The sequence below is a fragment of the Stereum hirsutum genome (assembly GCF_000264905.1).
Source record: "Stereum hirsutum FP-91666 SS1 unplaced genomic scaffold STEHIscaffold_12, whole genome shotgun sequence".
NCBI classification, from domain to species: Eukaryota; Fungi; Basidiomycota; class Agaricomycetes; order Russulales; family Stereaceae; genus Stereum; species Stereum hirsutum.
Genome location: NW_006763142.1, coordinates 1612585 through 1715195, shown reverse-complemented (window position 1 = coordinate 1715195; position 102611 = coordinate 1612585). Strand labels below are relative to the sequence as shown.

At 50.1% G+C, this 102611-nt stretch overlaps 24 protein-coding genes across 24 annotated transcripts; 10 read left to right on the top strand and 14 right to left on the bottom strand.

Moving 5' to 3' along the window:
* Nucleotides 1-5779: 5779 nt before the first annotated feature.
* STEHIDRAFT_113347 (uncharacterized protein) lies at nucleotides 5780-6778 on the top strand (the record flags this gene model as incomplete). Its single annotated transcript, XM_007307159.1, has 6 exons — nucleotides 5780-5945; nucleotides 6016-6173; nucleotides 6238-6383; nucleotides 6549-6588; nucleotides 6660-6725; nucleotides 6761-6778. 6 exons carry the CDS (start codon nucleotides 5780-5782, stop codon nucleotides 6776-6778), a joined length of 594 nt encoding a protein of 197 aa, XP_007307221.1.
* Nucleotides 6779-7908: 1130 nt separating this feature from the next.
* On the bottom strand, nucleotides 7909-8962 carry STEHIDRAFT_148791 (uncharacterized protein). Its single transcript, XM_007307158.1, has 4 exons — nucleotides 8825-8962; nucleotides 8692-8766; nucleotides 8439-8579; nucleotides 7909-8358 (listed from the first exon to the last, which is right to left on the bottom strand). The coding sequence occupies exons 1-4, from the start codon at nucleotides 8925-8927 to the stop codon at nucleotides 8129-8131; spliced, it is 549 nt and encodes a 182-aa protein (XP_007307220.1). The 5' UTR covers nucleotides 8928-8962; the 3' UTR covers nucleotides 7909-8128.
* Nucleotides 8963-9722: 760 nt separating this feature from the next.
* Nucleotides 9723-12358, top strand: STEHIDRAFT_170515 (Dor1-domain-containing protein; the record flags this gene model as incomplete). The annotated part of the gene is made up of 2 exons (XM_007307157.1): nucleotides 9723-9757; nucleotides 9830-12358. The coding sequence occupies exon 2, from the start codon at nucleotides 10340-10342 to the stop codon at nucleotides 12356-12358; it is 2019 nt and encodes a 672-aa protein (XP_007307219.1). The 5' UTR covers nucleotides 9723-9757; nucleotides 9830-10339.
* A 480-nt stretch (nucleotides 12359-12838) lies between these two features.
* Nucleotides 12839-13970, bottom strand: STEHIDRAFT_61881 (NAD-P-binding protein; the record flags this gene model as incomplete). The annotated part of the gene is made up of 2 exons (XM_007306694.1): nucleotides 12839-12965; nucleotides 13051-13970. The coding sequence occupies 2 exons, from the start codon at nucleotides 13968-13970 to the stop codon at nucleotides 12839-12841; spliced, it is 1047 nt and encodes a 348-aa protein (XP_007306756.1).
* Nucleotides 13971-15814: 1844 nt separating this feature from the next.
* STEHIDRAFT_101262 (uncharacterized protein) lies at nucleotides 15815-16810 on the bottom strand. Its single transcript, XM_007307156.1, has 3 exons — nucleotides 16041-16810; nucleotides 15946-15989; nucleotides 15815-15881 (listed from the first exon to the last, which is right to left on the bottom strand). The coding sequence occupies exon 1, from the start codon at nucleotides 16699-16701 to the stop codon at nucleotides 16063-16065; it is 639 nt and encodes a 212-aa protein (XP_007307218.1). The 5' UTR covers nucleotides 16702-16810; the 3' UTR covers nucleotides 15815-15881; nucleotides 15946-15989; nucleotides 16041-16062.
* A 5436-nt stretch (nucleotides 16811-22246) lies between these two features.
* Nucleotides 22247-28078, bottom strand: STEHIDRAFT_159758 (uncharacterized protein; the record flags this gene model as incomplete). Its single annotated transcript, XM_007307155.1, has 11 exons — nucleotides 22247-23191; nucleotides 23251-23473; nucleotides 23555-24090; nucleotides 24150-24617; nucleotides 24693-24800; nucleotides 24882-25411; nucleotides 25469-25591; nucleotides 25656-26217; nucleotides 26279-27306; nucleotides 27369-27827; nucleotides 27910-28078. 11 exons carry the CDS (start codon nucleotides 28076-28078, stop codon nucleotides 22247-22249), a joined length of 5151 nt encoding a protein of 1716 aa, XP_007307217.1.
* Nucleotides 28079-29764: 1686 nt separating this feature from the next.
* Nucleotides 29765-30191, bottom strand: STEHIDRAFT_159757 (uncharacterized protein; the record flags this gene model as incomplete). The annotated part of the gene is made up of 3 exons (XM_007307154.1): nucleotides 29765-29836; nucleotides 29980-30048; nucleotides 30120-30191. 3 exons carry the CDS (start codon nucleotides 30189-30191, stop codon nucleotides 29765-29767), a joined length of 213 nt encoding a protein of 70 aa, XP_007307216.1.
* Nucleotides 30192-33920: 3729 nt separating this feature from the next.
* STEHIDRAFT_159756 (uncharacterized protein) lies at nucleotides 33921-36267 on the top strand (the record flags this gene model as incomplete). Its single annotated transcript, XM_007307153.1, has 5 exons — nucleotides 33921-34043; nucleotides 34367-34606; nucleotides 34673-35001; nucleotides 35095-35873; nucleotides 35942-36267. 5 exons carry the CDS (start codon nucleotides 33921-33923, stop codon nucleotides 36265-36267), a joined length of 1797 nt encoding a protein of 598 aa, XP_007307215.1.
* A 1206-nt stretch (nucleotides 36268-37473) lies between these two features.
* On the top strand, nucleotides 37474-40064 carry STEHIDRAFT_170511 (PLP-dependent transferase; the record flags this gene model as incomplete). The annotated part of the gene is made up of 7 exons (XM_007307152.1): nucleotides 37474-37633; nucleotides 37994-38604; nucleotides 38671-38722; nucleotides 38780-38918; nucleotides 39029-39512; nucleotides 39574-39768; nucleotides 39840-40064. 7 exons carry the CDS (start codon nucleotides 37474-37476, stop codon nucleotides 39903-39905), a joined length of 1707 nt encoding a protein of 568 aa, XP_007307214.1. The 3' UTR covers nucleotides 39906-40064.
* An 826-nt stretch (nucleotides 40065-40890) lies between these two features.
* STEHIDRAFT_159754 (uncharacterized protein) lies at nucleotides 40891-41973 on the top strand (the record flags this gene model as incomplete). Its single annotated transcript, XM_007307151.1, has 1 exon — nucleotides 40891-41973. One exon carries the CDS (start codon nucleotides 40891-40893, stop codon nucleotides 41971-41973), a length of 1083 nt encoding a protein of 360 aa, XP_007307213.1.
* Nucleotides 41974-42465: 492 nt separating this feature from the next.
* On the bottom strand, nucleotides 42466-44309 carry STEHIDRAFT_159753 (uncharacterized protein; the record flags this gene model as incomplete). The annotated part of the gene is made up of 5 exons (XM_007307150.1): nucleotides 42466-42743; nucleotides 42807-43364; nucleotides 43449-43934; nucleotides 44020-44094; nucleotides 44180-44309. The coding sequence occupies 5 exons, from the start codon at nucleotides 44307-44309 to the stop codon at nucleotides 42466-42468; spliced, it is 1527 nt and encodes a 508-aa protein (XP_007307212.1).
* A 2307-nt stretch (nucleotides 44310-46616) lies between these two features.
* STEHIDRAFT_159752 (glycoside hydrolase) lies at nucleotides 46617-48814 on the bottom strand (the record flags this gene model as incomplete). The annotated part of the gene is made up of 12 exons (XM_007307149.1): nucleotides 46617-46990; nucleotides 47055-47319; nucleotides 47379-47437; nucleotides 47498-47627; nucleotides 47689-47708; nucleotides 47773-47782; nucleotides 47838-47893; nucleotides 47945-48118; nucleotides 48190-48264; nucleotides 48323-48471; nucleotides 48532-48597; nucleotides 48657-48814. The coding sequence occupies 12 exons, from the start codon at nucleotides 48812-48814 to the stop codon at nucleotides 46617-46619; spliced, it is 1536 nt and encodes a 511-aa protein (XP_007307211.1).
* Nucleotides 48815-53897: 5083 nt separating this feature from the next.
* On the top strand, nucleotides 53898-54865 carry STEHIDRAFT_141027 (uncharacterized protein). Its single transcript, XM_007307148.1, has 2 exons — nucleotides 53898-54387; nucleotides 54470-54865. The coding sequence occupies exon 2, from the start codon at nucleotides 54492-54494 to the stop codon at nucleotides 54741-54743; it is 252 nt and encodes an 83-aa protein (XP_007307210.1). The 5' UTR covers nucleotides 53898-54387; nucleotides 54470-54491; the 3' UTR covers nucleotides 54744-54865.
* Nucleotides 54866-55636: 771 nt separating this feature from the next.
* On the bottom strand, nucleotides 55637-57010 carry STEHIDRAFT_123636 (uncharacterized protein). The gene is made up of 3 exons (XM_007307147.1): nucleotides 56836-57010; nucleotides 55778-56768; nucleotides 55637-55709 (listed from the first exon to the last, which is right to left on the bottom strand). The coding sequence occupies exon 2, from the start codon at nucleotides 56682-56684 to the stop codon at nucleotides 55788-55790; it is 897 nt and encodes a 298-aa protein (XP_007307209.1). The 5' UTR covers nucleotides 56685-56768; nucleotides 56836-57010; the 3' UTR covers nucleotides 55637-55709; nucleotides 55778-55787.
* Nucleotides 57011-57581: 571 nt separating this feature from the next.
* STEHIDRAFT_133145 (uncharacterized protein) lies at nucleotides 57582-58555 on the bottom strand (the record flags this gene model as incomplete). The annotated part of the gene is made up of 2 exons (XM_007307146.1): nucleotides 57582-58329; nucleotides 58395-58555. 2 exons carry the CDS (start codon nucleotides 58553-58555, stop codon nucleotides 57582-57584), a joined length of 909 nt encoding a protein of 302 aa, XP_007307208.1.
* Nucleotides 58556-60031: 1476 nt separating this feature from the next.
* STEHIDRAFT_123633 (uncharacterized protein) lies at nucleotides 60032-64362 on the bottom strand. Its single transcript, XM_007307145.1, has 24 exons — nucleotides 64064-64362; nucleotides 63894-64005; nucleotides 63536-63762; nucleotides 63311-63358; nucleotides 63101-63136; nucleotides 63022-63030; nucleotides 62921-62955; nucleotides 62837-62844; nucleotides 62690-62727; nucleotides 62540-62593; nucleotides 62370-62462; nucleotides 62214-62309; nucleotides 62119-62157; nucleotides 61951-62003; nucleotides 61819-61849; nucleotides 61638-61757; nucleotides 61552-61568; nucleotides 61454-61466; nucleotides 61308-61391; nucleotides 61232-61243; nucleotides 61025-61149; nucleotides 60840-60942; nucleotides 60535-60677; nucleotides 60032-60371 (listed from the first exon to the last, which is right to left on the bottom strand). Exons 2-24 carry the CDS (start codon nucleotides 63975-63977, stop codon nucleotides 60205-60207), a joined length of 1635 nt encoding a protein of 544 aa, XP_007307207.1. The 5' UTR covers nucleotides 63978-64005; nucleotides 64064-64362; the 3' UTR covers nucleotides 60032-60204.
* Nucleotides 64363-65120: 758 nt separating this feature from the next.
* STEHIDRAFT_133143 (flavonol synthase/flavanone 3-hydroxylase) lies at nucleotides 65121-67041 on the top strand (the record flags this gene model as incomplete). The annotated part of the gene is made up of 9 exons (XM_007307144.1): nucleotides 65121-65204; nucleotides 65296-65406; nucleotides 65549-65635; nucleotides 65713-65739; nucleotides 65819-66009; nucleotides 66121-66277; nucleotides 66408-66558; nucleotides 66647-66744; nucleotides 66910-67041. 9 exons carry the CDS (start codon nucleotides 65121-65123, stop codon nucleotides 67039-67041), a joined length of 1038 nt encoding a protein of 345 aa, XP_007307206.1.
* A 1027-nt stretch (nucleotides 67042-68068) lies between these two features.
* STEHIDRAFT_113332 (uncharacterized protein) lies at nucleotides 68069-72233 on the bottom strand (the record flags this gene model as incomplete). The annotated part of the gene is made up of 19 exons (XM_007307143.1): nucleotides 68069-68173; nucleotides 68234-68384; nucleotides 68455-68600; nucleotides 68662-68692; nucleotides 68777-68918; nucleotides 68952-69061; nucleotides 69142-69191; nucleotides 69427-69487; nucleotides 69779-69906; nucleotides 69983-70048; nucleotides 70115-70250; nucleotides 70310-70455; nucleotides 70526-70680; nucleotides 70747-70957; nucleotides 71258-71324; nucleotides 71468-71490; nucleotides 71610-71642; nucleotides 71696-71754; nucleotides 71855-72233. 19 exons carry the CDS (start codon nucleotides 72231-72233, stop codon nucleotides 68069-68071), a joined length of 2199 nt encoding a protein of 732 aa, XP_007307205.1.
* Nucleotides 72234-72977: 744 nt separating this feature from the next.
* Nucleotides 72978-74716, top strand: STEHIDRAFT_113331 (uncharacterized protein; the record flags this gene model as incomplete). Its single annotated transcript, XM_007307142.1, has 13 exons — nucleotides 72978-73027; nucleotides 73086-73120; nucleotides 73195-73363; nucleotides 73417-73478; nucleotides 73537-73637; nucleotides 73701-73795; nucleotides 73859-73860; nucleotides 73917-74054; nucleotides 74112-74127; nucleotides 74180-74222; nucleotides 74287-74304; nucleotides 74361-74413; nucleotides 74473-74716. The coding sequence occupies 13 exons, from the start codon at nucleotides 72978-72980 to the stop codon at nucleotides 74714-74716; spliced, it is 1026 nt and encodes a 341-aa protein (XP_007307204.1).
* Nucleotides 74717-78203: 3487 nt separating this feature from the next.
* On the top strand, nucleotides 78204-83792 carry STEHIDRAFT_123631 (uncharacterized protein). Its single transcript, XM_007307141.1, has 21 exons — nucleotides 78204-78324; nucleotides 78402-78600; nucleotides 78654-78780; nucleotides 78840-78952; nucleotides 79013-79350; nucleotides 79417-79534; nucleotides 79619-79638; nucleotides 79736-79819; nucleotides 79987-80421; nucleotides 80521-80545; nucleotides 80671-80790; nucleotides 81024-81668; nucleotides 81758-81823; nucleotides 81904-81960; nucleotides 82042-82152; nucleotides 82225-82292; nucleotides 82371-82495; nucleotides 82576-82678; nucleotides 82753-82930; nucleotides 83093-83265; nucleotides 83379-83792. Exons 1-21 carry the CDS (start codon nucleotides 78278-78280, stop codon nucleotides 83464-83466), a joined length of 3240 nt encoding a protein of 1079 aa, XP_007307203.1. The 5' UTR covers nucleotides 78204-78277; the 3' UTR covers nucleotides 83467-83792.
* A 4292-nt stretch (nucleotides 83793-88084) lies between these two features.
* On the bottom strand, nucleotides 88085-89240 carry STEHIDRAFT_148783 (uncharacterized protein). Its single transcript, XM_007307140.1, has 5 exons — nucleotides 89226-89240; nucleotides 88706-89123; nucleotides 88574-88643; nucleotides 88276-88508; nucleotides 88085-88212 (listed from the first exon to the last, which is right to left on the bottom strand). Exons 2-5 carry the CDS (start codon nucleotides 88967-88969, stop codon nucleotides 88189-88191), a joined length of 591 nt encoding a protein of 196 aa, XP_007307202.1. The 5' UTR covers nucleotides 88970-89123; nucleotides 89226-89240; the 3' UTR covers nucleotides 88085-88188.
* A 765-nt stretch (nucleotides 89241-90005) lies between these two features.
* STEHIDRAFT_159744 (uncharacterized protein) lies at nucleotides 90006-93406 on the bottom strand (the record flags this gene model as incomplete). The annotated part of the gene is made up of 18 exons (XM_007307139.1): nucleotides 90006-90114; nucleotides 90171-90340; nucleotides 90410-90598; nucleotides 90648-90818; nucleotides 90882-91268; nucleotides 91339-91371; nucleotides 91424-91495; nucleotides 91566-91598; nucleotides 91656-91697; nucleotides 91764-91829; nucleotides 91886-91981; nucleotides 92033-92104; nucleotides 92163-92324; nucleotides 92386-92612; nucleotides 92683-92778; nucleotides 92903-93019; nucleotides 93083-93121; nucleotides 93178-93406. The coding sequence occupies 18 exons, from the start codon at nucleotides 93404-93406 to the stop codon at nucleotides 90006-90008; spliced, it is 2310 nt and encodes a 769-aa protein (XP_007307201.1).
* Nucleotides 93407-93432: 26 nt separating this feature from the next.
* On the top strand, nucleotides 93433-94224 carry STEHIDRAFT_159743 (uncharacterized protein; the record flags this gene model as incomplete). Its single annotated transcript, XM_007307138.1, has 4 exons — nucleotides 93433-93479; nucleotides 93529-93597; nucleotides 93704-94024; nucleotides 94086-94224. The coding sequence occupies 4 exons, from the start codon at nucleotides 93433-93435 to the stop codon at nucleotides 94222-94224; spliced, it is 576 nt and encodes a 191-aa protein (XP_007307200.1).
* Nucleotides 94225-94350: 126 nt separating this feature from the next.
* Nucleotides 94351-97219, bottom strand: STEHIDRAFT_62435 (uncharacterized protein; the record flags this gene model as incomplete). Its single annotated transcript, XM_007306745.1, has 4 exons — nucleotides 94351-94706; nucleotides 94766-96434; nucleotides 96579-96872; nucleotides 96932-97219. 4 exons carry the CDS (start codon nucleotides 97217-97219, stop codon nucleotides 94351-94353), a joined length of 2607 nt encoding a protein of 868 aa, XP_007306807.1.
* Nucleotides 97220-102611: the final 5392 nt, after the last annotated feature.

The window sequence follows — 102611 nt, the reverse complement described above, 5'->3', positions numbered from 1 at the left end:
CCTTCCCCACACCTCGAAAACATCACAAACACACCCTATTCCACTAACACGTAATACACATCCTTCGCGCTCCCTCGTCACACCCACTCAACCTTATCCACAACGCTCTCAAACATCTTTGCCGTATTTCTCATCCCGTCACGCTCAAACCCACATCCAACCCTCGCTCCATCATTTGTTTCACGCCTCCATCAAAATTGACACGAAAATACCCCAAAAAAATCGATTTTATCGTTATTTTCCCACGGTAATTTCCCTTTCTTCTGCTCTTCTGTCGCTAGGACAATGCCCTACTTACGCTGTGCACCTCTATCTCAAATTTTAAGTTCTGGAAAGTACTATGTAACGGATAGCGAGGCAAACACACTTAAAGCAGCTCCCAATCCGCCACAGTAGCCACAGCCTACAGCCTGTGGTTCGACTTGTCATTCCCCGGAACTTGCCGTCTTCTTCTCTTTTTAACCACCACCTTCGGCACGCGAGTCGCGACTGTGTGAAGGCGTTGAGATACATATCTCATCCCCATTTGCTCACAAGTCTACTATTCCGTTTGTATATCTGTCTGTGTCTTTACGTTCGTATGTCCGTGTCTGTCAGTCGTTCCATCTAGGTCTTAGTGCTCAGACTGTGCTGCGCTCGCTGGCTGGTATCCAAGGAAACGGTGAGTCTGCTGGCAATGAAATCCCTTGGGTATATTTTTATATGGGCCCGTCCTCTCATAGCACGGGCTCCAAATCACGGTAGGAACCGTTCTATCAGCTATGATGACGGTCTGAATTCAAATAACTTGGTTATCTTCAGCAACAGAAAGAATAGGTAGGTGAGTTTGAACCTGCAGGGATTCTTCCTCGTGAATATGTTCGCAATCGATCATTTCATGCCTGATCTTGGACTTCACGCACTCAAAATGATGGCAGGAATATGCTCCGTTACCTTCAATCAAGATTTGAACAGAAACGGTCCACTTGACGTTCATAACGAGGACAACCACCTCGGTGAGTTTCGCTTCCGATAGTCCCTTCTCAGAAGTACGTTCGAGTTCACTCAATATCGGTTCGATTTCGAACATTATGGGCTCTAAATGACGGGACTGGTCGGGGTCATCGACCCCAATAAAGGTTTGATGGGAAAAGGCCCACCCTTCGTCGAGAACAAGGACAATAATGGCATTGGTACGCTTTCGTCTCCTATATACCCCTCTCGAAACTCTGTTCGCGTTTGCTCAATTCCTGCTCGATTTTCGATGTAGCGGGCTCAAAGTTACGGCGAATAGTAGCTTCGTCAATACAGAGAAAGGTTTGGCCAGACACCAGCCAGTCATTCTCGAGAACGAGGCAAAATGTATTGATGTGTTTTCGCTCCTAGCACCCCTTCTCGAGAATGGATTCGTGTTTGCTCAATTATCGCTCGATTTTCAATCTAGCGGGCTCGAAATGACGGGACGACGCCGGTGCACTAGTCGTAATACAAGTTTGGAAGGGAAGGGGCCACTCAACGGCGAGAACGAGATGAACCACGATGGTGAGTTTATGCCCATAGCATCCTGTTTCGAAAATATGTTCACGCTTGCTTAAATATGCTTCGATCTCCAATGTGGTTGCCTCAAAAGAACCGCGTAGGTACTTACTATCACCTCCAACGAAGATTTGGAGAGAAACGACGCACGCGTCGTCTTGAAAAGACCACAAACAGCGAGGTGACTTTCACTCTCAGCACCACCCCTCCTCGAAATTCGGTTCGTTCTCGGTCATTTGCAACTCGTTCCTCAAGATAAGTGGCTCGAAATTACGGCCTATATAAGGGATATCGATCCCCGCTCGCGGTCCTACGCACCACCATTGCAAACGGACGTGATCGATGTCAGCCTCCGAGGTGAGTCATGGTCCGAAAATACTCCTCTTCGAAGTTCCGTTCGCGTTTGCTCATTTGCTGTTCGATTCCGCTTTATATAGGCTCACGGGGATGGCTAGTTGCACCGGCAGCACTCAAGGTTTGATGCAAATCGACCCAGTAATGAGGGAGATCGAGCGGGTTTGGTTCGGTAAGTTTCGTCCTTCAACCCTTCTTCGAATATCTACTCGCATTCGCTCAATACCGGCTCGATTTCCATTGTGGTGGGCTCTATCTGACGGGATGCATTATTAATACTCCGCGCCATCCAGGTTTGAAGCAAAACGGCCGGGAGGTGGTCGAGAACGAAGTGTTTTAGCTCAATGTGTCATGCCCACCAGCCCTCCCTCCTCCAACATAGTCTCGCGTTCCCTCAATTCTCGATCAATCATCGTCGTCATGGGCTCAATAGAATGGCATAGCTAAGAATAGACTATCGCATCGAAGGTTTGGGGAGACACTATGGTGCATTGACGAAGTTAGAGGAGATTGAAGCCGGTGAGTCACCCTACAGCTAATCTCCTCACAGAACATCACTCATAACTTCTTCAATATCGGTTCAAATCTCAACGTTGCGGGCTCTAAATGACGGGAGGGTTGTGAGGTATCAGTCACTAACTTGGTACAAAGTCAATCGGCGGAGTACGTCGACAACGACAACGATCCTTGGGGTAAGTCGTCATCTCTCAATATCTCCTCCTCCAAAATATTGTTGTAACCTATTCAGTTTTCGTTCAATTCGCGTCGTGAAGAGCTTGGAGGCAAACGACGCACACGACGTCTAGAAAGTGCACAAATAGCGAGGTGAGTTTCACTCTCAGCACCCCCCTCTTCGAAATTCGGTTCGTTCTCGCTCATTTGCGGTTCTTCTCTCAAGATAAGAAGCTCCAAATGACGGCTCATATATGGGCTATCGACCTTCGTCCGTGGTCTTACGCACCATCGCTTTAAACGGACTTGATCGATGCGTACATCCGAAGTGAGTCATGGTCCCAAGATTCTCCTCTTCGAATTTTCGTTCGCGTTTGCTCATCTACAGTTTGACCCGGCTTCATTTAAGCTCATGTTGACGGGAACGGTGAGTTACATGCGCGGAGGACAAAGTTTTGATGCAATCAACCCATCAATGAGTGAGAACGAAGGCGAGCATGCCGGTGAGTTAGAGCTTCAAATTCCCCATCACAAGATATGTTCCCATTGGTTCAATCGTCGTTCAATTCGCTTCACTATAGGCTCATAATCACTAGACATGTGTCGACCTTCATTCTCATGCGTGGCTTCATGCAAAACAGCCTACTTGTCATCGAGAAAGGTGAGGAACAGTCTCGCCCGCCAAGGACTGAGTCAAATCAGCGCTGATTTGAAAATGTGGGAATGTTGCGTGGTCGAGCGACCATGGTGCACCTCTCTATTGTCCTTTTCTCCTACTCTTTTTCTGGTATTAGGGCAGTCACTACACTCTCTGGACCTTGTCTACATCTTATTTGCGGCCAGTGCGCACTCTCAGAGTCAAGATATCGACATTTTAGCCATCCTGTACCCCTTAGTGTCGCATGATGAGGAATTTCAGGTTTGTTGGCCTATTCTTTCTGCTGCATATGACTTACCCAGTACATAGCACACTCTATATCTCATCACGTCGCCGTTCGAAGCCTTAGTACACTCGGAATCGTTTTTTATAGGGGTGAGCCACCCCTTATAGCCATTTTGACCAAACATTTAGTGTATCTCACTCGTTTTTAGCACAATTGTCTTCATTTTCATGCTCAACATGCTCGTACAGATATCCTGTAACATTGCCAAGCAACGCGTTGACGATATTTGGTCGCCCGCCTTCACAAACAACCTTCGTGCGCCACCCAGGGGAGCATGGTATGTCCCTGAGGATAGTGTGGCTTTGTTATTTTCCTTGTACACCCTTTTTCTTTGTTGGAACGCACTGTTTACACTCTAAATTGAGTTTTCTCATCGGGTTTGGTGTCGGCGGACGTGTTTCAAGTCCGCAATTCGAGTTTTTTGGGTGGGCGAGGTCGCCCCTTCACCTCTTCGCCCCTCCCCACGGGGTTTTCTTTCGACCCATGGTTTTCCTTATATTGGGCAACTCACCACGCCTGATGTATCCCGAAGAACCCTCACCGACGTTGTTGGGCAGGGTATCGCGCTCGCGATGGCGTTTTCTGTGTGCGAGGCGCATGCAGCAGCAATGCGTGCCCGGAAAATAGATGGTTGTGTTTTCCGACCCCGAAAGCCCAGAATGACATTGGACTTAGTGATATGGTATCCATGCAGGCCGCTCACTACTTTGGACTTACCATTTTGCCGTTGGGTTTAAGGCTGCCGCACACGAAACATGTCCGGAATTCGAGTTTTTGGGTTGGCGAGATCATGAACTTACCTGTTTGCCCCTCCTCGTGATGTTTTTTTTTTCTTTCAACGCACGGTTTTATTCTATGCGGACCACTCCTCATACGTAGGGCATCCCGCTGATTCCTCATCGACGTTGATGGGTGCGGTATTGCCTTCATGATCCCGGTATGTATCTGCAAGGGGAACACAGCAGTGTGACGCGCCCGGAGAACGGACAGGTTCGTGGTCCAGTTTTCTCTGCTATTGGTGAGTCACATTTGTTGTTGGATGACACTTACACTCCGAACGGGGTCTCCAGAGTCCATGGGCCACTTGGATGTGGCATAACGTCGACATGGGTCCTGATTTTTTCATGTAGGGTTTGCCGACATTAGGTAAGCAAGTGGGCAGCTCACGCGTGAGCTGCTCCGACTTCGTCAATTTGCTTGTATAATGGTTAAGGGATTCCGTATGAATGGGATAAATTATTCTAACTGATGCCCTATGGTACCTGTGACTGGCTATATATTTACACAATGCTCTGAACCAGGGTATAAGGGTACTTAAATCTGTGTAGTAAATGAGCCGGTTGTAGCGCTAAGTTAGTTTGGATGCAGATGTTGCTGGAACTGACATAGGTTCGTTTGTTGATGTAAGTTCGCTTGGTAATTGAAGTCTATATGCGTGGACTACAGTCTACAGTAAGTTCGTTTCTTCACCTTGGGTGAGCATACTTATGAGTGTATACACGTAGACTACAGTAAGTTCGTTTCCAATGTTAGTTGCGATTCTACACATCGTATGAGCATGCTTACATGTGTATACACATAGACTATAGTAAGTTCGTTTCCAAGCTTAGTATCATTTCTTCACGTCGAACGAGCACCGTCGATACGGTTAGACTACAGTAAGTTCGTTTCCTACGGTAAGTTCGTTTCTTCATGTCACAAATGTCTCGGGCGGAGCATTTTTTTGGCTGTCAAACGAGAATACTTACATGGGTATACACGTAGACTTACAGTAAGTTCGTTTGCTAGGTAAGTTCGTTTATGCATGTCCCGTATGCCTTCGGAGTGCACTTTTTTTTTTTGGCTCTCTTACAAGGGTATGGGGGCACCGGTAGGCGCTCCATTGAGAAAGCGATGCTACTCCGTTGGTTCGGTGCTTATGGATGGTTCAGGGAACAGTATAGATCCTTGTAGGCACATGATATCCAAGAATAGCTCTGGACGTAAGACTTCGCATCCCCAAATACACGCATTTGGACGCATTGATGTCGATATAGCTTAAGTACACTGCCATGAGCTCGAGGCAGTGTTGTTCTTCGTCGTGAGATCATGGTCGTGCTGCTTATGAGTACTTCTCTTCCGCTCTTCGTTCCTCCCCAGCTTGCTGCTCCCATGGTCTTTCCTTGAGACCTCCTCCCCATCTCTTCCCTGTGCTCAGCCTAACGCTGACGGTCTCGACCTGCCACTGCTCAAGCGCATAAAAGACAAGTGGCCGCCGCGCAAAGGTACGTCTAGATTCAAGCCATTCAGCACTCATGAAGCTGATAGTACCGAGTTTAGCTGCGGCCACACCGTCGATACGGACCACTACTACTACCGAATCTCCCATTAATGCCATGTCGCTCCTCAGCCACTACTCAATACACCACGATAGCCATGTTTCCCAGTCATCCTCGAAGAAACCGAATCCTGCTCGGCGTGGTGGGTCCCAATCGCTTACGAGGAACCTATCGACTTTTTCCTCATTATCCTTCATTGTCACTACTATTAGCTCGCAGAATCTTCGGCTCAGGCACCCACAGAAAGGCAGTTCTAGAGCTTGTGACGTTGGCGGGTCCTGTGCTCGTCGAAGCATCGCAGATGACGCAGGGAATTCCTTATGTGGAGTGCCTCGCCAAGGTCATCGCATACATTGTCAGAGCAAACAGCGTGAGCTGCCTTCAGATATGATTCATCGTTCACAAAACACTCATACGTATGTGTCGGTTTCCAGGAGATGGAGACGGTCGCAACTACATTTTCTGTGTTAGGGGAGCGAGTCATTCGGCTCCAGGGCATCATTCTCGACGTTTACGAGGATATGAAGAAACAAGAAGTTTGCCCAGAGGACTTTCGCAAGCCACTCAGGCTCCTTGAAGAGTATGTGTCGTGACTACCTATCTGGGCTGACAAACAATTATTCATGGTCTATATTGTTGTTGAGCTCAGACGGCTCTACCTAATCATCGACGTGCTCTCTCGTTACAGTAAATCTAAATGGAAGCGATTCTTAACTCGGAAGGACACTCTGAGTGATCTTCAAAGGTGCGAGCAAGACGTAAGCAGCGCAATAGAGGAGTTTAATGTATGTATCTTTATCTCTTTTACCTGTGTACCTATTTGAAGCTCACATACCGTGTCCGATCGGGTTCGCAGACTCTCCTCAACATCCGTCAGGCGATTGCTACAGAGCAGATAAAGAGGTCGTTGTCAGAAGTGAAGGTACACAGTCATCTCGTGATAAATATCCGTTTCAGAGTATGACCATAAGCTGATGAGGAATTTTAGTACGACACGGACGTTATAAAAATGTTAGCAAATGAGCACGCAGCTCGTGATAATAGTACGTCGCTCATACATCCCATAACATATTCATCGCGAGTAACTGAAGGCTGCCACCAGAACGTATCTTGATACTTATCGCTTTATATACATACGAGCGCTCCGGGAGCCTGACATTTACCGTTTCCGTCGTTTTATTTGGGAGGGTCAGGGAGCAGCTTTGATTGATGTCTTCGGAGGCCATCAGTCCAAGCCGCTAGGGCGGTATGCATGTTGATACCTAGCAATTCAGAGGCCCCCGTCCGCTCGCATCTCGCGCAAACAAGCGTGGCATCAACATGCTTGTTTGCGCGAGCTGCGAGCGGACGGGGGCCTCCGGATATGGATATACATACCGCCCTCCACAGGTGTGGCCCTGCACCTTGATCCGAACACTGCGCTAGGTTGTGCTACCGACTGATACTTTTATTGACATTGAGCCTGTACTACAATTTCGATTGTCGGGACGAACAATTTCTGTATATACTGTACTTTTTCGACCAACTGTTCGTCACGCGTCACGCGGGGAAAAATCTGAGGGTGCCGATGAGCTCCGATTAGAAATCGAGGTTCATCGGCCAACCCCAACCCTAGGAATTTCCTAATCGGGCGAACAGTTGGTCGAAAAAGTACAGTATGGTAAAGAATCCTGAAGATTGTGCCGTCAAGCCTAGAGAGGTGTTCCATTTCCCCCCCCCCCCTTTACCTTTCCATCATGCCATGAGAGCTGTTTATATTTCATCTCTTATCTCTCGTTCCCGTATCTGCTACTGACTCATTTCTAGAGCATCCGTTTGTTCTTCTCTGTAGATCTACCTTGGTGTACCAACTCAGTCTGCCTGTATCGTGAATGGTTTACCGACGATGCCGAAGAACCAGTACTCTGCTTGAGGCAAAAAGTTTCATCGTTGCTGAGCCAGGTGACAATGTGCATATTCCGCTTGTTAATCATATAAGTCCTTCTTATGCCGACATAAATACGATACATCCGGTGATGGAGCTATCTAGTTACCGATCGACGAAAACATGAGTCTATTCATCCACTCAGTATCGCATATACATAGCACAAAAGCTTTTATTTGAGGGTCAGTATAACACGGAAAGCGATTTACAACGTCTATATAACGGGAGGGATGCCGGTCATACTTCTACGGATAGTAGATAAAAAAAATGATGGCCAGGAGAAAGACAGAGCAGACAAGTAGATAGATACATTTCACTTCAATATACTTCCTACGGCATTGACTGCTGAATCGAACGGTCTTCCTCTGTCGCCTGTCAATTCCTATATCCATCCTGGAGCATCACCACAACGTCCAATGCCTACCGAGAATATATCCACCCCACGCTCCAATCGCCGCACCCATCAACGTCCCAATCGTCTCATCCACCGTCCACACCTTACTGTCCTCTGAGCCTCCATAGCGCGCCACAGCAGGTCCTGGACGGTAGTAATACGGGTCGTTATAGAAGTTGAAACCCATGGCGCGGTAATAAGCGTATAGATCGTAGGTGTTGCGATCATGAGAGCTATCTGTGAAGGCAGGGGGAGTGAGGAACTGATAGGCTCGGGTAGGCAATGCATAGATGAACGATTTAGCAGACCGGGTGTACCTCTACTGATAGGTTTCCTGAGCCTAATTGCGAGGAGGAAGCCTCTCCAGATCGGAGACAGGAGTTTACTGGTACAAACGTAGAGAGGCTTGGTTCCGAAACAGAGAAGAGGTATGCTACACAAGTAGGGATGGTTGGTGGCTGAATGCGAAGCGACAGAAAGAGTTAACACATGAAGACAATGCAAGTGAACCTCTGCACTGATCAGGGTAGAGTAGATAGACGAACGATTGAAATCGATGGTGCGACGTACTGAATAAATTGATATCTCTCAATAAGATGGGACCCTGAACCAGCATGACCCTGGTGAGCGTCGCTCCTCGCACGGCTAGAGGTAAATGAGAGCATATAAATATGTATTAGGGATGCATAAGAGGTCAACACACGTTCTGTCCCTTTGAGCCCAAAACGCCATGAATCAGCAAAGCTGGTAAACGAAAATGTGGAGCCCTCAAGGCCGCTTGAGGTTATGAGCAAGAAAAAAACCATCGAATGAGTAGAGCTGGTAAAGGAAAATGCGGATCCTTCAAGGTCGCTCAAGGCTATTAGTATGAACAAGCATGAGGCTGCCACGCCGACGCTTGCGCGTAACCCGGCACTCACTGATTCTCCCGATTAGGTTCAGGTAGCCACTGAGGTCGTCTTCGCTCTAATGTACTTGCACACGATGTTTCTTAGCTTGGGAACTTGCCGCAACTACGTAGGATTTCAAAATCGAGATAATATCTCGTAGTAACTTATCCGTCAGTCGGAAAGATCCGAGGGTTCCGGTCAACAGATCACAAAATTAAGCCTCGCTGAAGAGCAGACAAAGGAGGAAAAGGAGAGGTGGGGCACTGCTGCCTCGTCGTCATAACTTATAAGAATGGAGGCAGCTGGAGGCAGGCACGAGACAAGAGCGAGAGTGGCATATTCACCACGTGATCATGAGCGCCTGCGGGATGCGTCGCCGATTGCGTGACTTCATCGCTGTTCGAAACGACGACAACCGAGTATTGGGACTTGGAATTTTTTTTTGCGAGGTGCGCCCGACTTTCTCTTCTAGATCTTACGCAATAACATTCTGATATCGAGCTGTACCGACTACGTAGCTATCCGTCTCGTTTGACATCGGTCAAGTTTCGGAGCCTCATAACAGGTGAGTTTGGGGTATACGATGTACTCTGCAGAATATATGCGTGGATTTGTGAGGTTGTCTCGAAATTATATGCGCGCTTGGCCCGGGCGATTGGTTCTGCAGTGCTCCTCCAGAGGAATCAAGAATGAGGGAGAGATACGGATCAGGATATGGCGTGTTCGTGAGCAGTGCATGACCACCGGTGCGTCTGTAAGTTCGTCGAGTCTCTGCTATCCAGCTGACGGTGTCGAACCTACGGATGTTTATACTCTAGATCCTTATACTGTCACAATGTACTCCTGCCGAACAATTTCACCATCTATACCTATGTCTGCCATTCGCCCACGCACAGAACCCCTGACATTTGATGTCTCGAATGATCTCCAGTATCTTGCCAGTGTTTTGCCTCCACCAACTCTATGTTCTGGAACGGCTACTATGTCTGAAGGGTCTGCTTTATGTCTAGAACGCTGCCATTGCTACTGCCCTTCGGGATGTAGACCCTGTTTCGCAGACTTCGCTGCAGAGGACTGTCCTGTCTGCGAAGCCATTTAGGATGCCTTTGGCATCCGTCTCTGCGCCTAACCTATTGTGTACCTCACGTACAAATACCGAACCGTACGGGGCTTGTAGGAGATCCGCTATTGCGTCGTCCTGCCAGTCTACCTGATCTTGAAGTCCGTTGATCGTGTGGCGCGCCACATCAATCTAGGGTTGCACCGTACTCTCTCCTCTTTTCGTTCCATTGGATCTCTTTCCGAGCGCGTTCGTTGTGCTGATACTTATGTTGAGTCTAGCAACCATGACAACTGTACCCCCACTCTCGCTTACAAGACAATCACACCCATCCACCGCGACCTCCGATCTCTCTTCCCTGGTTGAACTTCTCAGCGGTCCCTCGGCTTCTACATCCTCTTCGCCGTCATCCAACGCCAAACAATCAATAGATCTGCAATCTACCCTGACCTCCGCCTACCTCTCCCACCTAACGACTCTTCCCCTCCCTTCCCTCCTCTCGGAGCCCACCTCGCTCTCGTCCACCTCCTCCCAACTCACCAACGCCCTCACAACCCTCTGCACTTCCTCCTACCCCACCTTCCTCTCGCTCCATACCTCAACATCCTCCCTTCACTCCTCTCTCGACACCTTCTCCACCTCCCTGTCAACATTACTAGACACACTTCCCGCCCTCGAATCCTCCTCGAAATCATTCTCCACCCAAATCAAACACGTCCAATCCGAACGCCAAAAAGCCTCTCTCGTCCTCGACCAATCCTCAAAACTCAACGACATCCTGGAGCTCCCTTTCCTCACCGAGACCTGCATCCGGAACGGCTTCTACGCGGAGGCTCTCGACCTACATTCCCACGCGACCGCCCTCGCGGCGAAGTTCCCGGACGTGAGGGTGGTGGCGGATGTGAAGGCTGAGGTGGATGGCGCGATTAGGGGGTTGGTGCAGGGGCTAGTGGGGATCTTGAGGGAGCCGGGGGTTAAGCTTCCGGCGCTCTGGAAGGCGGTGGGGTTTTTGAGGAAGATGGGGGTGTTTGGAGCTGGGGAGGAAGGGGAAGAGGAATTGGCGATAGCGTTTTTGAGCGGGAGGGGGGAGTGTTTGGAGGCAGCGTTGAGGGCTGTCGGGGCTGGGATGGAGGGTGAAGTTGGTGTGGGAGTGGGAGTGGGTACGGGGGTTGGTATCGGGAAGGAGGGATGGGTTAGATATTTAAAGAAGTATGTGGATGTGTGGAGGGAGGGTGTACATGATGTCGTCACTCAATTTTCGACCATCTTCCTCACGCCGTCTGCGTCTTCCACAACAACCGGAACATCAACTCCACCGAAAACACTCACCCCCCTTCCTCTCCGCTCAAGCACCCCGACACTGTCCTCCCCTACGTCCTCCACCTCGCCACGAACACCGTCCGCCTTCATCCTCACCCTCCTCCCGACCTTCACATCCAACGCGATCCACACCCTCCTCCTCCCCACCCTCCAAACCGTTCTTCCTCACATCCAAGACCCCTCCTCGCTCACATCCCTCCTCACCCAACTCACCTACTGCGCCACCTCCTTCTCCCGCATTGGCCTCGATTTCAGAGGCCTGTTGGGTCCAATATTCGAGGATGCCGTCCGGGGGAGCGTCGAGTCCGCGCTGAAGAACGCGACGGATGAGTTCGTTGCGCTCGTGCAGAGGGAGACGCGGTCGGGAGCCAACGCGAAGGGGGGGAGGTTGCCGAGCGGGTGGTTGGTTTTGACGACCCCTCTGGGCGCGATACAGGTTCCGCAGGCAGTTCAATCAAACGTGTTGGATGGGACGCCGGCGCATGTTCCGCCGCATATGTTGACTTCGTACCCCTCGCTCGCGGTATACGTGAACGCGATCCTGACGACGTTTAACTCGTTGAGATTGCTCGCGCCGGCTGCGTTGCTACCTGTCCTTCTATTGAATTTGGACGAGGCGTTGGCGAGGAGTGGGGATGTGTTGTTGAATTATGTGAAGATTGTCGAGGACGGGTTGGGCAGATCAGAAGGAGATGATGACGCGACAGAGATAGAGAAGGGAGCGAGGGAGAGAGAAGTATTGATCGTTAGGCGGGTGGGTGAGGTTTGGATCCAGGTGCTCGTTCCATTTTTGAGGGGGGGGTTGAGTGAGGGCGTTTACGGGGTATCTTCGGAGGTTATGGATGGAGAGGACGGTGACGAGAGAAAGATGGGAGAGAATCTGGAGCGGGTTATGATTGAGTGGAGAAGTTGGCTGGATGGGGCGAACGGAGGGAAGGAGAGGGAAGACAGCGCAGAGGGAGAATGACGGATCTGACGACGACAGTACGCGCTGCAGTGGCTCAGGTGACGTCTGGGTGTATCCATACGAGTAGGTCGGGCTATATAACGTCTCTTTTTCTCACTATTTCGATTCGTTCGGTGGGCATGTGTCTCCTCGTTCGATATAAGGAAGGATACCCTTTCCAGAGCGTCGTCCCGTGTGCTGATCTAACTGTCAACGTTCCGCTTGTTGCACTTCACGCCCAATATCGCGACGGGACCCTTAAGGATTCGAAAAAAAACCGAGGCCTTACGTGCGGTTGCACTACGGTCAGTCGCTACTCTCCTTCACTATTCCTCGCTAAGGTGTCTTGCTCCAAAGGTCGGCGAGTCGTTGAACAGAACTTACAGGGACGTCATGACGCATAGAGGGTGGACCTACGTCCTTCGCTCATCTCGGAGGTTCGGAGCACATCAAGTAAGATTAGACGTATCAAAGTGTCGAACAATATGCAAGACTCGGTGATCAATGAAGTCCCGCTACCTCCATACTTTCCGGTGCTACTTCCTCTGCCAGTGCTGATATCTCTTTCCACATCTTCTTTTCAATCGCCGTCCCATCCTTAGTCTCAATGAACTCCAATGCCTTGGTTCTGTACAAGAGGTCAATATTCACCGATCCGTCAGCTCTGCATCGTATCTGCTGATGATAGATCCATGAAAGAATGGACATCTCACCTCGTAATCTTCTCATGAGCCAAGAACTCTCCATGACTCTCCTTCCCGACCACCGCAGCCGCATACACGACTATCCTCCCGCCCTCTTCAGCCGTCCGCGCTCGCCATCCCTTGAAGAGCCACACCAGAGGAGTACTCCATGCCGGCACTGTCCTATCTATACTCGTTGTCACCATCCCAGGACACATATCGTTGATCACAACGCCGCGACTACCGCTCCCTGACTTCACATCCACACGCTTCGCGAGCTGACGGGCAAACATGTAGATCAAGATCTTGGAGTCGGCGTATCGCCGCGCGTTCATCATGCTAGACGCCAACTCGGACAATTGAGCGAAGAGGGGCTTGTCGGACGAGGCGAGGGTGGTCGCGCGATTGATGAAAGAGGTCATGGAGTGGGCGGAGGAGCCGACGAAGGTGAGGCGAGCGGGCTCATTGGAGGAACAGGTAGACGAGGAGTGCTTGAGCAGTGGGAGGAGGAGGATGGCGAGGAGTGCTGTGGAGGCGAAATTAACTTGGAACATTAGTTCGTAGCCCGTCGCTTCCGATCTCTCGAGGTCCCAACCACCCAGCCCCGCATTCATCACCACTATGTCCAACCTCGCATCGCGCAAGTCCTTCTGGATCTTCTCCGCTAACGCCTTGATTGATTTGGGGTCGGAGAACTCGGCCTCGTAGATGAGAATGGTAGGCTGGACGGCGAGAGATTTGACGATAGGATCAGCGAGGAGGTGAGACTTCGTGGAGACTCCCTTCGAGGTGGAACGAACGCTGATGAGGAGCGTGGAGAGGCGGTGCTGTAGAAGGTGGAGGCAGGTGGACAGTCCAAGACCGACGTTTGCTCCGGTTACAAGGGCGATTTTGCCGTCGAAGGAGAGGTCAGAGGGGAGAGGTGGTATGGATGGTTGAAGACCGAACATAGTGCGAGTGGTGAAGATAGGAAATGGGACTGGTGATACACTGAAAAGTCAGAAAATGGGGCCCTTATAAGCGTTGAGGTGAGGCGTCCAACCGAGGCCCAACGTAGTCGATAGTTACGAGCGAAATACTATCTGTGGACAGAAACTTTCAGTGTAGGACCTCGTATAATGATGATACGAATACAGACCCGACGTGAACAAATGCGAGAGTTTCGAAAGACAGATCGGCACGGTCCGTGCACGGTCCTCATCCCGAGACAATGGACCAAAGTGATGGACACAACCGGACAACTTATGGTCGGTTTCCTTCAACTTCTCGGCCACTCAGAGCAAGACAGCTCTTCGTCTCCATCCAAGGCCACTGCAAATGGAAACGCTCAAGGGCAGGACAGGACTCGACAAATAAATAAGACCGTGAATGGACACGAAATTGACGCAAAAGGACGGGAAACGTCGATATCTCTCGTTGCGTCCAAGACAAGTCCATGGTGCACCATCGCGATCAGAAAAATTAGATTGCCCTATATGTATTGCAATTCCCTAAGAGGTATGGATCGCTGGTAATCTCTTTTTCTTTCTGATCTTTTTGTTGCCACAGAGAGGCACAAAAGATATCTTGCCGCATGACGCCACATGTGGCGCGTCACGACAGAAATGACCCAGGGCTGCCAAAACAAAGAATGTAGAGCACTGTCAAAGAACGTCCGACAATAGGGCAACAAGCGAGAGCACAGACAAGAAACGCAATAGTAGCCTGGACATGGAGCTCGGTGACACGATAGCGTAATGGGGACACGAAGAACGATTGGTCAGCATTGTTTCATGGGAAAAAGGAGGAGATGGAAATATACGACGGCGTTGATGACAGTCGCGGCACGAGGGGTAGAGGCCGTCGAAAATAGTGCAGTTGCGTACCTAGAAAAACGGGTGAAAGAGCGTGTACATCGAAAGAGGAGACTTCTGTACACGATCGCGAGCTACGAACAAGATCGTCCTCGACTTACATAGCAAATCACCCTGTTGATGTCAATGCAGGATGAATAAAGCGGACGCTTGGGACGACCTTATACCTAGAAAATCGATGTAAGGTCGGTACCAGACTCCACCGGAGGACAGAGATTGGCGCAGAAAGCCTTCGGGAGTCCGAAGGCATGTCCCGATAACTGTCCCAGGAATGTTAGGCGAATCGGTTTCCCGAGGATCCTCCATCCATCGAAAGACAATGAAAGGCCAAAAAATGGGACCTGCCGGGACGAAGATAGACTTCGGTGCCGATAGGTGTATCGTGACGGATCAAAGTCAACGCGAACTGGAAGGTTCGAGTAGGAGGGGGGCGTATTGGTATCGAGGTCCGATCCCAAAACCCAAAAGTCGGGCGGTTCTGTACTCAAAGTTTGGGAGGTTTTCTGTACTTTTGTGGATCGGGTAGCCCAAATAAGGGCACCTTCCGTACTCACGCGGGATTGGACCTTCTCCCAGACGAACGCCCAAAACACTGTCAATTTGACACAGAATCGTCTGTGCGGTGGCGTACAGTGTTGGAGAGTGGCAGTCGGCGTCCAAGCCTGAACACATACAACGAAATTGTGCGCATAGTGATCGGACCTAGGCAGTCCTGCCAGCTTTCCGTACGCACAAGGGATCGGACCAAGAGGCAAATCCAGGCCAGTCATGTACGCACAGGATCAGACCTCACGTCGCATTTGCGACCAAAACAGTACGCATAGGGATCGAACCTCGATACCAATACGCCCCCCTCCTGTTCGAGTACACCCGCAGCACGCGACCACTATCAGGATACAGTGAAAGAGTTTGCAGAAGTGTCCGCGAATCAAGGTCTGGTGCAGAAATCGGGTGCAAACCGTAGTGTAGATTATGGGACAGATGTATTACAGATACAGATGTGCGAAACTGTAAGGAGAGAAGAGGGTGTTGTATGAGATCGCGGAAGAGAAGATATAAAAGAGAAACATACGACGAGACTTCTAATACTAAGTGGACTGTGATGTAGATTCTAACCTTCGACGGAGGTCAGCGAGCGAGCTAGTAAATGAAATTCGACCAACGAACCTATCAAACGAGACGCTCACGCTCATAGCAGGTGCCTTATATCCCCTCCATATGTCTCGTTCACCAACTCGACTGCCTTCCTAATTACATCTCTATCGCTTTGAAACGTCGCCCTCTCCAACGCATCGCCCACATCCACAAACTCACTCACATAACTCTCCACCGCCGTCTGCGTACCCTCCACCTTCTCCTCCTCCGCCTCATCCACCACCGTCACAAACCACCATATCATTTTGACTCCTCCCACCTTCCCATTCTCTCCTCCGTTCGGCACGTTCCTCAGCGTCATCATGAACGGTTCCTCGCAGCCTTGTACCACTTCCACACAGTCTTTGGTTTGAGATCCGGGGAGGGGAGCGCGGGTGGCTAGAGTGAGAGGTAGGAGTTTACAGGGATAGCCTGTTTCCTCGAAGGTTTCGCGGGTGGCGGTTGCGGTGATCGCTTCAAAGCGATCTTTGCGACCTTTCGGGAGGAGCCATTCCTGCCGACCCGTATGAAGAATGAGGCAGACTTGGAGTGGGGGTAAATTCGATGGCGACGAAGCTCTTGCAGACGATGTCTCGGGACGTGGATGAGGGTCGTGGCGAAAAAGGATGGAACCTGCACAGACGAGAAACTCATCGGCGGTGTATTGCATCGTCGGTAGTTTCGAGGTCGCCATCGCTATTGAGCTTGACGGAGATGGAATGATGAGGGTGATGAGGGTGTAAGGAAAGTCTTGGTTACGATGGAGGATGCATCTAAACGAAAGAAAAGACAAGGATAAAGATGACTGCTGATTTCGAGGCTGACTTGGATCGCAACTGCTCCCGCGCCGACTGTTCCTGATCGTTCGCTGCCTTACGTCATCCATCCCTTCCGTCGATGCCGAACGGTTCCGTGTCCACCCGGGCTTCGCTTTTTCTTCCAGAACCACGACGACGATAGAGCTGAGCTCGCTGTTCGAAACGTCTAAGGCAAAGACTCGCTTTTGCATTACCGTTACCTTCATGAATGTGCTCTGACACCTTATTATATCCAGTCTTTTCTCGGGGTCTCTCGGCGTCGGCTTCTGTCCTCCAGGCTTTAACTCAACCGATGGCCTTGCGACGGTACATCCGCCGGACGTCGTTCATGTGTCGTTCAACTCTGGCTAATGCGGGCTGTTCTCTTCCTTCAAATAAGTGATAGATGCACTAGACAAAAGCTGTTTCTCGGTCCCGAGAGTTCCTGTCATACCTTGCTACAGTACTCGTAGCGTTGTGTCAGCGGACGCTGGCCTATGGTATCGCTCGGAATCGTAAACCATCTCTCGCATCAAAGGGTAAGGTAACTATATTTTTTTAGCACGGAGCCTACTCGCTCGGTACTCTATCATCAAGTGCCAATCCAGGCGCAGTGGACTGATCAACCGCTGCGAAGATGAGGGTCTGCAGCTTGATTTCTTCCATCGATGATAGAAATCTTTTATCAAACTTCTATGGACGGTAGAGCTTCCTCAATTGACGCTCGGTCGACAGCTCTCGTCAGGCTCAGCCCCAATCGTGAAAAACGCTGCATAAAATCGGCGGGGGGCTGAGCTCTCGCTGACAGTATTCGCCCCGCTCAAAGACTCAGAGAGAGCACTATCATTCATGTATAATGCCCGTCATTGGCGCAGCTTTACCATCCGAGCTCGACTTGGCCTTATCTTTGAACCGACAAGTGTTTCTTCGTCTCTCTTTTTCTGCATCATTTGGACTCTGTGGATCATTCCCCGCGAATTCTTCTCTCTATTTCTTTTTCGGACCAGTTTCTGGGAATCTGATGAGCCTTGTCAGATGGGTATCAATCATATACGTCTCGTGGGGGTGAAGATCGATGGTACTCATTTTATTGACGCTCAATTTCCAGTTCGCATATGGTCTCATCTGGAGTAGGCCTTGAGCGGCCGAGGTATTGGATGAAGTCGAACGGTTGGTTCCTCGTGCGTTGACCTCTTTGACCTTGCCTCTCCATCTGTCGCCAATCAGTCTCTGTCTCCTCGTATTTTCATGCCGTGACGTGGTCCGGATCAACGCTCCGCCGCCGTTCACTCCACCTCACGAGGAGCCTCACGTCGTCGATGGAGCGTTCCCTCCCGAAGCTACGGACGGAGATGTAGGTGTCTTCGAGGTATTTTGCGTACCTAGAACTGTCGTAAGGTGTCTCGTTGTGCTTAGCCGCTCAGTGAATACGTCCGTTCCTCGTGTTCAAGACCGCCATTTCCGCACTACAACATTAGTGGGATCTTTCCTTCATCCCCTCCACTACTGCATCGCAGCCCTGGTAATTACTGGAGATAACTACCTATTGTTTATAGGTCTTTCCGTGCAACATCGAACTTGACCACGCAGGGGACTGTTTGTTGATGGAACAGCCATTGTACTGTTCCGTGCCCCGCGGTACTAGGGCCCACGGGAAGTTTGATAGAGCTTCAGGCACGTTCGTCTGCCTCGACCTATCTCTTCTTGACTCTTCTTCCTTCTTTGTGTCTCGACCTTGATGATCACTAACTGCGTCATTCGTCACCCTCCCTGCTCCTTTCCTCGTCCTCCCCCGGGCCTCCGTTACACCACCAACTCCGAATAGATCCGTGAATGAAACAGAGGACTGCTCAACCGTATGGCAGTCGAAAGATGCAGGCGCTAGATAGGAACATTCTTCTGTGACCGAGAACAAATCCGGAGAGAACTAGGAGATCAGAGCATGGAGCAGGAGGTCTGTCCCCGCCGTCTGACAAGAGTACGGGCCGTTATCGATTATTGTACCATCTACTTCATAGCTATGTCGGCCTTGGGTACCCTTATTTGTGCTGACTTTTTTGCTTGCGTTTCAACGGGGATGTATAGAACGAAAACGGCTTTACTTGACCGTCCGCAGCTGCCGACAGGCTCGTCGTGAGCGCTGACAACAACGTAACCTCTATTGAGTGCTTGTCCCTCAAACGTTTATGGACTAATGCCTTGATTTACCGTTCGGGCCAGTACTACATATTATACTGAGCCCGTTTCGGGTGTCTCTGCGGCTGCATGGACATTTACACTATGCATATGTCCTGGTCTATTTTTGAAGCCATCAGAATAGGCCCTAAGCTCCCCCGTCAGAAGATCAGTCTCCAAACCGCCGCCCTACTTTTAATCAGGACCGTCCTTTAGGAGCGTTAATTCTTCGGCGTCTGTGCTTGCAGCGTCTCGCCCTTGACTATTCAACAACAGGAAATCATCACCACTGACTTCGTCCAATTATTTGACTATGCCCTAGCGTCTCTTACGGTCCTAGCCTCATCATATGACAATGTGACCCTCAAAAGTGCACGGTCACATACACAACTTTTGAACTGTCCAACACGGACCCAATTCATTTGTGGCGCCGTTTCAGATCGTACTTCCTCAAGGTTTCATCAGAACCCTGTGGGTGCTAACGGCGAGTACTTCATTACCGTGGTTGGTGACCACTCGTTCAACCCCATGGATAATTTTTCATCACTGATCATTCAATATTGCTGTACAGAAAAAGGAATGTAGGAATGTGTACTCACGAAAGGTACATATCTAACGTCGGATCTCGAACTCACCGAGACCGACCTGAGTCTCTCATATAAAGCCGTTGGATTCTCGTAGGATTCACAAACCACAACACCGTACCATCGTCTACGCAGTACGCTATGCAGTTGTTCAACTCTCTCTCTGTCGTCCTCTCCATAACTTTGCTTGCCACCATGAGCCATGCACAATCAACTGGTGGCATCGCTCACAACCCTCGTACGTCTATCAAACTTGTGCACCCTTTGCGTTGTCTTCATCCTTGATGTATCACTAAAATTGACAATATCATAGTCGAAGCTTGTGTCGGCGTCGCTCAAGGAAGCTTCTGCGAGTATTACACCAGTCCTGACTGCCCACCAACTGGACCAGGAATCAACGAGGGTTGCCTCATCCTCGCTGGGCGTATGTTGCTTTCTCCTTAGTTCGTTCATTTCGGCAGCGACTTACCGTCTCGTGACTTGTAGGTTGCGAGCCAGCGGAAGGAGCGGGATTATACTGTGACACTACGGTGGCATAGATGGTTGCGTCAATACTGGTGGGGTGAGCAAGGCGATATGTGGAGCCGGAGGAGGTGTTCGATCGTTTATTGCGTTGTTCGTCTATGAAAGAAATATAGTCAACTTTGAAGCGTTGAAGGGAGAGGTGATGTTCCCTCTGTTACATAAAGTCTCCCGTTTGTCGACTGGTCTAAGGGAAAAAAGGAAGGAAGGTCCTCTTTTTGTCCCTTGACGAATCGCACAGCGATTAGGGTCAGTTTGAAGCTGATAAAGGAGCCGCGAATTGCTCACGGGGGTTTTAACAGTCTGAAGCTCTCCATATATCTAGGCGGCGAACAAGGTGACGTTTTCATTCTTGAGGAGGCTGGTTGATACAGCTCATCTCGCACACATCGCAGTTAATAAATATATTCCACGCTGTATACCTCTTTGACCTTGCGATATAAGGTCGAGGGTTCATCAGAAAATGGACAGCTAGGATATTCTTCGACGTCTAAAAGCCTTCATCGAAGAAAGCATTATATACGGTAGGATGATAACATTTTAAGTCTAATTCAGATCTCAAACGATGCGTCAATCTAGAATTCGCCTGAACGAGTCATTACTCTCATCTAGCGCATCAAAACTCTATAGTAGCGTGCATGCCGTCCGCCCTACAGATACGATGCACATTGAGTATCCAACCCATGTACGTTCGCTGACGACGATCGAAGAAAGCGGGGGACCGAGGAAAGAGCGATATAGAGAATAGAGGAGTGCGATGGAGCGTCGTCTAAACGTGGGCCTCCGAAGAGCGATCGCTCATCTGGCATGGTGTGGCGTGGGTTATGAACGAAGTAACTTCAAGGAGTAACTTTTCTCAGCCAAAAGTTACTTTTTCGTACTTTTGGGCAAAAAGTTAACTTGACACACAACTTTGTGACGGAAGTAACATTCGTAACTTCCAAGTAACATTTGCATACCTCTAACATCTTCCTCACTGGTGCCCTCCAGCATCGTATAAATATCCACATCCACATCATTTGTAGTACCTCCATGCTTGCCAAACCATCGGGTATCTTATCCAGGTCTGGAACGAGAGTATTGACGCGGTGATCACAATTAAGTCTCGATCACATGCCGGAAAGCGACAATCCTAACTTCTCATTGATTTTACCATGGTACGTGTTGAAACAGAACACACACATACCACCTGTTATAAGATTTATGTGGCTATAATTTGTGTGAAGCTCGACGTTCTCAGTCACCATTATCACTAGGCCTTAACAAGTCGTATCCCTTGGATTTCCTATACACCAACGCAATGCTTCGATTGATGTTAGTTATAGTCCTCTTTGTCACAGAGAAAGCTATAGATTGCTCGCACGAGTCTGTTCCAATTTTCCAAACATAAACCAGATACTCTAGTCACCGCAAAATTGTTCATTATTCCCCCAGCGGTGGTGTCTACGATTGTCTCTGAATGCCTTGAAGGCCCAACAGGCGTCCGTTGAGCACACTGTGCTAAATGTTAAGTGTCATGGTAAAATCACGAAAGCTCTTGATATGTGGAGGGATTTAAATGACCTTACTGTCGCAAAACAATAATAACGGCGAGTATTCACCATTTGAATTGACATTCGGTCTAGTGGCACTGGCATGGACACAGTTGGCCTTCGTCATCAGTCCCTCCGCAGTGAGGTATTGATTTATTCTTTGTGTACCATGTACCGCGTACAAAAGCCATCACCTAGATTAAATTGGCCAAGTTAACTGTGCTGTTCCCCAAAGTAAGAAATGTCAGTCACAAGTTAAGTCGTAAACGTTCCAGTTCATGTTACAATATCAAAGTTAGCTAGGTCACTTTAAGTGACCTATTGTACTTCGACTGATTCGAGCCACTTGATTCATGACATCTTAAATATCATGGTGCTGGTCGACATCGTCAACAACGAAAAGAAACTATCCATAATTATATTCTTAGAAGCTCCAGGACTAACCCAACCTTTATACTCCGAAGGGTTCAGTTACACGTTACGGGAAGGGTGTTTACGGGTACGATACATATGTGGCTGCGAGTTATTTGAGTTAAATACGGAAGTTACGTAGGTACATTCACTCCCATCTTCTCTCTTTCCACTCTTATAAACTGACCAATATATAGCCACGGTCTCTACCCGTACATTTACGCTAAGCTTTGAACGTCCGTACCAACATGCTTCCCACGTTTTGACCGCCTCAAACTATTTCCTTCGACCATATCCTGCTTTCCATGCTTCTCCGACATCATCATCACATGTGATCCCTCCAAGTCGGGTGAGCTTTGCTTTTCGAAGTGAACGGAGTGTGCTTTCGATTTCTTGATTGGACGAGGCTTCGGTGGGGGTCCAGTAGGCGCAAGATCCACTAGCCTAACGCTAAGAGATGCCCCGGTAAGTCCTGCACCATTACCGGCAGGCCATATATAAGGAGAACCATTGTCCGTACGGACATGGACAGGGCGAACAGATGGGTGAAGGTCTCCGGCAAAAGTGAATAAACGGTCGGCCTTGGTGTGAGTCCATCCGATGCGCCCAGACTGATTCAACTCAGCCTCGGACTGACCCTGCGATGCTGCGACAACGACCTCTGCGAGTATCCAAGATCGGAAAAGACGACCTTCCATCCATAGAGCGTAGATGTGATCGTCATCTTCGGGCTGACGGCGTAGGTAGGTTCGAACGATGACGAGCTGAAGCAGGAGCTGAGCAGGGCCGTGGAGTCGATGTGTTGCCACATCAACATCAAGGGTCGTCTTCTTGTTTCGAGTGATGAAATGACGGACATAGGTCTCCATGGCTATGAGAGTGTCTTGCATGATGGAGAGATCTCCCGGAAGAACAGGGACGCCACGATACGTGTTGAGGAACTTGTGGGACGTGATGTGACTCTGTGTTAAAGGGTCGCCCATCGCATCCCGACGCCAGTTATCATTGAGCCATAGGTCCATGATAGGATGAGTTTCACTGAAGATCGTCGAATCGATGACCGCCAGAGCGGCATTATCCAGAGCCTCTGCTATGGTATGATTCTGGTACTTCCTTTCGACGGCATCTTCAGCGAAACAAAGCGGCAAAATAATATGAGGAAACTAGAGCAGTAACAAAAATGAGTCTCAAAATATCGAGCGACAAACATAAGCAAGCATACCTTCAGCCACCTCGATTCTACCTTAACCTTTGTCCTCGAAGCGACACACTCCTGTATAGTACGTTGAAAGGAGCGGGAGGGTTGAAGGCCATTCGATTTGGGCCAGTTTACAAACTCGAACAGCCATTCCAGTGACGCAAATCCTTTCTTAGCAGAGAGTATGCGAGCCGGATACAGCATATCGATTGAGTCGTTGCAATGCAAGAAAACAATCGAACCAACACTGAAAAAAATTGGATCAGGATACAGTTCAGTGAAACGGACATTGACTAGGTCGTCTGCCGAGAAGTTCGAGTGAACGTACTATGATTCGTCCCAGATTGGCTGACCACGACAGACTGGACAACGCCATTTGAATTCATCGCTGTTGATTTGCTCAGCATCTTCGGGCAAATCGTCTTCGAAGTGTTGGCGAATACAGTCCGTGTGCGAGTACCTCTTGCACATAGAGCATTGCAGCGTATCCCGGTCCTCTCCTACAACGTTTCCATCCTCCTCATCGCCGCAACCACTGCAGAAGATTGGCCATGGCGACATACTACGGTTCGACGATGAATCTGATCCGTCCAGACCTTGCGCTTTCTTCACCGATGCTTCTATCGCGGCTAGCATGAAGATGTCGACATCATCCTCGTTGTTCTTGGATCCCTTGTCCTCCGGTGTCGGTAGGCTATCGGATTGGGTGACGAGGGCGGTGTTAGCTGCAATGGATTTAGGGGATGGGATGCCGTCTGGTCCGGAAAAATCGAAGCGGTCTTCAGGGCGTGCTTGATCGTATGTCGGAGCGGGTACATGGGCAATATAGTGACGGAGAATTTGATCAATGCCCTGAGTCGAAGTCTGATTACTTATATGTTTAGTATACAATACACAGGTAGAGAATGACATTGGAAACGTACACCAATGTCGGAGGTTCTAACATACATCCATGTATACGCTAGCGGATCATGCTCTCGAAATACAGAGCTGGATCCTACTTCTTCCAACCTCCCAGAATTCCGCATACCATCGTAAGAGTATACTCTGCCTTGATGCAAAACATGCGCGGTGTAATGACGAGGAGCTGTTCCATCCGTGGGCGTTGCTCCGTGATAGCGTATGCAGCCCAATAACTCGTATTCGACGGGAGGGGCATCGGAATGGGTGATTTTAAGACGCATAGAATGTCTTGGAAGAGGCCGGGAAGGCTGAGCGTTCGTACCAGGGGCGATCTGCAAAATCGCCGGCCAAGATGTACGTATGGACTGAAGCTGCATAATATGGGAACATCGCCGTTTAGTACATGGTGTGGTCTCGAGAGTATGCAAAAGAGTGGTTGCGTAGGATGAGCCGAATTTTCGTCGAGGAATAAAGTGATCGAACAGGTCCTGAAAGTTGAGATATGTTAGGTTGAGTAAAGTCCGACACCCGTCCTGGTCTTCCGGTACAAATCCCACTCTTACTTCTGGAGGAGAAGCAGAGACGTCCAGTGTATGACCACATGTACAGACGTAAATGAGATTGTGCTGGATGCCGAAGTGTGGCATTGCTGCCTTGTTGACAGATTCGTCCTGATGTGCCGGTTGTGTCAGTAAAATACCAAGGCCAGTTTTTCATAAACGAAGACAAGTCCAAGGAGACGGAGAACTCACCGAAAATATCTTCCCTATCACGCTCTCCGAAGTTCCATACCGAGCAGATTTGGGATCTCCTGGATCGCTGGGCTCCCCGATCTCCCAAGTATTCTCTACCAGCTCCTTGAAAACTGCTTGCATATTGCTGAGCATATTTATTCCACTCTCCTCCGACCGATAAGCCTTCTCTGACCCGACGACCCACTTGTTACGCTCATCGAAATGTGATACTAGATCTTGGAGAACGGAACGTTTAGGTTTTCGACCACGACGTTTCGTCCCGTTTGCGAGAGAAGGGAGAGTAGCCTCGAGGAGTTCACGGCGTATGGCAGGCGAAAGACCGGCGAAGCAGCGATACAGTAACTCGAGAGGGGAATCCCAGAAGCAGGAGTTTGGAGACCGCCAGCGGTACCCTTGAAGGACGCGTTGAGAGAGGTCAGCGGTGTTCGATTGTGCTGGAGTAGAGGCTGGTTTGGTAACTGTGCTACGGGCGCGCTTTGCTGATGGTTGCTTGACATTTGAAGATTTCGACTTGTCCGATTTTGAACCTAGTACGATCACAAGTTAGCTATGCACAGGAATTAACAAAATACGAATGAAGCTACCTTTCTTTGTTGCAGCTGCTGCTAGGAGATCTTCGGTATCAGGAGCCCTCCCATCATTCGGGTTCCATGATCGGGTGCGCTTGCGCGAACTGGGTTGTATAGTCTGTGGCGGACAGTGCCCCGCTGGTTGTACATTTAATTAGCGCAATGACACGAAGTAAGACATGGTAAAGCCGATGATAGTTACCTAGAACCGCATTATACAAGGCCTCAATCTCGTTAACATAGAGAAAGATACCCTCCAGACCAGGAATAAGTGCCTTGTCGGTCCCAGATGCGCGATGAAGAACCGAGTGTTTCGCCTCGACAGGATTTGATGTTCGTGGAATATGATCCCTGAGCGACGGGTCGACGGACGACTTTGCGGGGAAAATCATCGAGGCGACCCAAGGTTGTAACCACCAATCTAGCCAACGAGCCACTGCAGGGAATCCCTCGCGCAACTCTATGACAGCTTGATCGAATGCTTCCAGGCTTGTATCGTCAGAGCTCAGGACGCGTGTTAAGTGCTCGAAGGAAGAGACGAGAGAACGTGGGACGAGAGCGCCGTTTCTGGTGAGACGTATGATAGAGCGCTGCCAGTGAATCTTGCAGCCAACGGCAAACTCCTCCGCCTCTCTGCCTATATTCTGCCTAGCTTCCGTCTGAGTCTCCTCAGACATACGATCGAGACCCGTAATTAAAGACATGCATAGATCTGTATACTCGTCGACGAATGCTTTGCGTTGAGCGGCTGAGAAGTCCATGACCTGAGCCAAATACGAATGTCGGTAAGCTGACGACCGGAAGACGAAATAGCAGAGGACGTACCTGGGCAAGTACACGACGATTCCACTGGGGACCTGCCGCTTGACGGATTTGCGCGAAGAGAGTACGGAAGTGAGGGCGGTGGTGCTGTGCATCGAGTGAGCCCATCCAAGTATACTGAACCGGAACCCATGCGCGTATAGGAGCGCAGAAGACGCATGTAACGATGAGATAACCTTCGCTGAAATACGAGTTATCGACGTCGGTAACACTCCCAAGTCGTCCCATGGAAACATTGATATCTTGGTCGACGGAGCTGGAAGCAGGATCGAGATCGTCGGCGTCTCGAGGCCAAGATTGGACGGCATCAACGAGACAAGCTTTCATGAATGGTGTTTGGAGTGTGATGAACTGAGGATGGTGGAGACTGGAGTCGGTGATGAATGCACCGTGGGTATTCTGAAGCTTTGCGAACGATGCGAAGATACTAGCTGCACTCTTAGCCCCTGAGTGCGACTCTATGCCTAAGCGGGATTTAGACTTGGAAACCTGAGCGCGAAGGAAGCGGCCGTTTGAAAGAGTGGGGGAAATCTGGTGGAGAGGGACGGAGTGAGATCCCGGACGGCCGACCTTAAGCTGGTATGGTGTAGAATCTGGGTATAAGGCAACCTGTTGATCCAAGGCCGTCTGCTCCGCCAGCGAAAGCGCAGATCCGCCTGGAGGACACGGATGATCATGAGCCTGGTCGCTATGCTCCCAAGCAAACCATAACTCTCCGTTACGTTCGAAGTCCCAGTGCCAAGTCTTGATTCCACATCTACGGTGAGTGTACATCTTGGAGGAGCACCGTGACTGATCGCAGACGATCGCATGCTGCGTCGAGTCGCGAGTAGATATCTGAGTCTTTGGTCGTTTGAGATGCCCACAGCCATTGCAGATGAGGACGCCTAAGCACTTTCGGCCTTCCTTCATGAGATCGTTGTGCATTTTCTTCCCGGTAGAACGCCATACCAGCTTTGTCAGCTTCCATTGTGGAAACGCATCGCTGGCACGAATTGTCCTACGCTGGAATTGTCGTGGGACGTCGAGTTCTAGCGACCAAATTTCATTCAGTTTCGACTTTCCGACAGAGTCCACAAAATACGAGACCTACCGTCGGACAGAAGATCCTTAGGCTCTATATCAACGTGAGGTAGATGCGCTGGGGGATTCTTGAGAGAGAGGCTCATGTTTTGAGGGGTTATAGGCGCAGGAATATGGTAGAGAGGTGAAGAAGCAGTCGGAAATGAAGGTGGAAGAGGCGTGGGTTGGAGCGGAGCCATCGTTCCCGGATTTTGTTGTCGCTCAAGCTGCTCGATTCGCATCCGAAGATACTGCAGCTCTGTCATTGACTCGGGTGGATTTGCGGCGACGTTTTCAGGCTGGAGACGTTCGAGGGAAGGGGATGGTATGGCGAACCCGCGAGATGTGCTCGAGACGGTGACTCCATGCTGAGAAGGAATGAAAGAGAGTAAAGAGTGTGGTGTTGTGAATGAAGGAATGGAAGTTGGTGCTTGTGCACGGGTATAGGGGATTGATGCGAGGTTCTGATTCGAAGGAACACGGATGCCATCTGTGTCGTTTGAAAGAGCATGTATCAAACATAGTCAGATTACTAAGACTGTGACTGTTCGAAGGCCTAACTTGTGACGCACCTGAAGGAACATATACGGCCTGCCTTAGCTCTTGTACTTCATTCCGAAGACCGGAGACTACCTCCAGGACGTCGCGGATGCCTGGCTCGGGAGGTACGGCGGGGTCACCAGCGCCGGAAGTGTCGAGTCGGCGTAGGAGGCCCACACGGTCGAGAAGGATACGAAACATAGGTGTTGGTCGAGCTTCAGCAGAGAGGATAAGAAAGGACGACGCTCAAAAAAACTGCTAGCACGTTAGCATAGCACGCACGCGAGGCCCCGGCGGTATCGACGGAGGCAAATGTTCAGGATGACATGCCGCAGGTCAGGAACGTTGAGCTACAACCTATGCAGCCTGTATGGTTGCGATGACAGTCACCAGTATGCGTAAATGATCATTTACTTGTGAAAACTACCGCAAGCTCAATCTGTAGACCATCAAGTTCAAATAGGGGGCGGAGAAGTAACGTCTTCACTATCCAAGTAAGAAGTGTCGCCTCTCAAGTTAGTTTTCCTCTTGCCAAGTAAATAATGTCAAGTCACTCGGACAAAAGTTACTTCAAGTTACTTCGTCCATGAGACACAAGACGGCTCAAATCACTTGCGAGAGCTAAGATGCCCAGCACAGGCTGGTGAGAGTCGATACATCTAAACACCGCTCACGGCGATGTGTTCCGGGACATTGGCTCCGCCGCATCGGGTCTGTGAGCCGCGAAGATGCGACAGCGCAATGACAAGGAGGCATGGCCTCTCATTCCTTAAAATCATGTTTGAATCACAACCAGTGTGATTGACCTGTCGTACTAAGCATAACCAGTATCACCAGACAGAAAAAATGGACTTTCCAACATTATTGAAGTCTAAAACGAAGAATTTACCCAGAAATAAAGCAAAGTCATGCTATGACGTCACGTCGCTGTAGGAAAGGCCAAAATCATGCCAGCTGTGCAGTTACACGACGTCATAGGCAGTGTCCTGTGACATGGAAGACTTACCGGTTTCCAGTGAGCTCGGCCATTCAGATCTTCAGACTTCGTGAAAAGCTTGATGGTCCGGACATGTTGCAGTTATGGACGTGGGATTGCAAAGACAAGGAAATGTCAATGCCGGCGCTGGAAATCACGACAAGACGTCATGTCGCTGTACAGTGCAGCAACACGACGTCACTCTGGCACTTGGAGGTCAAGAAAACAATATGGATGTGAGTTCGATGCAGCACTGGGACTGCATCGAACTCGCATCCATATTGTCTGAGTAGATTACCCTTTTGAGCAGCGCAATGCCTCTGTCAATCGTTATGCACTGATGCCAAGTCCAGTCACAGAGTGCATGGAGAGGGAGTCTCAACAGAGTCTTGGACGACAGCAGAGTGATTGTATGACATCGTACTTAAGATGTCTCATTTCTTCCGAGGTACTTAATGTGAAGCCTGAGCATAAACCGACTTGAAGAATTGGCACTGTCGTCGAGACGTGGAGGTGATGGTGATAGACGAAGAGCATCTGATCTGTGACATCGAGACTCTGAAGCGGCATCACTGAGGAGTTAGGGACCCAAGAATAGGAGCGATGAGCCACTCAGTAGCAGTGAACTCGCAGATAGTATAAGAAGGTGTCCTGTGAGGGAATAAGTTTGCATGATGGCCCAGAGGTTCCAGGTTGTCTGAAAGTAGCCTAGCCGTTCGTGTAGAGTGCGCGGACACAATCATGTTCAAGAAGTTAATTACGACGCTTTCGACCAGCGTGGGAAAACTAAAAGTTAGATGTGGCACTTTATTTGGCGGGGAAAAGTTCGCCGAAAAGTAACTTTATTCAGACTCTGTGGCGTGGTGGATGGTTACTAGCCGGAAAGAGAGGCGGAAGTGAAGACTCTGGGTTTATGAGGATGCAGCATCCGCCTTGCCCATCATGCGCCATTCACGGTCGGCAGCTGCTGTCTTTGTATCTATCTGGGGCGATGTTGGAGGTCAGCACACTGGGTGAATACGCCAAAGAAAACGAAGGAAGAATGTTCCACACAGCGATAGAGACATATGTGGAAGCGGTCAAGGCAGTAGATTCGTGGAAGGTGATAATAAAGAGATGTACGCACGGGTAAAGGAGCGTATAATGGCCTACCAGTCATGTATTCCCCGTTTTTGAACATCGCGGGAAGCTCTCCCTGTGACAGTAAGGGTTACGAATCGATCAGCTAATCATGATACAAGGGGAAGAGGTGACGATTGGACGTACGGGTATCGGAATCGCTGAGACTGAAATCAGGATCGCAGAAAGGAAGACGACGTGGCAGCAGATGCGATTCATAGTATTCGGTAGTGTGGAGTATAAGCTATGAGTTAAGCACAAGTCAAAGATGCGAGGATAGGGAAGCGGCGAGGGGGTTTTAGGGGGGCGGGGAGGATAGTGGAAAAGATCTGAAAATGCGACGATGGCCTAATGGGGGCACCTAATATATACAAACAGGCTGTACCGATAACTTGTCTGTTGATTTGCCCATCCAAGTCCTAGAGAGGATAAGACTTCGCCGTAACTGCGACATGACCTCAGACTGAAACATCCGCTTGGAGAGCCGTCGCAGAAAATCCGGAGAGGAGCTTGGCCTTTCGGTTCGGTGCGGCGCGTTGGGAGCAGAGAATAACGGCGACATACATGCGATGATGGCGATCTTGTCCGCTACGGAGTGGTCAGCAAAAATTAAGAGTTTACAGATGGGTATACAATGCGGATGGTGTTCGAAGAATGTCGATTTGGTTCCGTAATGTGCGGATGTGACGTCGTTAGGGGTCTCATCGCGAGAGCGCAGCCCTAGCGGTGAACTGTGTGCAAGGATGTCGACGGTTCGCTGGAAAATGAATAAGGCTCGTCAAGTGGCTTGATATCATTATGAGAACGGAGCATTGATATCCGATACTACCTCGAGCATAGCAGCTTTCGAATGTGTAGACCCATACTCAAAAGCTTAGGGATACTGAGTCCATTGTGCCACATTTGCAGTTTATGGTCTACAAGGCTCACCAAGTAATCAGCGAAAACTGTGAGCGCCATAAAGCTGCAGTGATTGTGGAGGAAAAGAGATGATGATCATCGCCAACAAGGAGGCTCGCCGAACGGCACATTTTTCGGACCAAAATTCGACCAATCGGGGTTTGCCGAGGTCAGCAATTGGCGGACTGTGGCACTCGAGCTGTCGACTTCGTTTCTGCAAACTGCTACTCGTGTCCCACTCTCATCTCATCTCTACTACTACTCCCTTCTACTCCTACCCATATTGAACCCAAAAGACCTGACACACAAAATCAAATTGATAATTTCTATACGGCTATGAACATGCGGAGCGACGTGGTGCTCTGGAGGCGAAATCGGCTCGAGGGTAGGCTGGAGTAGTTATTTGGCAGTTATATCCCTGTGCGTCACCTCATACTACTTGTGCAAATTGCGTAGTGGGCCCTTACACCGCTCATGCTTCAATCTGTATCTTCTGCATAGGATAGGGATTCCCTCGATGAAGCGACCGGCGAGTTATCCGTCCAAGACCCATCGCCTCTGTCCTCTGTCGAAATTTTGCTATGACCCATGCTTACGCCTTGCTCCACTTTAAGTCTTTGGAAGATCAGTCGTTCAATCTCATGCTGCGCTTTTTGTAGAGAGTCCTCGTCGGGTACGAGAGGGACGTGTGGCTAGCTTGGGGGTCAATCGTGGTGACGTGTTAGACCAACCTGTATGTCGATCCACTCGTCACTTGTTCCATTCTGACACTGATGATGCTACAGAGGTCCAAGAAACGATATTTTCCAAGAATGATTTACGGTCGGTCTATTTTAAAGGTACGCGCCAAGATACATGTTTTACACTCGTGCCCAGGCCTTTCCTGGTGGCGCGCCACACTATTGAGGACGAGGAAGTGATCGCCGACCGCAGTGCCTATCAACTCGGATACAGAACAATGTTTATCAGCCCCCTTGGTGTCCCCGCTGTATTCAAGTTGGTATTCCATCGGGAGACATTCCGGCCTTCTTCCTTTTATATCCTTCAGGATCCAGGTCGATCGGTATACTCAGGTGTGTCTCTTTCCGCCCAACCATTTCATCCTCCCCTGTCGATTCATGGAATTTCCTGTCTTGATATGACGGTGCCTTCTCGTCCACATCTTCAAGGTAGAGAGAAAGAATCGACCACAGGCTCGCGTTACACCATCTAAACTGATGGCCTCTAGAGGCCTGCGACATCCCTCACCGGGCCACAAGACGGCCACATTTTCTGGAACGTCGTTCGTCCTTGTCACATCAAGGCCAATGACCTCTTGTGTGAGAGGATAGGTTATGCCGCCCGTGGATGGCTCAAGGAAAATACCAAAGAGCATCAGAGATGCCTAAGATCTTTGGTCGCCCGTCTTTACTAGTTCGTTTTCCTTGCGCTCTGATCCCCCCTATTTTCTTTGTGAGTGTATCTGCATACACCCTTCTCTCACGCCCTCCCCCAAAATTTCAAAATGCTCCTCTTCGAGTCTGGATGTCGCACTTCCAACGGCGCAGTACTTATCAAGCTCTTCCCCCACCTTATATATAGCTCATTAATCAGCCTTTTTAGCTCACTTTTCGCGCTGTCGAAGACGGCAGCGAAACGTTAACCACACGTCCGTATTGCTACACCTTCGGATGACGACAAGGTACACACGTCAGCACTAGTATTTCGAGCGGCGAGACCATGGTTATCGCCGAACGTTATGGTGCTAGATCGTCGTTTGACACGTAGAAGATCATGACAATGGCACGAGCGATGTCGTCTCATCGGAAACGCTGAATGAGCCACTGAACGTCGCATTTCTCTCCTCGTTTTCACTTCCGCTCGCACCCGACCCTTACCCAGCGGAGTATGTCATCGTTGTGGATGGCTTGTGCAACACTATTGATAGATGACCGAACGTGGTCGCCGCATGGTTTCGCGAATGGGCCGGGCACAGGGGATCAAAGACTGTGCCTGTCTATGTCGTTTGCCTCATTGCTATGTAGACAGAGGTCAGTGATACAGCCACGAAGGCTAGCGCTATTGCTAATGGAAACGTTACATCTGGTGGTGCCTCATACTCGGACCCCGAAGGGGATAAAACTTTATCGAGTTCTTACCGTCACCCTGCCCTGAGTCAGAATCTTCGTTACTTGTCTACAGAGGTCACCTCAATTTTGAATCTTCACATGCGTTTACGCATCTGTTGATTCTGTATTCTGCTGGCGCACGATACGGTGTTCCCTTCGTGACTCAGTAGTCGTCCATGTTCGAATGCCCCGCGCTCCGCTTGGGTTTTGCCCTCACGTCTGCTCCACGGACAATGCAGTCCGCTCTGGGCAGCTCAACTTCAGGACCTCTTCCACTGTGCTTCATATTCTAGCACGCTGAAGATCAGGGTTGTCTGCCTTGCTTGGACGGGAATGCGGTTTACGTGCGTGGTTGATCTTCATTCCGATTCTTCCCGTTGCCTCATCGCCGGTAGGTCGCCCTTGTCCCCAATCGTATGTACTTTGCTACACGGAACGAGGTAAGGGAAGCCATGTCTTTCCGTACCAGTAATGCCCCGTCACGAGTACCATGCTCTCCTCTGTGCACATTTCGCATGTGTGAGCCCCCAAGCGGCTGCTTCTGACCCGACTAGGTGATCTGAATTTTTTTTTTTCGTTCGCGCGGGCGAGACCATTTCCCCTTTTCAATGCCGTTGATGAGCACAACACGTCGTACCAAGGGAGTCGACATGAAACCATCCAAGTACGTCTACAGGCGTTCGGCTCGCGCCAATGCGCTGACGTTAGTATTTGCGACACTTGTCCATGTATATAAGCGATACAAGATCAATTACACACAGACAACGAAACCCCATCTCCTCATGAACGGCCAGTACAGCAACATAGCGCTATCTCTCAAGGAGCATATATCGCCAATGAAACACATTGTTTACAGAGGTCAGTACAATTCGTGTCTTCTGCTCTACCTTGCACTAATTTCCGGCCTTCTGGATTTTGGCGATGGGACACAGGACTTAATATGGCCCTTTTTCATTGGCCTATACTTCTCCTCGCGCCGGCTCTAGCGCTTTGTATATTCTATGCCAACCCGTTGAATTATGGCAGGACAGTACGCAAACGTGCTCAAGTCGCGCCGACGAAGGTGCGTTTTTCCTTCATCATAATGCCAACCCGCGTTTGAACTAGTGTCTGTCATCATCTTGCAGACATCAGTACTACGATCACATAGTCATGTGAGGTAAAAGTCTCACTTCCTACCACTTTTTTTTCTTCGCCTTCCAACTTTTTTCTAGACGTGGAAGGCCGGTTTTTTCGCTTATCATTGGTATCGATACCTACCGTGCCGACCAAATCAACGACCTGTCAGGAGCTGTGGCCGATGCCATCGCCTTCTGCACCTTTCTGTCAACCAACGCCGACCTTCCGTTCTCGGCATCACATGCAACGTTACTCACAAATGAACAGGCGACTAGGACGGCCATACTTTCCGAACTGCATGTTTTGGAATCCGACGAACGTATTCACCCGGGTGATTCGGTAATGATCTACTACGCCGGCTACGGTGGCTCTTCTACCAGCACGACAGGGCAAGGCAAGACTCGTTTCATCCTGCCCTATGACTGCAACGAAAATGTAGCGCCCATATCGGAACAAACCATCGCAGAATGTGTATATCGCCTGGCTCAGGTCAAGGGGAGCGATGTAGTCAGTCAAATTTTCCTGTCTTATTCAAGCTGAAGATAAACGCAGGATATTATTTCATTATTACAGACCGTCGTTTTCGACTGTGGCTGGACAAAACCCTCGATATTCTTCCTCCCGAATATCATGCCTGCCCCACATACACGCTACGCTGACATTCACGCTTCCTTCATTCGACAGGGAGAAGACGTTGGTCGCGAGGCTCATAACCACTTTGCGCCTGGACTCTTCTCTCAGACGACGCATACCCTACTTGCTGCATGTGGAGCGGAGGAGTCCGCGTTGGAGATGGGCGGAAGGGGCGTTTTTACTCGCGCTCTGCTCGAGACGCTCGAAACTGCTGCAGGAGAACAGATCACATACGATGAGGTATTGAAACGAATGCCCGTCATACCAGGGTATGTCACCGTGTCCCTATTAACTTTGCCAGATACGAGCCTTATGCGATCTGATCCATGGCTCTTCTATCGGCATATGCGGAAACTATCTAGGCAGACCCCGCAATGTTATGGTGCCCATCTCCGTCGTTCGATATTCCTGGATTCCACTGGCCCACTCACGTACCCCCTCAAATATCATCATTCGCTTGTCATTCGAGGTTCAACCGAAGACATCGAGGTCGATGCCACCGCTCTAACATCTCATTCCAATGGTCACAAGCTCGTCCGGGGAGAGCGTCGTATCTGCATCTTAATGGAGATGGGACATGACCTCGACAAGGTCTTCAACGGTTTGAAAACGAGATTTGCCTCTGACGGAATAGATACCTCGACAGTCGATCGTATCCAGCCGAATAGCGACCTTCATAAAGCCAACGCCTATCTACGCATATCAGTTGACGGAGGTTTAGCGGTCTTTGACGATCTGACGAGCCATCTACTCGAGGACGCGGCCTCTCCCAATCGACTTGGCGGTTTCCAACGCCTGCCTTACACCACACAGAACGACTTGCAATCGATATACTCCGTAATACGCGCAGGCACAAATTGGTACTACCACCTCATGCGCCAACCCTCTCATCGCTCGCTCTCTAACGATGGGCACGTCACCATCGACTTCACTGAACTCGAGGTCGTGTACGACGAGATCGGGGACCCGTCGTATCTCATCCCATCAGGGTCTAATCTCAATCGTGCTCTCTCTGGACTGGGCAATGTCGTCGATCTTGTAGTTGACGAGAGGAAGCTGTATGGACAGACGGTGAAGAACTCCTCTGGGGCATCTTTATATCCCTACCTCTTCTGTTTCGACAACAGTGATTTTAGTATCAGTACGGATATGATGATCATCTAGTATTTCCTAGCCTTCGCCCTGATCAATTCCGCCATTTACTCATAGAACCGTATTATCTTCCTCCCGTTTCCACCACGAACGGTCGACCCGAAGTTCTCCATATCAACGACACACTTCCCATCGGTTACGGCTCCGAGGCGGCAGTTCCGTGCAGTTATTACCTCCGGAAGGACCAAGATATTGACGTTGCCTATCTCAAGCTATTTTTGACAACGGAATATGTTGATATGTCGGCTCTAGCGCAGGATTCACCTTTCAGTGGTGTGGGAGAGGGGGTAGGCAAGGGAAAGGTGAATGTGAAAGAGGGCGTAGCCTGTGATTGGGACGAGGTGACGGTTATGCTGATTCAGAGACGGTTTGGGGAAGAGTAGGGTCCCGGTATTCGTGGTCTGCGATCTTCTCATAGACTCGTGAAATGTTACTAGTCGTGTACCTTGGCAGTGTATCCGGTGAAGGTGATCTTGGTTGGGACCGGTGATATGACGATTTGGTTTGGATTTCGTCTGACTGCGCTGGTGAGGTAGTACATATGAACGGGCCTGAGAGCTGTGTTGACAGAATTGCGAGTAAATATGGAGACGAGAGTAGAGCGTTATCGAGTGGTTTAGAAAAGTAATTATGTTTCGAGATCATACGTTGGCAGTAAAAGGAGCTGAACGACTGTGGCAACGCGCCACACTATGAACGCACAGTGGGTTAGGGTTACATGCCATCATTCGCCTGAAAATTCAGACAGGAATTCTTTTCTTCCTCCACCCGACATCTTTGCTCATCTTTGGCCAAACGGTTTTCTGTCAGTCCGCCATACCCGCCTTCGAATTACAGCACCATCACCGAGCACAATACGAGCAATCCGTGGCTTGCCCCTAGCCTATCCCATCACCCATCGCACACGCATTGTCAAATGTGTGCGAACCACCCACTGAGCTCTGGGCCGGTGTTAGCTACAGGTCTTGAGGTTGCAAAAAAGGAGAACGATTAGGTCTGTGCGCTGTCTGTCCATTCAATATAAGAAAGTCGTCTATGCTGGTAAACAGCGGGCTCTTCTCTTGTCGTATTCTTGCGTTCTTCTTTTGTCGATCACGCAATTACAGTCCTCGAATGGCTTTTTGCCTTTTGTCTCGATGAGCAATGTCGTCTTATGGCATGCGTTCTGCAAGTCGAGCACGGTCCTACCATGCATGCTTCCAAGTCTCACGACTTCATTGGCACGCCATCTTCCTTAGATGCTTCCTCACCGCCTCGCACAGCGGAATAGCCCTATTCTGCTCCTTGCTCTCACATCTTTCGAATTTCAGGCAACGCCATCCATCTATAATAGGCTCGGTCCTCAGTTAGATCTATCCCCCAATCATGCATTGCTAAGATCGCTCGGCGATGATCTTTAGACTCCGATTCTCTTCTGAGATTCACACAGCAAAGCCTGGCGGGGGAACCTCCGTTCCCTCCTCTCTTGCATACCACCACCATCCTCAGGCCTCATTGACCTGCCCAAGCCCCTGATTGTCCCGCCATCAGCTTATCTTCTCTCGCATCTCTGCGCGGACCGACTCTGTCGAAATACTACAACGATACGTATGCCTTTCGAGAAACAGCAATTGTACGCGGAGCAGCATGGCCTGAACAAGGCCATCGACCTCTCGCATCACCTTTCAGATCTCTCGAAGGCGAGGACACTCAGCCCCTTGAAGGGTTTGCAGAAGCACACTAGACCCGATGCGATTCAGTTTGGAGGAGGTGAGTTGCCATTGCCTCGTACAGCTGTGATTTTTGACAGCGGTTGACTGTGAGGAGAAGCCTCGAGAAGTATGCGTTATGCGTTATTCTGAGATTAGTCGTGGGTACTCTTGCGCGAGGGTCAATTTGTACACTACGGCACTTCTGTTACCGCTTTGTGTGATATGCGGAATCGAGCTTCAGCTCTACTGCTTACACACGACTTTGAGAGGTGTTGTGTGCGGTGACCACTCTTGATGCACAATCGTAATTTGGTGAATGCATGCTGTCATCGTCTTCTCCGAGCTTATGCTCTCTTCAACTTCTCAATCTCACATCTTAATACATGTTCGAGCTCACCAATTCTACCAATATCCACAGGCCTCCCCGCCGCAGCCTACTTCCCCTTCACCTCCCTCTCCGCCGATACTCTCATCTCTAACTCTTTCCCCCTCTCGGTCCCTTCATCCTCCGTCTCTCCCTCCAAGGCTCTCACGCCCACCCCCGCAAACTGGTTTTGGCGTCTCTTCGGTTCCTCAACCGAACAGACCGAAAAGATCGCCATCCCCAAAACGCCCTCCGCCAACGACGAAGGTCTCAACCTCTCCGTCGCCCTGCAATACGGGCCCGCCACAGGCCTTGCCCCCCTCCGCGACTTCCTCCAACACCTCAGTGGCACGGTATACAAGCCCGCCTATTCCGATTTTAGGACGCTCGTGCATACGGGAAACACGGATGGGTGGACGAGGGTCGTGTTCACGTTGTTGAACCCGGGCGTGGGGGACAAGATACTCGCCGAGGAGTGGGCGTTCGCGACTGCGTTGTCCACGGCGAGGCCGTTGGGGGTGGACGTCATTCCGGTGGGTATGGACGGGGAAGGTATGAGTGCGGTTGCTCTTAGGGAGATATTGGACGGTTGGGATGTGGAGAGGGACGGAAAGAAGCCGAGATTGATCTATACGGTTCCCGTGGGACAGAACCCGAGCGGGGCGGTCAGTGCCCTCGAGTAGACGGTTACTTTGGACTGCGGTTACTGATTGACTGTTTCTGATCTGTAGACTATGGGGCTACAGAGGAAGAAGGAGATCTACGACATCTGCGTCGAACACGGTAAGTGTGCTCGTATCACCTTTATCCTTCCATCGTCTCATTAACTCCTTCGCTTAGACATCATCATCTGTGAAGACGACCCGTACTACTTCCTTCAGTTTGGCGAGTACGTGCACAAGTCGCTTCGCAGCCATCAAGCCGACGACGATGAGGATGACGCGCACTACTTCGGCAGGCTGGCCCCTAGTTTTCTTCGGTGAGTGATCGTCCACTCTTACGCTACATGAGCTGACTGCACGTCGCCATTGCCACTCCATCTCCTCCCATCTATTCTGTGCTCATCGTAACTTCCTCTGCTCACCACAGTGTTGACACTCAAGGCCGTGTCATCCGCCTGGATACTTTCTCCAAGACAATCGCTCCAGGGGTCAGACTCGGCTGGTTCACCTGCAACCCCTTATTCGCTGAGCGTCTCGAACGACATGGCGAGACGAGCACGCAGGCGCCCTGCGGTTTGGGCCAGACCTTAGTCACGAAGCTCTTGCTGACCTGGAAGTACGACGGCTACGTTCGGTGGTTGCGTGGTCTCAGAATTCAATACGGGCTCCGCAGAGACCTCTTCATCGACATCCTGAGCGAAGAATTTAACCTCCACGCTTCTGTTGGTTCGGCGTCCATGGGCGCTTGGTCAGGTCAGACCGTCTATACTGCGTATGCGAAGCCGAAGTCGACGTCGTTATTTGGGAGTGCGATGGGTATGATGAGTGAGAAGAGGGCGTTGATCGAGACTCGGAGTCAGAGCCGGAGGTTGTTGAGCTTCGTGGCGCCGAGCAGTGGGATGTTTGTTTGGGTACGCCATCCAACCTCTCCTCGAATCCCATTGCTCGGCCGTACTGATGTAAACGTCATAGCTCAAGCTCTACTTCGACGACCTCCCTATTGCGCCTCACTCTGACCCCGTATCACACGAAATCAAGCTATGGACGAAGCTCGCAGACGCTGGTGTGCTTACCTCTCCCGGGTGGTTCTTTGCTGCGGACCAGGAAGAGCCGCCGACAGACCCGAACTTGGAGGGGCACATGAGGATGAGTTTCTCGACTGCAGATGTATGCTTTTTGTGATTCATGCTGTGTGTCAGTAGCGCTGACCTTTGTTTTTTCGTCTTCGAATGACGTAGGAGGAGTCGATGAGGAAAGGACTGAAGATATTCGCGAAGGTTGTGCGGGAGGTGCATGGGCTATAGAGTGCTAGGTTTCACGAGCTATTGAGTGGCAGGACACCTTGAGGATGCCTATATAGAAGTAAGTTCGTAACCAATGGTATGTTCATGGTTGGCCTGAGGTTGTTCCTCGCATTCTTCGTGTGTATGAGCCATTAATGAGGCTCAATAGCTCGAAATACCCCCATGTACGGATCCGTCGTATGTCATGGATATTGAAACTTGTTTGAGAGAATCCTGTGGTGTCTGTTTTGGAGATGATAGCAAGGTCCATTTGGTGGGCCACAGCTCGTGAATTCTTATGGTTGATCGTGTCAGCACCGCTGTATTTGGGCCGTCGTCACTTCTTTGCTGTCCGTGACCAATATGTTTGGAGTTTAATGACTAACTTGGCTCCATACCTCGTCGAGATAGCGGGCTTTGGCGCATGAGTGCGGCGTTACCAGCCTTATGCAGTGGTAGAGATTTGGGCGCCGAGGTCATTTTGACACGGAACGACTGGGGCGCCTCACCTCTGGGTCCGCCGATTTGAAGTCGATTTCAGCGTATCGTCAATGTTTCCCTCCACTTTCACAATATCGATTTTTGCATTCGCTGATGCGATCTGTACGGCTTTAGATGCGTATGGTCTGCGACAATACATAGCAACTTGAAGCTAGTCCCAGCCTAGTACACCTTTCAAGCAACTTTCAAACCTCGATAGTGGCGGATTGAGTTGTCTGACACGTCAGAATATCATTATGTTGTCATTATGTTTGTACCCATTTCGGGCTACTTCAAGCATCGTGGAAGAGGAAGGAAGATATACTGTAGGAGAAGAAGGGGAAGCCAAGACAAGTGACCAAGGCCCGGGATATCAACACGGTGGCGTGAGTAATTACGCATGCACGTGCACCACATGAACCGATATCGATGACATTGTTCTTTTCGTTCTGGTCCCTTTTATTCTCCCTTCTGGTTTCATCGCATAACTCTCTAACAGCCACACAAGTGACACCAGACCCCCGTCATGCCCACCGTATACCTTGCCGAAGAAGACCCTGATACAGGATATACAACCTTCGTAATTCAGGATATGGGAGACCACGTCTTCAAGCGCGGACCTAGACACTCCCTCTCTGCTCAGCTCGACTCCGTCATCTCGCGTGTCTCTAGATACTCAGGCTCAGACGAACTCCCCCCACAGTACCTACTCGCGCAATTACCAAACTCTCAGTCCGCTTGTCCTTTCTTCAGCGTTATACCCGCCGAAATCCGAAACCGTATATTCTACCTCGCACTCCTCGAGGAAGAGGACCTCTCCAACTACATTCCAGCGGATCTCGATAGCTATCTCTGCTCCAGAGAGCCTTATAATATGTTCCCTGGAATCGCTCTACTCCGCACCTGCAAGCTCGTTTACTTGGAAACCCACCTTCTCCCTATCCTCACCACCACGCACCGAGACTGGCAACAATACCCGGGCCCTCCCTATTATGAAAGTGTACCACCTGGCGTCTTAGCGAAGAATACACGGGAGAGATGGGCGCTGATGACGAGGGAGCAGAAGAGTGCGGTGGTTGGGATACATGTATACGTTGGGGAGGATTGGTCGCGTTGGCAGTATGGCCCATTTATTCCGGATTATCATAGCATGCGGCGGGAGGGGTTGAAGCCCAAGACATTTGCTGTTACGCTCCGGTGGAACGAATTGACGGGGCTAGCGAGGAGTAATCATGACGGGTACGATTGGGATGATGGGGACGGGGACGCGAAGATGAAAACGAACCTATCGTACTATAAAGAGAAGTGGGAGGCGTGGTTCAATACTTTCGGTGATGGGTTGGAGGAGATGGTGATGCATCTCGAGGCGAAAGTGGAACGGCAATACGGGCTCGAGAGAGTCGTGAAGTCTGTGAGAGAGTGGACGCTTAGGCCATTGAAAAATGGAGGAAAGGTTTGGGGGGCGAATGAGGTGGCGTTGAAGAGGGAGATCCGGGAAGGGGTTCCCTTGAGCTTGGGGGGAGTGACTCGGGACGATGATGCGGCGAGACAGAAGGACTACGTGGTGACGGTTACGTGGAAAGCGGTCAGTGGTGTCTTCAACGAGTAGAGCTGCTAAGAATTTACTGGTATATTGGTGGTTTACCTTTGTTCCTTGGTTATTTCTCTTCGATAAAATCTGACTTATTCATTACGATGCTAGTGTTCGGCGACTCGTCTCACACTTTCGGTCTATTCTTTGTGCACTTAAATTCGTGGAGAACAAGCTCGCCAGCTTGCTCCATACCTCACTTCTCTAATACAGCAGGATATACAGTCGAGATGTAGCGTCGAGGGTCCCAAATGGATGCCATTGCAAACTCTTCGAACTGTAAGGTGCTCAGGGAAAGCCAAATAACGAACAGCGATCCAGTTTGAGAGGATTCTGTGCACTGGCTCACATAACTTCGACTGGCGCCAGACTTGCCTCTCGAACCTCGCCGCTCACCCCCAGTCAAGGAGAGTGCAGGTGCCGGGGGGGATTTGCAGTTTACACTTAGAGCCAAGGTAGAAGCGTTTGCATTCGATTATGATAACAGATAACTCTACGTGATCGATAACTTCACTCTGGTGTGTACTGTGGAGGCAACCGTTTCGCTAACTCACGACCTCTCAGCCCACTATCGTTCTCTACAACTACTGACAACTCAGCCATGCCTTCCTGTCTTTCTGGCAATGCCAACCCAGGTACCGGTGCGCCCGTGTTTATGTTCGTCGCAGGGCTCGATATTGGCACTACGCCACGTCTGTAATTGGCTATCTTTCTGGATTGAGACTCGCTGTGGCCAGAATTGTCGCCTGATGACGTTGTCGAGAAAGGTGTGGGAGTAGTGGTGTGGTCTATTACGCAGGAGGAAAAGGATAGGAACCCAAGTCGATTATGAATATTAAAATGTAGCGTACCGGATCGCAGAAATGACCCAGAAGAGATGCTCTGACGTGGAGCTTGCTCTTGCATCGCGGAGGAATACCTCTCCTCCACGCTGATATCTGTCCACTTCGGATTGTGCATCCGTCTCCTTCGTAATAAAAATATAACGGCTAACCCCACGAGACACAAAGCAAGGACACCACCGACGACACCTCCCGCAATAGCCCCTGCATCTGACTTCTTTCTCGGCGCAGCCAAGGTCGTCAGAACAGGGTCAGGTTCCTGGGTAGTGTTTGGTGCGGGAGGTACGGAGTTCAAAGATGCTGATGTAACGAAGGCAGAACCTGTCTGTAACAGGATATAATCGAGGAAGAAGGCATTTCCCTCAAACGCCGTGATGGTGAGGACGTGAGGAGCGTGAGGATCCTCGATAGTGGCCGTAAGGAGCTGGTATAGATATATAGGATACGAGCTTGCCGGACTGGGCACTTCGAGCGGGGAGCTGGTTTGGTCGTCGATCGTATACGTGCCCAACTGTCCCGAAGACGTATTTTGAAGGAGCATCCCGTACGCATCAATGCGCGACGTACCTGAGTGCCGTGGAAGTCACCGTACAGAGCGAGCACCGAAATGTAAGCTAAAGGAACTAAGCAATGAAGGACACATAACCGCACCGGTGAAGTTCAACGATATCGTAGCACCAGAGGCCGTCGGAGCCAATACCGTGGAATTCAATGTAGCGTCTGTGATATTCTCGCCCGACAATGGAGTCGAAAAGTCGGGCAGTGCACCATTCCTAGACCAGTTGTCCGAGGGTGTGAGGTATGGACTGGAATCGTCGATAAAAATCCAAGACGTGCCATCCTCTGTGGTTGGTATGGAGGAATTGACGGAGGCCTCGTATATGATATAGTCAAATAAGAAATCGGAAAATATCGTGCTCGAGGTGCCTGCGATGGCGATATCGATATCGAGGGTGTGTACGGAAAAGGATGTTGAGATATAGCTGAAAAACGGGAAGTGAAACCGTTGGTTCTCAAGATAAGGATAGGTGTTTTCCTCAATAATGTTTCCATCTATACTGAAGGTCACGTTCGTCGTAGAGAACGACTCGGTAGTGGGTCCTCCTGCGTAAGTGCCGAAGACCGAGATTGAGGATCCTGCGTTTCAAGTATCCGCATGTTAACATCAGGAATCAGGTTTGACCATTTCCGCCTCTGAAGGTTATGCTTGATCATGGCGTACCGTTGAAAGTATAGCTCAGCGTCGAAGAATCGAGACCAGTCCCGGTTGTTGTCAATTGGAACTCAGGAGAATCGCCTAAACGGTCGAAATGCAAAAGGCAGTGAAATCGTTGTATCGTCCTCGTCAGATCATGTAACACTCATAGACATGATATACACACCTTTTGCGCCAATGAACCACCCATGCGTTTCAGCTGATGCGTTCTTGAACACTGTTCCATTGCCGCTTCCAGCCCTGGGAGAATAACGCAGACCGCTATCATTGTCGTCGACAATAACGTAGACGGACATGATATTTGGATGTGCGTAGTATCCTGGGGACGTCAATGAGGGGCAGATGTAGAGGCAGGGGATGGGAAGTGCAATCAAAAAGCAGCTAGCAACCTCGTTATAAGCACTCACGCACTGTCCAATCAAGGGAAAGCTCTATAATTGGCCCGTCCCAGAGGTACCAGATAGATTAGTATATGTATTGAGTACGCCAATGGGTAGCGGTACGCAACCATCTTTCATAGACGCGCTGACGTCGTACTAGGGACAAATGATGGATAAAGATCTTGCTTGGCGTTCGCGAGACAGACATACACGAGCGAACTTATGGTGCTCCGAAACGCGCAGTCCGTGCAGTTTGTGAAGTATAAGACACTAGTGAAATTGAAAATGACGGTTATGGGGAAATTTGTGAGAATCATCGTAGGGAGTTGTTGCCCTTGATGTGTTCGGTTCGGCCTATGTAGTCAGTTTTTAAGTGGGCGAAACAGAACACTCGCGGCCTGTAGCAGTCCACATCACCAAGTATACTCTATTCGGATGTGAATAACACAGCATTGTAACAAGCCTTGGCGGCGACTCGCTACTTGGAGCGACTCGGATCTGCGAATGTACCTTGTCAAGACATTCAGAGCAAGCACAAACCGCTGACATAATCTCGTTCTAGAAAATATGCACATGTGTGATGAAGGGGATAGCGCGAGGGAATGTCTGAGCAGTTGAGTGGGTGTTATACCGAGAAGACGGTAGTGTCGAGGATGAGATTTCCACGCTAGATAGAAGAAAGAATATTTTCTTCATGCCATGTACAGTGAGCCATCTTTCATGGGTCCCCATATGGAACACAGTTAGATGCACCATCATGCTCGAGAATGACTAAGAACGAATACGAAGGAGATGCACGGACCAAAAGGTATCGACATCCTAGCATTAGATCATGATAGGGAGCAAGACACAAAAAGCAAGTCAAAAATGTTGACAATCATGTGCCAGGTCTGAGGGATGGTCTGCTGAGCAAGGATGCAAGAGGGAGGAGAAGCGGTGGAGAATGCTGTCGTTCAACGTGCATATAATGGCCGCAGTCCTTGATCAAAACAAAACTCCACGAAGTGATGGGAGTGGAGGTTATCTACTGACAGTGTCACAGAGAGAAGATTGGACAAGACGAAACTGGGACAGACACGGAAGAAAATTGGAGTACGGAGAAGTCAGCGGACAAAAGCTTGTGACGAGGTGGAAATACACCCCGGCAGACTCAGAGAGAGCCTAAGCTTCTACACCCGCAAACTCTTTATATTCTTGTCACTAATCTCTCCATTTATCGTTCGATGCAAAGCGCGATTCGTGAAGGCGTCACAGGTGGCACAGTGAAGACTCCTAGCAGGGCACTGGGCACATACGAAGGAATCCGAGTTGAATATTCGATATACATGGCTAGGATTGACCCGAGAAGGACCAAAAATAAATGCTATCCTTTGATGAACCTCATAGGATGGGCGTGTCTATGCAGGGATGAGATCTTGAGATGAAGCTCGACGCTGGTACGGAGCAAAAGACATGGGATTCAACTTGGATTCAACTTGAACGAAGCTCGAGCTCAACACAACCCAGATCTCGGGTTAGGGTCGTCGGGTTCATTTCTGTGTGGCGCGAGAGTTCGTGGGCCACACTATGATGAACACAACCCTCCAAATGATCCAAAGCGCCAGCGAGCATTGAAGGGGGGCGGTCAAAGACATTGGTTTGAGATCGGGTACGAAGCGCGCTATAATAAGCCAAAACGCGGTGATGAACACACACAACAAGTGGCTCTCAGAGCAGATTGGGAATGTATGCCAGGAGAGGATGGCCTCGTTGCGTCGATGGACAACAAGAGTCACGACTTCCTGATCTCAGAATAATTGTGGCAGAAACGTTGGGCCTTGTACATGTCAGCTTCGTCGAAGGCTTCATCTCCTGTATGTGCGATAGATACGGTCTGCTGAAGCTTTATACCGACAACGCGTGTGATGCCCACAATGTCTGGAATGTCGAATATATGGTGAAGCCAAGATATATTATAGAACGAATGAAACTGTGAGTGCCGTAGAACACAAGTGCAGCTTCGAAGCACTGGGAAAAAAGTCCTAGTAATTCAGACAAAGAAGGGTGGTGTATAACGACGTGTAAAGAACGGACGGAAATAAAGAATGGTGTGAAACGAAGGAATGACCATAAATGATCAGCGCAAAGGGTACTCCCACAGGGAGCCTAGAAAAAAGAGTGAATTGGAAAGGAGTGTAAGGTTTACTAGAGGCGACGTTTCGCTTCTGAAAATGCACAGAAGTTCTAAGCAGCTACCGTCGCGGAAGTGAAGGCTGGAACCGAAGTATTGGCCGTCGCAGAGGGCGATGCCGTCCAGAATGTGGAGGTCGCGTTCCAAGCAGAGACCGTAGCCGAAACAGACGCGGTCGGCCACGCAGACACCGTAGAATTGAAAGAGACGGACGCCGTGGATGAAGTGGGGACCGGAACGGATGAGATCGGGCTAATGGCATCCGTGTCGATGGGGAGGGCGGCAGCAGCTCCATGAAGGAACTCGAAAGGTGGGTTAGCTGGACCGGTGAGAGCAGGGGAGGCGGAGGTAATGGTGACGGAGGTGAGACCTGTGGCAGCGGCGGAAGAGCATGGGCCATCGTCAGTCCAGACACCGGCGGCTCCACCTATCGAAGATATCATAGTAAGTACATCACGAAATATCAAGCCAAAGCAGGAAGAAATGCTCACCGGGAGTATCAGCCTCAGTCCACCACTTCGCGGTCCAAAGGTGGCCGTTGTAAGAGACCTTGTCACCGCCGACATATGCGACAGTGCGGCTCCAAGAAGAGACACCACTACAGCCGGAGCCGCTGGAGCCAGTGCTAGTAGTGGTCGGGGAAGTGGTAGTCGGAGAACCACCACCACCACCACTGATGGGGAAAGCTGAGCCACGGACGGTTTTGATCCAGGAGGCGGTAGCGTCGGGGTACTGCCAAACCATGACACCGCCGTTCTTTCAAAAAGATTTGTCACTTAGACGGCGAGTGGTATGATAAGGAAAGAATGACATACCCATCCAGCGTTCTTTGCCTGGGCAACACAAGTGGCGAGGGTAGCGGGATCGATATAGCCTGAACCCGAACGAGTTATTGAGATTATAACTGATAGATTCAAAGCGTAAGGAAACGTACCGGTAGACGCATCAGCAGTGGTAGCGGGTTTTCCCATGACAAGCTTGTTGGATGGGACACCATTTGCCGCGATTTGGAGAATGGCGGTCTCGGGGAAGGTTGACGAAGAGGCGGTGACAAGACCAGCGCACTGATCAAGGCATATCGTCAGATGATACTCTGGCTGGGGCAACACCGAGAAATAAGCGTACCGTAGTATAATCGGAGCCCTCTGCGTGAGGAATGATCGATATAAATTGATGGAGAGCTTCGGAGGAAAGTTGGATTACACTCACGGTTGTAGAACTACGTTTGTATATGAGCGACTTGATAGACATAAGAACCGAAAAGAAGAACATACCTGGATGTTGTACCAGTCGATTTGGCTGCCAACGCTCTGGTGGACCTTCAAATACCCTTTACGATTAAAAGTTAGACCTGCACCAAGCACGTATAACGGCGACGAACCTCCGCCACCCCACTTGTTGGGAGAAAACCACGGGGCCAAAGGAGCGTGAGTGACGATGTATTGACCCACAGGGAGCTTAGAGCGGACGGTCTGGGTGAAGGAGATCAGCCAGTTCTCAGCACTTCCAGTGCCGGCGTTGAAGGCGTCGAGGTCTTCGTAGTCGATGTCAAGGCCTGTGGATCAAAAAATGCGCCGCGAAGAGTCGGCTTTGGATCCACCATCAGATAGTCCGACAGAAACGTACCATCAACGCCGTTGTCCAAGACCCATTGACCCATGCTCGTGCCGAGGGATGTCGCGGATTCTCCGGCGCTAGTAGCTGTAAACGATGTCTGTCAGTTATGCGGATGAAGGATGGTGCAGAAACCGAAACCTACGTTTATCAGTGGCTCCGAAAGCAGACGCGACCAGAGCAATACCGGCGGAGTTGTATTGAGATTTGATTGTGGAGCGCTGAGACGCAGAGAGACTCTCCCATTCCTTTACCTGATCAGCACCTCCAGAAGATAACAAGAAACCCATGGCACTGTGATAGAATATCGTCAATTGAGTTCTGTGTCAAGCAAAGCGAAACAAAATAACGTACAAGACGTTGAAACCCGTGATTTCAGACACCGCGGGAGGACCAGTTTCGCCATTGATCCAAGCATCCCTGTATTCATGGTCATGAATCTCAACGCGTGATGCCAAGTACTAAGATGAATGACTGACTGGTAGACGACAAAACGAGGAGCACCGGTGACCAAGCGACGGGTCAGGTCTCGGGTTTCGACGGGGGCCTCGAATGGGGCTGCCATGACGCTGGTCATGACAGAAAGAGTGGCGAGAAAGGCAGCCAAACGCTTGAAGGAGGAAGAAAGCATGTTCATGACGGCTGTAAAGAGTGTAGAGCTAGGCGGTAGCTTGAGATGACTCGCTGTATAGCAGGAGCTTGAGGAGAGGAAGACCAGGCAATATCTTCTAGTTTATATAGACCTTGGACGGGTTTCGCTTTGTGCGGCATGGAACAAGATGTGCGTCCTTGCCAGCGTGCTCTCAGACTCAGAAGCACAAGAGCTACCAACGTTGATGACTGGGCGGAGTGGTCAAAAGCGCGAATAATCAGTTACAAGGGGTACACTATTGCACCACCACGACGGAGTATGAGACAGTAGCCGCCTAACACAAGTCCCACCACGTATTTCTGGAGGACAGGGATTGCTTCTGGCCAGTCGTCCAACGGCAGCGCCCCAAGGGAACGGCCACTGTTACTCTTAGCATCTTTCTGACGCTGATACGGACATATATGACCGTTGTTTGTGCGTCAAAGCGTCGCCATCTACAACAGAGACATCGAGAACCTTATGCAGATCCCTTCAACATCTTGAATGGGTGTCCGTGCGACAACGGCAAGGCTACGAGGAGATCGTACATGTTCTTAGAGGACCATGCAAGCTCGACATCGACGCCGAATGTACATTTCCACAAAGCCTGGTCAACGCCAATGTTACCATTTGTGGTCGTCAAGTATCTCGAGGCTGTGCGAAAATAGAACATCTCAAATACTTTGCTTCGAACATCGACGTGTCTGACCAGAGCGCGTCCCCAAAAGGAGAACGGAGATGTAACACATACATTTCCTGGGCGCTTCGAGTTTGCCAGGACTACTGCCTGCGTGGCGGACTGTTAGCCTCGCGGCAAAACGAACTTGGTTAACAAGTTGGACGTTCTGCCGAACGAATGTAAAACGCCAATGAACGGGGATTTTGAACCATTGGACTAAGCAAGGCATAGACACGATATAAGGTATATCTTGTAGACATACGTGGCAACCTTTAGACGATGTTCGACAATTTGGTCGCGCTTCGGAACGTTTCACATTTCACTAAACAAATCTTGTTACCGTATTCACGAGTGATATACCTGGAAGGCGTCAGAGAATGGTCGTATGTGTGGTATTTTAGGGTTTCACCTTGTATGTTCGCGAGGCGTCATCATGAGTCGCGTGGGCTTTGTTCTAGCGTTGTTACTGCCACGTAGAATCGAAACGGTCAGCGTATAAGAAGATGAAAGGTAGTCCTAGGTGAGAATGCTAACCCATGTGCGAAAGTAGGCCGTACGATATTGTCGCCCATTCTGAAACCTAGGATCGACGAGTTTGTAGGTCGTTCAGCGTTTTGGAGATGAAACACGACGACGCTGTACCGGCCAAATGTAGCAAGAAGGTTCATAATCGTCACCTGCAGCGGGACCCAAAATAGTGTCAGGTAAGAACTGTTTCGCTGGACCACTGGGTGACTTTCCGTAGGGGGTTTGTGCACGTTCTAGAGGCCTCGAACACAGAAAAGAGGCTCACATCGATTTTTGATTGGCTGAAAGCCTCGTATTTGTGCTTCTGGGCGTCAAGGAACGCTCCTAGACTGCTACGGAAAGTCACCCAGTCCGTGAGTCTCTTGTCCTTTTCTGCAAACAGAAGTCTGCTTTTACAGCGCCGTCGTAGTACACGATAAGTATGCCATATTTCTAACTGGCTATGTGCACTCAGAGAGGATATGGATGAGCCTACTGTCGCTAAAGAGAGATGCAGAACTCGTCAAAAGAACACGAGTCATCTGTACTTATAACCACGTGTGTGGCCGGTTCTGCAGAGAACAAAAGTGCGTGCAAGTCTCGCGTCCTGAAGTCGAACTTCCGTAAGAAGATGGAACCGAGCCATGCAGCAACGCTTGAGCATTCGGCGCCGTGGAAGGGTCACCTTATTGGCGCCTTATAATATGGAGCAGCGCACAGTCTCTGCAAAGTTTGATGTTAGCAGAAAGCATCAATGGTGCTGGACGCATCGTCTGAGCGTAGGGGGTACGAGCAGCACGACAATGGTCAAAAAGGGAGACATGATAATCGGCCGCGCTGATAGTCAGTAGAAGTGCATAGCCAACGATTCTCCGTTCCGATGGTAGGCCAGAATGAGTCCGTAGTGTCCCCAGAAGTTCTGATGATGGACCTTGATGGACTTGTCGCTAGAAAAGGGTCCTGTGTTACGAAAATGTCAGTAAAGGTGGCTCCTGCGGGCATTCCAGCAAAGTCTTCGATAGTTCCCAAGATACCTCAACGATGAAATGAGATCACAAGGAAAGAAGCATGTGAGAAAGAGTGGGAGAAACGCAGAGATGGACGCGTCCTGGAACTTGAAAGCAGAGTCGAACGGAGGAGTGGCGACAAAAGAAGTCGGCAAGTGCCGGACGATCGAAAGAGGCAGTGTTTGTAATCACGTGGTGCGCGTTATTGTTCGACTTTGTCTCCCGATGGTGTGGCCCAACAACTTGCTCGCGGGGAACAATGCACACTCCCAAAAGGCAGAGGACAAAGGACAGCGGCACAGCGCGGCATGGTAACCCGCCCTCTGTTCGACGCGATATACAGCGAGCGCAACTTTGTCCAATTGTCTTTTCATCTCCTGCTTCTTTCCTCGACCCCTCCACGCCGCTTTTACCTCACACATCACGATCGCCGCCTGTCATTGTCCACGCCTTCTCTCATAACACTAATAATCCGTACGTACCGCCCCTCCTCCTCTTTTCTTCCCGTCTGAGACCCCTTTCTCGTTACTTCGTATTCTTTTTTTCTTACTACGATGTCCTTCACCCTTCCACCAACGCACAACACTCTCGACGCCTCTGACCGCATCCGCTTGATGCGCTCTACTCGCAAACTCGGTCGTCTTCTCGGCGTGCAGCCTATGCTCGTCGACCGAGACGCCGACTCTCCCCCTCAACCTTTTCATCAACGGTTCCACTCTGACCCCGGCTTCCAACGTTCGTCGAAGCGGAAGGGACGTATCTTCAACGTCTCCCCGCGCCACACTCCTTCGCCCGACTCTACGAAACAGACGAGCCTCATGCTGTCCCATGTTTTCCCGGATTTTTCTCCTTCTTCGACTGAATCTGCTTCGTCGTCGCCCGATGCAACCCCTTCTCCAAATGCATCTATTCTATCGCTCCCGTTAGCCACTCCGAGGTCGAGTATGGACCAGCTCCCCCTTCCCCTCTCGTTCTCTAAACGCGGAAGGTCGCTCGATGTGCCGCATCCGCTCGTACTACAACTCCATCCTGCGTCCTCCTCCGTCGACATTGATGCTGGCTGTAATAATCTCAATACTTCCGCACCCACCGCTCGCCCTTCAGATCTCGCCGGGCGCCGTTCCGAGTCCCCCCTTCGCACTCCATCCGACGACCCAGCCTCTTCATCTTACCCGTTCTCGTCCTCGTACCCTTCCTCATTACCTATCCCAGATGAAGATGAAGATTCCGACTCCGACATCGAGTTCGCCCAGACCATTCTCGGCACTGCTCAATCCTCTCCGCGAACTCACTCCCACGCAAGATCCCAAAGCGATGACTTCTCCTCCAATTCCATGCAGCGAAGGTATCATCGCCAGTTCTTGAAGCTCGAACGCACCCTTGGAGCTGGTGTTCCGCAGGAGTTGGTTTTCAGGAATCGGAGTGCCAGTCAGGATAATGTTCGTGGCGATGGGAGAGGTTCAGGGCCTGGGAAGGCCAGCGCTGATGGTTCTTTTGGTTTCATGAAAGGGGATGTCGAGCGGAGCGGAGCAGATGAGGTATGGTTAGATGGCGGTATGGTCTGTGGCGGCAGTGCCCCAATTGTTCGACGTACGCGCATTCCATTCGTTTGAACTCTTTCTTCTAATCTGACATTGTATGTCGTTCACGCGTTTAGCCACCACCGTCTCGGCTATCACAGCTGCCGAGTCTGGTTCGAGAGGTGCAATTGATGGCCATACGCCCACCACCGCCACACTCCCAGGCGACGCCACCTTTCCCACTTTCACCACCACAGCACCAACACCTCTCCCCACGCACAACACCTTCGCGTCGCCTTCCCCTCCTCAGACTCCTACATCATACTTCACCCCACCCACCTCCCGCTCCTCCACCCCACTCTCTACCAACGAAAGCCTCGATCTCCGCTCGCGTCCAACCTCTCGCATTGTCTCCGTCCCTCAGCGTTCATCCTCGAGCAGAAGGTCAGACTCTCAATCTCGCTCCTCATCAAACTATAGTCCGTTCCAGGAAGCTACTGCTATCGCGAATGGGAACTTCAGAGGACCGGGCGTTGCGTTCGTGAGACCGAAGGTCGAATCGCCCTCGCCCTCTCGCTCGGCGTCACCTTGCCCGAGATCTGCCTCCCTTTTCCCGCTGGCGAACACGCAATTGTTCGGCGGAGATTACTCGAAGGAATGCTCGACTTGGGTGCAACCGTCTTCGAGTGGGAGGTCGAAGGGGAAGACGAGTCAGAGGACGGCATTTGATGGGTCACGCGTGCGGTCGTTTCCTCCGGGCAGTCTTACCGATGTTGATCTCAGGCCTTTGCTGGTTGACGATGGTGTTTTGCCTTCGACTGTCGACGATACTGTTGTGCTATCGCGTCGAGATGATGCATGGATCGAGGTGAGGGGCGGTATGAGTGGGAGAAGGATCGATGATCGATCTCGCATTTCGGAAGAGGCAGCGCTGAAGGAGGTGAAGAGGATGATGAGGGAGGACGTCGTTGGTCGCAGCGGACGCTCAAGTGAAGAACGAGGCGGGAGTGGACATAGTATGCCCGGGACGTTTAGCGTTCGCGAGACTCCGAAGGATGCTCCTATCACACGCCAGACTTCAACCGCCGCGACTGAAGTCAAACAACGGAGAAGGCGAAGCTCATCCGTTAATAGCGTCTTCACATCGGCCTCTGCGTCGCCTTCATCGGTGTTCACACTCGTATCCCCCCATTCTCCTCCGAAGGCGTCTACCCCCCGCCGTGTCGACCTCCCACTCGCCGTCCCGCCCACGTCAACCTCTACACCGACAAAATCACAAGTACCCCGTTCGACGCACCCTTCTCCTTCACTCTCCGCATCGGCCACCCTTTCCAACACCCCACTTAAATCACACAAACCTTCCAGATCCGTGTCCTCCAGTACCACTACCGCTTCCACCACGCCTTCTTTCCACAAGTCTCTTGCTCGGATCCCGAGCTCGCTCCGGCTCTCGAAGAAGAAATCGAAAGTGGCCTTGCATCAACTCCAGTCCAGTTTCGGAGAATCGTCCAGTTCGAATTCTAGCGATGCAGAGAACACGATTCACGCCCCTGTCATCCCACCTGTACCCGCCCTTCCCACCGGGCTCAACAAGTTCACTACCGCCGGACGAGCCAGTCGCGACAGGACGACGCCTTTCGTCATGGTTGATGCTAGTGCGAGCGAGACTGAAGCGGAGGGTACGGATGTCGAGACGCATGTGGCGAGGACGGTGCGTGCGGGACAGGGATACATGATTGGTTCGGGACCGCGGGCGCCGGAGGGGGAGAGGTGGGTCGGGGAGTGGAACGTGAAGGATATTTCGAGCGTGCAAAGTGCGTTGAGGAGGCTGAAGTGAGTTTGTGGAGTGGGGCCGCTGTCGTCGAGGTGCGTTTCAATTTTTTTTCTGGGGGAGCGTTCAGCTGGTTTAGTCTTCAGCGGCATCTGATTCGTGATTTGTGGTTTTCAGATCCGTTGTTCCCTTTTTGGTCATGCTTGCTTGGACTTTTCGTCGTCGTTCTGGCGGCCGCTTTTTCCGTTTGTTTGGTATCTTTCTTCCTCAGTCTCATCTTCCGTCTTCCATCTTCCATCATCGTTCTCAGCATCGTTCTCGACACATCATTCCATCTCCACTCCGTTGTATTGTTGTTTGCCGTTGCATTCTCCTGACCCTGTATTATGCCCTTCCTCTCGCCTCCAGCATCCATCCCATCTTCCCAAATACACTACTACGCATACTTTAATTTGCTCAATTTTCTCTATTGCCTTCTCGTTCTTCCTCCTTTGGTTCCTACTCCTGCTTCCTCCATCTCGTCTCAAAACTGTAGCTCTGGCCTAGCTCTGCCTTCGCGTCCTTGGACTCTCGACATCATCACGTACAAACGACTGCGTCGTCCCATCCTCCTTCACGTTCATAACGATAAATACTCTTCATTCTCTTTCCGTCTTTGATGCTTTATATACTTGGTCAGTTACGCACATACTGTATTTGGATGTCTCCTGGTTCTGTATCGTTATACCTAAATGTTCTTTGCATACGTGTACCCGTGGAGATCGCCGTGCTCTTCTCTGTCCGCTCCCTGTGTCTGTACCTAAACGCCTTACACCTTACACCTAACTAGTCATAAATGCGCGCTGGTGCGCTTGCTTACTGTCATGATCGATCTAGCAGTCCCCGGCCTGTCTGATTTCTGGTGTTATAAGTGATGCGCTGAACGAGTTGTCGGCCCTTACCTCGCGTCTGCATCGACCCTTCCTTAGCTGCTACCTGCACATACAGTTGACAAGATGTTGGTGGAGATGCGTAGATGGGGCTTGAATGCCAATGGGGAAAGCAATATTTCACTTCGACCGCACCAATTGAAAGCCTTACCTTATAAGAGTACGCGGCTATGGTCATAACCAGCTCCTCTCCTCAACCAATCCCATTGATCGAGAAGGAATCCCCGCAAATAAATAGGGACGGCGTGCTGCTTATTACTTGCTCAGAGGCGGACGAGCGGAAGCATCATTTTGATTGATGAAATAGACCAGGGACAAAATATCTCGTATGGAATCTGACTGCGTAACATAACGGGAGCCTCGCGAATTCACAGAGTCAAGAAAGCGTAGATCAGATCGCAGAACAGTATTTTTTGACTAAGACTAAGAGCGCAGATGAGACGCAGAAGACTTGGGCTGAAAAGCTTCAGTTATACAATTGCGATATGCTAAAAGAGGGAATTGTCGATAGCGGTCAGAACCAGCAAAGTTTTGCATGATGAAGACGAAGGCGTACCAGGCCGTACTCAGTTCTCGTCAAACCGGTAAAGTATCCTCCTCATACCCTCATCGCTCTTCAAAGCCTCCTCATCGCTCTGTGACAGGGGCTGCCACTTCCATCCAGGTCGTCCGTGAACCATACGATGAAACACCTCCCGCTCCCTCTCTTGATCAAACCGCAGATCGATCCCTCTCTCCACGATGGTCTGCAGTATGAGAAATTCGGAAGGTCCTGTTGAACTGGTATCGAAAGCCGCGCCAACTAATAGCTGAGGTGAAATTGGAAAAGTTGCTGTGATACGCCTAGACTCTCCAAAGTCGATCAGGAAAGGGAGCATTCCCAGTGCACCAACGCGGCTGCTAGTTGGGTAGACGCCCATCAACTTCTTGATCTTCGTCACCTTCTCGGGGCCGACATCGAAGTAGGATCTCGTAGCGGCATCGAGATCGTTGAAAGATCGAAAAGTGCCGGATTGGATGCGGAAGAGTGTGGCGGGGCTGCGGTCGGTGGTGTCTTCCACATTTTCGAAGCGAGGTGAGATGGAGAGCAGGAAGAAGTGATTGGACCAGTCGAAGGTGGTGAACGAAACCGAACGATTGATGCGAAAGTGATCCATGACCTTGCTGGAAACGTATGTATGGATAGCGCCTTCGTAAGCCTCCCAGAAGTCTCGAGCCAGAAGGTGGATATGGACCGACTCCCTGCCAGCGATGGAGTCGGTATTCAGTCCGTTTGCACTTTGAGCCTCGCGGCAGATTGTTCTACATATGAATCTCAGTAAGTGAATCAGTCGAACCAAGATCGAGGCCGATCTGAGGAAGTTAAAAGACGTGCTTGTGGGAGCTCCACGACTCGCGCTCGCAGGCTTTGCTGCAGAAAGAGACCAGTCGACAACCCTTACACACGCGAAATGGTATACCATCGGACGGTTTGTCACGACAACCCGCACAACCGTCACGCTTGCTTGCAATTCGATAACCGGGCATCGTGACGATTATATAGATTTCTACGAGGGTGATAAATACGGCGAGGTCAGCGGAATACACTGTAGATAGCGATGTTAGAACACCCACGAGGAGTATTTGATGAACTATGTGGAGGATATCGTAGGCCTCTCGTGGAGAGTAGGAAACGAACGATCGAGTCAGACTGTCGTCCGAGTGGAAAGCGAAGGGAATACTAGGCAAAGACTCGAGAGCGTGGACCTTATATGTGCGATGTGAAACTTCTTTGTGAGATATGCGAATCAAAGATGGCGGATCTCGGAGTCCTCTGTGAAAATGACAGAGGAAGGAAGACGACAAAGACAGACAGAGCCAGAAACCGCTGACAGACTACCGTCATGGGTCCATGTGTAGACCCTTGCCATCGTGCTGTTAAAAAAGGTCCACAACCAAGAGAGACAGAGATTAATGCATGTAAATGAAGAAGTAATGCGTGCATAAGACCAACAAGCAAACAGGGTTCGTCCTTGTTCGTCGTTGTTGCAGACGACACGCAAACGTTCATCCAATTTTCACCCCTATTGTCGTTTCGGCATTTTCCGTTGACAGCACTACTCCTGTGGCGTTGTGGCGCTCCAAATCTACTTCCCAGTTTACGCATAACAGTATATCAAGGAACAGAATACAAGACACATACAACATGAAGATACTGAATAGCTGCAGGTTATCTGCAAGAACTATGTGGGAAAAGATATGGTGCCTAGGAACGAGACAGATATGAGAACGATCAGTGAGTGTGTATCTATCGTGATGTTTAGCACCCATGCACAGTTATTATCGTAGTGATCATACTTACTTTCAGGATGTCAGAAACATTATACTGACGCCTCGAATACCGGACGTACCGGTACAACGCCTCCCAACTCGTCGCCCACCTTGGGATCAACACCGTCGCTGGTTAACGGCGTCCATTCCCATCCAGCCTCTCCCTTCATCATATAATGTATAAATTCACGGTCTCCATCTCCGACCACTCGAGAATCCCATCCTTTGGCCACTAGTTTCTGCATAGTTGAGAATGCCGTCGGGGAAGAAGGTTGAATTGGAAGGTCTGCCTCTTCCGCGACGCTCTTCCAGATAGGCCAGAGTATCCTCATGCTCACGGAGTGTCCTGCATCGAACACGATCATTATCGTTCCAACGACTTCTTCTTGGTTGGCGGTGGGGACATTGTGAGCCATTTCCTGCACGTGCTGTACCTCGAATGGAGAAAGGCACAGGATAGACCTCTCCTCGTCGCGAAGATCGCTGAAAGACCGCATTCTCTCTCCTCTCAGGCGGAAAGCCGTGCTTGGATTTCCGTCGTGGGCTGACAGTCGCGAGAAACTTGGAATTAGGGTAAGGTGGAGGAAATGATTTGGCCAGTCGAAGGTCGCAAAAGAGAGCGAAGGAGAGGACTGTATGAACCGTATGATGGTATCTCTGACCCATACCGCGAGAATGGATTGGCGGTATGCGTTGAACCATTCGCGAAGAAGGCGATGAACACGGTCTCGCTTGCTAATCTCCATCGGAGTATTCACGTCTGGAGTTCGAGCCTTTTGCACGAGGAGGCAGTTTTCTCTACATACACAGAGATTGAGGGGGAATTAGGCGACAGTTAGTGGGTGACGGAGGGCGGTACGTACCTGTGGTATTTCCACGCTTGGCGTTGACATTCTTTGCTACAGAATGAAATCTCTTTACAGCCCTTGCAAATAGGGAAAGATGACCCTGAGGGTGGTGTACGAAAGCAATTTCCGCAGGGATCCTGTTTACTGGCGAATCGGCAATGTGATATGCTGGACATATTTAAACCGCCTGCTGTACTGTTCACGTACCGTAGGATACTTAGTAATGAGGTATTGTGATAATCTGAGAAAAAACCTTACCGGTTTTCGTGGATGGTGCGCGACAGATCAGACAATCTAACGCGACGTGCTGAGGTTGGGATGGTAACAGGGAAAGGAAAAGCTAAGTGCCCAGGAGCTGGATATAGCGTTCTGAGACAAGAACACAACAAGGCAAGACCTGGCAAGGCGTTTCTACATTCTGGATAGGAGGCGCATCTGAGCAATGTTATGTAAGACAACTACCGCAACAACGTTGAGTGGCGTTTGGACTGTGGCACCTTCAGCGGATTCCCAATACTCCCAAGTCGAACTGTATGACAGCATAACTCTGAGAGAAATCCTCAAGACGATACAATACTCCATAGAGGGTATGAGAAGCGTACTGGGACCTACGTATGGAGTACAGGATCTTATTGCACAACGACTACGAAGTGACCACGAGATATGCTCAGTTACCTTCCATCAGCAAAACCCGGAGGCGTCTGACGCGTCTGACGGCTCTGACCGAGCGGTTTTCAGACCCCGTCAGACGCGTCAGACGCTTCAGATTTCAGACGCGCCGTCAGACCCGTCAGACCCGTGCGCAAATCTCCGTCAGATCCGTCAGAGGCTTCAGTGGCCCCCTCACGCGATGGTCTCACTCACTTGCACTCACAGAGTATTGTAGAACTCAAGATTGGCTTCTTTCACGTTCATAGAGTCATGTACAGGATACATAATCAAATAGTAAACCCCCAACAGCATGATATAGTATACATCTGAACCTCTTCAAATATGCACTAATAGGCTTCGAGGGTTGAGCACAACAAACGTACCAAAAAAGTGTTCCACGACATGTCTCTGAACGGCTAGGCACTGCACGTTCTCAGTGCATAGGCTGCCAGAAAAAGGTAGGGGGTTGATGTGTACGATATGGTATCGATAGTGAGTTGGCGAAAGGAAATGATGAGACAAACTGAGACAATATGTGAGCAGAAGGGTGATGCAGCGAGAACCGAATAACGCACTGGCATATCATCCGTACCATCCCACCATCTCCCATGATATAATATTTTGCTAGTCTCTCGATACTCATTGAAAAGAAGACAGACCGTCTTGACTCAACGTGCAGTCATCGCGCTCCGAGGCGTTGAGGGGCTCCGAGCCCAGCCAGATTGAAAGTTGTGAGGTCTTAGAGCAGGGCTTCAGCCGTAAGAGATCTATAGAAACCTATATTCTTGCAGAATTGAGCCATGTAGGAAGGTGGGAGGTGCAAGGGAAGGTAAAGAGGGCGGTAGAAGTCGACGCGCTCAAGAGACGAAGTGGCTCTGACGTCTGACGGCTCTGATGGCTCTGACGCGTCTGACGGGAATTCGGTCGGTCCGTCAGAGCCGTCAGAGCCGTCAGACGCCTCCGGGTTTTGCTGATGTCTTCTTTGCGAGGCAGTCATTTCAATACTGTAATGGCTCTTGGACCACCTCTCGATATCACGTCGTCTCTGTACACAGATAGCCACCAAGGAAAAAGAATACGAACAAAAAAGTATCATAATGCTCGAACGTCTAAATCAACATAACGAAAGTCATTAACCCGTCTCATGCGTCCAACCCTGCTCACATCACTATCATCAAACTTCATGAACCCCGACGCCTGACCCCTTTTCCCCTACACTCCCATCGCTCACGGACTTCTCGTCGATGGGGCCCTCGTAGTGGTATCCGGTTCCGATGCCGAGGTTTGATGGTGGTGAGACCTTGCAGATGAGCCAGAAGGCTGCGAATGAAACGGAGAGGCCTGTATGCAGTAGCGGAATAGGCGACGCGTCAGTGTAAAGTGTCGGAATACGGGCAGAAGCGGTCAAAAAGGAGTGACACGAGCAACGTTGTGAAGGATGTAGGATAGACGAATTGAACGAAAAATGACTAAGATGAAGAAGGACCGAATCAAATTTACGCACCGACAAAGAACGCGATGTTATATATCTTGACCCAAGAGTTATACGCCGTCGCGTCTTGGACGCTCATGATGAACCCGGGCATGGTGGGGAAGACACCGATGACCCACGCGAGTAGTGCACGCCAGTGGAAGCCATGCCAGTACCTGTCTCATCAGAAGGATATCGGCACAACGATATGGGGGAGTATCGCGTAACAACAAATTCGGAGGGAGTACCACACATGGTACGCCACACAAGAAAAGAAACACGAGGACGAAGAATGTTAGAATGCCATTGGTCACGGTAGGTGGAAGTCATGGACTGACCAGTAGATGGAGGTCTCATCGCCAATGTAACAGTCTTCGAGCTTGATGATGCATCTCCTCACCAAGAGATAGTCGGCGAGCATCACACCCGTGTAAGGTGCCACTGGACGTTCGATATACCAATAGTGTGCGAGTTAGTATCAAAAACAGAGGAAACGACGAGCTAGGGCCAGAAAACGACGTACAAAAGATACCGAACCCGCTCAAGACAGTCAAGAATGTTGCAGCGTTGGAGAGATATTGCCACGGATTCGAGACCAGACCGAGGAAGGCGAGGAGATAGGCGCCACGACGGATGTTCATGTATTTTCTGATGTTAGTGATATTAGCACGGTAAACAAGGTGGGAGATGTCGCTCCGTTGGCATTGAAAAGAAAGGCGAGGATACGTACGGGTAAAGACCGCTAAAGAACCCGATCGTGTTAGAATCTGGTGCGAACGGATATATAAAGCGAGAAGGTTACGCACGCCATGTCCATCCCAGCACTGACACTGTTCAAAACAATACTGATCCCGAGCTGAGCGCAGACGCATCCGAGGCCTGCGAAGAAGCTGGAAAACGAAAATATCAACTTCGGCCTTACATAGTGAGTGTAAGGAAAACGGTAACGTACACTGCACAACGAGCTACAAATATCAAGCGTAGACAGATGAAGGGAAGTGATGAAGTTGAGCATACCCTCTGCATAGAAGAAGAAATGCAATTATTTACCTCTCGGAGAGTCGTTACTGTTAATGACGACAACGATCAGCATCATCTGCGTAAAAGCGAGCGCTGTGGACAAAGAATATACGCACTAGAAATCCATGATCTCCCCCAACAGCTCGAACGGCTCCCAAATCGTGCTTCCTAGGATCTGTTGTCCGCACGAGGTGACAATAGTTCCTACGGTTCCGGTGACGATGATGGTGAAAGGGCTATTGATGAGCTCGTTAGCGATTTGATGGAACGATGATAGTCCAAGGGGGGTTAGCTTACGCAGCGGCCATCTGGGACAAAGTCGGTGCGTCTGTACATCACACAATACAAAGTTAGAATACGAGTCAGTCTATGACCTTGACCCACACATACAAAGGGAAGTTGTTCAGAGAAAAAAAATGAAGTACGTACAAGGTCGATCGGCATATCGTGTCCAGTCAGATTGGCCAAGTGTTCCGCCGCCCCTACAACATGTATAAACGTTAGTTATTGTTTCCGAGTGAAAGGTGCCGAATGACGAAAAGAGGGGGGAGGGAGGCATAGGACAGAGATGACATAAATGATAGAGAATAGACGTACCATGAACCGAGGATAGACGTGATACCGAACATCATTGACCTTGAATATCCGAAGTCAACTTCGCCGAAGCACTCTCAAACTCAAAGAAAACGTACCAGCCAATACTCCCATGAGCCGGGTTGCCTGCCTCTTTAAACAACGGGCCAGGTCCTCCGGCGTTGGAGACGCCCCACGCGAGGAGACCGATGAGCCTGCGCAACGATCAGCGAGAGAATGAAGAAAGTGATGAAAGCGAACGAAGGTCAACTCACGTTCCACCGAACAAAACGCTCGAGACGATGAACGGTTTCTGAAGCCTCTCGGGTGGGATCTTCATGATCGCGATGAAGAAGATGTAGTAGATTCTGTTATTACGCCAAGGCAGATGCGCGGTCAGACTACACGTCTTAGGTATAGGATAGCGGAAAAAGGAGAGGCGCACATCATGCCAATCAAATCTTTCGTGTAAAGCACACCGCCGGCTAGAGTTTGTTCCCTATAACATGTATCACCATGAGCGTCACGGTCAAGGCATATATTTAGGGAAGTACGGGGTGGGATTTTCGCAGAGGGGAGATGAAGAAACGCGTACATGTGTGCAAACTTCGGAATGATAGCCCCGATCGTGACCTATCCAAGTCAGATAATCAGCACTCGCGTGACCAACAGCACCCTCCTCGGCATCCCACAATTATCGAGGGGAAGAATAGAGTGGCGAAGATGGCAACGATCCACGTACCCGCATGGCTGAAAGAAATACGTGTGTATGTATGAGCGGGAGTGAAAACGATGAATAGACGAGGTCGTGAAGATGTGCACGCACCTTGACCACCCCAATATGCTTGCAAACCGTCCCAGCTACGCAAGTCAAAGTATTTCTTAGTTCGCTCGTACGACGTGAACAAGAACATGACAGGGCCTTACAAGATTGTCCTGCAAAACATGCGCACACACTAAGTTAGTACAAGAGGAATGATGAAGAAGTGAAGAGGAAGAGACGTACGTGAACGTCCGGATGATGACGGGGAAGTATGCGCCCCTGCAAGAAATAATAAAGATATAATTAGCATCGCAGGGACATGAACGCTCAAATGCACATAACTCGAAGAGTGATATATCGCGGACAAGTGGTCCATCGGGAATTGGTCGATCGGCGGGAAGTCGGAAGATGAAGAATAATGATTGCAAGGGGATAATGGAAAAGAAAACGTACCTCATTCCCCATGTGAATCGCGAGGAGACGGTGAAACCGATGTGGTGCCTACAAACACACGAAATGGAGTCAGCGATTCCCCGATCCTATCCACGTCATCTACACCAGCTCTTTTGCTTGCATTCCATCTGCTGCCAACTTTCTCGACTAATTTGAACCTCTCGCCGACCCAGACGTTTCCAAACCACAACACAGTTCTCCAACTACCAAGTTTAAAAGACTCACCTCTCGCCCATCCATCCACACGCCACACTCAGAAAACCAGTTGCCACAGCTCCAATGACCAACGCCCCAATGGCTTGTCCTGCCGTCAGTCCATACGCAAGCAGCGTGGAACCCGTAGTGTAGGCTGAGATACACATGCCGGAGATACACCAGTAGATGAAGAAGGACCAAATCTTGTAGGTCCGACGTTCAGCGGGCATGGGGATCAAGTCGCGGTTCGTCCAGTTCTATTCGGGGGAAAGGTAAAGATAGAGCAGAGTACGCAGCAATATGGAATGAATTGGGAACCATTCGTGAGTATACCGTGCAGGAAATGAGGATGAAGGTCAGGACTTGAAGAGAGACAAAGAGAACATACGTCATTCTTGTAGTCCGCATCCTTGTCAATGGGGACCTCGATCCGCTTGAGCAACCTCTGAAACGCCGTGGGATGAGACTCCATGGTTCGTCAACGATCCCAAAGTGCGGGTCTATTGAGTAGAGTGTTCAGCTCCAAGACCATAAAGAGAAGAACGGACGTCTGCGTACAAGTCGTGAGAAGTAGAATCGGCAGGGAGAGAAGATTAAACGATCCAGGGGAGTCCTCGGCCGCCTGCACGAGATATCTGCCTTATGATAAGTCGAGCGCTTCGACTGAGCATACCGTGCGGGAAGCCTCCTGCCTGCAACAGGAACGATAACGACTCCGTTCAACGCAGACAAGGCTGGACTCGAATTTGAACGAGATAGCATTCAGACATCCTCTCAATCGACGAACGGCCAGCGGCGTACGTTTGCTTGTAATATATATGGCATAGGAGAATACTGGGCGTGGAGAGATAACTGTGAAATACCAGAAAATGCCGTCGCCGTTGGAAGGAACGATAAACCTCGAGCGATTATTTCCAACCTCAATCATGACGTGGCGGAAGCAAATCATGTTCCAAATTAGGATTCCAGCGCAATCCATCGCCCAAAACGGCCAAAATCAACCCGGACGGGGCTCTTCGGAATCCCCGCCGTGCTCCCTTGCCTGTGGGCGGTGGCGTACGTTTCTTTCCTTCTCCCCTATCCCGCGTCTTGCGTGGTCATAAGCTGTCTCGCTTTGGACGGCGAAATCGACAGTGATAATCGAGAAAAGCCATGGTACGAATACAAACAGCGGTCTGGACAAGCTCTGATGTGGCCATAGGACGGAGTAGATCGAGAATGCTCACGATCCTGTGGTTGAAAAGCGGCAAAGGCTTCGATCTTCGGTAGAGCTCTCTGACTATCTTATCTGACCTCGCTAGCATATGACACCGACGTTTGCTACGCTGCGTAGTCGTAGCAGAGTCCAGATGCTCATGCCTGCTCATGCCGAGAAGCGGGGAAGTTTTGAACAGGAGGAAGAGTGGCGGACGGGGAAGGGGGAAGGGGCAGATAAAGACAGGAACACTCGGGGAACTAGCACAATCTCAATCGACTCCACTCCGAGAAAGCTTCGATCTCTGCGAGTTTCCCAGATAACCACGATCCTTCTCTTTCCCCCTATCTACCTTTGCTCACAGGCTCACTACCATCTCATCCTTGGGTTGAATCCATACAGTGTTTGCATTGTTATACTATGCCTGGTACTTTGAAGCAAGAAGTTGATATCTCGTCGCTCCCGACCATCGACTTTGCGAATTTCGGGGACGGGACAGGCCCCGTACGTCGACTCTTTGTCTCTACCGTCCTTGTCCCATCGTTTCTGTGCTTGATCTGACCTTTCTTTGCTCCTGTATTAAACGCTCTGTTAGGAGGCCCGCGCTATCTCCGAAAAGTTCTTCACTGCCTGTCGCGATGTCGGGTTCGCATATCTGATCAACACTGGTATTCCGAAGGAGCAAGTCGATGGGATGTTCGACTGGGTACGTCTCTTTCTCGATATCTTGAAGCCTCCCGTTCCGTCTGCTCTCTACGAATGCACTCCCTTCGGCTCTATATCTCCACACATTTACGTAGTCTCTGCTTTGGACCTGTGCATTGACCCCAACCTCTATGTATGGATAGTCCGCGAAGTTCTTCGCCCTTCCACACGACGTGAAGATGCTCGCACCACACCCACCGGAAGGATCGAAGCACCGTGGATACAGTGGCGTAAGCACCCAGAACCTTTCTATAACATCATTAAACGTATGTTAATAATGGTGCAAATCTACGTCTTCTTCATTTAGATCGGGAAGGAGCAGGTCTCACAAATGGTACACTCCTCCTTGTATTCTCCTCTCTCCAAATCGTCCTCATTCCTGATGCCTTCCACGAACCTTCCCAAAATCATAGGTTTTCGACCCCGAGGCCATCGCCTCGATCCGAAAGGGTCCCTCCCCCGACTTCAAAGAATCCTTCGACATGGGTAACGACGCCGATACCTCACGCCTGTCGAACGTGTGGCTGCCGGAGGACAAGTTGCCTGGGTTCAAGGAGTACGCGGTCGGGTTCTTTGAGTGCTGTAGGCAGTTTCAGGTCGAGAAGTACAGTCGATTTCATCCTCCCTCCCCCTTTCCAAGCTATTCCAACCCTTTCTTCAACTTTGATACCATGTTTGCGTCGTGTAGCTGACCGACGACATTTAATTACTATAGGTTGATGCCTGCTCTCGCAATGGGCCTCTCCCTCCCGTCTGACTTCTTCTCCGCCTTCCATGAGACAGCGGATAATCAGCTGCGACTTCTACACTATCCCGAGGCGGAAAGGCAAGAGTTCGTCAAAGGGGAGAAGGGTCGTATCGGCGCGCACACCGTAAGCCTTCCCATCCCCATACATATTCCACGGCATTCGCTGATACGATGTCTCTCTGGTCGATTGTGTGGCGTGTGGCGTCGTGTGGCGTGGGATTCTTCTTTCCTGTGTCGAACGAATTCGTGAACAGGATTTCGGTACCTGCACACTCCTCTTCCAAGACTCAGTCGGCGGCCTCGAAGTCGAATCGCCATCGAAGCCGGGCGTATTTCTCCCTGGACCACCGGTCGAGGGCGCTATCGTGTTCAACATCGGTGACTTCCTGATGCGGTGGAGTAACGGTACGTCTCTACTCACCTGTCCTCGCAATCTCTCTCCGAAGATGGCCAATAAGAGATGTGTCCTTAACCTCGGTTGGTGGATGCTCAGATACGCTCAAGTCGACGCTTCATCGTGTGCGTGCGCCACCACTTAAAGATGGAGAGGCGGAGAATGGAAAGACAAAAGAGAGGTTCTCTATTCCTTATGTGCGTATTTATATGTTCACTGTCATACCTACCTTCTTTCGTCGCTTGAACTCCATTGCCTCCGATCTACTTATCTTCGCTTCCTGATTCTCTCTGCCATTTCTCGATCATTCTGCTTTCACCTATCTACGCTAATGCCTTGCATTATTCTTCTTCCACCAACAGTTCATGACCGCCGACCGCGAGAAGACTATCGATTGTCTGCCGACGTGCTGGAACGAGACGGACAGGCCGAGGAAATATGAGCCGATCAATGCTGGGCAGTATATCGATATGCGGTTGAATGCGACTTATTAGGTGTAGGATAAAGCATCGTTAGGCGCGACGGCTCGGTGGGGAGATGTATGATACGAGGAGGGGAAAGAGGGGGTGGAACATCGCATCGATAGACTATACTGTCATGTTTTCCTTCCCCTTTTGAGCATTTTTAGGAGAATAAATAACCTGTTCTTTGATGGTCTTCATGCGTATTCAGTAATGACACAATGGTGCACTTGAAGGGTCGAAAGGGCCCTTGTTTCTGGTCTCACCCAGCAGTAGCAGTATGCCGCGTTGAACGTTCTCTACACTTGACGAGTGGGTAGGTTTTTTGTAGATAGCTATGGACTACATATAACGAAAATAGATCCCGGTAGAGGATGAGGGAAGGCAGCGACGAAGGGCAGTATACGACGAAAGTCTGGGATGGTGAAGACAATGCTGTATGCATGAAGGCTAATAGTGTCACAATTGTGCGCATGAAAGAAATGATGGGAATCTGGAATGATGCTAGTATTCTTAGCTCAAGATGATTCCGAGATTTAGCGCTCGGCCTGATATACATCTTCGTGCGCTTGGGGTAATAGACCTTATATGCTACGAGTTTTTTGAAAAGTTTTCAATCCAGATCAGTACAAACTCAGCTCAAAACCGGGCGATTTCCAGTACAACATGCCCGGTGGCGCAAGAAATTTCTTTCTTCGTGATTGGCCGAGCGCGCTCCACGCCCGCCATTACGCTGAAGTAACTTGAAGCGACGGCGGGATAGTCAATCCAAACGAAGCCACACTTGGTTCAAGACCAATACAAGGTCAGTACAAAAAGAAGTCCAGTTTTTCACTAACATATAAGGTCTAATATGGCATTGAGACGCAAATGGGCGTTTTTTCTCAAAGGTCCAAATAAAAGCACTGCAGTAACACGAGTTTCTTTGGATCAATCCCAGGGCACTGCCGTACATACCTGTGCTGCGATACTCGACTTCTATACAGGGCTGCTTATTGCCTAGCACTGCCCTGATGTGAACGGTATCCTGTCTCATAATGACTACCTCCCATCTCCAAGGTCAGCATGCAAGTTCAGGCCGGAGCATAGTGCGGAGTACCTTAAGCTCGAGGACGTCTGAGTGGATAGTCTTAAGTTCAAGGGCCTGGACGACTTGGAGGGAAGTCTACAAACCGTCATTATATGATGCTGCGCCAAATACAAAGTGAGGGTCATCTTAGCTCACCTGGAACATATCTATTGTAATCCGAAGAGCATCCTCGCATTTGCCCAGATCAGCAAGAAGCTTCTTCCGAGACCAGAAGCGCTTCGCGCTACCGAGGAACCCAGGTGTACCAGATGACTGAATGAGAGTACTGATGACCTCCTGGAGCGCACTTCGAGGTTACACCGTTTGCTTCAGCTACTCTGGCGCGAATTGAAGCAATATATTCATAAAGAGCTTACCATTCCAGCAAGCCGAATGGTTTCTTTAGGTCATCAGGAAACTCAGCATTAGGCCCAAGGCGAGTCGCAAAGTCATCGACAATCTCTTTCAGTTGTGAGATCTGCTTCAAGAGGAACTTGCGCTTGTCATCCAAGTCACAGAGATCCTATGCCAGACGTTAATATCAGGATATATTACGGAGTATACGAAGAAGAAAGTATATGTACTTCATGCGCCTTCAAGATGTAAGCGATCAGACTGGACACCGTCTGGAGGTAGGGAATGCCTTGAGCCATATCCGGGAGCTCTTTCAGAAACAGTCCAGCGACGACGAATGCTTACATCGCGGCGCTAGCGGTTCCAGGCTGAGTATGCATCTTTTTCTTTCGAACGCTGTCGAGGACTCTGAGCGAGGAGTCGGTGGTACGAGACTTGGTGGGATCCAGTGTCTCCGCTAAAACGATGGTCGTTGTCAGCCTCTCCGCTGTCGACATGACGAAATAACACGCCCACTGACCGTTATTATTGTGCGTCTTTCCTTTCACGCTCTTGAATACGTTCCCCAGACAAATTCTGGCTGGCATTGGATAGCTCTTAGGTGTACAACGCCAGGAACACAGGGGACAGCTGTAGGGTATGATGTTGAACGTTGTCAAGAAGTGTAGTGCGCAAGGCCCAAGAATGGTGAGGGACAAGGAACAGCGTACTAGGCCTTTCCTCCATATGAGCGCGCCAGCCGAACCAGGTGTGCTGTGTCCTTGGATGCCGGAAGGAGTTAGTCAATGAAACACAGCTTGTGCAGAAGAGGATATCAACATCCCTGCAGAGTAACTTGAAAGAGCATGGCTATTTGAGCTGAAGCAGCTGACCACTCCTTCGGCTTGCCTTCAGCGCTTCAGCACTCAGTGACAATGGTGGGAAGCAATTCCGTTAATTGCAGGATTACCTATCATGGACTGAGCGACGATAGGATTCAGAGATGAGTCGCTCACGCAGCCCATGTCGGTCAACGCGCTCCTTTCACTTTCTGCCCAACAGCAGTACTCGTGGTCACTGTGGCTTATTCAAGAGAAGAAATATCAACAGCTGTGCTGCAGGTATTTATGAGCATCAACGGCCGCACGCGAAGTCACAGGGAGCAACACTCAATCAGGAGCGCACCATAATTTGACAGGATTTGTCTTTCAACCAAATCTTTTGTGTCAAATTACAACTGTACGTCTCCGAGGCTGTGTAGAAGTGTGGGTACTCAAATAATAGCTCTATGTCCAACATGAAGCGAAGAAGAACATAACGAAGAAAGAGATTAAAGATACAAACTGAAAGACGGCTAAATCGGGACACCTTTGATTTACACCATACAGGTACTGATCACGGTGTTTCTGCTCGTGGGAATGTTTGCAGTAGACATTCTGAGACTCCAGGGACTTTTTCATCATCGAGATGTTTGAAGAAATATTCTCAGTGGACCCCTACGATACGAACAGTGGCCTTGAATTTTGAGTCTAATGAAACGGCATATATGTTCACAATTGAGAAATTACATACCCGAAGCTCGTTAATCTTGGACTTTACTACTTTTGAATCTACAACTTGCATAATATGCAAAGCTGTCTGAGTACCCATGTATGTCAGTCAGTCTGCAGTCATACCCATGGCGGTGAAAGATCTAATACTGACGTTGAACAAAGTAAGAGCCATCTTCAAGTCACTATCGCACTGGTCGATCTCTGTTAGGAGTCTTGAGCGGTGCAGGAAAAGAATAATCTTTCGGCCAGCACATAATTTGAGGATTTCCAGGATCTGGTGTAGGACACTGAAATATGTGTGTCAGTAAAACTTTGCAGCGCTTTAGTAAAGTGACGATGGACTGACCATTCGAGAACTTCGAATGGTTTTTGTAAACCTTCAGAAAGAGCTGTATCCATGTGGCATCCACCGGCCAGGTCATTGAGAGCGTGTTGGACATCCTTCGCTCTTTTGATTAAGGCAGCTCGCCGATCTTTTAGGGTAATTATGTCCTAGAAGATGAGAGGCTGATGTCAGTATTCTACGTCAAACAATAGTATCGCAGCGTGAAAGGTAACAGACGTCGTTCGCCTTGACTATATATGTGATCACACCGGAAACGGACTGAATATACGGCACACTTTTGGTCATCTGGGACATCTCTGAAAGACATAGGGCAGCAAAGGTAATAGCGTCGCTGGTATGGTGTAGCGTGGTCGACAAAAGCTGGTCCAGATCTGTATCGTTGGCATCATTGGTTCACCGATAGAATCATGAATAGACATCGTTAATAAGACGCTCACTGGTCTTACGATGGGATCCAAGTCTCGTCCGTGTGTCGCCTCTCTCATTTTGTCCCGAGGATATTTTCGAGACGACTGTATCCTTGTTACTGTCATGAGCCTCCAAGGCGGTCCGAGGATAGTTACGGAACCGAAAACGGCGCAGTACCGACAATATATTGTCTGAACAGATGTGTTTGGACTTCTTGGATGCTTGCGCCTCTGGAGTCGTCTGTTCCATGTCAAAGTCAGAAAATACAACGTGCAGATGTCACGATGAAACAGGGAGCAAGGAGAAGCAAGCAAGGTGTGTAGAAAGAAAGTTTAAGAGGTGAAGCGGGTCAAGGCAAAGTGGCCATAAGGCAGTGCAAATGGCAAGAGAGACGTGTGGGCCTACAGATGTGGTGATCAAATCCCGAAGGACCAAGATTCTCAGTCATCATGATATATGGCGACGTCGCATACATGGGTATGACTGCCTTACCATCGTACAATTTGATTTTATGAGCAGCGTACAAGGAAGAAAGTGTACCAGAGATGCCTCGTTGAAGTGTGAGTGGCACGAGCCATCGGTGCGTGTGGCGACGTCCCAAAATAGACTGTCACAAGCACAAAGCGAAGTTCGGTCACTGCTTGAAGATTTTAATGTCTGGTAGTCCCAGAAGTATCTGGGTTCGAAATACGATTGAATGCGGACAGTGTTACACACAATCGCCAATCTCCTACCTTATCATATGCTCACACGAAGGTGTCATCGTCGTTATCCTTCAATGAGGCAAGTTTGGATTAAGTTATAGCTGTAAATGATGAGTAAATAGAGTCAGACCAGTGCCTGAGCACCTTTCTACAGGTAAGTCGAAACCTAGTTCATGAAATGAACTTACCCACAGCGAGAGAACCGCAGGTTGCGTCGCAAGCTATAAGCATACATCAGGATAGCAATCTCCAGTCAAATAGTAGCGTGAATTACGATGGTTGCAGAGGCACCGAAGTATATGTCCAATTGACACTGAGAATCAACCAACAGTCCTGTATGACGACATTGGCGATAGGATTCGTTAGATAATGCTTATACGGCCTCCACGTTTTGACTATGTAGGGAGGAAAGAGTCCAACTGTCAGCGTTTACCTTGAGCTCGACGGCTGATCGGGCAGAGACGGAGCATGGCAGATAAATTGTTCGCACGAGATGACATCATCAGAAAGTAATTCTCTGTTCCATTAGGGCATATTTGTAGCGGTTTAAATCGATTCCAGACGACGCCGTCCTCTTCAACCTCACCCACACCCTCGCCTCCCAATCCCACGACACCCAGCGCAAAATCTTCCACGCCTCTGCTAAGAACCCGACGAGTTCCGACGTGACGACGAGTAGCAGGAACGCAATACCGTGTTGCATCAGGTGCCGGAGGACGCGAAGGAGGATATTGAGGCGTTGAGTATCGGGACTCCCGTAATCTCTTTCTTCTAAATCTACCTCTTATCTGCACGATTAAATAGGAGCTCATTATGTAGCACTTCTTCCATGCATTGGTGAAGAGGAACACGAGTCACTTGGAGAGAGTGGCGATCATAAGGCTTCTGTGGCCCATTCAGCAGGAAGACACCGCCATTCGTTGCGTTGCTTTGGGATGGTGGCGCTTTTCAGGTAAGACTCTCCAGGATTTCAAGGAAGAGGGGTGTTATCACGACACCAGTGTCTGACATCACATAAATATCCTATGACATATGCTCACAGCGGGCGTGGCCGTGCCACAAGGGCTGTTTCATCTATTGCACTGATTCCTATCATTTGATTCAAGCCATGACGGTCCGGATCTCGCCACGTCTTTGTCAAGTAAGAATAAGTTGTCGAACGAGGCCAGCACACTATAATGCCCTATTTTGGTTTCTACGACTACGTTCATAATGGTATGTCTATCATTAGGTCTCTCTTCATATATTTATCAAAAGAGTGCGAAATACAACGATGCGCCCTTCCGTGCACATCCTTTACAATCAGCGACAGTTATAAAAATATACATCACGATCGTATACCCCTTGTTTTTGATCTAAGGGGTATCTTTGCTATACTTAGTACTCTATATATGGCTGCTGATGTTGATTTTTTTCATGACCCCATCTGTGCCCACTTAACCGCCCTACCGCCCTTTACTAGTCTCCCCTCCGAAGGACCGTATATAAGGTATGCGCCTAGAGTTATTTTCATAGTATACTGAAGAGACCCACTCAACTACAGAATCCGTCTTCAGATGCCTTCGGAAAACATGATAGTTGAAGCTATTGCAAGCCTGACGCTCGGGTATGCTTCCCTCCACTCTCGATATTTCTCATTTGTATGCTGACCCGATCTTCTACAGAATGATTGAGGACTATTTCACTGTATCGGCTCAAAGTAAGTTCTGGGAGCCTGCAGTACTGCCTCGTTCATTCGTTCGTTTTGAAGGGTCTAACGACGTTACACGTCAGCTCTATGGGTATTTGATTATATCCAGACGCTTCCGATGGAGATGCAGGTTATTTGGTGTAGACAGCTTAGTGGAGTTTCGATACTGTATCTCATCAACCGCTACATAATGATGAGTTCAATCGCCGCATACCTATTCATCGCAACACCTGGACCCTCTCGCGACAAAATGTGAGTTGATTCTGTAATCCCTTCCTCTGAAACTTTCATAATCGTTTTTACAGCTGCGATGTTTTTGCACACATTCACTATATTTGTGGGGCTACTACTGTAATTGCGACCAGCGGTGAGTTCCATGAGGTCCATCACACGGAGTTAGAGAGTAATTTTCCACAATATCACAGCACTGTTCACGATGAGGATATTCGCTCTACACTCTCGTAAAATTTGGATTATATTTATGGCGATGGTTCTCGTATCGGGGCGCGTTGCAGTGGATTACTGGGTGAATCATCTTATTCGAATTCTCTTGGTCTAGTTCTTGTACTGAAACTTATCACGTTTGTAGACCAGTAAAGAGCTTTATGGAACGCGTCAAGCACCGTTCGAGACATGGTATGTGAGGTGCAGGACTGAGAATCACAGCGATATCATCGTATTCAGGTATGCCGTGTCTTGTATATCTGACGGTGGAAAAATTAATCATACCCTAATTTCCATACCTAGATGTGAGTGGCTGACGTTGCCCTGTTTCTACGGTAGATGCTAAAAATGGATACTGTAGTGCAACTGGCAACGACAGCGTTGGCGTTGGCATTTGATCTTTTTGTCTTCGCCATGACACTCAGTAAAGCCTATTTTCACGTTCGGGAGATGCGGCGCTTTGGGAAAACTAGCATCTTAGAACTTATTCTCCGTGACGGTGCGTGTGCCCTGTCACCACAAATCCTGAATTACTCAATGAAACCGAACTTTGAAGGAGGTTTGTATTTCGGGTAAGCTTGCATGTCGTACAACTTCTACCCAATATGTTTCTGACTTGTCCAGACTGGTCTCCGTAATCTTGATTCCTGATATCACACTGCATATTGTGAGTGAGCAATCGGATTGCTAATCGAAAAACGTGTGGATCTGACACCCCTTTTCGGCCATAGTTGGCTCTTTGTGGTTATGTAAGTGTGTCTAACATCCAGATGGCTCGGAGGTCAACAAAATTTTACCCCAATAGTCAAATGAAAATTTGAGCACTATCAACAATATCTTCAGCACGTATAACGAGTAGTAAGTTGGCATCACGGTTCTCGTGATAAATACTCTGACAGCCCTCATCTTCTCCAAAGTATTCCAAATATTGTCATCAGCCGCCTAGTTTTGAATCTCAAAACGTATGATGACAAACGACTCACCAACCTGACCCATGGACCGAGTCGCGTCTCACTCCAATCAATCACTTTCGCACGTCGTAGTCAGAGCTGGTTTATGGGGAACATAGGCCAACCGTTGGACCATGAACAATGGACCTGTAACGATGAAATGGAGTCTCGTGAGGATGTTCTTGACATTATTCCAGAGAATGAAAGATGATTGGGCTCAGAAGTTCGACAACTAGAACTGGAGTAAGGCTCCCCGGCGACTTATTGTCCTGTGATGTGCTTAATTTGTACCATGGGGCATCGGCACGAGGCGTTGGCTCTGATTCAGAGCTTTTCTGTGGTAACGCTCTACATTAGTGCATATATATATAGCGATGTACATTCAACCCTTCCGCCAATCAGGGAACGAGCTCTGGCGGGGGCTCCAATGTTTTAAAGCACTACGTATATGCCATATTTTGTCTAGAGACGGAGGGAGAATGGTACATAACGTACCGAAACAAGATACCCTGAAATTGTAAAACCAAACGTCATGGAAGAGTGCTGAAAATTCTGTATATCTCTCTTGAAGTTCGCCCAGACACTTTGTGATCACTACTCACCAGTGTCCTATGCAGCGAATAGTTACTGTATGCTCTTCTCTCCACCGAGTAGCTGTACTTCAACTGCAGACGGTAGTAAAACTAGGCGGTTTGTCATTTCGTACTATGTCGAGTCTCGAGGTGATTACACTTCACCATGTTTCACTGATCCTGTATGACGACATTAAATAAAGAAAAATAAGTGTCGACACATTATTTGTTACCAGACAGAGAACAATTCTTTCAGCGTGGCCCTTGAGAACTCCTTATGTGACGATTAGCACAAGAGTAATGTGCTCGGGAAACCCCGTATCAATGATCTTCGCAGTTTATGGGCTGCTATTCTTTGCATCGATTCGATGCCTCTCCGGAGCGAAGTCTCTGGATCACCGCTCGCTTCATGACCTCTGAGCAGCTCTGCATGTCAGACCGAGTGAGTCCGATACTCTATGCTGGCTCGAGACCTGGAAGATCTTAAAACTGTCAACAATGGGGTGGTTAAGTGGAATTGAACAGGATGGACGTTTGAAAGACGAAAAGCCTACTCGGATGAGGTGGTTACTGCTGTTCCCCCGCCTATTATCCCGCTGTCTCGGTATTACCGTTCTATAATATCTTCCGTATTTTCTCTCCAAGCCATCGAGAAGAGAGGCTGAGTGGTCCGTCAACTAAAACTACTCGCCAGCGCTTGGTCCACCGATATGGTCTCTCGTACAAAGGTATCAACTCACGTTGAATAAATGACTCGATGTCTCCGCTGCTTGTCATTGTGCTGTGGGAGGATATACTGCCGACGAAACATTGTTTTTCGACTGTGTACTGCTCAAATTCGCTACAAGGACTCAGAAGCGCTACAACATTTCGACCTCCTAGGAGTCTTCCACCGCCTCCTCATCTCCGAGACCACCATCATGTGTCCTCGACATATCTCGTTCCCGCTTTCTTCCCAGAGAGACAGGAGCCGCTCGCGACATAGCTTTCCTGCAACCGCCTGTGTCACTGTGGACCGTGCCATTCGCCGCATCCTAGGACTGCGATACCCGGGTCGTCCTTTTCTTTCCGTCCACCATCTGTGCTGCCTGCCCACTGTATCGTTGCCTCATACAACTCGTCATTATTATCACTGTCGCCGAGAATTTCGTGTCGATTCACTCGGATAACAATGGGGAAGCTATTTGCATTGAAGAGACGGTCCAAGAAAGGTAATTATTGACACTCTTTCACCCAGAGTCCCAAGTGGTATTCAATGTTTTGTCATCAGAGCATACGCCCACAGCGATCACAGCGACCGAGAATGACACCATTGGCCCCGTAGTGGTTGACGGAGACCCATCGAGCGACTCCAGGGGACAAAGCTCTCGAAGCGCCGTCAATGTGAAGATTGTACTGGGTATGTTCAAGGTCGCATATTCTGCAATTCAATCGTCTAATGAAGGGAATTTGACTAGCGAAATGGCGGAAACGTGTCTCATTCTCCAAGGCGAAGACTCCGACCATGGAAGCCTTGTCCACGGCCGCGGGAGTGCTTAACGAAGTGGCAACAATGACGCAGGGCGTTCCCTATGTCCAGACGCTTTCCAATCTAATCACATATGTCGTCTCTGTCAATGACGTGCGTCCAACGAATATTATTTTTTTGATTCAAAATGATTTACTCATATATTGCAATTGCATAGGATATCGATTTGCTGAAGTTTGAACGAGGATTGCTAAGGGACAAAGTCCTACAACTGCAGAGCATGGTAGACGAGACGGAGAGGAGGCTTGGCCCCGATGTAGATCTTCCTATGGATCTTCAAGAGCCGTTCAGGATGCTCGAAAGGCAAGCTGCCCATAACAACTCACAGTTTCGTGATCAGGACGAGGGCTGACAAACGACTTCACACAGCGTACTCAAGCAGATCGTCGTCGTACTCAAGAAGTGCGTCGCTACTAACGGACCTCTGGGGAAAGCGAAACACCTGGTTTCGAGGAAAGACCTCATGAAGAAGATTGAGCGCTGTGACGCGGAAACCAACGCTGCTTTGGCATGCTTCAATGTACGTTTATCCATGTACTTACTAGCAATTGTGTTTATAATCGATGCTAACGGATGTGACGTTCCACAGACCAAGCTGCAAGTCATCCAATCCCTCGATATCAAGGGTGTACAGGTATATTTGTTTTATTATTTATCCAGCCTATAATTCTGACTTCTCATTACCATGCATAATTAGACGGACGTTGGCACAGTATCCGCCAAAATCGATAGTCTAACGGTGACTCTGGAGGCAGCCGTCACTGTGGTCGAGATGCGCTTGCGGAAAGACGCAAAGGGTAAGTACAGGCTGTGTCCTCGGTTTCTACAGGTTTAGATGCAAGTCAGATAACTCACGTACTTGCATGCTTCATTTATAGCAGGCAGTGCAGCGATCACATATGTGGTTGCTGTACAGTTTTTTTTTTAAAAACACCCTGCGCTCGATGTTTGATGCATTGATGCCTGCACACACTGCATTGCCACGAACTTCATCACGCCCATGCCGAGTAGATCACTAGTCTAGCCCAAATGATTCCAGGTGATCCCCCTGAATTGGAGTTGTTCATGTATCGTAATGAGCGTTAAATTGTTGTATATAAAGAGATCGACCGCATGTTGAGCTCGGGCAGCCGGGCTCCTCGATTGACCTCAGCCGGTTAAGTGAGGCGGACGTGGTGGACATGGACCTGCAAGGTTGGTTGATCCGTACGTGTAGTAAAAATGTGTAGTCTCAATCGGTGTTGTGCTCGGGTGTATCTTGATTTCGAGTTTTAGGATCATCATAGACAACCTGTAATTTTCAATTACATATCTGGACATTTTGCGTTGTGGCCCTCTGAGTCTGTGGCGAGAGAAAGTATGAAGAGGCTGACTAAGCTCTCGGGAAGCTCCGTCCGCCTGCTGACCCCGCTCGAGCCGTCGTGTTCGTCGTTGGCCTCGCCGACGCCGACGCATTCGCCGGACAGCTGTCGACGATGCGATGGGAATGCGAAAGCGATAGCCCTCAGTCGGCATTTTACATCCATCCGATTCGTCTTTATCTATGTCGATCTCTATACTTTATCTATTCCCGCGACTCTGATTCTGAGAAGGCACGCCATCACTGGCACTCGCTCGACTTGCTTTCGAACATCTACGCTCCCTCAATACTCTCGAACTCACGTCGAAGAAGATGTCTCCAGTGCTCAGACTAGGCGTCGACGTCGGCGGGACGAATACGTACGTTCGTCACCCTTTCTCTCGCATCCATCCCCACTCAAACGCCCCTATCTCATCCTCATCCTCCGTCCATCCAGCGACGCCGTCCTCCTCAACCTCACCCACACCCTCGACTCCCACTCCCACGACATCCAACACAAAACCGTCCTCGCCTCTGCTAAGAGCCCTACCACTCCCGATGTGACGACGGGGATCAGGAATGCCATCCAGTCTGTGTTGCACCAGGTGCCGGGAGACGCGAAGAAGGATATTGAGGCGTTGAGTATCGGGACTACCGTAAGTCTCCCCCTTGTCTGTACGAACAAATAGGACTCATTAGATGCATATAGCACTTCGTCAATGCGTTGGTGGAGAGGAACGCGAGTCGATTGGACAGAGTGGCGGTCATACGGCTCTGTGGCCCATTCAGCAGGAAGACCCCGCCGTTCGTCGGGTTTCCTTGGGAGCTTAGACATAGTACGTCCATATATCCCTTCTCGCTCCACCCTATTGTAATTGAAAATGGTGGTGCACAGTATTGGAAGGACCGCATTTCTTCGTGAATGGAGGGCTACAGATCGATGGGAGCGAGATCGCACAAGTGGACGAGAAGGAGATCGAAGCAGCCGCAGAGGAAATCAAGAAACAAGTCCGTCTCCGTCTCCTTCTCCCATCCCAATCCCCTCTCATCCTCTGACATACGCTTCAGGGCATAAACGCAATCGCAATCGTCTCCGTCTACTCCCCCATCGACTTCACCTTCTCCCACGAACCCCGTGTTTCTCGCCTCCTCCACAAGCTCCTCTCCCCACACATCCCCAACCTCGGCATCGTCTGCTCCCGCGACATCTCCAACCTCGGACTTCTGGAGCGCGAGAATGCTACGATCATGAACGCCGCGCTCCTGAGGTACGCCAAGCTCACGACGAAGAGCTTCGAGCAAGCCGCGAAAGAGCTGGGATTGGGCGGACGCCCGGTGTTCGTGACGAGTAATGATGGGACGTTGTTGAGTTGTGAGGAGGCGGGGAGGGTGCCGATTCGGACTTTGTGAGTTTCTTTCGTCTGTGTGGTTGTGAGTGAAGATATATAGGGGCTGATGGGTATCTATGTTAGCTCGTCGGGCCCTACGAACTCGATGCGTGGCGCGGCGTTCCTCGCTTCCTTGGAGGCGGGGAATAAACCGGGCGTGAAGGGCGAGGCGGCGTTGGTCGTCGATATCGGGGGGACTACCGTCAGTTTTTCCCTCTTCTTCCTTCTCTCGTGGTGTGGCGGGAGCTCACCGAGATGTGTTCGTTCGTGTGGCGCGTATTTTTAGACCGAAGTCGGGATGCTATTGTACGTTCCTTTCCGCCCTTCGTCTCACTGCGCAATTCGTTCCAAAATAATCTGACCTCTGTTGTATGTATCCGTGTTTGTATGCGTTCATCTACAGACCGAGCGGTTTTCCCCGTCAAGCAGCAGCACATCACGAACTCTGTGGCGTCCGTCTGAATTTCTCTATGCCGCACGTAACGAGGTCAGTCCGTTCGTCCACTCGTACTGTCTTCCTGATTTACATCGCACTCACGCAACGCAACTCTCTTTCCACGTCGTTCCACTCCCGCCCTCTTCCCTCCCATCGCCCCCCCCCCCCCTCCCCACTTCCCGCTTTTCACTCTTCCTCACCCAAACCCAAAACCACAGCATCGGCCTCGGCGGTGGCTCCCTCGTCCGTCAAGACTCCACCACGGGGCGCGTCACCATCGGGCCCGACTCGGTCGGATATCGGATAACGGACGAGGCGCTCGTGTTTGGCGGGAAGACGATGACGGCGACGGATGTGGTGGTTGCGGGGGGGTTGGAAGGGGTCGGCGATAAATCTAAGGTTGCTCACTTATTGCCCCACGGTTCATCATCCGGGGGCGAGGGAGCGTCGAAGAAGGCTGAGGCTGAGGGATTAGTCGAGAAAGCGCAGGAGAGGATCCGGATGATGCTCGAGAACACGTTGGACGCGATGAAGACGTCCCAGGCGGACCTGCCGGTTTATCTCGTTGGGGGCGGGTCCATATTGATAAAAGAGGGGGTGAGGATGAGGGGGGTTAGTAGGGTTTGTCGGTTTGGGTGGTTTGATGTCGCGAAGTCAGTTTTTTCTTTCCCTTCTTATTTTCTTCGAGGAAGGAGAGGGAAGGAGAACGTGGGTGCTGATTTATCGTTTTTTTTGGGCGGGATGTGACGTAGTGCGGTTGGTGCGGCTATTGCGCAGGTGTGTATCCTTTTTTGTGTCTTCGCCGCATTCTTTACTCTCCCTCTTCCTCGTCCTCCTTATTTTCTTCTCCCATTCCCATCTCTCATTCTCCCATTCTCACTATTTCTCTCCTTCACCCACAGATCTCAGGAACAATAGACACCATCGCCGACATCTCCACCAAGCCGATGGCCGAAGTGCGTGCGTCGATCGAGAAACAAGCGATCGAGAAAGCGATTGAAGCGGGTGCGGATGCTGAGAAGGTATGTCTCTCGTTTTAGTTCTGGGCGTTCGATTTATTGTGATTGTGTTGGATTGTGTTTTCACGAATCTCTTTCGTCCCGTGCGGCCTTATCAACACGTCTGGCTCCACTGCTAACCTTCGCTTCCTCAATTCTCGACCCATCCCATATGTCACACTTCCTCTTCTTCTTCTTCTTCTTCCTTCCGCATCGTCGTCGTTGAACTCACCTTGCTGTCTTTCATCCCACTCTAGGTCAAGATCATAGAGAGCGAGGCGATCCCGGTCGCGTATACCGCCGGCCGCTGCAGGTTCTACGTCAAAGCCGCGGGCGAATGGAGCGGCGTGCCCAAGAGCTCCGATACCGATGCCACTTCCACCACCACTCCGGCGAGCAAAGTGAAGGAGGTGAAGGAGGAAGTGAAAGAGGCGGTGGAGACGTTCGGGGAGAAAGTGAAAGAGGTGTTCTATCACAAGGCTGCGAACAAGGAATCGAAGGGCGTGAAGAAGGAGGAGGTCGACGACGACCTCGAAACAGCGCAGGCGATTTTGGACTACAAACCGCGCATCACCGCTTCCACTGCGAACCCGAAGAAACTGGAATGGAACATCTCAGCGACGGACCTGGCCTGGATCGCGGAGGGGTGCTACGTCCTCGGGTGTGGAGGCGGCGGCTCGCCGCATCATGTGTTTTTGCAGTTGAGGGAGGCGGTGAGGGCGGGGGAGGGCATTAGGGTCGTTGATCTGGGGTATTTCGACGACGAATCCAGCGAGGTAAAAGGCGGGGAAGGAGGACTGGTGGGGTGGGGTGGAGGGATGGGAAGTCCGGAGGTTTCGTCAGAGAGGTTACTTGGGGAGGAGTATGGACAGGCGATGGAGGAGTTGTTGGAGTTTATGCGGGTGCGTTTGAGTGTTTTTTTTTTCTTTGTCTTCTCTCTCTCTTTTGGAATCGGTGCACGCTGCTGATGTGTTGGTTTGTATCTATATAGATCGATAAGCAGAGGTTGAAGGCGTTGGTGGCCCTCGAGATCGGAGGCGCGAACGGGATGATCAACGTCAGTCTTCACCTACTTTTTGCTCAATCCGTGCCGCTCACTCAATTATAACTTGATCCTCCACTTTTTTTGGTATGCAGATGACGCTCTCTTCCAGCGGATGTATGAACGTTCCTATCCTCGATGGTGATTTCATGGTGAGTTTCGTCCTCTTTCACCTCGCCCTTCGCTTGTCCAGTCCGTATGTACTTACGCTACTCTGCATCTGCATAATCTAGGGCCGCGCATACCCAACCGGCTGGCAAGTTACGCCGAACGTGTATGATCCCAGCGAACGTTCGCTCAACATCCTTCCTGCTGCTATTGCGAGTGGAGACGGGAATTACATGGTAGGAATCGCATACATCAGAGCGCAATATGTGCAACGTCGCTGATCTGAGGGTGAAATTGGCTGTGCGTAGGTGATGACGAAGGCGAAGAAGAGCATGGACGTTGATTCGGCGTTGAGGGCTGCTTGTTGCGAGATGGGGTATGTTCATACCTATACCTCAACCTTCATCTCATTCGATTACTGTATTGCTGACTGTGGTGTTTTGGATATGTATAGAACGCACGTCGGATTCGCGAACAAACCTCTACCCGTCGCAGGATCTCTCCTTCGTACCTCCATGATCCGGAACACAGTTTCTCTGTCGTGGAGATTGGGAAGGGCGCTCGCTTTGGCGTCCAAAGGTTCGTTTACATTTCACTCTGACTTTTGGTGTAGTATGAGGAGGTCTGGTTGTTGACATGGTTGGATTGTTCGTCGAAAGGTGGGAATATTGGAAATGTGGGTAAAGTGCTGGTCGATGCGTTGGGAGGCGAGAAGACCGGAAGGATATTATTTGGTGGAAAGATCGTCGATGTTACGAGGAGGTACGTCCCTCCCTCCCCTCCCTCATTCTCGTCCTCAATCAATTCAATGCTGACCCTGAGTGATGGTGGCGCAGAGTCTACAAGGGCCACACGATCGGCGAAGTCCACATCGCTGCACTGGCGGTGGACGACGAAGATGTGGAGGATGGAGCGGAGGGAGCAGTGCAGAGGTTCGAGGGGACGATGGTGATTCCGTTCAAGAATGAGAATTTGTATGCGGAGGTGGATAAGGGGGATGGGAGCGGTAAGAAGGTGCGTGGTCTTTCTCTGTTTCTTTCCACTTTTCCACCGCCACATCTCCTACTATACTCTCCTCGCCGTCATCCATTCTTCCGAGTCCCGTCATATTAGCTCGTTGTTCTTCGCTCTTTTATCTTGATGTCGCTCGGAACTGACCTTCACCACCCCGTACAGATCGTAGCCACTGTACCCGACCTCATAGCCGTCCTAGACGCCCAATCAGGCTGTGCGCTCGGAACGCCAGACTATAAATATGGACTGAGGGTGCTCGTGCTCGGCATCACGGCCGCGCCGCAGTGGACAAGTACGGAGAGGGGGTTAAGGTTGGGCGATTTGAGGGCGTTTGGGTACGTGTTGTTCCAATCTCATCCTTTCCCCTTTTCGTGTCGCTGTGCCGTCTCGCGTGTGGCAGGTGTTCGGACGGTTGCTGATTGTTTGTTTTGTGCGGTGGGACGTGTAGGTTCGAGGGGATACCGTATGTGCCGCTGGGAGAGTACGTCCAGCCGAAGAGTGTGATCGAGGAGTATGGCGCTACGGCGTGTCAATGAGGCGTGAGGCGTGGATTCACGCCATCGTCTACTGCGGGATAGGTATATAGAGAAGATATAGGATCCTTTCGTTCTTATTGTTATGCCGAGATTGTCGTCGCTATCAGCGAATTTCTCTTCGATAAGGGGACTAGAACACAACACCGTCATACTCTCAATTAAGACTCTCGATACCTCCTCTTTGAGGCCGGTGAGGAATACGGACTCTTACGACAGGAGCACGTCGGCATAATATGGTCTTTCGACTCTTGACTGCTCAAGTCCGTTTGAGGTAGTTATTAAAGCCTCGAGGTCTGGGTGCTGTCCGAGCCTTCAATTTCCGCAGAGCCTTACACTGCCTTTTCCATAATTGACATGCATTGTTCCCGCCTGCTTCCCAGAGACACAGGAGCTCGAGACATAGCTTTCACCAGGCTATAGCAGTTGCGACATCCTGGTACGTGGATACTCGGGGCATCCCTTTCCTTCCGTCCACCATCAGTTCTGTCTGTCAACTGTGTCAAGTCGCCTCACACATCCCGTTATCACTTTCGTCGTCGAGAATACCAGTCTCTTCTCTCAGAAAGTACAATGGGAAAATTATTTGGACTGAGGAGACGGGCCAATAAAGGCAAGTGTTGTCAGTCATTCGGTCGTACTCCTGAGTGGTATTAATTTTTTCGTTGTCAGAGCACACACCCGCAACACCCTTAGCGGTAGAGAGCGACATTGTTGACTCCGCCTCAGTTGTTGACGAAAGCGCATCGGGCGTCAACGCGAATATCGCACTGGGTATGTTCTAGGTCGCATATTGTGCAATTTATTTGCCTAATGAATGGGACCTGAGTAGCGAAATCGCGGAAGCGTGTGTCATTCTCCAAGGAGAAGGCACCGACGAGGGGAGCGTTGTGCATAGTCGCAAGAGTGTTAAACGAAGCAACGACGATGATGCAAAGCGTGCCCGGCATCCAAACTCTTCCCTTTCTGATCACATATATAGTCTCCATCAGTGGGAAACATATCTCGTTCTCTGCGGCGGAGGCTCCGACGATGATAGCGTTGGACCTTGTCGGGGGAGTGGTGAACGAAGCAGCGACTATGACGCGGGGCGCGCCATATATCCAGACACTTTCCTGTCTGATCACATATATTGTCTCTATCGATGACGTACGTACAAAAAAATTTGGTCTTTTGAAGAGTCCATAATGAGGTGCTGACATGTTTCGTATGCGTAGGCTATCGATTTGCTGAGGTCTGAACGGGGACTGCTGAGATGGAAATTGCTACAACTGCAGAGCATGGTAGACGAAACGGAGAGGAGACTTGGTTTGAACGACGATCTTCCCATGGATCTTCAAGAGCCGTTCTGCCTGCTTGAAGTGTAAGTTTTCCCGACTGCTTCTATTTCTTTAACGGATTCGTGCCCAGAACGAGAACCGACGAAAGACGTCACTCGGCGTACTCAAGAGGGTCGCCGTCATTCTCCACAAGTGCGCTGCTGCTAACGGACCTCTGGAGAGACACCTGGTCTCCAGGAAAGACTTCATCCAGAAGATTGAGCGCTGTGACGAGGAACTCAAGGCTGTCTTGGCATCTTTCAATGTACGTGTGCCCTCAATGTGATTCATACTACGTAGCGAAATATGTACTTATAACCTCGATAGAACACATTAACGATAGTCCAATCTCTAGATATCAATGTATCTATCTCTCGGATGTCTAAATGCAACATCGAAGGTATTTACTGGAGTTTATCATTACGAGAGTGTGGAATCTCTCATCCCGGGTATTTTAAGTGAATGCATCCCCGTCACATAGCTCTGGTCCTACATCTACAGGTCTGAGCTCGACGAGCACAGCGGCCGACAGCGAATCCGTTTTCAAAGGCAATCTTGCCTCCGATGTACCTGTCACCAGCGGAAGCACTAGGCCTGCTGCCCAGATAAAAATGGCACTGGGTGCGCATAATTCCTTCCTTCTTGCACGGGTGCTAAGCGGTCTGACGAACGGACCAACTTCACATAGCAAAATGGCGTGCTCGTGTCCAATCTTCTGCATCGCCTGCATCGACCGCAGAGGATCTGTCTATAGCCGCAGGGGTCCTCAATGAGGTGGCTACGATGACGAAGAACGTTTCGTACATTCAGACTGTTTCGGATCTGATCACCCGCATAGTCCAAGTCAACGATGTACGTGCTCCTAGGTCATTAGGAACCACTGAATTCGAGACATTGATTAAGGATGTTTTCAGGCTATCGACCTGTTGAAGTCGAAGAGGCAGCCGTTGCGGGGGAAAGTCCTTCAACTGCAGGAGATCATACAGGACGTGGAGGAGCGCCTTGGCCCCGATGTGGATCTTCAGATGGACATGCAGAAGAGATTCCGAATGCTCGAGAGGTGTGGTACTTTATTAAAGACCGGGACATAGCATAAAATGCTGATCACTCGAGCTGGTCAGTGCATTGAATGAGGTCGTCCTCGTCCCCAAGAAGTGCTTTGCTACCAAAAAGGCAAGGCTCTTGTTGGCGAGGAAAGATATCCTCAGGAATATCGAGCATTGTGACGAGGAATTCACGGCTGCCTTGGCATCCTTCAATGTACGTGTGTTCTCAATGTGATTCGTATTACGTAGCGCAATATGTACTTATAACTTCGACAGACCGCAGTACAGATAGTCCAATCTTTGGATATCAAAGTATCTCCAGGTCTCGGAAGTAATTCCTGGACGTCTAAACGAAATATCGAAGGTATTTACTAGAGTTTATCAATATGAGAGTCTGGAATCTCTGAGGCTAGTATTTCAAGTGAATACATCTCCATCACATAGCTCTGGATCTACAGATTTTAGCTCGACGAGCACAGCGGCCGACAGCGAGTCCGTTTCCAAAGGCAGTCTTGCCTCCGATGTACCTGTCACCAGCGGAAGCACTAGGCCTGTTGTTCAGATGAAAATGGCACTGGGTGCGCATAATTCCTTCCTTCTTGCACGGGTGCAAAGCGGTCTGACGAACGGACCGACTTCACATAGCAGAACGGCGTGCTCGTGTCCAATCTTCTGCATCGCGTGCATCGACCGCAGAGGCTCTGTCCATAGCCGCCGGGGTCCTCAATGGATTATGAGGTGGCTAATATGACAAAGAACGTTCCGTACATTCAGACCGTCTCGAATCTGATCACCCACATAGTCCAAGTCAACGACGTACGTGCTCCTATGCCATTAGGCACCACTGAATTCGAGATATTGATTAAGGATGTGTTCAGGATATCGACCTGTTGAAGTCGAAGAGGGAGCTATTGCGGGGGAAAGTTCTCCAGCTGCGAGAGATCATACAGGACGTGGAGGAGCGCATTGGCCCTGACGTAGATCTTCCGATGGACATCAGTCGTTCCTTCGAGTCTGGCAACAATATTGCTAATCCTAGTATCGTTGGCAAGTTCTCGTGGCACGCGGGTTGAATGAACGGTTGCACTGTCACATTCATCCTACACCATCTATCTCTCATCTCTCAATCCAATGCTTAAATCCGAACATATGGGGACCAATCACTGACGAGTTTCGGCAAGAAAGATGATTGGATGTCGTGTCTCGGCGGTTGCATATGAGGACAAGGGGTTTTCCTAGTCCTGACACCGGCTTTCAGATACTTAATATGCACAGTGCAAGACGAGTTTCACGGACAGAATCGCTCCGATGTACCCCATCTCGTGCACCAACAGTCCCACCACCACGCGAATCGACCTCCTCTTTCCTACACAAAGCTTCCAATCTTGTGCTTTTGATCCTTTCACTGGCCGCGCCGCTCCGTTCTGGAATGTGAAAGTAGAATTGATGCTTCAGATCATGAGAAATTCGCTACAAAATAGAGTGGCCGGGATTGGAGCTTGTGGCGGATTCAGAGTCGGACCAATCCGTGGAAAGATCTTCATCGTGGCCGTCTGTCGTGCCGTGGATCCAAAATCATTCTCTGAGAGCTCGTTGTTTTGTCTTGAGTACTGCGCTCCCGAGACACAGCTACAAACTGAGGAGGAGATCGAAGAGCTTCGAGTCGACTGAGTTTAGAACGAGTGCATGATGGGTGTCGCCAAGGAATCCTTTGAAGGTAATCGGGCAGCAGCTGTCTGAGACAGCCAAGATTTATACATTATGGCTTAGAGGTGGAAAATCAGCTGTCGAAATAGAAGAAGCGTTGAGGAGCTGAGTAGTAAGGGGATTGTATCGGAGGAGATCTCTATCTTCAAGGTCGTCCGGTGACTTTGAGTGACGGTGGGTGGTGGCGTATCCGAGGGCTTGAGAGGAGTAAGAAACGTTCGCAGACGAGCTCGAGACCACAGGCGATCTTTGACCGGAAACAACCTTGTTGTGAGGGTTGATGCAACATGCCGTAGATTAGGTTCTGTTCGGATGCTCCGTGGAGGGGTTACTCACTATGAGATTCCTGAGGAGGAGATCCACCGGGCTATCCAGATGTGGGATTGAGGAGGCTTGAGATACAGAAATGACGGTGAATTATATCCAGAAGCCCAGGTTGAGGGTGTGACCTTAGTATTCGAGCCAGCTACGGGCCATTGAGAGATTGAGGGCACGCATCACCATCGGTCACAGACATGATTCGGTGACCCGTCAAGCTCTTCGTGTTCAGAATCTCAGCATCATCATATCATCAAAGAATACAGATAACAAGCATAGCGAGAAGACCTATCCCATCATTGCGCACACATGCGTCGAGCTCGTGGTCAAAGGGTTTACAATGAAAACGCATGATCTAACTATACAACACGTAACAGTGAGGACAACGATAAGATGGTACAGATACTCAAAATTGGGCTGACCTCTGGCTCCGGTGAAGGCATGTCAAAGTCGATGGACCAAGGAGAGGATTGTGTCGATCCAGACTTCTGCAGCTCCAAGGCGATCACGCCCTCGTCAGCAGCCCGTTGAACAGTCTCTTTTTCCAAGTCTCCCACAAGCTCCTTCAACACCTCCACCGGAATACCAAAGGTCGGCGGGTCCCAATGGAATACGGTCCCATGAGTCCCAGGAAGCTGTAAGTCAGAATCATCGTCTATTCGAGATGGTAGCGGTGGGTCAACAAAAATGGGACATGGTGATGAAAGGGAACGGACATACTCTTGAAAAGCTTCCGACCGAGTTGCCAGCACGCCCAACAGCACTTTTTGCTCACACCAATGGATAGAGGCTAGGCAAGGTTTGTGTGGTACGGTCAGTAAGCGCTGACGAGACAAAACAAATTCAGAAGACCTTAGAAGAGAAGATGCTGCGGAGCGAGGCCTCCAGGTTGTCTTTGGAAGCGCGCGAATGATTGGCCAAGGCCATGAGCGCCGCCTCCGCATGAGTGGGACCTTGAAACCGAGTGTACTGATCTCCTTGTTGTTTGAACCATTCCTTCGCTTCCTTCGCGCCTCTTCTCTGCCCAAACTCCCTGTCGATGCCGGCTTCAATTCTGTTTTTGAGAATGTCGACGTCGGTGATCGTAGCATTACGGTGGGTAGGGATTTTGATCATAGTCGCCGTCGCGTTTCGCAGATACTGTACCTCCCAGACGTTAGGCGACGTCCGGTGTCCGAAGGGGCCTGTCGCGTCGCCTATTTGGGCGCTTGTCCCGGTGTCCCGAGGTTGTTGTCGCCTAGGGTGATATATTCGTATTTTCTCGTATTTTCTTCAACAAATAATATAAAATTGTTTTAATTAGTCTTTAGATACAGAACTGCAAGTATCACTGCAAATGGACGCGAAAACGAGAAAGGTTCGAAGTACTGACCATTTGTACAGGGCCAGGTGACTGTCCCTCAGAGGCAAGGTGACTGGCCGTCGCCTGTGTCCCGCTGTCCCAAGGGTCCGTCGCCTCCTCACGGGAGTTCCCACGTTACGTAAGCGGTCGTCTAACGTCTGGGAGGTACAGTAGTCGGCATAACGAATGAAATAGGCTGTGGCGGCGTGCCACGAGATGTGTCGGAAAACCGGCTCCGGGTATATAATCACTTATAGTGGCTATCGGAGCTATCCAGCGGCCCGCCGGTTTATGGTCCTTAAGAGGGTCACCGCGCGCGCTTATAAGGCCGCATATAAGGGCGACCTACCTTATAAGGATAGCCGGCACCGGCCAAGAGGTGCGCGGCCGAGAAATCCCGCACATCTGAAGGTCTTCAGTTAGCTGTCGGCTAGGGGGGGGTGGGGGGTACCCTTTGACGTTCTGCACTCGGGGTCCTCTGGGAAATGAATTTGATAATGGCGCCACATCTTAGAATAGGCTAGTACATCGGGAAACCAGTCCCCCGCTAACTAGGAATAATTATCGCTACGGAGCCATAACTAGCATTAGCCGAGAGTAGTCAACCCCCCTCTCTAATTAGGATCTATATCGACCTAAAAATATACTATTGCACTGACCTTCACGCACGCATATAGGGTCTTATTAGCAGCGGATGAGGCGAGCGTTAGTTGATGCCGATGATCAGAATAGGATGTGAATGGTGCCACTTTGGGCATGGTTTAGATTATGAATATAAGAAAAGGATACATCTTTCGGGACGGTATACATTTATCTGCGGCTAGCACGGCGTAATGTCGAACCCACAGCGGCAAAATTGACTGCCGTGTTCACCTCGCCCTGCCCTGCACGCATGGCAGCCGATAAGGTCGACGTTCCACTAGAGATAGCCAGCCATTTAGCATCAGAAAAAAGAACCGAACGATCTCAACCCACCTTGCCACATCGTAGATTGTGGACATGATAATGTGATAGCTGGCTACACCGCCATTCTTGATTTGCTTTAACGTCGCCATATGGTTGTTGAAAATAGGCTTGAACAACGAAGCTTGGAACTGTAAAGGTTGGTGGAAACCGGTCTGGTAGTCCATGAGCCCTGCCGCAGCCTAAGAGAAGGTCAATACAAAGTATCAGTACTGGAGATTAGGACACAGAAAGACATGGAGGGCACTTACGCAGGTTGCTGCAAAAGCAACAGCGACCATGGGCATCTCGCGTTCGTCGGGATACTCGGGATCCGACGATTTGAAGTCGTCTTCTTCATACCTGAAGATTGGGTCCGCAGAGAAGTACAGAGCGTTAGTGTTGGAAGTGACGATGGTCGAGCAGAAGGGCTGCGTGTTATCAAACTTGTATTTCATCGTCTAGCTCGCTGTAAGCGCATGTTGATAAGACCGACAAGTAGAAACATACCGTGATATCGAGGTCTCCCGGGAATATGTACCCATCGTTGAGGAGAAAAGCCTTCATCGCAAGGCAGACTTTTTCGGGACCAATGAACTTGGAGAAGTCGATCGCGGTCTTTGTGACTGGGCGAGTGGCCTGGATTGCATCACTACGGATGTTACTGAGGCGCTGGCGTGGCTGATAAACCACCGAAAAGAAGCACATGAGAGTCGTAAAAGATGGAGAGAGAAAGTCACGAACGATAGGAATGAACAACTTAGCGTATGCATCATCGGTCTCCATGTGAGACACAATCTCGGTGTAGCCATGCTTGTGAGCAGCCTTGACGATAGCCTTTACACAGATTGCCTCTGTTTCCGTGGCGCCATTGGGGAACGGCCCTTCGCGGAACATGAGGGCTGGCAAGATATCGTTAGAAGCGACGTGCGCTGCCTTCCTTACCTCAGTCGTCTGCTGCGTGAGCTGCGCCAACTTGTTAGGAGTGTGGGTACGCGTGACGAGGACCCAGTAGTTGGGGTCACTGGGAGTCGGGGTCAAGGCAACGGCAACGGCGGGTTGGGTTAGGTTGGTGGGAGTCAGACCCACGGTCGTGGCGGCAGGTGCCGCCACCGGGGTGCTCGTTGCTGCCTGTGGTATAGACAAAAACTATGATCAGTAACAGAGCATCGAAAGTGAGTAGAGTAAGAGATAGACAGACCTGAGGAGCAGTAACGTTCACAGTGGTGCTCACCTAATCATGGCCGTCAGCATCGCTCGATGGCGCAAGTAAATAGTACACATACAGCCGCCATGATAGGACCAACATTGGAAGAGTTGTTCAGGGCAGAGGTGGGTGCAGCGACAGGAGTTACCGACTATGACATGAACAAATTGTACAGTATCAGTAAGACATGTGATACCAAGTTGCCAGACAGGGCCACGAACCTGATTCGTAGACGCGTTCACACTCGTATCGACCTGGGCAAATTCGTCAGCACAGCTTTTTATGCCCTAAGCAAAAGCACCACTACGTACCGCTACAGTTGCCGTTCTCGTACTGGCGGTATTGGTGAGGGTCTTTAGGGTAAAAAAGTAACGGTCAGATCACTTTAAGATCGAGTAAATACATAAGGCATTTGATACCGTGGCTGCCGGTGTCACACTTGATGCTACCGTCACAGAACCATTGGCATCGTCGTGACCATTCTCCTGACACAAAAAGTTTAATAGATAAACAGGAAAAGTGAAGGAAGATGGATCCTTACCGCTGAAGAACGAGCGGTGGAGGCAGTCACAACAGAGTTCACGACAGCGGCCTGGGAGGCCGTATTGGTAGTCGTTACACGCTTGCAACCGTCACTCTGTTAGTTGACATCAGTCATATTCGGAGAGAGACCAAGCACGAAACATACCTTCTGCTTGCGCACCTTCCCACCACCAATTGGTTCGCCCGATGCATCAGACCTTACAGTCTCCTTTGCCGCCTAACCATGCGTAATATGTCAGCCTCAACAGCTATGATAGATCAATCTTGTAACATACCGCAACCTGGCCAACACCGGTACCACCTTGTGCAACTCTGTTATGACCTTCGTTGTCATCACAGTCCTTGCTCAAGTCCAGGACAAGACGACCGTGACGGCCACGGGGCAGCGTCGAGGGGGAATTGGCGGCGTGACCGCCTTGAGAAACGAAGCGAGGAATCTATAGGTGGTTTATTAAGTATAACGACAGAAGGAACAATCACTGATAAAACAACACGTACCCCCTGGGCCATCTTGGCCACAATATTGGTCTGTTGACGAGTGGAGAGCTGCTCATCCGCCTCGCTTTCCAAACCAAAATCTTCATCGGCTTCCATGGCCTCGTCCTCGTCGTCCACGGGCTCATCAGGATCATCCTCCGAGAAATCAGACCCTGCATCATCCTCAGCAAAGGCAGCAGCAACGACGTCTTCTTGAACAAGAGACTCGTTGGCCGCGACTATACCATCTATGCAAGTGGAAGCAACACATAAGCAGGGAAGTAACATATGATAAGGCAGTGATCAGGTAATACACACCATTGTACAGGTCTGTGTCACTGTCGTTGTTGGCAACAGCACCGTCATCTACATTGTCGGCGGTGAAGGTAGCAGACGCAGCGGTTGGAGCAATTCCTGTGAGAATAAAAGTGATAAATGGTGGGAATTCGGATGCAGGGCCGGAACGCGTGGTGGTGACGTTATGAGTGCCATGCTTCGCAGCTCGTACTCTTCCATCACCAACCATCTTCACACTCACCTTTCACTCTCTTTCTACTGCGAGCCTCTTTGGGACTTTGAACATCTCCCTCGCCAGCACCATCAGGTGCATTACGTTTCAATGGACCCTTGTGCGCTGCGTTGGGGTCCAACCAGTCTAGGAAGATGACGATCAGTGAGCGCACTGTATGTTCTTGGACGACAAGGAAACAGAACTAACTTTTTTTCAACAGGGCCTGTGTTTTTGATGATCGAGGTCCTAGCAATGAGACTGATGAGATGTAGAGGCGAGTGATAGGAAAAGTGGCTACTAACCATCAGGCGCTTCAGCCTCGTCTGCCCTCTGCTTTGCAGCTGCTTCCTTTCTCTGCTTACTAGCAACATTGCGAAGTCTCGAGGTAAGAGCTTTCTTTTGGTCTCCGCTCATACCTACCAAACTGATACTATCCTTGCCTTCCGCTACAGCATTGGATGATTTTGTATTGGCGGTCCCTGCCGCCGCCTGTCTTGTCGCAGATCGAGTAGGGCGAGCTTTACCGGACATTTTGCAGCAAGAAATTGGGTGGTGTGATGAACGAGCTCGGTGGTGGTGGTAGTGTAGACGAGGGAGAGTCAAGGTGCGTAAGAAATTTTCTGGGAATCTCCGCCATCGCCACTGATTATCAGCAACATTCCACCGATTTCCACCGATTTCCACCGATTTTTGGTCGCCAGATATGCAACTGCTGAACGTGGGTTCGAACACCAGCAAGGCCATTCTTAATTCCGGTCAGAGCAATTTCCCTTGTAAACCCATCACTCATAAAATTCCTCGTACACCTTTACTGATACGAAAACACAGCTTCTCTATTTATCAGAGTATGCTGGCACAAGTCGAAGATTCTTCATCGTTCTCTTCCTCCGATTCTGCTACACAGATCTCATCATTCTCTTTGTCTGCTCCCTCTACGCAGCCCTCATCGTTCTCTTCCTCCAATCCCCGTGCACAGCTCGGTTCAGCCTCCCTCCCAGAATACCTCGAAAAGGGAGTCCAGGTTGAAGTGAAAGATCTCCGAGAGCTTCTTCCACTCATTCCCCACGAAAGGCTGATGGGCACAGAGGCATCACAGAAGAGGTTTGATTGGGAGAGACGAGTAGATCATATACTAGGCCTAGGTCCCGAGTGCGTCACATTCTCTTGTACTCATATTTTGATCCTTGCGAGCCTTACATATTCATTTCAGCCCTGATCCTCAGGAGACCGCAGCATTTCAGCGTAGGATACGCGAGCGTCGGATACGCAGGGCCAAGGCAAAGAGGTACGTTGTATGGTTGAGTCTTTATATCTTCATCCGCATACAGACCTATGTCTTCCTCCCTTGATTCTTTAGTCCTGACTCCACGCTGAGATGGACTATTGCGAGCAAATGAACACACAAAGTCGAGCGGTGTGATGGAGTAGGCGATGGGGTGCCTGGCATTATGTAGATCATGGTGCTGCGGCGAAAGCTATACAAGTGTAATAAATGTATGACGGTCTGTATGTGAATTAACAAAGAAGGTTGAACAGCGTTCCAATACGTTGTCGCTCGTCCAGCTTGTCTCTAATACCCGTCCAAACCTCGGGATCAACAGCACGCTGCGACGAATATCATCCACATTCTCCACAGTAGCAAACCGCCGGCCACCACGCACTTCACGGCTGATTTTGTACATGAGATGATGGGCTTCGGGCTCGCGCTTGAATGGTGTAAACCATTCGATATACGCAAGATGTGTGGGCCACTCAACTCCAGCTGAGAACACTCTCTCCCTAGCTGTCTTGGAGAGGCTGAAAATCATGCGCAGTTGTCCAACTCGGTAACCTATGCAATGACACTGAGCTCAAGAAGGAAAAACCGGGAAAAATGATTGAACGACGTACCTTCGACGCCACAATTCTCCGCCTCGCCTGAACCATCATCTAGGAGGACTGTGTCAAAGCGTGGAGGGACAGGACGGTTCTGCGTGTCACGATAAGGAGGTCGAGCATGGGCAGCGTCGAGGGTGGACGGAACGCTATCGCGTCCTTGAGCGTCTGAGTTCCAGAATTTGATGCGGTGGAATGCCGCGACAGATTGAAAAGGAAGAATGAAAGTCGAGGCTGTATCTTTCTGTTGCTGTGGCGTGAAAGCGGGATAGGTACGGCGAACAATGTACTGTCGAAGGGCTAAAGAGAGATCAACAGCACCGTATAGTCTGGCAGCATTGGCGAAAGAGACAGCTTTGATGTTGGGCCGGTTTGCAATGTGAATGTGGAACTTGGGAGGTAGATCGGGCGGATGTGTTGATGGCGGTGGGCATCCATCGAGTCGCCACTGGATAAAAAGAGAGTGAACGTGGATCTTCTCGCGACGCAGAAGCCACGTCGCCATTTGTGGATATTCATCCTTTCGGTTTGATGCTCGATATGCGTCCTTGGCGAAGTCAATGTGTAGACGCTCAGAGTATGCAGTGTTGAAGTTGTCGGCGGTGCCGAACAAGCGGACAGCGGGAACATAATGTGTGAGCGAATGCATTTTGGGAAAGTTGAAGTGTTCACGTATGCCAAGCTCAATAAATATAGCTTTATCAGCATGGAAGGTGGTGAGGGATTCCAGCATATATCGGAGAGTCGCCTCGGAGTGAGAAGGGTATTGGGCGAGATAAACAAAATCGAGGAGAGACCTCACTGCGCGAACAACACGAACAGCTGATCGGCCACCTGGAAGCGGAAGATCGACGATTACTCCCAGAAGTACACGGCAGATATCTTCGTGCTCGGCGCCAGAAACGCGAGAGAGAACAGATATGCCTTTGGAGAAAAGGCGGACATTGTGATTCGGTGGAAGACGCTGAAAGCGTGCGTCAAGAGCCGCCTCGCCATACACCAATTTCAACCACGCTATGAGATGCTTAACGACACCTTGGTAAAGCTGATGCAGGATGTCGGGCATGATGGAATAATAGGGGTTGGCGAACGGAAGGTCGCTCCAGAATGGATCGACAATCGGTTTGATTCCGGCCTTTCGACAGGCCTGAACAAAAGCGACGGGTCCTTGAGACCAGGTTTCTAGCGCATCGAGAATAGTGTTGATGTCGCGACGGGTGCACTCGACATTTTCGCCCATGAGATCATGGTCGATTTCGCCTAGCGGGCACTCGCCGGTCTTGACAAGTGCACCTTGAACTTGTTCAGGGTAATCCCAGATAGCGGCAGCAAGAATGGGATGGCACCGTCGAACTACACCGTTTCCGCTCGCCATGTTCTCCCCCTCACGTCCTGGTCCCTTCATCGGCGTGACCGCCAACCGCATGCAAGAGTGAAAAAGATTTGAAAGAGCACGTCGCCGTACGTCAACGTTCTTAATGTGCTTAAGGCTGGTAACGGGGAGGTAGCCGAGTAAGATTTGCGCCTGGCGAGACGGCTTTCGGCGGATGTCCTTGGGAATATTACCGATGGTGATATAGACGGGATACGCTGATTTGTTTCGGAAGACTGTAAGCTGAGTCTTGTCCGACGAAATGAGGACGGGGATGATGGTTGCACCGGGCTTGATATCCTCCAATGCGACCTATGTAGCAAACTCATTAGTATTCTACGCAATATGACTAACCGGGGGACACGCCACTGTGGCTCTCATATGGGAAGCCTTCAATGGCCTGATGTAATTGGCCCATTGAAGCGCACAAAGGAATAGGAAACTACAGATGCGTACCTGAGTTTTCCACCACCAATCCGTTGTGTGCATGTCGGAATATACACGGTGATCACGAGTTTTAGAGGGGTCTGTATAATGGTGTTCGGGGGCGAAAACGAGGATCGGGGCGAAGTCAGCTGCACCATAAAGTGCTCGGATGCATTCCATAATGTCTCGGAGGAAGACTTCCTCCATTTTCCCTTCCACTTCGACCTCATAACGCTTGAATTCGGGGCGTCCAGGGAGTTTCTTATCGATTATCTTATTGAGTTCTTTTGAGTTCTTGTACGACAGCTCCAGCCTTTCGGCAACCTGAGTCAAGTGCACAGTCAGTTCATTGCGCCGTGGAGCTCGGATATACAGCCGCTTACACCATCAATCTTCAGAAGGTCAGAGAACGCAGTATCTCCTGGGCCACGCACCTTGGCCCATTTCGCCACAGCCCAATCGATGAAGTGGGTGTACGGATGGTACGGATTCTCATCAGAGCCTCCAATCTCCTCCTGGTACGAGGCAAATGTCGGAATCTCGGTCTCTCCGGCAATAGGTTCAGCGGCCCGACCACCAAAAGGCTCAATGATTGCATCCTCAAAGAGAGCCTGAGGATTCTGTGGTGCATCGTCTGCACGATGAAGGAAGCGAAATTCGTCTTCATCCATCGGCTGGGGAAGTTCCGGGTTCGGAGGAGGAAAGCCGTGATCTGACTCTGACAACGAGTCCGGCAGAGGGGGATGCCCACCATCCTCGTGAGTACCAAGATCAACTTCATCAAGCTCCGAATCGTCTGAGTCCTCATCCAACAAGTCCCTTCCAGCAGCCTCTACCTCCCTTTCATCCTCTTCTCCCCACACCAACTCGCCCACTTCATATTCCCCAAAAAAGTCTTCAACACGATGTTCGCCAGGACTCGGAGGTGTAGATGCACCCAGGTTCGATGGACCAGCGTTCGCAGAGGAGCCAGCAGCTGTGCAGTTCTCGAGAGTGATAGGCTGGTGGGGCTCTGGCTCAGGAGCAATAGCAGCATGGATAGCAGCAGCACGAAGAGTTCGTTGGTGGATTTTACAGCGAGGATCTTTTGAGAGCGTGAAGTGGCGAGCAAGGCCTTCGGACGATAGCTTTGTCTTGCCGCAGCCGCCACAGTGTTCCATAATATAGATTGGATATATATGTGTGTCGTGAGTTGGATTACAAGTGCTATACGGTATGCAGGATCTGCAGCATGCAAGACAGGGCGAAGTGCAAAGATCCTGTCTGTGGCGCAAAAGCAACAAAATCTGTACCGGATAATTCCAGCGGAGTTTGAAAAACCTGACTGATTTCTATCAGGCCGAGGACGGCCTGACACCAAACAGTCAGGTTTCCTACACTCAACAACCTGGCTTTTGTCTGGCTCCCTGAAGCTGAGTTCCAATCAACTCAACACTACTAGAGCCATCAGCAAGTCCAGGGGACAGTTTCAGACATGAGCGAGGAGAGCTGGAGCGAGTGGCGAGGCAGCGAAGCGGCCTTACGGGCCGCTGCCAAGCACAATTGTGAGCCCAAATTCCCGCTTGCCCTTTGAAGCAAGCGGGAATTTGGGCTCACTCTTAGGCTTGGCGGCTCTCCGGCAGTGGCCCAACGCCACAGATGTGCACAGTATGGAGAAAAATGAGAGGAAAAATCGACAAAAAAGTCGCGAGAAATAGGGTACAGATGATGTACACAATTAAATCAACGAGTGCAGTCTTGAAGTAATACAAAATAATGTATGCATCCGCAGAGGGTATGTTGAAGTGCGACTGCCCAATGCATAGACGTTGCAGAGCACGACTACGGTAAAGAAAGTGTAAACGAGCCTTCAGAGCGGGAGGGGCCAATCTTATATGTCTCAGCGAAGGGTATGTCGAAGTGCGACTGCCCAAGGCGTTGACGGTCATAAGGAAAGGGAGTTGCATCGCTGGTAGGGTGAGTTTATATAGAACTCATACCCATACAATTAGGCTCACGATAGTTGTTCTTCAATGATCAAGCTCACGCCGGTCGCTGCCACAGTAACCTTTTAGTAGCTCAAATGCGCCACAGCAACTGCCTTCCATTAAGCTCACGATGAATTTCCATAGTACATAGGTTAAAGAAGGGAGATCTACGAACCCCGATTCATTATACGAGTTCAGTCTGACTACTACTCGGAATCCATTCGCACCCTCCTCATCGTGTTCCGAGTGCACCTCTAATATTGTGCCTGCGGAACGCCTCGTGCGGCCCACAATAATGACGCGCTAAGACGCGCTAATGAGCGGGACACGTCGAGAGGTGGGTGGCTAAGTGCCGCCTCAGTAGCTGACGGCTAGCGCGGAATTAGGGGCGGACTGGTTTCCCGATGTAGGGATGACTGTGGCACAGGACAAAGGAGGCGATGGCAGCCATATCGTCACCTTCAAAGAGACACGCGGAGACGAGAACCCATACATGTAGCATACTATACAGCAATGAGTCGCCTACAATCCTGTACTGTACATGGTCACTAAGTATTAGGGCCCTTACGGGTCCGGGTTTGATCCGGGCCAGTTAAGCTATCCCCCCGCCAAACTGCGGACCAGAATGTTCGATGGGGGTTCGCTGGAGGATACGCACTGAAATCAGCTTGAAATGTACTTACGGATGACAGGTTCACATGCTGTTGGTGCGGGAGGATTGTCACGCCGGAAAGAAGCGTGATATGAGTGACACAACGTCATTGCTTGGTCATCACAACGCCACCTGTCCATCCTGTTTTCGTCTTTCTCTTTGTCGTCGTTGCTGGACTCTCTGTCTCGTTCATTTCATCCTAATTCCACTAGTTGTTCTTCTCAGAACATGTCAATCTTGCTCTATGACGAGTGGGCCATATTGAGGGTCATGACGAAGAGGGGAGTGCACAATCTGACGGTTATATAAACTCATCCTGCAGATTCCTTTGAGGCTACCAAACCGCGATCCATCTACTCTCCATCCAAACTCTCAATAACTTTATTTATCCCAAAATGCCGGCTTCTACTCGTGCTTCCACAACCATTCCCGCCGATCAGACTCCCACAGCAACTCCCACCCATCTCACTTCCAACCCCACGGGTGCCCCCATCCTCGCAGATCAGCTCACTGAACCAGTCGGTCATCAAGATGCTCGTGTTATGCCGATAGACGACGCTCCGGATGCAGGGTCCGTGCCACCTGTGGACAGTGTCTCGGATGATGACGGTGGGGAGCAGGGACGGAAGGGGAAGGGGGAGGGGGAGGGGAAGGGGAAGGGGAAGGGGAAGGGGAAGGGGAAGGGGAAGGGGAAGGGGAAGGGGAAAGGGAAAGGAAAGGGCAAGGCAAAGGGAAAAGGCAAGGGCAAGGCAAAGGGCAAGGCGAGGGTGAAAGGAGGAGTGAAGGGGAAAGGCAAGGATCACGAGGGCAGTGTTGGCGGCGATGACAATAGTGATGAGGACGAGGACGAGGACGAGGTTGAAGAGGGTTCAACCCGTGCACCGCCTACCAAGTGGGATACCGCTAGCGACGAGACTCTTCTGGCTCATCTTGAGGAGTGCCGTGCCGCGGGTCAGCAGTCGGATGGGGGTTGGAAAGGTGTCGTTTGGACAGCGGCTGTCGAGAAGTTGGCAGGGAGCGAGAAGCATAGTGGCGGTAGGCCAAAGGATGCGGAATCAGCAAAGAATAGATTTGCAGCGGTATGCGTTACTTTAACCTCTGTTATCCCTTTTATCTCATGCTTTCTGATCTACAGATGAAGAAGGACTATCACCAAATTAAGGAGCTTCGTGAGCTGTCGGGCTTTGGGTGGGATTCCGAAAAGATGATGGTCACCGCACACCCGGAGAGTGTTTGGACGGACTATGCAAAGGTACGTGTCTCCACCCTCCTTCTTGCCATGTTTCGTTCCCGTTCTCAGTCCCTTCGTGACATTCATACTCATCAGATACAACTAGGCTCATCCCTCGAAGGCTCGCCTTGTTCGACGCTGGAAGGGGAAGCAATATCCCCTTTTTGATCGTCTGGGCGAATTGATTGAGGGACGGTATGCGACGGGAAAGTACGTGATCCATGCTGGCGCTGAGGCCGCCAGCTCGCCCGTCCGTCCCGGTTATGTTGGTGATGACGATAGTGATATTGATGGCTCTGAGCCGTCGACACCCGTATGTTTTTGTTCCATTTTCTCCGTTCACCACTGATGGTCTGCCCTTCTCTCCAGGTTCTATCTGCTCCCATTCCACCATCTTTTTCAAATGCCATCGCCTCCTCTTCTTCCAACCAACTCCCTCCCTCTTCTTCCCGACTCGGAAAACGTCGCGCCGCAACCCCAGACGACTCGACCGACTCCAAAAAAACCCGTGCACGCAAGACCGCTCATGCAGCACTCGATGGTATGTCTGCCGCAATTCGGGACCTCGCAAAATCCCTCAACCAACCTGCCGGCACAGGATCATCTGCAGGACCATCACCATTTGACGACCCTCAATCCCGCCTACAATCTGCCATCCGGATGATGGAGAAATTGCCCTTGGCAAGGGAGGATCCTACAGGGTTCAACAGAGTTGTTATGTACTTTGTTGGCCATCCGGATGCCGTTGCGGCTTACTTTGCATTTGAGAACGACGAGTTCCGGCAATCGTACCTGGAGTACATTTTGAATAATCACATTTGATCTTTGTCCGCCTTAGCACACTACCCCATTCATTACCCAATCGAAAATTTCATCATTGTGTTGCTTTTCCTTGTGCACGACTGTCATTTTTGTTGACCTAATCATGTTGATGGCTCGGAGTGTCTCTGAGCGGCGACTGCCGACGACCCTCACCACTGGCTTTGCTCTATCTCAACGAAAACACGGTACGTTTTGTGAGTAGACACATATTCCAGCTCATCTACATCACAGCTAATGTTCCTTGTTGTTGCTCTCGCAGACTTCACGTCCACTTATCCACTGAAAGCCTTTCTAGGTTCCGCCACTCACCGTATCCACCGTCCCACAACATTCGAAGTATCTCAATGGATAGGGCCTTCGTTCTGTAAGTAAAACTATATTCTGACTCAAGTATATCGTAGCTAATTGGTCCTGTTGTCTCTGCTGCAGAAATCTCAGCCGTTCGTCCAAGCAGAGCCATGCTAGGCGGCTACCCACCATATCCACATCTCCACAATATGTGACATATCTCAACGAATACGGCCGTCGTTCTGTAAGTAAAAATATGTCCTGGCTCGTGTATATCATAGCTAATTGGCCCCGTATTTGTCACTGCAGAAATACCAGCCGTTCTTTTGCTCGGGGCGATGCTAGGTGCCACCACCTACCATATTCACCTCCCCACAGATTTCGACGTATCGTAGTGAATATGGCCGTCGTTGCGTAAGTAAAAATATGTCCTGTCTCGTGTATATCATAGCTAATTGGTCCTGCCTTCGTCGCTGCAGAAATACCGGCCGTTCTTTCGCTCGGGGCGATGCTAGGTGCCACCACCTACCATATTCACCTCCCCACAGATTTCGACGTATCGTAGTTAATATGGCCGTCATTGCGTAAGTAAAAATACGTCCTGGCTCGTGTATATCGTGGTTAATTGGCCCCATATTCGTCGTTGCAGAAATACCGGCCGTTCTTTCGCTCGGGGCGATGCTACGTTCCGCCACCCATCATAGTCACCTCCCCACGAAATTAGACCTATCTCAACGGATAGGGTGTGCATTTCATGGGTAAAAATCTCTCCTGGTTCGTGTATATTCTTCTCCCACGATGTAAACAATAGAGAAATAGTTTTACATGTACAATTCATCATAATCGACCTCCTCCTCATCACCGCCATTCTGCAAGTACTCCTTATAATCAGCCCACATTCTCTCTGCAATTCCATCACGACGGCTATCAGCCTCATCTTTTTCCACTGTCGAGACAAATCCACCCAGCTCCTCCACCACAGGCACCTCATAAACATCGTCTCGTGGCGCCCTATGAGCTCGCTCTGCACGAGCATCAAATTGCTCTACGTTGATATCTTCTGGTCGTTGATGCGGATGAAGTTGAAGATGACTGCAGAGCTG

Bases quoted from the DNA above. Each gene is read 5' to 3' on its own strand.
- STEHIDRAFT_148791 (XM_007307158.1), bottom strand. From the start codon at position 8,927: ATGGTTTTTTTCTTGCTCATAACCTCAAGCGGCCTTGAGGGCTCCACA. The intron at 8,767-8,824 runs GTGTGTTGACCT...ATTTACCTCTAG, and splicing joins TGGGCTCAAAGGGACAGAAC to CCGTGCGAGGAGCGACGCTC. The intron at 8,580-8,691 runs GTACGTCGCACC...CTTCGCATTCAG, and splicing joins GAGAGATATCAATTTATTCA to CCACCAACCATCCCTACTTG.
- STEHIDRAFT_148783 (XM_007307140.1), bottom strand. From the start codon at position 88,969: ATGATCAAAATCCCTACCCACCGTAATGCTACGATCACCGACGTCGAC. The intron at 88,644-88,705 runs GTCTTCTGAATT...AACCTTGCCTAG, and splicing joins GCAGCATCTTCTCTTCTAAG to CCTCTATCCATTGGTGTGAG. The intron at 88,213-88,275 runs GTCAGCCCAATT...CGTGTTGTATAG, and splicing joins TGCCTTCACCGGAGCCAGAG to TTAGATCATGCGTTTTCATT.
- STEHIDRAFT_123633 (XM_007307145.1), bottom strand. From the start codon at position 63,977: ATGGAGTCTCATCCCACGGCGTTTCAGAGGTTGCTCAAGCGGATCGAG. The intron at 61,758-61,818 runs GTAAGCTAACCC...GCTCATCAATAG, and splicing joins TTGTCCCAGATGGCCGCTGC to CCCTTTCACCATCATCGTCA. The intron at 60,943-61,024 runs GTACGTCGTTTT...TCGAACGTCCAG, and splicing joins GAGCGGGTTCGGTATCTTTT to TGGCACCTTACACGGGTGTG.
- STEHIDRAFT_101262 (XM_007307156.1), bottom strand. From the start codon at position 16,701: ATGGCGACCTCGAAACTACCGACGATGCAATACACCGCCGATGAGTTT.
- STEHIDRAFT_123631 (XM_007307141.1), top strand. From the start codon at position 78,278: ATGTCTCCAGTGCTCAGACTAGGCGTCGACGTCGGCGGGACGAATAC. The intron at 79,820-79,986 runs GTCAGTCCGTTC...CCAAAACCACAG, and splicing joins TCTATGCCGCACGTAACGAG to CATCGGCCTCGGCGGTGGCT. The intron at 80,791-81,023 runs GTATGTCTCTCG...ATCCCACTCTAG, and splicing joins CGGGTGCGGATGCTGAGAAG to GTCAAGATCATAGAGAGCGA.
- STEHIDRAFT_141027 (XM_007307148.1), top strand. From the start codon at position 54,492: ATGCTTGCTTGGACTTTTCGTCGTCGTTCTGGCGGCCGCTTTTTCCGT.
- STEHIDRAFT_123636 (XM_007307147.1), bottom strand. From the start codon at position 56,684: ATGGTATACCATTTCGCGTGTGTAAGGGTTGTCGACTGGTCTCTTTCT.